General features: G+C 46.2%; 2 protein-coding genes across 2 annotated transcripts; both read left to right on the forward strand.

The window, feature by feature from the left end:
• The first annotated feature begins 19,479 nt into the window (after positions 1-19,479).
• Positions 19,480-73,707, forward strand: LOC141168997 (acyl-coenzyme A amino acid N-acyltransferase 1-like). Its single transcript, XM_073655086.1, has 4 exons — positions 19,480-19,629; positions 37,880-38,363; positions 41,096-41,298; positions 72,382-73,707. The coding sequence occupies exons 2-4, from the start codon at positions 37,904-37,906 to the stop codon at positions 72,976-72,978; spliced, it is 1,260 nt and encodes a 419-aa protein (XP_073511187.1). The 5' UTR covers positions 19,480-19,629; positions 37,880-37,903; the 3' UTR covers positions 72,979-73,707.
• A 39,925-nt stretch (positions 73,708-113,632) lies between these two features.
• LOC141271804 (microtubule-associated serine/threonine-protein kinase 4-like) lies at positions 113,633-122,542 on the forward strand. Its single transcript, XM_073682004.1, has 4 exons — positions 113,633-113,710; positions 120,929-121,030; positions 121,705-121,807; positions 122,394-122,542. Exons 1-4 carry the CDS (start codon positions 113,633-113,635, stop codon positions 122,540-122,542), a joined length of 432 nt encoding a protein of 143 aa, XP_073538105.1.
• Positions 122,543-124,119: the final 1,577 nt, after the last annotated feature.

A 124,119-nucleotide genomic window follows, 5' to 3' on the forward strand; every position in this document is an offset into this window, starting at 1 on the left:
GTATGATGGGAAACTACGCTACGCTACCACTGGATATGCCACTCTTGGGCTGTAAGCCTGTATGGACAATATGTCTTTGCTTGGGCTTTTAACCTACAATGTATGGGCTGGTAGAGCTAGTTAAAACCACCTGTGACTGAATGGGAGGGACACATGGTCAGAAAAAAAGGCTGTCAAACTTCTAATAGTGTGAACACGTACCTGCTGCAATGCTCCAGGAGCGGGATCCCAAAAATGATTAATAGAAAAAAGAGAGGGGTCGCTCACTGGTCTATTCGGGTGCTCTGAAGAAAAGAGTAATCTCAATTGCAAAAAGAACTTCGGCACTCCATACATGAAAATATAAGAAATATTGTATCTAGACTAATGTCACTTTGAAAAATGAAGGTTTTTTGCGCATAATTTGGCCAATTTATGTGTGCCCATCAACCACGACAAGGTCACCTTCGTATGATGGGAAACTACGCTACGCTACCACTGGATATGCCACTCTTGGGCTGTAAGCCTGTATGGACAATATGTCTTTGCTTGGGCTTTTAACCTACAATGTATGGGCTGGTAGAGCTAGTTAAAACCACCTGTGACTGTGACTGAATGGGAGGGACACATGGTCAGAAAAAAAGGCTGTCAAACTTCTAATAGTGTCTAACCTGGAAACAGGCAGAGTAGGGAGAAATGCTGCTGAGTGAGGGGGAGAATTAGCAGTGTAAGGCTGAGTTCACACGATGCGTTTTTCATGCGTTTCCGCGGCGTTTTTGCAGTTGCGGAAACGCCGCGGAAACGCATGAAAAACGCATGGTAGAAGGGCAGCAATGTTCCCCAATGGAAATCCGCATGTGCTGTGCCCATGATGCGGATTTTCTCCGCAGCGTAAACGCTGCGGTCAAAAATCCGCGGCATGTCAATTCATTTTGCGGAAACGCTGCTCTTTTGCCGCCATTGACTTGCATTAGACCGCATGGAATCCGCATCACTGTATATGTTGATGCGCTTTTCATGCGGTCTAAAGTGCGGATGGTACCCGGGTGTGGATGAGAGGACTCTCATCCAGACCCAGGTACCATTAAAAAAAAAAAGAAAAAAAGAAAAAATATATATATTCTCACCTTCTGACGGCCCGCGCTGCGTCCTGCCGGCTTCCCGGGCACTTCGCGGTTGAATGAAGAAGGACCTTCGCTGACGTCAGCGTCATGTGACGGGTCACGTGACGCTGACGTCGGAAGGTCCTAAAGTCTTCACTGCCGGCAGCCGGGACCGATGAAGCAGGACACCGGGGGCCATCAGAGGGTAAAGTATAGATTTATTTTTTATTTTTTGACATTCACACACTATATAAATCCATGCCGGTTGCATGGATTTATATAGTGTGAAGTTGACAAGCACTTTCCAAGTGATGCTAAAATCGCTTGGAAAGCGCTAGTCAACCCGCATGCGGAAATGAAAGTGAAGACCGCTTCATTTCCGCATGTCCCTGGCAGGAAACCGCATGTACAATCCGCATGCGTTTTTTCCTGCCAGAGAGATGCAGAAACGCTCAGGAAAAAATCCTGAGCATTTCTGCATCGTGTGCACATACCCTAATAGTTAGTATAAGTATTCCACAGAATATCTATATATCCATCTGAGCTAACAGTCCTTCTGAGGACTAATCCAGTTGCATATATTAATCCTGATAGCAGGAGTTAGGCAGGCAGGGTTTGTAACAGTTTATACAGCACAATAGGGTCCATTGCACATTCTGACTGCTGCTGCTGCTGTTACAGATATCCATATAGCCCTAAATATCCGGGCTATTTTTTTTTTTGATCTTAGTCCTGATTATTTGTTTAAAAAGCAAGCCAGAGTACACCATGTTACTGCTCCATTTGTTTGTTAGCAGAATACAGCCAGATTTGTTTTATTATATTCGCATTCCTGTATTGTGGAAGCACAGAAACTTTTCCATGATCACACGTGATTCCATATTACTGCGGTAATAATACAGACATTTTGTGGAGCATGCCTAATATTCCACTCCATTTAAAGTCAGCCAGCTGTGTTTTGTTGAACCTATTCACACTTGGTCGCTGACAAATACCATACTATTGGGCGACTGGCTGAAGCTGTGGTCATCAGACGTGATCCCATATTACTGCTGTAATAATACAGACATTTTTGGGAACGTGTCAGATATTACACTCCATTTCTGTGAACAATGTTGTCAGAGTATTATGCCACTTTTACGGACTGACAATAAAACATACAAAAACCAAGCTAGAATTTTTAGACAAATTTTTCTGGAGAAAATGTTAAACCTTCTTTCCAGTGTAATGACTTTTATATAAAGCCAAAGAAATAATTTAAAAAAGTTATGGACTGTGTAAGAGATTTATGCGACCAGAGTGAACACTTATCTCGAGCTGATGATACCATCTAGCAGCACCTGTCCTTATTGTAAATGCATGTAACAGCATTATCGATAGGGAATAGAATAGATTTTTTTCTTTTTTTCAGCAGCATAAGGCAATAATACCTGGCTGGATCGGTGTAATACGCTATCCATACTGCAATACCTCACCCATAAAAGAATTTCGGATAAGACAGGTAATATTCTAGAATATAGCATCTATTTGAATTATCCTTCCCATTATTAAAGAGTGGGTCTACTATACTGTTATTCCGTATATGCAGCAATTTCAAGGGCTGACAAAAATGTTGACGCACTCCAATACACATTTGAAGAGACGTAAAAAAAAAGTAAAATACACTACTAACGCTGACTACAAAGCTATCCATAACCTTTCTTGTCCATACATCTCTGAACTAATCTCTGATATATTCCCTTACGTAATCTCCGTTCCTCCCAAGACCTCCTTCTCTCCTCCACACTTATTCGTTCCTCACCCAATCACCTCCAAGACTTCTTCTGTATATCCCCCATCGTCTGGAATTCCTCAACACGTCCGATTAGCAACCACATTCAGATCCTTCAGACAGAACCTGAAAACCCATTGTAGCATCGGCGTCTCTGCCCCCTGCCAGGCAGAGACGCCGTGCCACTCACCTCCTCGCTCCCCGCTCTGCGTTCTCCAGCGCTCCTCTTCCTGCTGCCGGCGTGCGCAGCTCCCCGGGCACTGTGCTTAGGGTGCGCACGCGCTCCCTCCCTCTTAAAGGAGCTGCGCGCACCGTCCTAAGTAGTCCCCTGCCAATAGCCGAGGGTCCTCCCATATATAAGGCACCTCCTCCAAAATGGAGGTGCCCAAGCAAAAGTTGTTGTACAGTGTTTCTTACCTCGGCTTCAGCCCTCAGGTCCCGCTGCTAGCCTGACTATCAGTCCTGCCCGCCAGCCTGTTACCTGCCTGTTACTTGCCAGTCCACTCACCTGGGAGCACTTGCCTGTTGCCTGCCTGTTTCCTGCCGTGCCTGCCAGCCCGCTCACTTGGGAGCACTTGCCTGCTGCCTGCCCGTTACCTGCCGTGCCTGCCAGCCCGCTCACCAGGGAGCACTCGCCTGTGACCTGCCTGTTACCCGCTTGTTACCTGCCGTGCCTACCTAGAGACTCCTGCCGTCACTTGCCATGACCACCTGCCAGCCCACCTAGAGACTCCTGCCGTCACTTGCCGTGACCACCTGCCAGCCCATCTAGAGACTCCTGCCGTCACTTGCCGTGTCTACCTGATAGCCTATCTGTAGGCTTCTGCCCGCCAGCCTGCCTGCTGTGCCTACCTGCTATTCCGGTCAGTCCCTGCCATCTGTACCGTGGGAGTCACCTGCTCCCTTACAAGGTCATCCCCAGAGTAGCACCTGGTCCCTCTGCTCGGTCCCTCCCTGGTCATGGAGTCATTAGCCGCCGTACGACCAGGGTCGGTCCGAGTTGATACTTAGTTACGCCCTGCTGGGTCCCTCCTTGCACCGTAGCACAGAGGTTCCACCTCCCGGACCCATAACATCCATCTCTTCAACAAAGCCTACAGCCTGCCATTACCTCGCTGCCACCTCAACACCACCATAGCTGTTAGAACTCTCCTGGTAGGTTTTTTCTATTTTGCTGGTCACATGAACTTTTTGCCTATTTAATCCTGCTCAGCCCTTCTGGCCTTGCTGGACTTCATTGTAATTTCTTCTCTTAAGCTAGCCAGGTGCTTTGTTACCTTTCTCAGTCAGTTTAGCTTGGTCTTTTGACCTCTATGTTCTATGTTGTTTGTTTGTCTTTTTACTGCTACAATTTCTGCTAGGAGGTGTCCATCTTTCTCCCAGTCCCTAGTTCTTGTAGGGATCCCTCCCTCACATCTATAGGTCTTCGTTCAGACTAGCTGAGGACTTTAGCGGGTCTGATCGCAGGATCAGGTTCCCCGTTACATCGTAGGGATCTAGCGTAGTTCTGTTGTAGGGACAGATCTCCTGTCTTTCCTTAGTGCTTGTAGCAGATCATAACAGTAAGTCCAGCCCAAAAATATCTCTAAGGAAAGACCTCCAGTTTCCATCATGGTGTCGGTTCAGGATTTGGCTCAACGCCTGCAGGGACTCTCTCTGGAGGTGGCCGAGCTCCAACAACACGTGAGTAGCTGTTCTGGAGCGCATTTTGTGGAGCCAAAGGTACGATTGCCTGATTTATTTTTTGGTGAACAACAAGATTTTTTTTCCTTTAAAAATGCTTGTTTATTGTATTTTCGTTTGAGACCCAGATCCTCTGGTGATGAATCACAGCGCATAGGGTTCATAATGTCACTTTTGCGCAAATTACCTCAGGGATGGGCCTTTTCTCTCCAACCTAGTGATCCGTGCTTTAGATCAGTGGATAGTTTTTTTTGTGCTTTGGGGTTGTTGTATGATGATCCTGATCGTGTCTCATCAGCAGAGACGGAATTGAGACTTTTGAGGCAGGGATCAGGTAATGTGGAAAATTATTGTACTCACTTCCGTCGGTGGTCTGCTCAGGTGGGGTGGAATGATTCAGCTCTGAAAAGTTTGTTTCTTGCTGGGCTAGGTGAAAGGGTTAAGGATCTGCTGATTGCTTATCGTACACCTGGAAACTTGCAGGAGGCAATGCAATTAGCTATACAGGTGGACAGGAGACTGCGTGCAAGGGTTAATGAGAGTAAATCCTTTGCATTGTCAGCTCCGAGTCTTGAGAGGGTCTGTACTGACATTGGAGAGCCGATGGAGATTGGGGCGATGTCACCCCGTTCTCAGGAAAAAGACCGCAGGTTTTCTGAAGGTTTGTGCTTTTATTGCGGAAAATCTGACCATTTCATTAAGAACTGTGTGCTTCGTATGAACAAAGAAAAAAAAAAGGTCAGTTACGCCCGTATAGCCTGTTTAAACACTAAGGGGGTATTTCTTTCTGCTACTACTGCAGCTCAGGAAGAATTAATTGAATTTCGGGTATTTGTGGATTGTGGTTCTACTCTGAATGTGATTGATGGGGGATTCTTGGAAAAACTTAAATTAATACCCAAACCTTTGTCATCCCCTATTGCCGTGGTTTCTGTCGATGGCTCTCCCTTGAAATGTGTTACTCACAAGGTTTATGAATTTCCCCTCACTATTAATGGTATTCACCAAGAAAATTTGGATTTGGTGGTATTAAATAATTTGCCTTCTCCTGTAGTTTTGGGGTTACCCTGGTTAAAATTTCACAATCCTGTACTGGATTGGTCTACTAATGAAATTAAGTCCTGGAGCCCTAAGTGTTATGACAAGTGTTGTAACGGGCGCATTGCTGCTGTGGATAAAGGGGAATTACCTGTACCTATTCAGGATTTTTGGAAAGTTTTTTCTGAGGAGGAGTCGCATATTTTGCCTCACCATAGAGACTATGATTGTACCATTGAATTTGTTCCTGGAGCGACTCTTCCTAAAAGTCGTTTATTTAATCTTACTATTCCTGAGAGAAAGGCTTTGGAGGAATACATACAGACGAGCTTGGCCGCTGGTCATATCAGACCCTCTAAGTCACCTGTGGCTGTTGGATTTTTTTTTGTTAAAAAAAAGGACGGCGGTTTACGTCCTTTTCTGGACTTTTGCGAGATTAATAAAATTACTGTACGCAATCCCTACCCACTGCCGTTGATTCGTGATTTGTTTAACCAGTTAGTGGGGGTCAAGTGGTTCTCCAAAATTGATCTCCGGGGGGCATACAATTTGTTGCGCATGAAGGAGGGTGATGAATGGAAGACTGCTTTTAACACTCCTGTTGGTCATTTTGAGAATCTGGTTATGCCTTTTGGGCTTACCAATGCACCAGCATTTTTTCAGAATCTTATTAATGACATCCTTAGACCTTTGATCGGCAAAAATGTGGTTGTGTATTTGGATGACATTTTGATTTATTCGCCTGATCTGGAGTCTCATTGGCCGAGCGTACGTGAGGTATTACAGTTATTAATTGACAATTCGCTTTTTGCTAAGCTAGAGAAATGTGAGTTCGCTGTACAGAGAATTAGTTTTTTGGGCTACATTATCTCCAGCGAGGGTTTTGAGATGGACCCGGTGAAAGTTCAAGCTGTGCAGGAATGGCCTAGGCCTATTGGTTTGAAATCGATACAGAGGTTTTTGGGTTTCGCCAATTATTACAGAAAATTCATTAAAAAATTTTCTATTATTGTCAAACCGCTGACCGATCTCACCAGTAAAGGTGCTAATACGGTTCAGTGGACTACTGAGTCCATTGAAGCTTTTGTGTTTCTAAAGGATAGGTTCAGCTCTGCCCCCATCCTTATGCAGCCTGATGTGACTAAGCCGTTTTTGGTTGAGGTTGATGCTTCTTCTGTGGGGGTCGGTGCGGTGTTGTCTCAGGAAAACAAGGATGGAGTACATCCCTGTGCCTTTTTTTCAAAAAAATTTTCTGAGACTGAACTTAATTACGATATTGGTAATCGGGAATTGCTGGCTATTAAACTCGCATTTGAACACTGGCGTCATCTCTTGGAAGGTGCTGAATTTCCCATTCAGGTTTTCACTGATCATAAAAATCTGATCTATCTTGATGCTGCCAAGCGCTTGAATGCCCGTCAGGCTAGGTGGGCACTTTTTTTTTCGCGGTTTAATTTTTCCGTTACTTACATCCCGGGTACCAAGAATGTTAAAGCTGATGCTTTGTCTCACAGCTTTTCTCCCATGGTCGGTGCTGAGGAGGAGGCGAGCATTTTACAAGAAGGTGTTGTGATTGCTGCATTGGACTCCGTTTTAGAAGATGAGATTCTTAAAGCACAGGAGAATGCCCCATCTAACACTCCCCATGGGAGGTTGTTTGTGCCTAGGACCTTTAGGAGAGATTTCTTTGTTGAGTGTCATGAGTCTCGGTTGGCAGGTCATCCAGGAATTTCTGAGACCAAGAGACTTGTGGGTCGCAGTTTTTGGTGGCCTGGATGGCAGAAGGAAGTCATTAAGTGGGTGCGTCAATGTACTGTGTGCTAGATCTAAGTCTTCTCATACTCCTGCTGCGGGGTTGCTTTGCCCTCTGGAGGTTCCTAGTGCACCTTGGACACATCTGGCTATGGACTATATTACCGACCTTCCCTCCTCTGAGGGTTTCACGGTCATCTGGGTGGTCATGGACCGTTTTAGCAAGATGTGTCACTTGGTTCCCTTCATCAAACTGCCCTGCGCTAAGACACTCGCTAAGGCCTTTGTTAAGGAAATTGTCAGACTCCATGGTGTTCCTACTGACATTGTTTCTGATAGGGGACCTCAGTTCGTGGCTCGTTTTTGGCGTGCCTTTTGTTACAGGTTGGGAGTTCATTTGTCATTTTCATCTGGATATCATCCTGAGTCTAATGGCCAGACAGAAAGGAAGAATCAGGATGTTGAGCAGTTCTTGCGTTGCTTTGTGGCAGACAATTAAGAGGGGTGGTCTGAGTTTCTGCCGCTTGCTGAATTTGCTCTTAACAACCATACATCCTCTTCTGCTGGGTGTTCGCCTTTTTTTTGTTGTTCTGGGAGACATCCGTCTTTTGGGTCATTCTCCAAATTGGTATCGGCTGTGCCTGAGGAGGAGAGTTTTTCCGGTGATTTGGAGAGAGTTTGGACGGATGTGCGTGGTAATCTTCAGGAGGCTAACAAAAAATCTAAGAGGTACTTTGACAGGAAACGTCAAGAGGTTTTGTTTACGGTTGGTTGTCCTCTAAGAATCTGCGGTTGAGGATTCCTTCTAACAAATTGGGTCCCAAGTTTGTAGGGCCCTTTAAGGTGCTTCAGGTAGTTAACCAATCTGCTGTTAGGTTGGAGGTTCCCACTTTCTGGAAGATTAATCCGGTGTTTCATGTTTCTCTTTTGAAAAAATCTGATGTATCAGATAGAGACGCCGCTGCCACTGTTCCTCCGGTGGTGGAGGACGGGGAATATGAGATTTCCCGCATCCTTAATTCTAGACGGTATAGGGGGAGTTTGCAGTATCTCGTCGCTTGGAATGGTTTTGGTCCCGAGGATAACTCATGGGTGAGGGCGGATGATGTTTCTGCTTCCAGACTTGTCAGAGCATTTCACAAGAGGTTTCCTGATAAGCCTGGGACTAGGGGATCCGGAGGATCCTCATAGAAGAGAGGGGGTACTGTTAGAACTCTCCTGTTAGGTTTTTTCTATTTTGCTGGTCACATGACCTTTTTGCCTATTTAATCCTGCAACGCCCTTCTGGCCTTGCTGGACTTCATTGTAATTTCTTCTCTTAAGCTAGCCAGGTGCTTTGTTACCTTTCTCAGTCAGTTTAGCTTGGTCTTTTGACCTCTATGTTCTATGTTGTTTGTTTGCCATTTTACTGCTACAATTTCTGCTAGGAGGTGTCCATCTTTCTCCCAGTCCCTAGTTCTTGTAGGGATCCCTCCCTCACATCTATAGGTCTTCGTTCAGACTAGCTGAGGACTTTAGCGGGTCTGATCGCAGGATCAGGTTCCCCGTTACATTGTAGGGATCTAGCGTAGTTCTATTGTAGGGACAGATCTCCTGTCTTTCCTTAGTGCTTGTAGCAGATCATAACAATAGCTACTGCAACCCCCCAACCTACTGTCTCCTTCCCCACCATCCTGAAGAATGTAAGCCCACAAAGACAGGGTCTATAAGACTTAAGACAAAGCCCAGTTCTGTTCTCTCTCTGATATGTAACAATAACAAACAGGTCATGATGGAGAAACTTGCACATACTGCCACTCAGTGTGTTCAGCTCCTTTATGAGAAACTAATGTTTGGGCAGCCACTCAGTCTACTAAATAAAATTCCCGAGAAGGAAATTGTGCATGGCTTCGCTTCTGGTACTGGGTGTCAATACCAAACCACTGGAAATATTCCAGGCTGGTTGGAGACAAGCTCATTCCCACAGAAAAGTACCAGCAGCAAGATAAGGAGATGGTGGCTTCTATTATCATGAATAATTTGCTCATTATCTAGGAGACCGACCACTGCTGCTGTCTACCTTGTGAACATTGTGTTGAAGCTTGATTGACTCAAGGCCCGCAATCCTATGCGTCATCCATCCCAAGTCAGGCTGGGTCCCGGCTTCCACAAAATTAGCCCAGTGTGCTGTCAGTGAGATGTACCATTCCTGGTCAAAAGCACTTGTCCATGTGTCTGTGGTTAGGCGATCCTTCCCACCAACTGTGCTGGTGAGGGTACGAGTAATGTTCTGGGACCCGTGCTTGCATAAGGCGGAGATTACACTGGGAGAAATAGTGGCGGCTGGGGAACGAGTACCGAGGGCCAGCTGCCGCCATGAGGTTGCGGAAAGCTTCCGCCTCCACAAGCCTAAAGAGCAAAATTTTTAGTTCAAGCAGTCGAGAAATGTGGCAGTTTAGTATTCTGACCTGTGGGTGGGTGGCTGCGTATTTGTGCGTGCATTCCAAGGGCCGAGGTAGGGACAAATGAACGCTGCACTGGGACAAGGAAGTGGACGCTGATGATGATGGTTGCAAGTGTGCAGGGCAACTTCGCTTGCATCATGGACGGATGCTTGGCATGCACGTACAACAGGGAAAGAAGCAGTGGTGTCAACCACAGACACTGTTTCTGGACCCTGGCGTTTGGCCCATCGACTTCATCATCCATCACCTCATCTTACACTTCTGCACCCTGGCCCTCCTCCTGACTTTCTGTCCATTGTGTCTCATCATCACCCACCTCTTGCGACAGTAATTGCCCTTTCCCACTGTCACCTTCGGATGACCATGACTGCTCAAATATTTGGGCATCACTACATGCGATCTTCTGTTGCCCCACTTGAAGCGGGCTGGGCGAGAGGCCCAAATCTATAATTGGAAAAGTGAACAGCTCTTCGGATTGTCCAAGTGTGGGATGAGTTGTCTCCAGGCACTCGGCAAGGTGGCAGGAAGGAGGATCAGGGCGAGGAATATGCCGACTCCAAGTAAAACAAGTAAAAAAAATCTTCCAGATCCACACATTCCTCAAACAAGAATCTGCAAAAACAATAGTGCATGACATCATCATCTCCCACCTCAATTACTGCAACCTCCTGCTCTGTGGCCTCCCTTCTAACAGTCTCGCACCCCTCCAATCTATCCTAAACTCTGCTGTCCGACTAATCCACCTATCTGCTATCGTGGTGTTCCGCGGCCCCCTAGAAAGTGGCACAGAAAACTATGTCAACATGATGTGGGTGCTTGTTGTGCTCCCTCAGCAGGTACAGTTTCATCTTTCCCACGGCCTCCGCCTCTGCATGCTCCATCACCATTACATCTACTTCCCTGTCCCTTGCTACGTACCTTGCCCATTTTAAATGGAGTTTAATATTTGTCACGTTGCCAAAAATGTCTTTATTATTACCGCAGTAATATAAGATTACGTCTGATGACCACAGTTTTAGTCTGTGACATGGGAGTAAAAGATGCTTCCAGGGGTCTTCCCCATGCTGTTCCCAAGTCTTTTCAGCACTGTATGGATGTGTCTGATCATGTCTCGCATACCACATGACCAAATAAGGTAGTAAAATATTAAAATTACATTTACTGGTGAATGTATTTTTCACCGTTGAAAGCAATGCAAAAGTGCAAAAATGCATCAAAAACACTACGTGTGAACACACTCCATGTAAGGGATATTTATTTTTCCTTACACACAAGTCATTACCATGGAAAGGATGTTCCTTAATGTTTTCCCCAGTAAAATCCATTTTGGTTTCATTTCTGCATGTTTTATTCTGAGTCCCTAAAAGTGGTGTCATACCTCTGACAACATTGTTGACAGCAGTGACCTGTGAGTCAGAAATGCTTTCAGGGGTCTTCCCCATGCTGTTCCCATGCCATTTGAACACTGTTCCCATTGATTAGGGCAATTTTTAGGCCTGCAGACTTCTGGGGGGGCCTCTGGAAAAATCCTCGAGTTTCCCATAGGCTTACATTGGGCTCGTTGCTTGGGTCGAGCACCTGAGCATTCCAATTTGCTCGACCCAAGGAACAAGCACCCGGGCATTGCATCATTAGTAGCCATCATTACTTTGTATAAAAGGGATTTACAGGTAAGGACATTGCTGATTGTAAGATTGCCCTTATATTAATTATTTATCAAATCTTAAAGGACATCGGACATTGAACCTCTTTGCTTGAGTAAGGCTTTAGGGCATCAAAGAAGTCCAGCAAGTCCCAGGACCTGTTGTTAGGATATTAGAAGTGTTAAATGTTTAGTAGCAATCTCTTATTTTTTCAAGAAGTTTACAAAACCTGTTTCTTTAGGTACCTATTCAGATTTAAATGGACTTTGCAGGGCCTATATATTGGAAACTCCCCAAAAGAGATGCCATTTTAAAAATTGCATCCCTCAAATACTTCAAAACTTCTGTCAGGGATTTTTTTAACCCTTCATCTGCCACACAAGAATTAATGCAAAGTGAAATGAAATTTTTTTTTTAATTTTTATTTTAAAATGTTGCTTTACCCCCAATTTTTTCACTTTTACAAGGAATAGCACAAAAATGTACCCCATAATTTGCTACCTAGTTTCTTCTGAGCGCGGTGATATCCCACATGTCGTCAGAAACCTTAGTTTGGACCAGGGGTAGGGAACCTTCTTTCTGCCAAGTGCAAATTGGATATTTATACCAACCTTTCTGGGGTCGCACAAATTGTGTGCTAACTCCGCCCACAAAGTACGTTTTGACGTTGACACTAATGTCAGAATGTAATCTTTCATGGCACGCGCCTCAGCTTTCAGTAGTGAAGACTGCATGCGTGTGCCTCACAGAGCAAGAAAAGATTAAAAGGCTGGAAGTCATCAAGACACAACTGCTGGCCCAAGCGCAGTGGTCCCCAGGAATCTGTCCCCCCGGATTGGACAAATGGCAGGGATCGGAAGGGAATAAGCACAATTTGAATGTTGAATCACAAATTTAGCTGAAATAGATTGAGGGCACCATGTCGCAATTGCACGGCCTCTAAGGTGCCCAGACAGCAGAAAAGATTTCCAGTTGAAAAGCATTAAACTCACTGCTTCAAATCTGCACCAATTATGCATCAAATAAAAGATAAAAGGCATAGAAAAAAAGCAGCAAAAATGCAATAATTAGAGCAGATTGTTATTGCATTGTGTGATAAAAAGCAGCAAAAAAAAATGCAGCATTTACACTATATATATATATATATTTATATATATATATATTTCTAAATATATATATATATTCTAAGGTGGCTAATGGTCACGTAGTCGATGGGAGGTATGTGTCACAGAGATGGCTGGTCTCTGTGATGTAACCTGGAGTGTTTTCTCTAGAGCATGTGACGCGCCCCCTGGGCCGTGTGTGTGTGGGGATACCCGGACCCAGACCTCTTGTGGATTCTGGGGGTTGTAGTCTCCGTGGCGGCTATCCTGTCCGTGCTCAGGGCGGTCAAACCAAATGGCAGTCTATATGCTGAATGTCCGACTACGCCATCCGTGGATAGCAGTCAGAGTGAACCGCCGCTGCAGGGCAGACCGCTGAGGCTGGTGTTGTGGGTGCAGCAGAGGATAGTACAACTCCCCATGGGAGGAGTATAGCCTCAGGGCAGCAAGTGTGGATATTGGGGGTGATGGCGCGCGGGAGCAGCAGTAACGACACAGAGTCCTGTAATGCAGTCCAGGGTGTTTACTCACAGTTCTTTATCCACGTTACTACAGCTGATCATAACGTCCCACGTCGCACTGTGTTCACCAGGTGAGGGGCTCGGAATACTCCCAGATAACTTTGGAGCGTTTCACAGGACCCCCTTTGTGTGTCCTTTCTCTGACCTGTCATACCCCGCCAGTGACCTCGCTTCTGTCTGGCTGCCTCGGGCCTTCTCTGGTAAACCTTGGCGCCGTTTCCCTGACCCTATGTGGTGCCTTCCTAGTGGGTGTAGCGAGGGGCTGCGCCACATAAATGTCACAGTCTCCGGTCTCTAGCTGAGGATAGTTCCCCGCCTCCACTAGCTTCGGGGACCGGTCTCCCCCTTTGGCCTGACCCCCCTACGCAGGTAGATTCGGGCGTGCGGTGGGGACTCGCCGGTCCACACCCCTGGGGTCCCTTCGTTCCTTGTTCCTGGAGCCTCCTCCGCTCCTCTTCCTTTCTTTTCCTTCCTCCAGGCTCCGGCCTCTCCCAGGCCTGCCTGCGGAGCAGAGCTCGGTCTGAGCCCCTGCTCCCTGTCCTCTCCTCTTACTGACTGAACTTCTTCTTCTTCTCTGTCTCTAAGATGGTGCCCACATTTTATACCTCCCTCTAAGTGCACCCAGGAACTGCTCTCTCCCTCCTATGCACTACAGGGTCCCCCCTTCTTCGGTGTTCCCTCCCACCACTCCAGCCAGGGACAGGGACTGTCTTGCTCTACTTGGAGCATATCGGTCGCCCTGCCCCCCGGAAATGTGGTGTAATGCGTCGGGGTCCTGATCCACACTCCATCCTTACCTGGAAGTGAGATATCGCACATCTGGTTGAGATGCAATACCTCTGTAGCGACCGAACCCTCGGGGCGCTACATTCCCCTCTGGTAAATCACAGCACGTCCGCGGGCTGGAACAGAGCAAAATACAGTGCAAATTAGGACATGCAAAGACATTTTTTTTTTTTTTTTTTTTTTTTAAACTGCCAACAGCACACAACTTCCCTTTATGGGAAACATTTTCTCTTTTCACCAATATATAAAACATTCCTTTTAGTAGAAAACATATCAAACATCATCAGCAGCATATCAACGGCGAAGTCTCTTTTCAACAGGTCACAGTTCTTTCTGCGACCAGGTGTCCATTCTTCTTAAGGTGCAAACTTGGCAAAACTTTTGAACATGAGGGACCCGTTCGCAAACCCTCAACGTAGGCCCTGGGCGTGGCTGCAGGGCATAGGTGATCCGGCTGTTGGACCACGTCTTCTGCCACGCCAAACGGGTTTTTGTTCTGAGGTCTGTTGTTGCAATGTTTATAAAACAAATAGAGGGCACTTTAGGAAGTGCAACTATTTACATGGATTGGCTGCTCCCAGTCCTCAGCCAGATATTACTGACCCGTTTCCGGGTAACTTTTATCAAATAAACAGGTAACAGTCCCCAGCCGGGACGAACTTTTAGTAAACTTTGTCTTTGCTTACCATGATGGGTAACTATATACAATCAGGCTGTCGCTCATCAATAGCGATGTCCTCCTTGCGGATGCTCCTCCTCCTCGCCGTACTCTTCAGACCCGTCCGGGTCCTCTGGGTAGTAGGGTTCAGAGTAGTGTTCTTCCTCTACCCGCTGGACATTGAGGGCGTACCACCCCCCGCAGTCCTCGATGTCGGGTGTAGGACACCAAGTCCCCCGGAAGCAGATCCCGTCCCCAGTGACCCTCAGGTAGATGGCTCTCCATGTCCCTCCTATTGACGAAGAGGTCCGTGTCTTTGGTGGGGTCCCGGATGAAACCCCACCCCTTCTCTTGATGGAACTTAACCACGGTCCTGGTAATTTTGGGACCGCGTGCTGCTTGGGGGTTTCGGCGAGTCTGCATTTTCTCCTCCGCGCTCCGGGCCTGCAGCTGCTCCCTCCTCTGGCGCCGGTTCTGCTCCTCCTTCTCCAGCTGCCTTATTTCCCGCTGGCAGAATTCCCGCCTGCGAGCTGCGGCTGCCCGCGTCTCCTGCGAAAACCCCATTAGGTCCTCCCCGGTCTGGTCCCACTCTATCTGGACCTCTTCCTCCGGGAGCTGGGGGATGGTGACTGGCTGTGGAGCGGGCAGGAGCGGAGCAAGCGGGGCCTCGGCCCCTGCGGACAGGTTCCTCCGATGACTAGGGTGAACCCATCCGCGTGGCAGGGGGACCGGCTCTCCATCGGGTCTGGTGAGCTGGCTCTATAAATCGGTCCCTAGGGGTGGCAGTGTTGGGACTGGGGGCGCACGCTGCTGGAAGGCGCCTGGGGAGATCAGGCCTTGCGACCGGGCCTGGAGCGGGCCGCTTCCGACCGCACCCGGGGTCAGGGGGCATGGCCTGGGGCTGGATCCGGCGACTGTGCTTACGGCTTGGGGCCTGTGTGCCGGCGGCGGGAGCGGGGGAGGCGCAGCAACTCCCGAGACGTCTGGCTCTGCGACGGGGTCCAGAGGCAGGTTTGCAGCATCAGGGCTGGTGGCAGGGGTGACCCCCTTACCTGCTTCCAGGACTGCGCTGCTCTCGGCTTCCGGCCTCCGCTCCTCATCCTCAGGGGCTGGCTCGCTGGCCGGTGCTGGCGGCGTCACTCGCTGCTGGGCCGCGACCCACCGGGCCATCTCCTCTCTCCATCCCGCTACGGCCTCCCGCTGCGCCTGGACCATCCTCCGGTCCAGATCCTCCAGCGCAGTCCGAAGGAACTCCAGGTCTTCTCCAGGGAGCTGAGCCATCAGCTCCATGAGGCTGCACGGGACCGCTTCGGCCTGCAGCAGGCCACCCGTCAGGGTGCAGGAGTCAGTGCTGCTCGCCATCTCCGGGTGTGGTCTGCCAAGACTGATCCAAACCACACCCTGCCCCCCAGTTTTCTTCTCCTTCCGCCTCTGTTGGGGGTGGTCCCGGGGCAACCTGCTGACAATCACTCTCAGGGGCAGTTCCCCCACATTGATGGACATCTCGACAGCCGCACTCAAGGCTGTTGGGGGTGGGCTCCTTCTTTGCCGCCATTCTGGGACCTGGCCTACGATGGGAGGTGGCTTCTTATTGTCTTTTGGCACGCACATTATGGCGTCCGTTCTGCTGGGGCGGGCGCCACATTCAATACAGTAAAACAGTCTCTTTTCAGGCACGCAGTACCCGGTAGTAGCGGGCACGAAATCCTGCCGACTACGCCAAAGTTGACGCGCCCCCTGGGCCGTGTGTGTGTGTGGATACCCGGAACCGGACCTCTTGTGGATTCTGGGCGTTGTAGTCTCCGTGGCGGCGATCCGGTCCGTGCCCTGGGCGGTCAAACTAAATGGCAGCCTATATGCTGAATGTCCGACTACGCCACCCGTGGATTGCGGTCAGAGTGAGCCGCCACTGCAGGGCAGACCGCTGAGGCTGGTGTTGTGGGTGCAGGAGAGGATAGTACAACTCCCCATGGGAGGAGTATAGCCTCAGGGCAGCAAGTGTGGATATTGGGGGTGATGGCGCGCGGGAGCAGCAGCAACGACACAGAGTCCTGTAATGCAGTCCAGGGTGTTTACTCACAGTTCTTTATCCACATTACTACAGCTGATCATAACGTCCCACGTCGCACTGTGTTCACCAGGTGAGGGGCTCGGAATACTCCCAGATAACTTTGGAGCGTTTCACAGGACCCCCTTTGTGTGTCCTTTCTCTGGCCTGTCAGTGACCTCGCTTCTGTCCGGCTGCCTCGGGCCTTCTCTGGTAAACCTTGGCGCCATTTCTCTGACCCTATGTGGTGCCTTCCTAGTGGGTGTAGCGAGGGGCTGCGCCACATAAAATGTCACAGCCTCCGGTTTCTAGCTGAGGGTAGTTCCCCGCCTCCACTAGCTTCGGGGACCGGTCTCCCCCTTTGGCCTGACCCCCCTACGCAGGTAGATTCAGGCGTGCGGTGGCGACTCGCCAGTCCACACCCCTGGGGTCCCTTCGTTCCTTGTTCCTGGAGCCTCCTCAGCTCCTCTTCCTTCCTCCAGGCTCCGGCCTCTCCCAGGCCTGCCTGTGGAGCAGAGCTCGGTCTGAGCCTCTGCTCCCTGTCCTCTCTTCTTACTGACTGAACTTCTTCTTCTTCTTCTCTGTCTCTAAGATGGTGCCCACCTTTTATACCTCCCTCTAAGTGCACCCAGGAACTGCTCTCTCCCTCCTATGCACTACAGGGTCCCCCCTTCCTCGGTGTTCCCTCCCCCCACTCCAGCCAGGGACAGGGACTGTCGTGCTCTACTTGGAGCATATCGGTCGCCCTGCCCCCCGGAAATGTGGTGTAATGCATGCAGGTGTCGGGGTCCTGATCCACACTCCATCCTTACCTGGAAGTGAGATATCGCACATCTGGTTGAGATGCAATACCTCTGTAGCGACCGAACCCTCGGGGCGCTACACATGTAAGTACTAAGAGGATCGTTTTTCGCACCTGGGACCGGGTTACGGGTAGCTATGAGAGATTGGCAGTTCTAGCTACTCACATACCTCACCTCTGGGTGTGGTTAACAGCCTATGTAATGGAGGCTGTTGTTTGGCACATGGGCTGTGTGTTTGGAGGGAGAAGGCTTCCTGTGACCATACAGCCTAGAATCTTAATAAGCCAGATGTTTAGATTTGTTAATCCAAGAGAAATACACTATTATCTTTGTGTTGACTTGTAAATATATGTGTCTGTGGACAGACCAGTATTTGTATAACCCTGAATGCTGACTTCTATTCCTTTGATTCCTTTGGAAATAATGATATTTACTATGCTAATGAAATATTGTACTAAAAACCCAGCTAGATGTGTATTTCCAAGAGCCCCCTGTGATAGAAATCATGTAAATTGATTAGCTCAAACAATGAGATTTGTGTGAGCTCTGCACCCTTACCTCTGACTGATAACCTTACACAGATGTAAATATAAACATGTATGTTTGTAGTGCTGAAGCTGAATCAAGGAGCATCAGAAAGACTTTACAAGGAGAATGAGAGACATCCTTCTGGACAATAAATGGATTGCATGGCGGCTCCATCCAAAGAGACACAAATTTGGATTCTACATGAGTCCTGTCTAAGGATATCGGCCCTGACTGGAAAGATTCAGATCTGCTCCATTAACCATCAGAGAGACCATGGATACTTTTAGGGAGACCAGGTTGGGACGATGAAGTCACCTGGCCCCATGAATATGTTGCTTGGGGTTGCCAGGAGGGACCCACCGTTTGCCTGGAATCCATTAAGACATTTGGAGAAGTCAGATTGGGACCCACCAGTCATCTGGCCCCATGGAAATTCTCAGAGAGGCTAGGGTGGAACCCTCGGGTCTCCTGGCCTTGTACCTAGATGGACTACTAGCTTCCTAAGTTTTCCACTACCTTCTCTCTGTGGTTGCCTGCCAGAAGTGGAGGGCCACTGGTTGAGGCTGTTTGCCCTGGTAGTCCAAAAGTCGCAGCTGTTCTATCCCAGGCAGGCGGAGAGGAAGGGTGAGACTGTGTAATATTGTACCATCTTGGCTATTTGCTGGGACTGTTCTATGTGTTTATTGTCCGTTTTGTGGTTCAATAAAGTATTGCCACACTGTTTAACCCTCACCCTGTGTTGTCTGAGTAGCGTTATGCCCACGGAAGACCCCGGGTCTTCCCACCTTCTGTGTATGTTTGTCTCCAGACCGAACCAGGATACTGGATGCTACCCCAGCCTGTGTGCCACACAGGGTTGGCTGAACAGAGACCTGCTAAGGACATTTTAATTTGTTTGCTTGATCTAAAGGCTCTTTACTTTTCTGTTTGGCTTCTGGGTTTATGATGCAATAAACCCACATGAACTTTTAAAGGAACAAGCCTCCTGTTTTCCTCTCGTCGCACGAAAGTGAGTAAAACCCCTGCAATATATATATAGATATACATATATAGATATACTATATATGATGAAGCCTCAGTGTTATATGTTTAAAAAATTTTTGGGTTTAATGAAGAGAAAAATCAATCATGCCATTGTTTACACCTTTTCCCAATCACTGTAAATAATCACTGTCCACTGTATTGTACGGGTTGTTATGATTACAGGGATATGTGTTGATATTGTGATGTTTGTTTTTTTAAAAGAGCATTCAAAATGTAATTCTTGTAATTGTTTTTCATTATTCTTTAGCAATTTTAAAGGAAGAAAAAAATCTTTGACTTTTATTTAACGCCTGCAATATAAGTACTGTACATAGAAATTAATTTGGTATATGGAGATGTATCTCTATGTACCAGTATAATCTGCCTGTAGAAGATGGACCATATACTGCACATTCAAGTGCAGAAAACTCTCCTATACTTGGCATCCCGTGGCTCTTAGCTATTGCTGCTTCCTCCAATTTTACAGGTTGGGTATTTGAATCCAGGATAAAGACCAGACTTCAAGAAAAGAGAATAATGAGTTAACTAAATGAATTTAAGCATGTACAGAGTATGGAGAAGCCGGCTCCTCCCTCGGAGTCTAGGGAGGAGAAACTAGTATTGATCACTAACACGCGCAGGCTTCTCTGTAGAGCAGGTGAGGAGACATCACAAGCTTTGCTGCACGACAGGAGACGGGGATATTGCAGGCTTCACTCCACGGCAGAAGACGACACATCGCACAGAGTGAGTGAAAGTCGTGACACAGCCCTGAGCACCAAAGCAGCTCCCCAAATCGAGACTGTACCACTGGATCTGAGCACACTCCATACAACTTAGTGCCGGCTGTGTTATACAGCTGGCGACTGAGAATAATTGTAGTGATTAGTGTTAGCTCTGGTTGCAACAGTTTAATCTTAGACGCCACTGTGTCATGCCCCAATATTGTTATGTATGTGCCTTTCAAATATAGCAGAGCTGTCCGCTACCTCACTATGTTGCACTATGTTAATGTCTGTCTTTGCAAGTAATGCACATGAGAATGATAGAATATAGAAATGGATCCTATTTGCATACAGTTGTGCTCAAAAGTTTACATACCCCAGCAGAATTCTTCCTTTCTTGGCCTTGTTTCAGAGAATATAAATGATAACAAAAAAACTTTTTCTCCACTCATGGTTATTGGTTGGGTGAAGCCATTTATTGTCAAACTACTGTGTTTTCTCTTTTTAAATCTTAATGACAGCCAAAAACATCCAAATGACCCTGATCAAAAGTTCACATACCCTGGTGATTTTGGCCTGATAACATGCACAGAATTTGACACAAATGGGTTTGAATGGCTACTAATGGTAACATTATCACCTGTGACCTATTTGTTTGTAATCAGTGTGTGTGCATAAAAGCTGAGTGAGTTTCTGGGATCCAGACAGACTTTTGTATATTTCATCCAGCCACTGACATTTCTGGATTGTGAGTCATGAGGAAATCAAAAGAATTGTCAACGGATATTCGGGAAAAGGTAGTTGAACTGTATATTACAGGAAAGGGAAACAAAAAGATATCCAAGAAATTGATAATGCCAGTCAGCAGCATTCATACTGTGATTAACAAATGGAAGAAGAGATGTGTCTGCTGCTAGAACTCTGTGTGGCATTGACCTGGTCTCTAATCTGAGCTGCTGTTAACCTGCGATTTCTGAGGCTGGTGAGTCGGATAAACTTATCCTCAGAAGCAGAGGTGACTCTTGGTCTTCCTTTCCTGGGGCGGTCCTCATGTGAGCCAATTTCTTTGTAGCGCTTGATGGTTTTTGCAACTGCACTTGGGGTCACTTTCAAAGTTTGCCCAATTTTTCGCACTGACTGACCATTTCTTAAAGTAATGATGGCCATTCGTTTTTCTTTACTTAATTGCTTTTTTCTTGCCATAATACAAATTCTAACAGTCTATTCAGTAGGACTATCAGCTGTGTATCCACCTGACTTCTGCACAACACAACTGATGGTCCCAACCCCATTTATAAGGCAAGAAATCCTACTTATTAAACCTGACAGGGCACACCTGTGAAGTGAAAACCATTTCCGGTGACTACCTCTTGAAGCCCATCAAGAGAATGCCAAGATTGTGCAAAGCAGTCATCAAAGCAAAAGGTGGCTACTTTGAAGAACCTAGAATATAAGACATATTTTCAGTTGTTTCACACTTTTTTTTATTAAGTATATAATTCCACATGTGTTAATTCATAGTTTTGATGCCTTCAGTGTGAATGTACAATTGTCAGTCATGAAAATACAGAAAAATGTTTGAATGAGAAGGTGTGTCCAAACTTTTGGTCTGTACTGTATATATATATATATATATTGTAAGGTAGCGCTATTCATCACGCTGGGGGACACTCGCTTCACGGGTTAATTAAAGCACACCAGCCACGTTTTCTGATAACACGACACCCAGCAGTTTATTGCACTTCATAACTGCACAAACATAGTCCATCTCAGTGGCTCACCGGCATGGTTATACACATAACATCCAGGAGACCTTTCCAATGGCAGACATGCCCGCTTGGCTTTAGATACAGACTTCAGCAAGGTACAACATCAATGTCCATGTAAAGAACCATTTTTACCTTTGCTGGGTCTTAGCTGCTTCTCTCAGCTCTGTTCTGCCACAGCTGTGGCTTTAAGGCTTCCCAGCCGTGATCTCCAAGCCACGTGCCTTCCAGGGCTACTGCGTCCCAAACACAGGGATTTAGCCTCTTGCCTCACCAGGCCTCTCCAGGCCTCTCTCTTCCAGCCTCTCTAGGCTAATGGTGTCCCACACACAGGGATCAGGCCTCATGCCTTTCACACCTCTTTCAAAACTACCAGGGTTTATATATCAGTCTGTGCACATAGGACCTGTGATGATGTCACAGTCATGTAATCAGTCACCTGAGGGGAGGTACATGGTCAGCTAGAACACTCCCCCTGGACATTTTAGCAGTGCAGCAAGGTGCTGCATTACATATCCCCCCCTCTGTTCAAACTTGTGGGGTTGAACACATAATATACACAATCACATTATAACCCACGGTTCACACAGAGACCATGTACTTGACAATTGCGCTGCTCAGCCCCTGGAACATTAGTCAACGACATTAGCCCATTCCTTAGGGACCTACCATCTGTCATTGTCACTGACTTCGTCAAGTCACATTTCTGGGTCGTAACCCTGTCAGACCTCCCCCGCTCCCAGCGGTCAGTCGTAATCTTGTCAGACCTCCCCCGCTCCCAGCGGTCAGTAGTCACCTTGTCAGACCTTCCCTGGTCCCAGCGGTCAATATAGCAGTGTGACTCACTTGCCCTTGTATCTAAGGTCCGGTTCGACTCTGTACTGTCCCGTACTCTATTGGGTCGCTTGTATGGGCCTCTCAAACCTGAGTTACTGGAGGTCTCACTACCTCTACACCCACACCCACTACCCTCAGGACATCTTGGAAGGTCTCTACCTTCTACTGTAGCCGTTATATTATTTGAAGGGCCCTTTCTCTGTCTGGTCTCACAATTTCTAGACGGCTGCCATCTTCTGCTGCTCAGGCGATGCTGTCTTTCCACTCGCAGACTGGCGAGATTCAACTGTTCTACTTCTCGCAGGTAGGTCACTCGGTACTCCATCAGCATGCGTATATATGCAAGACTTTCTTCCGTTCCTACAGCGGAGAATAACACCATGGCATCTTCATCTGGTATCCAGTCCTGACAAACACGTGGACTGCTTACTTTCATCACCCCAGACTTCTTTACCATCATTTGCATGGTTCGGCCATTCCTCCCAATGAGCTTTCTTACAAGAACATGAGGCACCCGGATGACCTCTTCACGCAGACTTTGAGCTTTTCTCATAAGCTCCAGTTGTCTAATGGCTTGTTCCGTCTTAAACCGGACAAACCGCTTTGTGCGAATACATCGCCAGTGCATGTCACTTAGGATAGCCACCCTCTTCACTGTGACTTCGGTTGTGGACAGGACCACCAGCCGTTTAGCTTCTGGTGTCGAGTACACCTTACAGGCTCCCACGGCCTTCTTAAACTCTTCATGCACTGTCTCTCTGGTGCACTCTTCTCTCAAATCTTCGGGTACATCTACGAGGCACTTATACCGAGACGTTTCTGTCTCACCAGAGGTTTCCAAGCAGTCATCCGGCTCAGGTTGCAGGGACAACTGACTCTCAGCTTCTTCATCCTGTATGCTTCTCCTGAGCCGACTCACAGCTACGACCTCAAGAATTCTCGTCTTGACCACTTCTATTTCATACTTATCTTCTTTTAACACTTTCTCAGCTCTCCTGAGGTCCACCTTCTCATGGTATAAATGAGTAAGTGCCACTTGTTTGCCCTTTTCCTTCTCCAAGGAGGCCTCGTTCACTGAGTGGTGCTTTGCCAGGCGACCTTTGAGCTTAACAACTTCTTCCTCTAGCTCAGCTACTCGCCTCTCAGCAGCCCAACTCTGAAGCTCTTCCTGCTTCAACTGCTCTTTTAACAGTAGAGTTCTCTCAAACCTCTCTGTCTCCAATGCGCCCACTCGGCTCTCAACAGCCAGTCTCTCAAGCTTCTCTTGCTTCAAATGGGTTTGTAGCGTCTCCTTGAGCTCCTTGATCTCGGTTCTTACATCCACCGAATCATCCGAGCTCGCATTATTCTAGTAGGTATTTGTTTCATACCTCCCATCTCCAGTGGCCAACTCCTGGCCCTGGTCTGTGGCTTCTCCGATAGACTCCTCCATCTTTTTCTACTCAGCTTCCATCTTGCTGATTCTTTCCTTAAGGCACGTCTCTGCCCTCTGGAGATCATCACAGAACGTCTGCAGCTCCTTCACCTGAGCTTCCAGACCTAGGGTCTTTCTGCGGAGATCATCATTTTCATCACGGGCGTCCTGCAGAGTGGTCTCAACCACTTGGCGCATGTGTTCTGCATCCGCCTTATCATCCTCTAGTTTTTCTTTAACCCTGAGGAGATCCTCATAGCCTCTCTTAATATGTTGCAGTTCCCCACTGCGTTCACTACATTCCTTCTTGGATTCACACAGCTCCCGGTTGAACTGTTCATGCAGTCGTTCTAGGTTTTGTTCAAGCCCAGAAACTTCATCCTGCAGCGCCTCCTTCTCAAGTTTCAACTGCAAAACCTCCTCCTTGGTGTTGTGGCGGTCCTTCTTAATTCCCTGGAACATTTCCTTCCATTGGTTAACTTCCCCGTTGCTTTCCTCCAGTTCTTGCTGTAAGTTCCTCACAACCTGGTATATTTTCTGCCATTCAGACTCCAGGTTTTCCCATAGTTGCTGCACGTCACTCTGACACTGCTGCCTGATAGGCTCCAGCTCTTGGTCATGACTGGCCGCCTCCTCTTTCATGGCTGTCAGATCCTGATCCTTCTGTCTCAGTACTGTATCGGAGGTAGCTACTGGCAATGTCACCTCCTCTTCTGCCTCTAAAGGAGGATCCACACTTGAAACAAAGGCACACAGTACTACATTTTCTTTATTTTCACTTGCAGCAAAGACTATAGGAGCAACCTTTTTGTGGCCCTTGCGCTGTTGACGACGAGAGGGGGACTTTCTCTCCTCGTTTAGCTCCTCCTGACTGAACTCTCCTTCTACTTTCAAAGTGTCACCCTCAGCTACGGGGTCTGTGTTACTCCCCATGGTGTCATGGACCAATAAGTCACCTCCCACTTTGACATTAACCCCTTCTACTGGAGCTACCCCATTATCAACGGTCAAATTGTCATTTTTAGGCGGTACCAACCCACAACCAGTAACAAATTTTGGTTTTCTATACTCCACGCTCTTTTGGAAATCCGCCCCCTTTTGGACACCCACACCTTTAGGAGAATTTTTACAAAAAAAATCAGAAATAGACTTAGGACTCAGTTCACAACATCTCTTACCACTTCCCCGGGCACTCTGGGACAATACTGGCACCCCGGAGAGTCCACAGAATGGTCCACTGCCGCCATTCTATACGGTGCCCACAGCTCCTGCGGTTCCTCCACCATGTCCTGTAGACGTTTCTCACATTCCTACTGCGGTTTTAACCGGCACTTTAATCGCTCAAAAGCTTCATTTTCTTTTGCTGCTCCGTTCACAGCCATCGCGGTACACTATTCACACACACCGCTCTCCCCGGAAATTTTTCTTGGCCCCGCCGAGCCACAGCAAACCAGGTTTGAGTGCGATGACAATTTTCGTAACCCCTGCCGAGTTACAGCAAGATGCTTTAATCTTCGTAACCCCTGCCGAGTTACAGCAAGATGCTTTAATCTTCGTGACCCCGCCGAGTCACAGCAAGATGCTTTAATCTTCGTGACCCCGCCGAGTCACAGCAAGATGCTTGTATCCACACTCGTCGTCCTGTGCCGTTGCCCCTAGCAACCGGGCTGCAGCTGCCCCTAGCAACTGGGCTGCAGTTGCCCCTAGCAACCTGGCTGCAGTTGCCCCTAGCAACCGGGCTGCAGTTGCCCGCATTCTCGAACCGCATGTAAGGTAGCGCTATTCATCACGCTGGGGGACACTCGCTTCAAGGGTTAATTAAAGCACACCAGCCACGTTTTCTGATAACACGACATCCAGAAGTTTATTACACTTCATAACTGCACATAACATAGTCCATCTCAGTGGCTCACCGGCATGGTTATACACATAACATCCAGGAGACCTTTCCAATGGCAGACATGCCCGCTTGGCTTTAGACACAGACTTCAGCAAGGTACAACATCAATGTCCATATAAAGAACCATTTTTTACCTTTGCTGGGTCTTAGCTGCTTCTCTCAGCTCTGTTCTGCCACAGCTGTGGCTTTAAGGCTTCCCAGCCGTGGTCTCCAAGCCACATGCCTTCCAGGGCTACTGCGTCCCAAACACAGGGATTTAGCCTCTTGCCTCACCAGGCCTCAACAGGCCTCTCCAGGCCTCTCTCTTCCAGCCTCTCTAGGCTAATGGTGTCCCACACACAGGGATCAGGCCTCATGCCTTTCACACTTGTTTCAAAACTACCAGGGTTTATATATCAGTCTGTGCACATAGGACCTGTGATGATGTCACAGTCATGTGATCAGTCACCTGAGGGGAGGTACATGGTCAGCTAGAACACACCCCCTGGACATTTTAGCAATGCAGCAAAGCGCTGCATTACAATGTATATATATATTCCAATAGATGGTGCTATATAGAGTTCAAGTCCTCTTTTTTCCCTGAAGAGGCAATTTGCATTTTCTATTTGCATAGTGATGTATGCATGTTCTGCATTTAGGTTATAGTTAAGAGTTAAAGGGGTTATCCAGGACTTTTTTTTTTCTATGGGGCTGAGCACTTATCGGTAAGTAGTTGCCAGCTAACTGCCTGTCCTGCTGTGTGAGGATCTCTCCCAGGTCAGGGTTCGTACAAGACAGTTAGGCTGCGTGCACACGATGCGTTTTTCATGTGTTTATGCTGCGGAATTTCCGCAGCGGAAACGCATCAAAAACGCATGGTAATCCGCACCCCATGGTCCCCAATGGCATTCCGCAATGTCAATGCACATGCTGCGGATTTTTCCGCAGCGTTTCTGCAGCGCTCATAAATCCGCAGCATGTTCATTAATTTTGCGGAAGCGCAGCGGAAGCGCTTCCATTGACTTGCATTGAGACGCATAGAATCCGTGTCTGTACATTTGTACAAGCGGATTATATGCATCTCTATGTGCGGATGGTACCCAGTTCTGGAGGAGAGAAGACTCTCATCCAGACCTGGGTACCATTGTACCTGTAAAAAAAGAATAAAATAATGAATAAAGTTTATATTCACCTGTCCGGCGGCCCCTGCAGCGCTTACCTTCCAGGACCTGAGATGACGTCGCGGTCATGTGACCGCAGGCTGTCTCGCGAGATGCCGGCAACCAGGAAGAAGCCAGGACGAGCGCGACAGCACACGCGGCGGGGGATCGGAGGTAAGTATAGCTTTTATTTTTTTATTTTTACAGTCACACTGTATAAATCCATGCTGTTTGCATGGATTAATACAGTGTGACCTAGTTGTCAAGCACTTTCCAAGTGATGCTATCGCCTGGAAAGTGCTCGTCAGTCCGCATGCGGAAACACATGCGTTAACGCATGTGGATACGCATGTGAATCCGCATGTATTCCGCATGTGTTCTGCAGGAAAAACGCATGCACAATCTGCATGCGTTTTTTCTGCCAGGGAGATGCAGAAATGCTGCAGAAATTTTCTGCTTCATTTCTGCATCGTGGGCACATAGCCTTAGTGTCTGGTGCTAAACACCGAACACGGACTTCTCCCAGGAGTCCGATGCAACGTCCAGAATTCCGGGGGAAGTCCATTGCAGAGAGAGAATTTTCCAGCTCAAATGTTCGGGTCCCCATTGTTTTCAATGGAGTTGATTTTCTGGTTCAAGTTCGGGTACTCATACTGAACTTTGGAATAAAGAACCCGAACTTCCACGGGTCCGCTCATCCCTACTCACATCCCTTCTGTCTCATCACATTCCAGTGGACTATGCTGCCCTTATGCTTTTATCTGCAACGAGTGACTGTTGTTTTTGGTGCCACGAGCAGGATGCAAACATTTAAAAGTGCACTGTAAGTCCCAGTCTTTCCTCAGTACGATCATTATGACCTGGAAAATCGGACACCATGATTGCTGCCCCTGCTGGAGTGGGCAGGCTAGAATAGTTGTAAGGAGGTGTCGTAGGCTCTTCTAGGGATGGCTAAAATGCTGCTAGAAATTAGTGGACATGTAGTCAGCGATCACCAGGAACGGTTGCATTGAAAGTGCAACATGGCAGTAAAGGGTCTCCTGACTGGGGATCGGAGAATGGTATATAAAGCGCTCAAAAAGGTGGGGCCGGGGAGCTTTACAGTGACAGAAGTAAGGCATTAGTACATTTATTTTAAAGGGAAAGGTGATAGAAACCCCTTTTAACTTCTAGTCTATGGGCAGCTTTTAGAGCTCAGCTGTTACATTACTGACTGTCTACAGAGTCCAGATAACCCGCAAACAGATATACAGGTGCATCTCACTAAATTAGAATATCATCAAAAAGTTAATTTATTTCAGTTCTTCAATACATAAAGTGAAGCTCATATATTATATAGAGTCATTACAAGCAGAGTGATCTATTTCAAGTGTTTATTTCTGTTAATGTTGATGATTATGGCTTACAGCCAATGAAAACACAAAAGTCATTATCTCAGTAAATTAGAATACTTTATAACAACAGCTTGAAAAATTATTTTAAAATCCAAAATGTTGTCCTACTGAAATGTATGTTCAGTAAATGTCCTCAATACTTGGTCGGGGCTCCTTTTGCATCAATTACTGCATCAATGCGGCGTGGCATGGAGGCGATCAGCCTGTGGCACTGCTGAGGTGTTATGGAAGCCCAGGTTGCTTTGATAGCAGCCTTCAGCTCGTCTGCATTGTTGGGTCTGGGGTCTCTCATCTTCCTCATGACATTACCCCATAGATTCTCTATAATAGATTCTCTATGGGGTTAAGGTCAGGCGAATTTGCTGGCCAATCAAGCACAGTGATACTGTTGTGTGTAAACCAGGTATTGGTACTTTTGGCAGTGTGGACAGGTGCCAAGTCCCGCTGGAGAATGACATTTTCATCTCCAAAAAGCTTGTCGCCAGAGGGAAGCATGAAGTGCTCTAAAATGTCCTGGTAGACGGCTGCGCTGACTTTGGTCTTGATAAAACACAGTGGACTTCCACCAGCAGATGACATGGCTCCCCAAACCATCACTATTTGTGGAAACTTTCACACTGGACCTCCGGCAGCTTGGATTGTGGCCTCTCCACTCTTCCTCCAGACTCGGGGACCTTGTGGAGTGTGTCAATGACTGCCTTCTGGACATTTGTCAAGTCAGCAGTCTTCCCCATGATTGTGGAGCCTAGTGAAACAGACTAAGGGACCTTTTTAAATGCTTAGGAAGCCTTTGGAGGTGTTTTTGGCTAATTATTCTAATTTACTGAGATAATGACTTTTGTGTTTTCATTGGCTGTAAGCCATAATCATCAACATTAACAGAAATAAACACTTGAAATAGATCACTCTGTAATGACTCTATATAATATATGAGTTTCACTTTTTGTATTGAAGAACTGAAATAAATTAACTTTTTGATGATATTCTAATTTAGTGAGATGCACCTGTACAAATTTTTAATGCTCATATATCACACAAGATAAACAGAGGAAAGTTTTTCCTCTCAAAATGATCCCAAGGCTGTTCAGGATCTTCAGCCTCAAGCAGCGACTTAGATCCTATGATTCATCCCATGAAGACGTCTTTGTGTAATTCTCCCATCCCTTCATTAGCATTTTAGCAGGAATTCAATGCATCAATCAAAGTCATCACTTACCTGCCGGCTTACTTCACTAGTCTCCATCTGGCAAGGACACGGCACCATAACTGGACAATATCTTCAGGTTTTTCATTCAAGATGCAAAAACAGTCCTTTCGTAGCTTACAGTAGTATTGCACGTATAACGACCAAGGAATCATGACACATTATGAAAACACAGCTCACGTCTGTGTCAGGGTCTCTATTCAGAGACTTCTTCACAGCTTCACCTTGAGCAGCTAACAAGTGCATTCGGCACTTTTATTTCCTTCAAAACCTTGGCAGATGCCATAGGAATTCTGGAGAAAAGTGTTGAAGGGGATCCAACAACCGCAAAAATTGGGTAAGATAAAACATCCCATTTATTAGAATATTAAAAACAAGAGAATGTTAAAAGCATAATGAATGAGCAAAAAGAGAGACACCGGGCCTACGCGTTTCGAGGGAGGAGGTCTTAGTCCTGACCATGCCATAGGATGCCATAGACCCCAATTAAAAGTCAGTGAGGTTTATTGAGCGATACCAGTATCTTCCGATCTGGCACAGCGTTGTGGCTTTTGTTATGAATTGAAACCGCAACATTAATGCAAATAGAGCCATAGATGTTGTTAACCCGTGTATATTGCAATCTAGCATGATAACAAGGTTAATACTGATATCCATTATCTATGGTGGCCTAGAATGGTATAGCATTCTTTAGTGTACAGTATATTACAGATTGATAGGATATAGTTTAAGGTGGTAAAGGGGTTAGTGGTGTGCTTCTCCTTGCACTGCTTCATTTAAAATTGTCTATCTGCAACCACCACAAGGGGGAGCTATCATAGACAATGTATAGATATTGAAAGGGTCTTGCTAAACTAATGAGCAGCCAGTCAGCCGCTTTCACATATAACACTGGTCACGCGCTGACGCCGAAAGCTTTTTATTGTGCAGGAAGTAGAGCTGCCGGGATACAGGACAGAAGCCTATATCTACAGATCAGAACACCCACATTGGAGGCCAACTCTAATCCAACACCCACTTTTGATTCAGTCATACAACCCCATGAAAAGATGTTCTTTCTGGCTTGTTGCAGAAACACATGGCATCGTTGCCATGTAATGTGTCATGTTGTGTGGTTGATATTAGGGGGTTATGTTGTTAAAGCTCCATCTCATAGTTTCACTGACTGTGGCCTAGGGACAGCTCAGCTGTCCTATGGGATCTGGAGTGTGCTGGGCCATCAGTATTTTGATTGATAGCCCTGCTGCTCAATCTGGCCTGGTGTGCGGGCATTTCTCCAGGTGCCTGCTGTCAACAAGTTATTTACAAGATATTTAGCTGCCTTGCTGTGAGCAGCTGATTGTCAGTTGTAGCTTTGCTTTAGTTAGGTGTGTGTGATTGCTCTGTATCTGACTTCTGATCTTGTTGATGACCTCGGATTTGTTGTGACAATTCGTGTGGATTATCCTTTCTGCTTTTGACGCTCACTGACTTCAGGTTTCTGACCCCGGACTTGGACTCTGACTCTGACTATCAGCTTGTTGTACTCCCTGGTTTTGATGTACCCTCCTCCCATTTGACACCGGACTGTTACCTGACCACGTCTTTGTCATACCTCCCTGTACTACGAGCTCTCCTGGTGTCTGACCTCGGACCTCCTGACTACCCTGTCTCACAGCTTGCCTGACAGTAGTGACTCAGCGTCACACTCCAGTTACAGTGAAAAATTGTTTGCCCCCTTCCTGATTTCTTATTCTTTTGCATGTGTGTCACACTTAAATGTTTCAGATCACAAAACAAATTTAAATATTAGTCAAAGATAATACAAGTAATCACAAAATGCCGTTTTTAAAGAAAGGTCTTTATTATTTGGGAAACAGAGTTAAATTTCCCTAGTCACAAACAGGCCTGATTACTGCCACACCTGTTCTCAATCAAAAAATTACTTAAATAGGACCTGCCTGACAAAGTCAAGTACACCAAAAGTGTTATGATCTGCTACAAGCACTAAGGAAAGACAGGAGATCTGTCCCTACAATAGAACTAAGCTGGATCCCTACGATGTAACGGGGAACCTGATCCTGCGATCAGACCCGCTAAAGTCCTCGGCTAGTCTGAACGAAGACGTATAGATGTGAGGAAGGGATCCCTACAAGAACTAGGGACTGGGAGAAAGATGGACACCTCCTAGCAGAAATTGTAGCAGAAATAAGACAAACAAACAACATAGAACATAGAGGTCCGAAGACCTAGCAAAACTGACTGAGAAAGGTAACAGAGCACCAAGCTAGCTCAAGAGTAGAAATTACAATGAAGTCCAGCAAGGCCAGGAGGGCGGAGCCGGATTAAATAGGCAAAAAATGTCATGTGACCAGCAAACTAGAAAAAACCTAACAGGAGAGTTCTAACAGTACCCCCTCTTCTAAGAGGATCCTCCGGATCCCCTAGGCCCGAGCTTATCAGGAAACCTCCTGTGAAATGCTCTGACAAGTCTGGAAGCAGAAACATCATCCGCCCTCACCCATGAGTTATCCTCGGGTCTGAAACCCTTCCAAGCGACGAGATACTGCAAACTCCCTCTATACCGTCTAGAATTTAGGATGCGGGAAATTTCATATTCCCCGTCCTCCACCACCGGAGGAACAGTGGCAGAGGCGTCACCATCCGACACATCAGCTCTTTTCAACAGAGAAACATGAAACACCGGATTAATCTTCTAGGAGGTAGGAATCTCCAACCTAACAGCAGATTGGTTAACTATCTGAAGCACCTTAAAGGGCCCTACAAACTTGGGACCCAATTTTTTAGAAGGAATCCTCAATCGCAGATTCTTAGAGGACAACCAAACCATGTCACCAATAGCAAACAAAACCTCTTGTCGTTTCCTATCAAAGTACCTCTTAGATTTTTTGTTAGCCCCCTGAAGATTACCACGCACATCCGTCCAAACTCTCTCCAAATCACCGGAAAAACTCTCCTCCTCAGGCACAGCCGATACCAATTTGGAGAATGACCCAAAAGACGGATGTCTCCCAGAACAACAAAAAAAAGGCGAACACCCAGCAGAAGAGGATGTATGGTTGTTAAGAGCAAATTCAGCAAGTGGCAGAAACTCAGACCACCCCTCTTGTCTGCCACAAAACAACGCAAGAACTGCTCAACATCCTGGTTCTTTCTTTCTGTCTGGCCATTAGACTCAGGATGATATCCGGATGAAAACGACAAATTAACTCCCAACCTGTCACAAAAGGCACGCCAAAAACGAGCCACGAACTGAGGTCCCCTATCAGAAACAATGTCAGTAGGAACGCCATGTAGTCTGACAATTTCCTTGACAAAGGCCTTAGCGAGTGTCTTAGCGCAGGGCAGTTTGATGAAGGGAACCAAGTGACACATCTTGCTAAAACGGTCCACGACCACCCAGATGACAGTGAAACCCTCAGAGGGGGGAAGGTCAGTAATAAAGTCCATAGCCAGATGTGTCCAAGGTGCACTAGGAACCTCCAGAGGGCAAAGCAACCCCGCAGCAGGAGCATGCGAAGACTTAGATCTAGCACACACAGTACATTGACGCACCCACTTAATGACTTCCTTCTGCCATCCAGGCCACCAAAAACTGCGACCCACAAGTCTCTTGGTCTCAAAAATTCCTGGATGACCTGCCAACCGAGACTCATGACACTCAACAAAGAAATCTCTCCTAAAGGTCCTAGGCACAAGCAACCTCCCATGGGAAGTGTTAGATGGGGCATTCTCCTGAGCTTTAAGAATCTCATCCTCCAAAACGGAGTCCAAAGCAGCAATCACAACACCTTCTTGTAAAATGCTCTCCTCCTCCTCAGCACCGACCATGGGAGAAAAGCTGCGAGACAAAGCATCAGCTTTAACATTCTTGGTACCCGGGATGTAAGTAACAGAAAAATTAAACCGCGAGAAAAAAAGTGCCCACCTAGCCTGACGGGCATTCAAGCGCTTGGCAGCATCAAGATAGATCAGATTTTTATGATCAGTGAAAACCTGAATGGGATATTCAGCACCTTCCAAGAGATGACGCCAGTGTTCAAATGCGAGTTTAATAGCCAGCAATTCCCTATTACCAATATCGTAATTAAGTTCAGTCTCAGAAAATTTTTTTGAAAAAAAGGCACAGGGATGTACTCCATCCTTGTTTTCCTGAGACAACACCGCACCGACCCCCACAGAAGAAGCATCAACCTCAACCAAAAACGGCTTAGTCACATCAGGCTGCATAAGGATGGGAGCAGAGGTGAACCTCTCCTTTAGAAACACAAAAGCTTCAATGGCCTCAGAAGTCCACTGAACCGCATTAGCACCTTTCCTGGTGAGATCGGTCAGTGGTTTGACAATAATAGAAATTTTTTTTATGAATTTTCTGTAATAATTGGCGAAACCCAAAAACCTCTGTATCTATTTCAAACCAATAGGCCTAGGCCATTCCTGCACAGCTTGAACCTTAACCGGATCCATCTCAAAACCTTCACTGGAGATAATGTAGCCCAAAAAACTAATTCTCTGTACAGCGAACTCACATTTCTCTAGTTTAGCAAAAAGCGAATTGTCAATTAATAACTGTAAAACCTCACGTACGCTCCGCCAATGAGACTCCAGATCCGGCGAATAAATCAAAATGTCATCCAAATACACAACCACATTTTTGCCGATCAAAGGTCTAAGGATGTCATTAATAAGATTCTGAAAAAATGCTGGAGCATTGGTAAGACCAAAAGGCATAACCGGATTCTCAAAATGACCCACAGGAGTGTTAAAAGCAGTCTTCCATTCATCACCCTCCTTCATGCGCAACAAATTGTATGCCCCCCAATTTTAGAGAACCACTTGGCCCCCACTAACTGGTTAAACAAATCAGGAATCAATGGCAGTGGGTAGGGATTGCGTACAGTAATTTTATTAATCTCGCGAAAGTCCAGACAAGGACGTAAACTGCCGTCCTTTTTTTTTAACATAAAAAAAAAAAAAACTGCCGCAGGAGACTTGGAAGGCCTAATGTGACCGGCAGCCAAGCTTGTCTGTATGTATTCCTCCAAAGCCTTTCTCTCAGGAATAGTAAGATTAAATAAACGACTTTTAGGAAGAGTCGCTCCAGGGACAAATTCAATGGTACAATCATAGTCTCTATGGGGAGGCAAAATTTGCGATTCCTTCTCAGAAAAAACTTTCCAAAAATCCTGAATAGGTACAGGTAATTCCCCTTTATCCACAGCAGCAATGCGCCCGTTACAACACTTGTCATAACACTTAGGGCTCCAGGACTTAATTTCATTGGTAGACCAATCCAGTACAGGATTGTGCAATTTCAACCAGGGTAACCCCAACACTACTGGAGAAGGCAAATTATTTAATACTACCAAATCCAAATTCTCTTGGTGAATACCATTAATAGTGAGGGGAAATTCACAGACCTTGTGAGTAACACTCTTTAAGGGAGAGCCATCGACAGAAACCACGGCAATAGGGGATGACAAAGGTTTGGGTTTTAATTTAAGTTTTTCCAGGAATCCCCCATCAATCACATTCAGAGTAGAACCACAATCCACAAATACCCGAAATTCAATTAATTCTTCCTGAGCAGTGGTAGTAGCAGAAAGAAGTACACCCTTAGTATTTAAACAGGCTATACGGGCGTAACTGACCTTTTTTTTTTCTTTGTTCATACAAAGCACACAGTTCTTAATGAAATGGTCAGATTTTCCGCAATAAAAGCACAAACCTTCAGAAAATCTGAGGTCTTTTTCCTGAGAGCGGGGTGACATCGCCCCAATCTCCATTGGCTCTCCAATGTCAGTACAGACCCTCTCAAGACTCGGAGCTGACATGGCAGAGGATTTACTATCATTAACCCTTGCACGCAGTCTCCTGTCCACCGGTATAGCTAATTGCATTGCCTCATGCAAGTTTCCAGGTGAAGGATAAGCAATCAGCAGATCCTTAACCCTTTCACCTAGCCCCGCAAGAAACAAACTTTTCAAAGCTGAATCGTTCCACCTCACCTGAGCAGACCACCGACGGAAGTGAGTACAATAATTTTCCACATTACCTGATCCCTGCCTCAAACGTCTTAATTCAGACTCAGCAGATGAGACACGATCAGGATCATCATACAACAACCCCAAAGCAGAAAAAAAACTATCCACTGATCTAAAGCACAGATCACTAGGTTGGAGAGAAAAGGCCCATCCCTGAGGTTCTTTGCACAAAAGTGACATTATGAACCCTATGCGCTGTGATTCATCACCAGAGGATCCGGGTCTTAAACGAACATACAATAAACAAGCATTTTTAAAGGAAAAAAAATCTTGTTGTTCACCAAAAAATAGATCAAGCAGACGTACCTTTGGCTCTACAAAATGTGCTCCAGAACAGCTATTCACGTGTTGTTGGAGCTTGGCCACCTCCAGAGAGAGTCCCTGCAAGCGTTGAGCCAAATCCTGAACCGAGACCATGATAGAAACTGGAGGTCTTTCCTTAGAGAAATTTTTGGGCTGGACTTACTGTTATGATCTGCTCCAAGCACTAAGGAAAGACAGGAGATCTGTCCCTACAATAGAACTAAGCTGGATCCCTACGATGTAACGGGGAACCTGATCCTGCGATCATACCCGCTAAAGTCCTCGGCTAGTCTGAACGAAGACCTATAGATGTGAGGAAGGGATCCCTACAAGAACTAGGGACTGGGAGAAAGATGGACACGTCCTAGCAGAAATTGTAGCAGAAATAAGACAAACAAACAACATAGAACATAGAAGTCCGAAGACCTAGCAAAACTGACAGAGAAAGGTAACAGAGCACCAAGCTAGCTCAAGAGTAGAAATTGCAATGAAGTCCAGCAAGGCCAGGAGGGCGGAGCCAGATTAAATAGGCAAAAAAGGTCATGTGACCAGCAAACTAGAAAAAACCTAACAGGAGAGTTCTATCAAAAAGATCCTCAAAAGTTAGACATCATCCTGCCATCCAAAGAAATTCAGGAACAAATGAGAAACAAAGTAATTGAGATCAATCAGTTTGGAAAAGGTTATAAGGCCATTTCTAAAGCTTTGGGACTCCAGCGAACCACAGTGAGAGCCATTATCCACAAATGCCAAAAACATGGAACAGTGGTGAACCTTCCCAGGAGCTTCCCAAGAGCTCAGCGACGACTCATCCAAGAGGTCACAAAAGACCCCACAACAACATCCAAAGAACTGCAGGCCTCACTTGCCTCAGTTAAGGTCAGTGTTCATGACTCCACCATAAGAAAGAGACTGGGCAAAAATAGCATGCATGTCAAGAGTTCCAAGACGAAAACCACTGCTGAGCAAAAAGAACATAAAGGCTCGTTTCAGTTTTACCAGAAAAAATCTTGATAATCGCCAAGACTTTTGGGAGAATACTCTGTGTACTGACAACACAAAAGTTTAACTTTTTGGAAAGTGTGTGTCCCATTACATCTGGCGTAGAAGTAACACAGCATTTTAGAAAAGGAACATCATACCAATAGTAAAATTGGTAGTGTGATGGTCTGGGGCTATTTTTCATTCTTCAGGACCTGGAAGACTTGCTGTGGTAAATGTAATCATGAATTCTGTTGTCTGCCAAAAAATCTTGAATGAGAATGTCCGGCCATCTGTTCGTGACCTCAATCTGAAGCGCACTTGGTCTATGCAGCAGGACAATGATCCAAAACACACCAGCAAGTCCACCTCTGAATGGCTTAAGAAAAACAAAATTAAGACTTTAGAGTGGCCTAATCAAAGTCCTGACCTAAATCCGATTGAGATGCTGTGGCATGACATTTAAAAAGGCGGTTCATGCTCGGAAACCCTCCAATGTGGCTGAATTACAACAATTTTGCAAAAATGAGTAGCCAAAATTCCTCCAGAGCGCTATAAAAGCCCCATTGCTAGTTATCGCAAATGTTGGATTGCAGTTGTTGCTGCTATGGGCGGCCCAACCAGTTATTAGGTTTAGGGGGCAATCACTTTTTCACACAGGACCCTGTAGGTTTGGATTTCTTTTTCCCTTAATAATGAAGACATTCATTTAAACACTGCATCTTGTGTTTACTTTTGTTATTTTTGTCTAATATTTAAATTTGTTTTGTGATGTGAAACATTTAAGTGTGACAAACATGCAAAAGAATAAGAAATCAGGAAGGGGGCAAACACTTTTTCTCACCACTGTATGTATTCATAGTTTAATTTGTGCAGTTGCCGGGACATCTAGTGCTGCTGCCACCCCATGGTACAGGTGTAAATTTTAGAGAACTCCTCGGTACATGGAGCAGGCTTTCCATGAAAACTTGATTTATTTTTTCCAAGTCGACAACACTTCTTTAATGTTTTCTCCAAAATTGCGCACAAAGAAACCCTCCCCCTAAGTTTGCTGTTGCTTTAGACACCCTAATAAACATAATACATTGGGTGTCTGTGAAAAGTCTGAATGGCCATCTGTACTCCTTTCAAGGGAGAATGCGACTAATATTTTCTTGCTCTTCATCAGTACAGAGTAGGATTCTGGTTGACTGTATGAAGTGTTGTATCATTGTATGTGGAAACTATGAGAATACATTCTTGTCTTAAAGCCTGTAATTTTAATAGTTTCTTCTTGATCCTTGTCTCCAGTTTAAGACTCCTTGATCTCCAGATATGGTTGGTTTAACAGTCTCTCCAGAGATCTCATTGGTGGATGAACCAGTGAAGATCCAAGCTTGGGGCCTTCCCCCCGACCAGGTAATCACTCTAGGAGCATGGCTGAAGGATGAGAAAGGACATATATTTCACTCCAGGGCTTTCTACAAGACAGACATGGAAGGGAAGGTGGATTTGGAGAAAACTCCAGCCACTGGTGGAGACTTTCAAGGAGTCTGTCCTATGGGCTTATTCTGGGCTCTTAAACCAAAAATCCAATTTAAACAGCTAATAAAACATGATGTAGTGGGAAGTCCTTTCTTGGTTCATCTGGAGCTATATTCTTCATTCGAGTTCAATCCGCGTGAAGATTCACCTGCTGCCACCAAGGTTATTGAAAGATGGTACGCAGCTCCCGGAGTCAAGAGAATATTAATAAGAGAAGGACGGGTACGAGGAGCACTTTTTCTGCCACCAGGTAGGTAACAGTGTGCAAATAACCATACCAGTCATTGCCTAATTATCAGGGCAATTCAGTATTAAAAATTAACATGTTCATGTACTTATATACAGTTGCCCACCCCTCTGCTGATGTCACTGATTAGCCAAGCATATATATGCTTAATGAATATTCACCCCTTTCCCCGCCCATAATCCCACCCACCCCTCTGCTGGTGTCACTGATTAGCCAAGCATATATATGCTTAATAAATATTCCCAACTCTCCTCGTCCAAAATCCCACCCAACCCTCTGCTGATGTCACTGATTAGCCAAGCCTATATATGCTTAATAAATATTCACCCCTTTCCCCACCCACAATCCCACCCACCCCTCTGCACTGGTGTCACTGATTGAGTCAGACTGCCTTATGCCGGAGGATCGTATCGCAATCCTCAGACTGGCTGTCGGACTGGCTGTCTGCTTTCCTGACCTGAGAGTAACAGCAGCATAGAAATACATGATGTCACTCTCAGGTCAGGAGAGCCCCTGGAGAATCCGAGGATTGGGGGCGAGTAACTCAGCAGTCTGACTGAATCAGTAACGCCGTCTGAAAGGGGTGAATATTCATTTGCAATTTACATATGCTTGACAATAAAATTGTCCGGGGCTTACAGTAACACAATGGGACCATGTATAGAAATAAAAAATACATATCCTGAAAAGACTGCCCAAGACCTATTTCAGGATACTGTTAGTATACTACATAAAAATGACCTGACAGATTCCCTTTAAGTGAATACGGCTGGCTCCTGTTGGCCTAAACTGATGGCATAGCCTCTTAATATGCAATTACGGTACTTTAAAAAATGGAAAAAAAAAATTTAAATCAATACCGATGCTGCTGTGATCACAGGAATTTTCAAGATAGGATGTTCCACAGATACCTTTATCAATGATTTAGATGAAGGAATTGAGGGTAAACTGATTAAATTTGCTGATGACACAAAGCTAGGAGGGATAGCTAATACTAGAGAAGAGAGAGAGAGGATTCAAAAAGACCTAAATAAACTGGAGCAGTGGGCAGCAAACAACAGAATGGTTTTTAACAGGGAAAAATGCAAAGTACTACATCTGGGCAATAAAAATGAAAAAAGCATATACAGAATGGGACTAATAGAGCTAAGCAACAGTACATGTGAAAAAGACTTAGGTATACTAATAGATCATAGACTGAACATGAGTCAACAGTGTGATGCAGCAGCAAAAAAGGCAAATACAATTCTGGGATGTATTAACAGAAGCATACAGTCTAGATCACGTGAAGTCATTATCGGTCTTTACTCCTCTTTGGTCAGACCTCATCTGGAATACTGTGTACAGTTTTGGGCACCACATTTTAAAAAAGACATAGACAAACTGGAGCAAGTTCAGAGAAGAGCGACCAGAATGGTGACTGGTCTGCAAACCATGTCCTATGAGGAACGGTTGCAGGATTTGGGAATGTTTAGCTTGCAAAAAAGAAGACTGAGAGGAGACTTAATAGCTGTCTACAAATATGTCAAGGGCTGTCACATTGTAGAAGGATCATCTTTATTCTCATTTGCACAAGGAAAGACTAGAAGCAATGGGATGAAACTAAATGGGAGGAGACACAGATTAGATATTAGAAAAAACTTTTTGACAGTTAGGGTGATTAATGAGTGGAACAGGCTGCCACGAGAGGTGGTGAGTTCCCCTACAATGGACGTCTTCAAACAGAGGCTGGACAGATATCTGTCTGAGATGATCTAGTGAATCCTGCTTTGAGCAGGGGGTTGGACCAGATGACCCAGGAGGTCCCTTCCAACTCTACCATTCTATGATTCTATGATTATATGATTCTACCTGTAGTGCCATCTCCAACGTCTTCACCCCCTGGCTAAATCATCACAAGCTTCTCACATCCTCACCTCTATACATGATCTCCTACTCTGCACAACCTGACCAGACTTTCACAGCCCATATAGGAAAAGTACTGGCCTGCCCAATCTTTTCTCAAGCTTTATCCCGCTCTCCTACCTCTTCTGACATGTTTTCGGTTGAATGAAGGGTCCTAGCAGTGATTATCTCTACGCAGTATGGAAGTAGCAGCATGTCCAACTCCCTTCTCTCACTGTGTAGTAAGTGGGAGTGATCACCTACAAATCCTGCTGATGCACTGAGCACACCATTGCCTGTCACCTTTGTGGACTACAATAAAAGTCAAACTCCAAGCAAAAAATATTGTTCAGGTCATGTGTCTGGGGGTCCCCATCACCTTCACATTACAGACAAGACTGCCACTCTTCAGATAAAGATTTGGAAGGTAATTACCAACTCCAGAGCTGCCTTCTAGATTAAAATTTGGAAGGCGACTACCAACTCCAGAGCTGCCTTCTAGATAAAGATTTGGAAGGCGACTACCAACGCCAGAGCTGCCTTCTAGATAAAGATTTGGAAGGCAACTATGAACGCCAGAGCTGCCCTCTAAACCCCGAGTCTGCTATACGATCTACCAAAACTCCCACTGTCCTATTGTCTTGATATGTCATTCCAAACTTTAAGCTTTACTTTTTCTTTTACCGTCCCAGTATGATATGGAGTCCTTAGAAGTAGATCTAAAACATGCATGGTGGCAAGACCGATTTTCAATACATTTTTAAATAGGTAAAAAAGTGGCTTTCTCTTTTACTGGACTTCATTATGTCAATATGGTAGAATCCATTTTTTCCATTTTGTCTTCTCTTTAGGTGAAGGACCCTTTCCTGGAGTTGTTGACATGTTTGGAGCTGTTGGTGGTCTACTAGAGTATCGCAGTAGCCTCTTGGCCAGCCGTGGTTTCGCTTCTCTTGCTCTGGCTTATTTTGCTTATGATGATTTGCCTATTTTCCTCGGTGAAGTGGATTTAAAATATTTTGAAGAAGCCGCTCAGTTTCTATGTGATCATCCAAAAGTAAGTTAGAATTCTTTATAGAAACATGTCAGAAAGTCTTAAGCTTTATGGAAGAGTTGAATCATTAAAGAATTGTTTCCATAATATCAATTGTAGATCAGTGGCTTACAATCCTGAAATAAATAAAGTTGTCAAATACAATCAATTACTAAAAAATGCTCACTGCTCCAGATATCACCCCTCTGAAAACCTGCATTTCAGAGGCTTTTGAACTCTTGGTTGTCCATGGATACGTCCTTACTTCTTCAATGACAGGTCATTTAACTACATTATAAATACAACTTGGCCATTATCTATAGCAGAGCTGTCAAACTCATTTTAACCGAAGGTCCACATAAGCATTATACTTACCCTTAATAAAACCACTGTAACACTGGTGGGTGTAGACTCAATGCGCTACTAGCTGGACTTACCATGGAGGGGCGTGACTAAGTGTCTACCTGGTCTTCACTAGAGATGAGCGTTGTTCTACTCGAACTGTTCGCCAATCTCAAATTCGAGCTGTTTTGGGCGGTGTTCGAGCCGTTCGGCGAACACGAACAATTTGAGAAAAATTCGGCTGTTCGAGGTTATGTTCGATAACTGTTCGTGCACCAAAATCATAACTGGATTTTTTCTCAGTAATGATGAAAATTAATGTTAATACGCAGTTTGAGTGTACAGCGGGGCGGGGGGAGGGGCAGGGGATGGATCTCTGCAGGAACAATGAAGATCTCCATTTTTTTTTCTCTTTCCCGCATTTGCAGTGGGGAGGTGCAATCTGTCAGCCTATCAGCAGCGCACACACGGAGCGAAGTGCTTTTTTTCACACAAGCAAGGGCATGTGTCATTGGCAGTGTATGTCACATGTCCTTGCCCTATAAGACCAAGCCATTTTCCCCGTCGCCACCATTTTCTCACTGCTGCAGCTGCGTGTTAGACGGCACCGCTGTTGCTGTGTGCGCTATACCTTGTTAATTTCAAGCCAATTTTCGCACAAATCTACAGATAGCTTGGGAGTAGGGAATAGTTGTGATTGCAGTCCTTTTAAGGACTAGGTTACAGCATTTCCTACGGCTTTTATCAGGCAGGTCTGTGCTCTTAAATAGATAGATTGTGGGAGTAAAGACTAATTGTAATTGGAGTCCTTTTCAGGACTAGGTTACATCAGTTCCTATCAGTTTTTGCCAGGCAGGTCTGTGCCAGTGCTGTGCAAGTTTTTTTCACAGCATTTGGCTGAATCTAGCAAAGCTAATCCTTTTTGGCCTATTGCAGAGTGTGTTAGTCAGTGGAGTAGCCTATCTGTGTTGCAAGATATACCACCTGTGTATAGAATACCAATTTTTTTACTGCACCTAGTGAAGTAAAATCTTTTGGGCATAGCATCATTCTATTAGTCCATCTATACTGACCTCCATCAGGTTGCCAATTGAATATAATTTTTTTCTGCATCTAGCTCTGAAAAAATATTGGGCTTCTAGCTGTGTGTGGGACTTGTTGTACTAGTCCATCTATACTGACCTCCATCAGGTTGCAAACTGAATATATTTTTTTCTGCATCTACCTCTGAAAAAATATTTGGCCTTCTAGCTGTGTGTGGGACTTGTTCTATTAGTCCATCTATACTGACCTCCATAAGGTTGCAAACTGAATATAATTTTTTTCTGCATCTACCTCTGAAAAAATATTTGGCCTTCTAGCTGTGTGTGGGACTTGTTCTATTAGTCCATCTATACTGACCTCCATAAGGTTGCAAACTGAATATAATTTTTTTCTGCATCTACCTCTGAAAAAATATTTGGCCTTCTAGCTGTGTGTGGGACTTGTTCTATTAGTCCATCTATACTGACCTCCATAAGGTTGCAAACTGAATATAATTTTTTTCTGCATCTACCTCTGAAAAAATATTTGGCCTTCAAGCTGTGTGTGGGACTTGTTCTATTAGTCCATCTATACTGACCTCCATCAGGTTGCAAATTGAATATAATTTTTTTCTGCATCTAGCTCTGAAAAAATATTGGGCTTCTAGCTGTGTGTGGGACTTGTTGTACTAGTCCATCTATACTGACCTCCATCAGGTTGCAAACTGCATATATTTTTTTCTTCATCTACCTCTGAAAAAATATTGGGCTTCTAGCTGTGTGTGGGACTTGTTCTATTAATCCATCTATACAGACCTCCATCAGGTTGCAAACTGAATATATTTTATTCTGCATCTACCTCTGAAAAAATATTGGGCTTCTAGCTGTGTGTGGGACTTGTTCTATTAATCCATCTATACAGACCTCCATCAGGTTGCAAACTGAATATATTTTTTTCTGCATCTACCTCTGAAAAAATATTGGGCTTCTAGCTGTGTGTGGGACTTGTTGTATTAGTCCATCTATACTGACCTCCATAAGGTTGCAAACTGAATATAATTTTTTTCTGCATCTACCTCTGAAAAAATATTGGGCTTCTAGCTGTGTGGGACTTGTTGTATTAGTCCATCTATACTGACCTCCATAAGGTTGCAAACTGAATATAATTTTTTTCTGCATCTACCTCTGAAAAAATATTGGGCTTCTAGCTGTGTGGGACTTGTTGTATTAGTCCATCTATACTGACCTCCATAAGGTTGCAAACTGAATATAATTTTTTTCTGCATCTACCTCTGACAAAATATTTGGCCTTCTAGCTGTGTGTGGGACTTGTTCTATTAGTCCATCTATACTGACCTCCATAAGGTTGCAAACTGAATATAATTTTTTTCTGCATCTACCTCTGAAAAAATATTTGGCCTTCTAGCTGTGTGTGGGACTTGTTCTATTAGTCCATCTATACAGACCTCCATCAGGTTGCAAATTGAATATAATTTTTTTCTGCATCTAACCCAGCCAATAGTTTTGGCCTAATACCACAGTTTGGCCACTCAGCTCTGCTCGGTTCCCATCCATTGTTTTTTTGTGCAAACAACTCCAGAGTTGTGAATTAGTTAACCACCAAAATGAGTGGAAAAAGGCCTGCTGCTGGTGGAAAGGGGAATAGGCGTGTTGGGAAGGGGAAAAAAGGTTGTGTCCGTGGGGTAGGTGTTAAAGCAACAGTAACATCTGCAGAAGAAAGACCATCTTCCAGCCAAACTAAAATGTCTACTTCTTTTAGCGGACAATGTGATAAGATCCCTTTCTTACGGCCACGCCAATCGCTACAAATTCCAGATGAGCAGACAATGTGAACTGAGGTCTAAGATGGCAGACATACAAGAAACAGAGGCATGTTCACACTAGCAAAAAAGAAGCAAGACAAAAATATATCTCATACCCTACCATAATTATATATAAATGTAAAGCAAAGTTGCATAATAAATATAGGGTACTTAGTGAACTATTTTTGATCAAAAAAAGTATACAAGCCGTCCCACCAGCGGCAAGGTGACCCTAAATTGGGACGGTACCTATACTGCCTATATTAAAAACCTTACTGTATATCAAAGTTGAAATAATGCATATAAAAGGGTAGACAAATAGGACCGGGTCCCAACTCCAGACCACCTAGGCCCGTGGTAAGCTACATATATACCAATCAGCTCAACAAAGGGCATGCCACACCCTTAAATTGCACAGAATGCAAACAAGTCAAAAAACCAGACAATGTGAACTGAGGTCTAAGATGGCAGACATACAAGAAACAGAGGCATGTTCACACTAGCAAAAAAGAAGCAAGACAAAAATATATTTCATACCCTACCATAATTATATATAAATGTAAAGCAAAGTTGCATAATAAATATAGGGTACTTAGTGAACTATTTTTGATCAAAAAAAGTATACAAGCCGTCCCACCAGCGGCAAGGTGACCCTAAATTGGGACGGTACCTATACTGCCTATATTAAAAACCTTACTGTATATCAAAGTTGAAATAATGCATATAAAAGGGTAGACAAATAGGACCGGGTCCCAACTCCAGACCACCTAGGCCCGTGGTAAGCTACATATATACCAATCAGCTCAACAAAGGGCATGCCACACCCTTAAATTGCACAGAATGCAAACAAGTCAAAAAACCAGACAATGTGAACTGAGGTCTAAGATGGCAGACATACAAGAAACAGAGGCATGTTCATGTAGCACCCTGAGGATTCGGCTGCTACAGGGGTATTGCACCTCAACCCAGAGGTGTGATATTCCACTCCCGGGTAAGGATGGAGTGTGAAACTGAGCTCGGTAGGCTGCATGCACTACACACATCCCATTTCCGAGGAGCAGACCGACGGTACTCCCACTTAGAAATGTGCAGGTACGACCGAGTCTGTTCCTGGCTGGAGTGGGAGGGGGGTGGTACATCCCAAGTAGTGTAGGGGCAGATAGGGGGAGCAGCCTGGGTAAAGATAGGAGCTCATTGGGTGCTGGTCACCTGAGCTCACACATAGAGGGTGTATATAAGGTGGGCACCAACTAAGAACAGGGTCAGTTGCAGAGAGGAAGTCAGCGAGCAGAGGAGAAGAAAGACCCAGAGTGAGAGAGGAGAAGAGAAAGAGAGACCCAGAGGGGGAAACAGCAGAAAAGGACTCCAAGAACCCAACTTAAATCCCCGGGTGAAGAGTCGGCATCAGGGTACCGGAACCCAAGCTGGTGGGGGCAAAAACACTCCCCAGCCAGAGACCGGAGACCGTGGGCAGCGTTTGCCACGGTCACCCACCACATCCACCACGAAGGCATACCACGTGGAGGGTCAGGGAACCCGAGGCCAAGGGTCTCCCAACAGAAGGCCCGAGGGAGCTGGACCTGGGTGGATCAATAGTGGGGACGGCCAGAGAAAGGACAGAAGGAGAGCTCAGGGTCACGCTCCGGACTTATTTGGGGGTTGGCTGGATCCAGAACCTGGTGGACGCAGCACGGCTCGGGAGGTCACTCGAAGCTGGAGTGACCAGAACATCAGCAGTGAGTAAACATCCTAAACTGCATAACCCGACTCTGTCTCTAATTGCCGTCTACACTGCATCACCACAACCCCCATCCTCTGCACCTGATCCCCCTGAGGCTATACCCCACCCGTTGGGGGTTATATCATCAAAGCTGCACCTACACCATCAGCCTCAGCGGACCCTGCTGCAGCGGCGGCCACAGTGACCGCAACACAACGGGTGGCGTAGTCGACATTAAGAACTTAGCAACATCTGTAGGACTGCCACATACAACTCAGTTTGACACCCTGGGCACGGACCGGGTCACAGCCACTCGGAAGACTACAACTCCCATCTGATCCGGCTCCGGATATTCCCCCTAAAGAACATGGCCCAGGGGGCGCGTCAACTTTGGCGTAGTCGGCAGGATTACGTGCCCGCAACACCCGGGTACTGCGTGCCTGAAGAAAAGTGCAAGTTTACCTCAAAAAGAAGTCTCCTGCCGGTTCCGGAGGGTCCCCGCCATCGGACCCCATCACCAGTCGATTCCAGCCGGTTGTCCGCCATTAACCGCGTTTTCCCGCCATCTGCAGAGTTTCCCGCCACTGGGAAGCGATTCCCGCCATTTCCAAAGGTTTCCCGCCTTGGAAGAGAGGACGCCATTATGGGCGTGCCAGAGGGTGGCGAGAGGCCACCTCCCATCGTGGGCCAGGACCGAAAATGGCGCCAAAAGTGGAAACCGCCCCCACCAACAGAGACTGTGATGCTAGAGGTGTCTGTCAGCGTGAAAGAACCGCCCCTGGAGCTGACAGTCACCCAGTGGCCCCGGGACCGCCCTCGAAGTGGGAGGAGACGAAAGAAAAGAACGAAGATGGGTGCCGCCTGGAGCAGTCTAGAGCGAGCGCACCCGGAGGCAGGAAGCCTGGAAAGGAGTAGCAGAGAAGCTCACCCGGAGATGGCGAGAGAGCAGAGCAGCACCGGCCCGCTGGCCAGGAGCCTGCTGGAAGAAGAGCAGAGCAGCACCGACCCGTTGGTCAGGAGCCTGCTAGAAACAACGACCCCACTAGGCCTAGTGGAGGTCCTTGCACAGCTCCCCCAAGACCGGGAGTGTGCACAGACTGCCCTGGAGGGCCTCGCACGGAGGATGGCCCGGGTACAGCGAGAGACATTGGCGGAGTGGAGCCGAGAGATGGCCCAGCAAACCAAGACCCGGAGCACGCCAGCCAAGATGAGGAGACAGACCGCCTCTGAGGACGGCGCGGGAGGACCCAAGGCCGGAGACGGCGCCGAGAACGGAGCCGAACGCATGGAGGCAGGTAAAGGGGATGTCTATACCCCAAATCAGGACACCGCTTGCCTGCCCCAGCTCCCCGTCGCAGAGCCCGAAAGTCCCCCTGCTGTGCCCGAAAACGCCATGTCACCGACGCAGACTAGGCCCCAACCGGAAGCCGCCGCCGCGACCCCTGTGACGTCATGCGCACCGACCCCGAGCGTGGCAAAACAGGAAGTAACACCAGCCTGGTCGCAGGGCCTAGAATTCCCGGGCGTCGCAGCACCAACAGCGCCCCCTACCTCCGCGGAGCCTCCGGCCTGGCCGCAAGGCCAGGTAGCCCAGGGCGCCGCCGTCCTAACGGTGCCCTTCACCTTCCAGGTGCCCCAGGCCTGGCCGCAAGGCCTGGGCAACCCGGGCGCCACCACCACCGCGCCCGCACCCGTAAAACCAAGGGTGCCGCATCTGGGAGAGGACTTGTTTGCCCAGCACACGTGGCCGGACGGGCAGCCTTTCATCTGGCCCCAGAGGTATTATGAACTGGAGCACCAGAGGAGAGTTGGGGCCATGTGTGCACCCCTGATTCCGGCTCCGAAGCCGGTGATAAGGATCTCACCCCCGCTTGAAGAGGCCCAATTTGAGTGGGACCCCACCGGAGAAGACCTAATGGGGTTCACTCAGGAAACCAGGGCAGCTGCAGCGGAGCGTGCTGAGTGTTGCCGACAGCAGCTCGAGGAGTTTGCGAGGGAGCGGAGAGAGAGGCGGGTCCGGGAACAACAGGCCCAAATAAGGAGCGCCGAGCAGAAGAGCCGGACCAGGAGGGACCCCCGTGCAGCGCACAGTCCCCGTACCACCGGGACTGTAATAAAGTTTAACCTGCAGCATGGGTGGGGCTTCATCAGAGACAACAACACCCCCGGCGACGTCTTTGTCACGTGCAGAGACGTGGAGTCCCATCTGCCGGAGGGGCACAGAGGTCGTGACCTTTACATCGGGGACGAGGTCACCTTTACCCGGCACAAGTGTGCCAAAGGACCTTACGCCCTCCATGTGCATCGCCTGACAGAGGAGGAGCTGCGATGTGAGGAGGAAGAGCAAGAGGATCCGGACGGGTCTGAAGCTGAGATCCCCAAAGAAGGAGCAGGAGGAAGACGTTGTTGGGTACAGCGGAGCAGGTGCTGTAAATAGTTACCCGATCGGGGTATAAAGAAACTGTTACTGCTAATATAGTCCCCGTTGGGACCAGCTGAGTGAACTGTTCACCCGTTTACCCTTAATCCCACAGGCTGAGGACTGTGAGCAGCCATTCCCTTTCCCTCCTTAACTGGCCGAGGACTGAGAGCGGCCATACCCTGTACATAGTTGCGCTTCCTAAAGCGCCCCCTACCGGTTTTATAGGAAAACCATGTTTTCTAGAAAGACTGTCGCACTTTGCCCGGTCAACAGTTGCACAGTGACCGGAGGAGGAGCCAGAGGCGACGAGAAAGTTTTATATATATAATGTTTTATATATTTTATATGTTTATGAAAAATTTTGTATGTTTTTGGTGTTATGTCTTACAGCCCGAGGACGTGCTGTGATTTACCAGGGGGGAATGTAGCACCCTGAGGATTCGGCTGCTACAGGGGTATTGCACCTCAACCCAGAGGTGTGATATTCCACTCCCGGGTAAGGATGGAGTGTGAAACTGAGCTCGGTAGGCTGCATGCACTACACACATCCCATTTCCGAGGAGCAGACCGACGGTACTCCCACTTAGAAATGTGCAGGTACGACCGAGTCTGTTCCTGGCTGGAGTGGGAGGGGGGTGGTACATCCCAAGTAGTGTAGGGGCAGATAGGGGGAGCAGCCTGGGTAAAGATAGGAGCTCATTGGGTGCTGGTCACCTGAGCTCACACATAGAGGGTGTATATAAGGTGGGCACCAACTAAGAACAGGGTCAGTTGCAGAGAGGAAGTCAGCGAGCAGAGGAGAAGAAAGACCCAGAGTGAGAGAGGAGAAGAGAAAGAGAGACCCAGAGGGGGAAACAGCAGAAAAGGACTCCAAGAACCCAACTTAAATCCCCGGGTGAAGAGTCGGCATCAGGGTACCGGAACCCAAGCTGGTGGGGGCAAAAACACTCCCCAGCCAGAGACCGGAGACCGTGGGCAGCGTTTGCCACGGTCACCCACCACATCCACCACGAAGGCATACCACGTGGAGGGTCAGGGAACCCGAGGCCAAGGGTCTCCCAACAGAAGGCCCGAGGGAGCTGGACCTGGGTGGATCAATAGTGGGGACGGCCAGAGAAAGGACAGAAGGAGAGCTCAGGGTCACGCTCCGGACTTATTTGGGGGTTGGCTGGATCCAGAACCTGGTGGACGCAGCACGGCTCGGGAGGTCACTCGAAGCTGGAGTGACCAGAACATCAGCAGTGAGTAAACATCCTAAACTGCATAACCCGACTCTGTCTCTAATTGCCGTCTACACTGCATCACCACAACCCCCATCCTCTGCACCTGATCCCCCTGAGGCTATACCCCACCCGTTGGGGGTTATATCATCAAAGCTGCACCTACACCATCAGCCTCAGCGGACCCTGCTGCAGCGGCGGCCACAGTGACCGCAACACAACGGGTGGCGTAGTCGACATTAAGAACTTAGCAACATCTGTAGGACTGCCACATACAACTCAGTTTGACACCCTGGGCACGGACCGGGTCACAGCCACTCGGAAGACTACAACTCCCATCTGATCCGGCTCCGGATATTCCCCCTAAAGAATATGGCCCAGGGGGCGCGTCATTCACACTAGCAAAAAAGAAGCAAGACAAAAATATATCTCATACCCTACCATAATTATATATAAATGTAAAGCAAAGTTGCATAATAAATATAGGGTACTTAGTGAACTATTTTTGATCAAAAAAAGTATACAAGCCGTCCCACCAGCGGCAAGGTGACCCTAAATTGGGACGGTACCTATACTGCCTATATTAAAAACCTTACTGTATATCAAAGTTGAAATAATGCATATAAAAGGGTAGACAAATAGGACCGGGTCCCAACTCCAGACCACCTAGGCCCGTGGTAAGCTACATATATACCAATCAGCTCAACAAAGGGCATGCCACACCCTTAAATTGCACAGAATGCAAACAAGTCAAAAAACCAGACAATGTGAACTGAGGTCTAAGATGGCAGACATACAAGAAACAGAGGCATGTTCACACTAGCAAAAAAGAAGCAAGACAAAAATATACCTCATACCCTACCATAATTATATATAAATGTAAAGCAAAGTTGCATAATAAATATAGGGTACTTAGTGAACTATTTTTGATCAAAAAAAGTATACAAGCCGTCCCACCAGCGGCAAGGTGACCCTAAATTGGGACGGTACCTATACTGCCTATATTAAAAACCTTACTGTATATCAAAGTTGAAATAATGCATATAAAAGGGTAGACAAATAGGACCGGGTCCCAACTCCAGACCACCTAGGCCCGTGGTAAGCTACATATATACCAATCAGCTCAACAAAGGGCATGCCACACCCTTAAATTGCACAGAATGCAAACAAGTCAAAAAACCAGACAATGTGAACTGAGGTCTAAGATGGCAGACATACAAGAAACAGAGGCATGTTCACACTAGCAAAAAAGAAGCAAGACAAAAATATATCTCATACCCTACCATAATTATATATAAATGTAAAGCAAAGTTGCATAATAAATATAGGGTACTTAGTGAACTATTTTTGATCAAAAAAAGTATACAAGCCGTCCCACCAGCGGCAAGGTGACCCTAAATTGGGACGGTACCTATACTGCCTATATTAAAAACTTTACTGTATATCAAAGTTGAAATAATGCATATAAAAGGGTAGACAAATAGGACCGGGTCCCAACTCCAGACCACCTAGGCCCGTGGTAAGCTACATATATACCAATCAGCTCAACAAAGGGCATGCCACATCCTTAAATTGCACAGAATGCAAACAAGTCAAAAAACCAGACAATGTGAACTGAGGTCTAAGATGGCAGACATACAAGAAACAGAGGCATGTTCACACTAGCAAAAAAGAAGCAAGACAAAAATATATCTCATACCCTACCATAATTATATATAAATGTAAAGCAAAGTTGCATAATAAATATAGGGTACTTAGTGAACTATTTTTGATCAAAAAAAGTATACAAGCCGTCCCACCAGCGGCAAGGTGACCCTAAATTGGGACGGTACCTATACTGCCTATATTAAAAACCATACTGTATATCAAAGTTGAAATAATGCATATAAAAGGGTAGACAAATAGGACCGGGTCCCAACTCCAGACCACCTAGGCCCGTGGTAAGCTACATATATACCAATCAGCTCAACAAAGGGCATGCCACACCCTTAAATTGCACAGAATGCAAACAAGTCAAAAAACCAGACAATGTGAACTGAGGTCTGAGATGGCAGACATACAAGAAACAGAGGCATGTTCACACTAGCAAAAAAGAAGCAAGACAAAAATATATCTCATACCCTACCATAATTATATATAAATGTAAAGCAAAGTTGCATAATAAATATAGGGTACTTATTGAACTATTTTTGATCAAAAAAAGTATACAAGCCGTCCCACCAGCGGCAAGGTGACCCTAAATTGGGACGGTACCTATACTGCCTATATTAAAAACCTTACTGTATATCAAAGTTGAAATAATGCATATAAAAGGGTAGACAAATAGGACCGGGTCCCAACTCCAGACCACCTAGGCCCGTGGTAAGCTACATATATACCAATCAGCTCAACAAAGGGCATGCCACACCCTTAAATTGCACAGAATGCAAACAAGTCAAAAAACCAGACAATGTGAACTGAGGTCTAAGATGGCAGACATACAAGAAACAGAGGCATGTTCACACTAGCAAAAAAGAAGCAAGACAAAAATATATCTCATACCCTACCATAATTATATATAAATGTAAAGCAAAGTTGCATAATAAATATAGGGTACTTAGTGAACTATTTTTGATCAAAAAAAGTATACAAGCCGTCCCACCAGCGGCAAGGTGACCCTAAATTGGGACGGTACCTATACTGCCTATATTAAAAACCTTACTGTATATCAAAGTTGAAATAATGCATATAAAAGGGTAGACAAATAGGACCGGGTCCCAACTCCAGACCACCTAGGCCCGTGGTAAGCTACATATATACCAATCAGCTCAACAAAGGGCATGCCACACCCTTAAATTGCACAGAATGCAAACAAGTCAAAAAACCAGACAATGTGAACTGAGGTCTAAGATGGCAGACATACAAGAAACAGAGGCATGTTCACACTAGCAAAAAAGAAGCAAGACAAAAATATATCTCATACCCTACCATAATTATATATAAATGTAAAGCAAAGTTGCATAATAAATATAGGGTACTTAGTGAACTATTTTTGATCAAAAAAAGTATACAAGCCGTCCCACCAGCGGCAAGGTGACCCTAAATTGGGACGGTACCTATACTGCCTATATTAAAAACTTTACTGTATATCAAAGTTGAAATAATGCATATAAAAGGGTAGACAAATGGGACCGGGTCCCAACTCCAGACCACCTAGGCCCGTGGTAAGCTACATATATACCAATCAGCTCAACAAAGGGCATGCCACACCCTTAAATTGCACAGAATGCAAACAAGTCAAAAAACCAGACAATGTGAACTGAGGTCTAAGATGGCAGACATACAAGAAACAGAGGCATGTTCACACTAGCAAAAAAGAAGCAAGACAAAAATATATCTCATACCCTACCATAATTATATATAAATGTAAAGCAAAGTTGCATAATAAATATAGGGTACTTAGTGAACTATTTTTGATCAAAAAAAGTATACAAGCCGTCCCACCAGCGGCAAGGTGACCCTAAATTGGGACGGTACCTATACTGCCTATATTAAAAACCTTACTGTATATCAAAGTTGAAATAATGCATATAAAAGGGTAGACAAATAGGACCGGGTCCCAACTCCAGACCACCTAGGCCCGTGGTAAGCTACATATATACCAATCAGCTCAACAAAGGGCATGCCACACCCTTAAATTGCACAGAATGCAAACAAGTCAAAAAACCAGACAATGTGAACTGAGGTCTAAGATGGCAGACATACAAGAAACAGAGGCATGTTCACACTAGCAAAAAAGAAGCAAGACAAAAATATATCTCATACCCTACCATAATTATATATAAATGTAAAGCAAAGTTGCATAATAAATATAGGGTACTTAGTGAACTATTTTTGATCAAAAAAAGTATACAAGCCGTCCCACCAGCGGCAAGGTGACCCTAAATTGGGACGGTACCTATACTGCCTATATTAAAAACTTTACTGTATATCAAAGTTGAAATAATGCATATAAAAGGGTAGACAAATAGGACCGGGTCCCAACTCCAGACCACCTAGGCCCGTGGTAAGCTACATATATACCAATCAGCTCAACAAAGGGCATGCCACATCCTTAAATTGCACAGAATGCAAACAAGTCAAAAAACCAGACAATGTGAACTGAGGTCTAAGATGGCAGACATACAAGAAACAGAGGCATGTTCACACTAGCAAAAAAGAAGCAAGACAAAAATATATCTCATACCCTACCATAATTATATATAAATGTAAAGCAAAGTTGCATAATAAATATAGGGTACTTAGTGAACTATTTTTGATCAAAAAAAGTATACAAGCCGTCCCACCAGCGGCAAGGTGACCCTAAATTGGGACGGTACCTATACTGCCTATATTAAAAACCATACTGTATATCAAAGTTGAAATAATGCATATAAAAGGGTAGACAAATAGGACCGGGTCCCAACTCCAGACCACCTAGGCCCGTGGTAAGCTACATATATACCAATCAGCTCAACAAAGGGCATGCCACACCCTTAAATTGCACAGAATGCAAACAAGTCAAAAAACCAGACAATGTGAACTGAGGTCTGAGATGGCAGACATACAAGAAACAGAGGCATGTTCACACTAGCAAAAAAGAAGCAAGACAAAAATATATCTCATACCCTACCATAATTATATATAAATGTAAAGCAAAGTTGCATAATAAATATAGGGTACTTATTGAACTATTTTTGATCAAAAAAAGTATACAAGCCGTCCCACCAGCGGCAAGGTGACCCTAAATTGGGACGGTACCTATACTGCCTATATTAAAAACCTTACTGTATATCAAAGTTGAAATAATGCATATAAAAGGGTAGACAAATAGGACCGGGTCCCAACTCCAGACCACCTAGGCCCGTGGTAAGCTACATATATACCAATCAGCTCAACAAAGGGCATGCCACACCCTTAAATTGCACAGAATGCAAACAAGTCAAAAAACCAGACAATGTGAACTGAGGTCTAAGATGGCAGACATACAAGAAACAGAGGCATGTTCACACTAGCAAAAAAGAAGCAAGACAAAAATATATCTCATACCCTACCATAATTATATATAAATGTAAAGCAAAGTTGCATAATAAATATAGGGTACTTAGTGAACTATTTTTGATCAAAAAAAGTATACAAGCCGTCCCACCAGCGGCAAGGTGACCCTAAATTGGGACGGTACCTATACTGCCTATATTAAAAACCTTACTGTATATCAAAGTTGAAATAATGCATATAAAAGGGTAGACAAATAGGACCGGGTCCCAACTCCAGACCACCTAGGCCCGTGGTAAGCTACATATATACCAATCAGCTCAACAAAGGGCATGCCACACCCTTAAATTGCACAGAATGCAAACAAGTCAAAAAACCAGACAATGTGAACTGAGGTCTAAGATGGCAGACATACAAGAAACAGAGGCATGTTCACACTAGCAAAAAAGAAGCAAGACAAAAATATATCTCATACCCTACCATAATTATATATAAATGTAAAGCAAAGTTGCATAATAAATATAGGGTACTTAGTGAACTATTTTTGATCAAAAAAAGTATACAAGCCGTCCCACCAGCGGCAAGGTGACCCTAAATTGGGACGGTACCTATACTGCCTATATTAAAAACTTTACTGTATATCAAAGTTGAAATAATGCATATAAAAGGGTAGACAAATGGGACCGGGTCCCAACTCCAGACCACCTAGGCCCGTGGTAAGCTACATATATACCAATCAGCTCAACAAAGGGCATGCCACACCCTTAAATTGCACAGAATGCAAACAAGTCAAAAAACCAGACAATGTGAACTGAGGTCTAAGATGGCAGACATACAAGAAACAGAGGCATGTTCACACTAGCAAAAAAGAAGCAAGACAAAAATATATCTCATACCCTACCATAATTATATATAAATGTAAAGCAAAGTTGCATAATAAATATAGGGTACTTAGTGAACTATTTTTGATCAAAAAAAGTATACAAGCCGTCCCACCAGCGGCAAGGTGACCCTAAATTGGGACGGTACCTATACTGCCTATATTAAAAACCTTACTGTATATCAAAGTTGAAATAATGCATATAAAAGGGTAGACAAATAGGACCGGGTCCCAACTCCAGACCACCTAGGCCCGTGGTAAGCTACATATATACCAATCAGCTCAACAAAGGGCATGCCACACCCTTAAATTGCACAGAATGCAAACAAGTCAAAAAACCAGACAATGTGAACTGAGGTCTAAGATGGCAGACATACAAGAAACAGAGGCATGTTCACACTAGCAAAAAAGAAGCAAGACAAAAATATATCTCATACCCTACCATAATTATATATAAATGTAAAGCAAAGTTGCATAATAAATATAGGGTACTTAGTGAACTATTTTTGATCAAAAAAAGTATACAAGCCGTCCCACCAGCGGCAAGGTGACCCTAAATTGGGACGGTACCTATACTGCCTATATTAAAAACCTTACTGTATATCAAAGTTGAAATAATGCATATAAAAGGGTAGACAAATATGCAACTTTGCTTTACATTTATATATAATTATGGTAGGGTATGAGATATATTTTTGTCTTGCTTCTTTTTTGCTAGTGTGAACATGCCTCTGTTTCTTGTATGTCTGCCATCTTAGACCTCAGTTCACATTGTCTGGTTTTTTGACTTGTTTGCATTCTGTGCAATTTAAGGGTGTGGCATGCCCTTTGTTGAGCTGATTGGTATATATGTAGCTTACCACGGGTCTAGGTGGTCTGGAGTTGGGACCCGGTCCTATTTGTCTACCCTTTTATATGCATTATTTCAACTTTGATATACAGTAAGGTTTTTAATATAGGCAGTATAGGTACCGTCCCAATTTAGGGTCACCTTGCCGCTGGTGGGACGGCTTGTATACTTTTTTTGATCAAAAATAGTTCACTAAGTACCCTATATTTATTATGCAACTTTGCTTTACATTTATATATAATTATGGTAGGGTATGAGATATATTTTTGTCTTGCTTCTTTTTTGCTAGTGTGAACATGCCTCTGTTTCTTGTATGTCTGCCATCTTAGACCTCAGTTCACATTGTCTGGTTTTTTGACTTGTTTGCATTCTGTGCAATTTAAGGGTGTGGCATGCCCTTTGTTGAGCTGATTGGTATATATGTAGCTTACCACGGGCCTAGGTGGTCTGGAGTTGGGACCCGGTCCTATTTGTCTACCCTTTTATATGCATTATTTCAACTTTGATATACAGTAAGGTTTTTAATATAGGCAGTATAGGTACCGTCCCAATTTAGAGTCACCTTGCCGCTGGTGGGACGGCTTGTATACTTTTTTTGATCAAAAATAGTTCACTAAGTACCCTATATTTATTATGCAACTTTGCTTTACATTTATATATAATTATGGTAGGGTATGAGATATATTTTTGTCTTGCTTCTTTTTTGCTAGTGTGAACATGCCTCTGTTTCTTGTATGTCTGCCATCTTAGACCTCAGTTCACATTGTCTGGTTTTTTGACTTGTTTGCATTCTGTGCAATTTAAGGGTGTGGCATGCCCTTTGTTGAGCTGATTGGTATATATGTAGCTTACCACGGGCCTAGGTGGTCTGGAGTTGGGACCCGGTCCTATTTGTCTACCCTTTTATATGCATTATTTCAACTTTGATATACAGTAAGGTTTTTAATATAGGCAGTATAGGTACCGTCCCAATTTAGGGTCACCTTGCCGCTGGTGGGACGGCTTGTATACTTTTTTTGATCAAAAATAGTTCACTAAGTACCCTATATTTATTATGCAACTTTGCTTTACATTTATATATAATTATGGTAGGGTATGAGATATATTTTTGTCTTGCTTCTTTTTTGCTAGTGTGAACATGCCTCTGTTTCTTGTATGTCTGCCATCTTAGACCTCAGTTCACATTGTCTGGTTTTTTGACTTGTTTGCATTCTGTGCAATTTAAGGGTGTGGCATGCCCTTTGTTGAGCTGATTGGTATATATGTAGCTTACCACGGGCCTAGGTGGTCTGGAGTTGGGACCCGGTCCTATTTGTCTACCCTTTTATATGCATTATTTCAACTTTGATATACAGTAAGGTTTTTAATATAGGCAGTATAGGTACCGTCCCAATTTAGGGTCACCTTGCCGCTGGTGGGACGGCTTGTATACTTTTTTTGATCAAAAATAGTTCACTAAGTACCCTATATTTATTATGCAACTTTGCTTTACATTTATATATAATTATGGTAGGGTATGAGATATATTTTTGTCTTGCTTCTTTTTTGCTAGTGTGAACATGCCTCTGTTTCTTGTATGTCTGCCATCTTAGACCTCAGTTCACATTGTCTGGTTTTTTGACTTGTTTGCATTCTGTGCAATTTAAGGGTGTGGCATGCCCTTTGTTGAGCTGATTGGTATATATGTAGCTTACCACGGGCCTAGGTGGTCTGGAGTTGGGACCCGGTCCTATTTGTCTACCCTTTTATATGCATTATTTCAACTTTGATATACAGTAAGGTTTTTAATATAGGCAGTATAGGTACCGTCCCAATTTAGGGTCACCTTGCCGCTGGTGGGACGGCTTGTATACTTTTTTTGATCAAAAATAGTTCACTAAGTACCCTATATTTATTATGCAACTTTGCTTTACATTTATATATAATTATGGTAGGGTATGAGATATATTTTTGTCTTGCTTCTTTTTTGCTAGTGTGAACATGCCTCTGTTTCTTGTATGTCTGCCATCTTAGACCTCAGTTCACATTGTCTGGTTTTTTGACTTGTTTGCATTCTGTGCAATTTAAGGGTGTGGCATGCCCTTTGTTGAGCTGATTGGTATATATGTAGCTTACCACGGGCCTAGGTGGTCTGGAGTTGGGACCCGGTCCTATTTGTCTACCCTTTTATATGCATTATTTCAACTTTGATATACAGTAAGGTTTTTAATATAGGCAGTATAGGTACCGTCCCAATTTAGGGTCACCTTGCCGCTGGTGGGACGGCTTGTATACTTTTTTTGATCAAAAATAGTTCACTAAGTACCCTATATTTATTATGCAACTTTGCTTTACATTTATATATAATTATGGTAGGGTATGAGATATATTTTTGTCTTGCTTCTTTTTTGCTAGTGTGAACATGCCTCTGTTTCTTGTATGTCTGCCATCTTAGACCTCAGTTCACATTGTCTGGTTTTTTGACTTGTTTGCATTCTGTGCAATTTAAGGGTGTGGCATGCCCTTTGTTGAGCTGATTGGTATATATGTAGCTTACCACGGGCCTAGGTGGTCTGGAGTTGGGACCCGGTCCTATTTGTCTACCCTTTTATATGCATTATTTCAACTTTGATATACAGTAAGGTTTTTAATATAGGCAGTATAGGTACCGTCCCAATTTAGGGTCACCTTGCCGCTGGTGGGACGGCTTGTATACTTTTTTTGATCAAAAATAGTTCACTAAGTACCCTATATTTATTATGCAACTTTGCTTTACATTTATATATAATTATGGTAGGGTATGAGATATATTTTTGTCTTGCTTCTTTTTTGCTAGTGTGAACATGCCTCTGTTTCTTGTATGTCTGCCATCTTAGACCTCAGTTCACATTGTCTGGTTTTTTGACTTGTTTGCATTCTGTGCAATTTAAGGGTGTGGCATGCCCTTTGTTGAGCTGATTGGTATATATGTAGCTTACCACGGGCCTAGGTGGTCTGGAGTTGGGACCCGGTCCTATTTGTCTACCCTTTTATATGCATTATTTCAACTTTGATATACAGTAAGGTTTTTAATATAGGCAGTATAGGTACCGTCCCAATTTAGGGTCACCTTGCCGCTGGTGGGACGGCTTGTATACTTTTTTTGATCAAAAATAGTTCACTAAGTACCCTATATTTATTATGCAACTTTGCTTTACATTTATATATAATTATGGTAGGGTATGAGATATATTTTTGTCTTGCTTCTTTTTTGCTAGTGTGAACATGCCTCTGTTTCTTGTATGTCTGCCATCTTAGACCTCAGTTCACATTGTCTGGTTTTTTGACTTGTTTGCATTCTGTGCAATTTAAGGGTGTGGCATGCCCTTTGTTGAGCTGATTGGTATATATGTAGCTTACCACGGGCCTAGGTGGTCTGGAGTTGGGACCCGGTCCTATTTGTCTACCCTTTTATATGCATTATTTCAACTTTGATATACAGTAAGGTTTTTAATATAGGCAGTATAGGTACCGTCCCAATTTAGGGTCACCTTGCCGCTGGTGGGACGGCTTGTATACTTTTTTTGATCAAAAATAGTTCACTAAGTACCCTATATTTATTATGCAACTTTGCTTTACATTTATATATAATTATGGTAGGGTATGAGATATATTTTTGTCTTGCTTCTTTTTTGCTAGTGTGAACATGCCTCTGTTTCTTGTATGTCTGCCATCTTAGACCTCAGTTCACATTGTCTGGTTTTTTGACTTGTTTGCATTCTGTGCAATTTAAGGGTGTGGCATGCCCTTTGTTGAGCTGATTGGTATATATGTAGCTTACCACGGGCCTAGGTGGTCTGGAGTTGGGACCCGGTCCTATTTGTCTACCCTTTTATATACATTATTTCAACTTTGATATACAGTAAGGTTTTTAATATAGGCAGTATAGGTACCGTCCCAATTTAGGGTCACCTTGCCGCTGGTGGGACGGCTTGTATACTTTTTTTGATCAAAAATAGTTCACTAAGTACCCTATATTTATTATGCAACTTTGCTTTACATTTATATATAATTATGGTAGGGTATGAGATATATTTTTGTCTTGCTTCTTTTTTGCTAGTGTGAACATGCCTCTGTTTCTTGTATGTCTGCCATCTTAGACCTCAGTTCACATTGTCTGGTTTTTTGACTTGTTTGCATTCTGTGCAATTTAAGGGTGTGGCATGCCCTTTGTTGAGCTGATTGGTATATATGTAGCTTACCACGGGCCTAGGTGGTCTGGAGTTGGGACCCGGTCCTATTTGTCTACCCTTTTATATGCATTATTTCAACTTTGATATACAGTAAGGTTTTTAATATAGGCAGTATAGGTACCGTCCCAATTTAGGGTCACCTTGCCGCTGGTGGGACGGCTTGTATACTTTTTTTGATCAAAAATAGTTCACTAAGTACCCTATATTTATTATGCAACTTTGCTTTACATTTATATATAATTATGGTAGGGTATGAGATATATTTTTGTCTTGCTTCTTTTTTGCTAGTGTGAACATGCCTCTGTTTCTTGTATGTCTGCCATCTTAGACCTCAGTTCACATTGTCTGGTTTTTTGACTTGTTTGCATTCTGTGCAATTTAAGGGTGTGGCATGCCCTTTGTTGAGCTGATTGGTATATATGTAGCTTACCACGGGCCTAGGTGGTCTGGAGTTGGGACCCGGTCCTATTTGTCTACCCTTTTATATGCATTATTTCAACTTTGATATACAGTAAGGTTTTTAATATAGGCAGTATAGGTACCGTCCCAATTTAGGGTCACCTTGCCGCTGGTGGGACGGCTTGTATACTTTTTTTGATCAAAAATAGTTCACTAAGTACCCTATATTTATTATGCAACTTTGCTTTACATTTATATATAATTATGGTAGGGTATGAGATATATTTTTGTCTTGCTTCTTTTTTGCTAAATTCCAGATGAGGCACAAAAACAGCAGGTGCTTCAACGGATATCAAGTGCTCCTTTAAGTGGGCTCTCCTCCACATCAACTTCAACATCACAAATACTCCAGTCCTCAAAGGTGTCACCCCAATCGCACTTGCTTCCTCACAGCTCCCAAATCTCCAGCTGCCCGTCTGAGTATGAGGTAGAACAGATGGTTGAGTCTGCAGAGCTGTTTACTCATACTATAGCCTGGGAATCAGAGGTCGACTCCAGCGCTTCTGTGAATCCAGACGAGGAAATGATCTGCACTGATGCCCAGAATCTTTATGAGTCGGATCCAGGACCAGACGCAGAATGTAGACCCTCATTCCCAAACTGTAACTCCTGTTGGTGGAGACAATGAGGAAGACGATGATAAGACTCAAATACCTGATTGGAGCGACAACTTTAGTTTTTTGTCAGGGCAGGAACAGGTTGGCTCTGAGGACGACGAGTGTGATAACGCACAGGGTGATGATGATGAGGTTGGAGATCCCACTTACTGTCAACCCACAGTCAGCCAAGAGATGAGGTCAGCAGAGGAGGTGGAGGAAGATGCTAGTGACGACGAGGTCAGGTTGCGCCTTCCTGGACAGAGACGTAGTACTGGAAGCACGTCAACAACTGCATCCTCAAACACAACTCTGCCTCTCACCACAAGTCGTGGTGGCTCTTCAGGTCGCATGGGTGCTAAGCCTTGCATAGCCTGGGCATTTTTTCAGATCGATAAAGATGACCCAACTCGTGTTATCTGTAACATTTGTCAGCAAAAGCTAAGTAGAGGCCAAAAAATACATAGTTTGAGTACTTCATGCATGAACCGGCACATGGACATGAAGCATAAGTTGCAGTGGGAAGCTCAGTGTGCTACAATGCGGCCTAACCGGCCGGGCCAACCACCGTCTGCCATATCTTGTGCATCCTCGGCCTCTTCATCCTCTGTGACTGGGGGGACAGCAGTCACACCTGTTTTGGGGCGCAGACCTGCCACCTCTTTACCCGCAACAGCCAGCGTGATTGGCAGGTCATCATTTTCTTTGGAGGTGGTAACACCAGCTGGTGTTGAGCGCTGTCCGACATCGATAGCACCACCTTTGGATCAAGGCAACCTAACATGTCCGCCTGCATCTTCCTCACAGACCGGCAGTTTGCCGGGGACACCCTTATCAACCCCGTCTAAGCACAATAGCCAGCCCTCGGTCCCTCAGATGTGGACAAGTAAAAGACCATTTCCTCCTAACCATGAGAAAGCTAAGAGGTTGAATTTCACCATCTACAAGCTCTTGGCTACAGAAATGCTGCCTTTCCGCCTGGTGGACACAGAGGATTTTCGAGACCTTATGTCCGTCGCAGTGCCCCAGTACCAGATGCCCAGTCGGCACTACTTCTCAAAGAAAGGTGTGCCTGCGCTCCACCAGCATGTCGCACACAACATCACCGCTTCTTTGAGAAACTCTGTGTGTGACAGGGTGCATTTCACCAAAGACACTTGGACGAGTAGGCATGGACAGGGGCGTTACATGTCGCTGACTGGGCACTGGGTAACTATGGTGACAGCAGGACAAGGGGCTGCTGTCCAAGTCTTGCCGTCCCCACGAGTTGTGCGTCAATCCTCTTTATGTCAAAGTTCCTCCACTGCTTCTGCCTCCTCAACCTCCTCTCGGTCCTCCACCTGCACCCAAAGCCTGTCTGGTCATGCCACAAGCTTTCTAACTGTGCAGAAGGGATCCTGCACACCTCCTTACTATGCTGGCAGTAGGGCTCAACGTCATCAGGCGGTTTTTACATTGAAATGTCTGGGAAATGTGAGTCACACAGCTGAGGAGTTGTGGTCAGCTCTGGAGAACCAGTTTCATGAATGGTTGTCTCCACTGGACCTGAAACCAGGGAAGGCCGTGTGCGACAATGCTGCAAACCTGGGTGCGGCCCTTCGCCGGGGCAATGTCACACACGTGCCTTGTATGGCTCACGTGTTGAACCTGGTTGTCCAGCAATTTTTAGCCCACTATCCCAGACTAGATGGCCTTCTGCAGAGGGCACGGTCGCTGTGTGCTCACTTCCGCCGTTCGCATCCCGCAGCTCAGCGACTTACATCTCTACAGAAGTTGTTGGGCCTGCCACTTCACCGGCTAAAATGCGATGTGCCTACCCGGTGGAATTCAACTCTGCACATGTTGCAGCGACTGTGGCAGCACCGACAAGCCCTGGTGCAATACGTTCTGACGTATAGCCTGGGCCAACGAGATTCAGAGGTGGGGCAAATCACGCTGGAGGAGTGGTCTCAGATCAGGGACCTATGCACCCTTCTGCACAGTTTTGAAATGGCGACGAAGATGTTTAGTGCTGACGATGCCATTATCAGCATGACTATTCCGGTGATTTACATGCTGGAGCACATGTTAAACAGAATTCGGAGTCAGGTGGTGGCACAAGAGGAGGTGGAGGAAGTAGAGGAGGAGGAGTTGTATGCGGAAGGGCTAACATCTGCAAGGTCCAGACGGTCGGCAGCACCAAGGCGGCAGGCATGTGAGGGTGGGGGAGATGGTTTTACCAGGACGCATGGTAGCAGCCAAACTAGTGAGGAAGGTGCAGGAGCCCAGGAAGAAGTGGAGGACGAACTGATGGAAGACTCATCAGATGAGGGAGACCTTGATCACATTTCTGTTGTGCGAGGTTGGGGGGAGAGGACAGAGGAAAGAAGCATGATTGTTACCTCGCCACCAACACAACAGGGACTTGGTGCTCCTGGATGCGCAACACACATGAGTGCCTTCTTGCTGCACTACCTGCAACATGACCCTCGAATTGTGAGAATTAGAAATAATCCTGACTACTGGGTTGCCACACTGTTAGATCCCCGGTACAAAAGTAAATTTGCAGAAATTATTCCTGCCATAGAAAGGGATGCACGCATGCAGGAGTATCAGCAGAGACTGTTGCAGAATCTTACATGTGCTTTTCCACAAAATACCAGTGGTGCACGTAGTGAATCTCACAGTTCCAACTTGCCAACCGTGGGACCGTCAAGTGTTCAGCACTCAAACCGTAACAGAACCACAGTATCTGCTGGTAACATCAATTTTGCGGAATCATTTCACCACTTTTTTAGCCCATCCTTTGCAAGGCCACAGGAGACAAGAAGTCTGACACATAGTCAACGCCTAGAGACGATGGTACAGGAGTATCTCCAAGTAAACATTGAAGCCACGACTGTGTCACTGGACCCTTGCTCTTTTTGGGCTTCCAATCTGGATAAATGGCCGGAGCTAGCCACTTACGCCTTGGAGATCTTGTCATGCCCCGCAGCCAGCGTTCTGTCTGAACGTGTGTTCAGCGCTGCTGGTGGTGTGCTGACAGATAAGCGCACGCGGCTCTCCACTGATAATGTAGACAGACTCACGTTCATAAAGATGAACAAATCATGGATCCGAAACGACTTTTCTACCCCTGTGTCATCCTGGGGAGAGTAAAAGCTTGATGATTGGTTAAAATCACCCTACCAACCGTTTTAAGCTTTCAAATTACTAATCATGTTTATCTGTATCTTGGCTGGAAAATAATTTGGGCTTTGTAGCAGTGTGCAGCACTGATTCTATTAGGCCATCTATAATAAGCTCCACCAGATTTAAAATTACTAATCATGTTTATCTGTATCTTGACTGGAAAATAATTTGGGCTTTGTAGCAGTGTGCAGCACTGATCCTATTAGGCCATCTATACTAAAGCTTCACCAGATTTAAAATTAATAATAATTTTTAGCTGCATCTAGCCCGGAAAATAATTTTGGGGCTCCGAGATGCGCAAGACACATAAGTGCCTTCTTGCTGCACTACCTGCAGCATGACCCTCATATTGTCAGAATTCGAAGTAATCATGACTACTGGGTTGCCGCACTCTTAGATCCCCCAAACTTTTCGATCAACCTTTTCATTTTAATAAAGACCAAAAAAATGGTCATTTTTGAAATTATAAGCATTAGCAGGTTGTTAGAAACTGAAATCAAACAGTTTTCAACTCAAAACTTTATTCTAGGTGATGTTACATTTTCACATAGGACCCCTTGTTCGAAAGGAGCTTCTGAACTCTCTCGTCCATTGAATTTGTCAGGTTTTGGATGGTTTCTGCTTCAATTGTTTTGCATGAGGACAGAATACCCTCCCAGAGCTGTTGCTTAGATGTGAACTGCCTCCCGCCATCATAGACACTCCTTTTAATGATGCTCCAAAGGTTCTGAATGGGGTAGAGGTCAGGGGAGCATGGGGGTCACACCATAAGTTTGTCCCCTTTTATGCCCATATCAGCCAGAGATGCAGATGTTTTATGTGCAGCATGAGATGGTGCATTATCAGAAAAATGATCTTGCTGTGAAATACACGGTTCTTCTTCTTGAACCATGGCAGGAAGTGCTGTTTGAGAAAATCCACATACATTATGGAGTTCATCTTTAGCGCCTTCAGGGATCCTAAAGGGGCCGACAATCTCTCTCCCCATGATTCCAGCCCAAAACATTACTCCACCTCCTCCTTGTTGGCGCTGTAGCCGTGTTTGCGTGGGGTGTCCATCAACCAGCCATCCTCCACTCCATCCATCTGGACCATCGAGCGCTGCACGGCACTCATCCGTGAACAAAACAGTTTTGAAATCAGTCTTCATGTAATGTTTGGCCCACTGGAGCCGTTTCTGCTTGTGTGAAGTGGATAGAGGAGGTCGACAGGATGGCGTATGCACAGCTGCAAACCTCTGAAGGACCCTGCATCTTGTTGTTCGGGGGACGTTGGAGGCACAAGCAGCTTCAAAAACTTGTCTGCTGCTATGACAAGGCTTTTTTGCCGCTGCTCTTTCAACCTGACGTAATTGCCTGTAGGAAAGAGTCCTCAATTTGCCCTTATCAGCACGCACACGTGTGTACTGTGAATCAGCTACATACTTCTTGATTGCCAAGACACTTCATCCTGATCATCGCACAATGTTGATTGTAGTCATGCCTTGACCTAAACACTCCACAATTTGTTGCTTCTCAGCAGCCGACACATCCTTTTTCTTTCCCATTTTGGCAGAAAATGTAGGCTGCTTAATAATGTGAGAGAGCCTTCTTAAGTAGTCTTGCCTTTCATTGGACACACCTGCCAAACTAATTAGCACAGGTGTCTGCAATTGCTTACAGTGATATAAAGAGCCCTGACACACATCACCATCAATGAGTTTAACTGACAAACAAACAAATTCTTCCCTTATCACTCCTAAACACTTTTTGCATAATAATTTGGAACGCAGTGTACATGTGCTTTTCCACAAAACACCAGTGGTTCACGTAGTGAATCTTACAGTTCTAACTTGCCAACCGTGGTCTGTATGGAGTTGTTCAATAAAGGGCCCAAAATTAAGATAACATAGATGGGAGAGGTCTCTATGAATAGGAATTCCTAAGTATTTGATACCCTGTGAGGGCCAGGCAAAGGGAAAGTTGGACTGGATGGAATCCTATATGGATTTGGGGAGGGAGACATCGAGGGCCTCAGACTTCGCTGCATTGATTTTAAAATTTGACCATGTAACAAAGTGATCTATTTCAGCCATAACAGCATGGATGGATATATGTGATTGAGTGATATATACTAGGACATCATCAGCAAATAGAGAGCACTTGTACTCGGTGCCTCCCACCTCAATCCACCTAATATTGGGGTTATGGCGAATTGATGAGAGCAGGTGCTCCGTCACTAGGATGTATAAGAGAGGGGACAGAGGACATCCCTGCCTTGTCCCATTGGTGATTGTGAAAGGTGATGAAAATGTTCTGACTCACCCCCTGGGCCTTGGGACACCCGGAGCCAGATCCTTTTTGGTGGATGCTGGTGGTTGTAGTCTCCGTGGCGGCGACCCGGTTCCGTGGCTCAGGGCGGTCAAACCAGTGGCGGAACTATTTATGTGGTTTTGATGTTTAAATGTCCGACTACGCCACCTGTGGATTGCGGTCAGAGTGAACCGCCGCTACAGGGCAGACCGCTGAGGCTGGTGTTGTGGGTGCAGCAGAGCGTAGCATAACTCCCCATGGGAGGAGTATAGCCTCAGGGCAGTGTATGCGGAGGATGGGGGTGATGGTGCAGGGCAGCAGCAGTAATGACACGGAGTCAGTGATGCAGTTCAGGGCCTTTACTCACAGTTCTTATTATCCAGACCACGTCTGCAGGTAACGGCTGCCCACGTCGTACTGTGCTCACCAGGTGAGGGGCTCAGACAACTCCCAGATAACTTTGGAGCGCTTCACAGGACCCCCTTTGTGTGTCCTTTGTCTGGCCTTTCTTACCAACACTTCTGTCCGGCTGCCTCGGGCCTCCTCTTGGTAAACTTGACGCCAGTTTCCCTGACCCTATGTGGTGCCTTCCTAGCGGGTGTAGCGAGGGGCTGCGCCACATAAAATGTCAGAGCCTCCGGTTTCTAGCTGAGGGTCGTTTCCTGCCTCCACTAGTTCGGGGACCGGTCTCCCCCTTTGGCCTGACCCCTCCACGCAGGTGGATTCGGGCGTGCGGTGGCGACTCGCCCGTCCGCACCCCTGGGATTCCTTCATTCCTTGTTCCTGGAGCCTTCTCCGCTCCTCTTCCTTCCTTCTCCCTCTTGCAGGCCTGGGCCTCTCTTACTAGGCCCGCCTCCGGAGCAGAGCTCATGCAGAGCCCCTGCTCCCTGCCACTTCTGCTCAGACTTCTCTGCACTGAACTAAGATGGTGCCCACCTTTTATACTCCCTTCTCAATGCACCCAGGAACTGCTTCCTCCCTGCTCCTGCACTACAGGGTTCCCCTTCCTCAGTGTTCCCTCCCCCCACTCCAGCCAGGGACAGGGACTGTCGTGCCCATCTCAGGGGCATATTGGTCGCCCTGCCCCACGGCAATGTGGTGTAATGCATGCAGGTGTCGGGTCCTGATCCACACTCCATCCTTACCTGAGAGTGAGATATCACACCTCTGGGTGAGGTGCAATACGTCTGTAGCAACCGAGCCCTCAGGGTGCTACAGTTCCATTTATCTTCAGCCTAGGTGACGTATTGTGATACAGGGCCGTGATTTTGGCTATAAAAGGGTCCCCTAGACCCCTACCCCAAGCTTTTTAAGAGAATCATATATGGCGTGCCAGGAGACTCTATGGAATGCTTTCTCAGCATCCAACGAGAGTATCTACTTACAAATTTTTAACTGCATCTAGCCCAGGAAATACTTTGTGCCTAGTAGCAGTGTCTGCTAGTCAGCAGATTATCCCGGCTGTTAAGCAAGCTACACCACCTGTAGTTTGGACACTTAATTTTTTCAAAGGAAATGCTTCGGGACCACGGGATACTCAGTGAAGAGCATCAGGAGGCACCCCAAGGCATAGGGGCTGGGACTGGCAGTAGGATGCCTTGCGGTGGACAGCCGAGCTCGATCCTTATAAAAGCTTTTTAACTGCAGCAGCTTTAGTGGACGCTACTGGAGCTGGAATTACGCGGCTGCTGGCATGAGACTTGCCCTCCAATAGATCCTTGTAAATGGATTTAAAGTGTATTCATTCAAATTAGAGAGACAATTTAAATTAAAAAACTTAGAGCTGCCTCCACCACAGGGGGGCTCGCTCGACCCACCAGCGGACAGGCACCAGTATTGGGAGAGGGGGGCTGACCGTCAGGGTTCACCGCGGCTCTGGCACAAACCCGGCGACACGGAGGTGGCACGGGCAGGAGCGGACTGAACGTGTCGGCTTCTCACTTTTTGGACTTTAGAAGGGCATGACATGCCTATATCTGTGTCTCCCCCTCCTTTTACTCCTCCACCTCTTTTCTTTTCTCATGACTATATGTACTTGTCACTTTTCCATGTGTTAGTTGTGTCTTCTGAGCAGTTTGTCAGCTTTTGGACACCTTTGAAGGTGTTTTCTATGTGTTTCTATGTGTTTTTGTTTGCCTGCCATTGGTTTTAACGGTGTTCGAAGGTGTTCGACGAACAGTTCGACGAACAGTTCGGCGAACACACGGGTGTTCGACGAACCGAACCGAACTCGAACACTACGGGGGTGGCTCAACACTAGTCTTCACTAGTGCTTCTGGTGGGGAGGATAGGCTGGGCCACTGGTAGACACCAGGCATCACTCCAGGACAGTCCCCGGGACTGCAGTAGCTGACCCACAGGTCAGAGCAGGGATGCGAGGTACAGAGGGGCAAGACAGAAGCGTAGTCAGATGGTTCAGGACACAAAGGTAAGGCCAAGAGCGGAGAGAACAGACAGGATGAGAACACAAGCCGGGTCAGTAACGGGAGGGTTAAACAACAGAACACCTTGACAGGAACTTGATACAAACAGCATATGAGAACCTAAGCTCAGGCCAAGGTGTGGAGGTTGGCGCTGCATGATATAGCACCTGCTGGTTGGTGATTGATTGGGGAATCCAAACCCTGCAGGACATAGCAGTTACCGCCGTGACTGTCACTTGTAATTGTAAGGGCTCATGCAGATGTCCGTGCCACTTGGTACAAGCATGGACTGTAATACATGGACTGGCCAGGGGTTATAACACAGCTGTACCTGTGTAGTAGGGCTAAGAGAGCTGTCCCTGAGTAGCAGAGCTAAGAGTGCTGTCCCTGGGTAGTAGGTCTAAGAGAGCTGTCCATGGGTAGTAGGGCTAAGAGAGCTTCCTGGCTGGAAGGGCTCAGAGAGCTGTCCCTGGGTAGTAGGGCTGATAGAGCAGTCCCCGAAGTAGGGCTAAGAACGCTGTCCCTGGGTAGTACGGCTAAGAGTTCTGTACCTGGTAGGGCTGAGAGAGCTGTCCCTGGGTAGTAGGGCTAAGAGAGATGTCCCAGGGTAGTAGGACTAAGAGAGCTGTCCCTCGGTAGTATGGCTAAGAGAGCTGGGTCTGAGTAGTGGGGCTAAGAGAGTTGTCCCTGGATAGTAGGGCTAAGAGAGCTGGGTCTGAGTAGTAGCGCTAAGAGATTGCTGTCCCTGTGTAGTAGATCTAATAGAGTGCTGTCCCTGGGTAGTAGGACTAAGAGAGCTGAGTCTGGGTAGTAGGGTAGGTAGAGAACTGTGCTAGACCTCAGAGTCCAAGATGGAATCCACCATAAGCTAAGTACTGGCTGCGTCTGCTCTGATTTAATGATGGAACCACACAAAAGTGCTGGCTGACTGCGTTCTTTGTGCAGGCTAACTGCCTTCTCACAGTTCCAAAGATGGCATCCGCTCCTTGTGCTGGCACCGCACCCTTTACTAAGTCCTGGCGGCTTCCACTCAGATTTCACGATAGCACCCACCTCTGTGCTGGCTCCACTCCTTCTGTTAAGAGCTGGCTGTGTTGACATAGGATGCAGGCAATACTTAGTAGAGGGGGTGGCACCAGCACAGGAGGTGGGTGCCTTCTTGGATCTTGAGCTCCGGCTCACACCTCCACACTACTCGGACTGGCTCTCCATCTGAAGAGAGTGGAGATTTGGTCTTTCTGTTTTCTGACCTTGCAGGCCACATAAAATGACGTGGTGGGCCGGATTCGGTCCATGGGCCTTGAGGTTGACACCTTTTGAGCTTTCACTTTTTAAACAGTTTAGGTAAAATGAAAGCTCCGTTAAGAGAGGACACACATGGAGAATAGATCTTAAACACATTTATTGATACTATGTTAGAAACTACGATCAGCACCATGTTTCTTCCTGACAGCTCTGTCCCAGGGGCCATTAGCAGATCACAGAACAGTTGGAGGAGTAGTTAATATTTATTGTCTGTGCATATCGGAAAGTATAGAAACAGGGGGTTGTGGGAAATGTAGTTTACAGTGGTCACGTGGGCAGCAATCATGGACCGCTCACTTCAGACTGAGCAGAAGGACACCATTGTGGAGGCGCTGGAGACAGAAAAAAATCTAAGAAATTAGCCAGAGATTATCTGAAGGCATGACGGCTACTTTAGATGGGTTTTTAGATTGTAGGAAGTTTGAAAGAGAAACAAAATTAAATTCTTGGATAACTCCTTTAAGTAAAATTTTCCCAGAATGGTTCCATTAAAAATACAGCGAAATACAAAGTATTTCCTTCTATGACCTGCAGCTGTGATCTGTGGGGTAAACCTGACAAAGTGTTCAATCTATCTTCAGCGCCACCACAGGAGAAATTATGTATTGGATGACACACATTAATACTAGTGTTGAGCGAGTATGTTCTATTAACCCTTTCGCCGAGTATGCTCGGGCCGAGCTCCGAGTATTTACAGCTGCTCGGTGATATGGTTGAATCGCTCCCATGTGCATGATTTGCAACTGTTTGACAGTTTTATTACATGTGAGGAATGTCTATTTCTTACACATTCCTCACATGTAATAAAGCTGTCAAACAGTTGCAAATCATGCACACGGGAGCGATTCAACCTTATCACCGAGCAGCTGTAAATACTCGGAGCTCGGCCAGAGCATACTCGGATAGAACATACTCGCTCAACCCTAATTAATACCAATAGGACTTCTGTGTGTACTGGAGGATAGGACTGGTCCTCCAGAGAAAGAGAGAAGATGCTCTTTTCTCTATTCAAAATATGAGGATCTTGAACAGAGGACACATCCTTCAAAATTTCATAATAGTGTAAATGAAATGTATTTCCCATATTGAACAATTCCTTTAAATCTTAGTGTTTAAGGAGTTGTCCTGTTGAGATTACTAGGACACATAGACAGACATCATATATGGTGACTTCTGTCTAACATTCGTGGTCATAGACCAAGTTGGCCAACGTATTACCTGGTCGGCTAAACCCCATATAACTGTCATAAAGCATTGGTAGTATCAATGACCAAAAAACTGCTAAAAGATTGAATTTGCTCCATTACCTGTCCACCTATACATTTATGAACCAGTGTCACAATATATTCTTCTTTTTAGGTATCAAGTGATGGAGTTGGAGTGGTCGCTATATGTAAAGGAGCTGAGATAGCTTTGATAATGGCGTCCTACCTTCCTCAAGTCACTGCTACAGTATGCATCAATGGGACCAATGCGGTGAATTGCATGAGTCTAGTTTATGGTGATCTCATTGTGAAAGCCATACCCTACAAAATGGAAAGACTTCTGAGCACAGACTTTTTGTCCTACAGTGCTACCAACTTAATAGACGATCCAAGAAAACCAGAGAACCAGTACTCTATAATTCCCCTGGAGAAAGCCAGAGGCCCCATCCTCTTTTTGGTGGGAAACAAGGACCAGCATTACAATAGTTTGTTCTTTGCTAGAGAAGCAAAATCCCGGGCAGAAAAGTATGGCAAGAAGGATGTGTATGTGCAATGTTATCCAGAAGCGGGACATCTTCTAGAGCCTTCCGGTTCCCCTTTCTGTCCAGTATCAAAGGGTCCGTTCTTTCCGGTTCCTTTGACGTGGGGTGGAGAATTTCTGCCGCATTGTAAAGCGCAAGAAACTTGTTGGAAAGAGCTTCAAGAATTTCTCCGAAGAAACATTAGGTGTGCTCGCCAGAATAAATTATGAACTCTTCTATTCATTGAGGGCTCTATATACCATCCCTCATCCTATGCGTAACATTGAAAATGAGGACTATTGTTGTTTCCATTATCTAGATGGGTTGATCCCACTAAATGTCTATATTTAAAGGCGACCAATCAGCTGATTCATGCTGCATAAACCAAAGGTTGCATTTTTCAGAGAAAAAAAGCACACAGGAAGAAGGGGAAGAAAATTATTCAGCTCACCAAGTACAGATTAGTGTTGAGCCACCCCCGTAGTGTTCGGGTTCGGTTCGGTTAGTCGAACACCGGGATGTTCGAGGAACTGTTCGTCGAACTGTTCGTCGAACACCTTAGAACACCGTCGAACACCGTTAAAACCAATGGCAGGCAAACAAAAACACATAGAAACACATAGAAAACACCTTCAAAGGTGTCCAAAAGCTGACAAACTGCTCAGAAGACGCTTTCTTTAAAAAAGCCGGCCGGCAATTCAGCAGCGGCATACACCGGTACCCGACAATTTAGACAAAAAGGAATAGAGCCTCACACATAGATTAGATAGATAGAAACATGTCAGTCACATATATATTAAGTACAGTGACAGTGTTGCTTACTGTACTTGTCATTTAGTGTAAAGGATTTATTAAAAAATATAATAGTGTTTTCATGCACTGTCTCTTTAAAAAAGCCGGCCGGCAATTCAGCAGCGGTATCCGACAATTTATAACAGACAGAATAGAGCTTCACACATAGATTAGATAGATAGAAACATGTCAGTCACATATATATGAAGTACAGTGACAATGTTGCTTACTGTACTTGTCATTTACTGCAAAGGATTTATTAAAAAAAATAATAGTGTTTTCATGCACCGTCTCTTTAAAAAATCCGGCAGGCAATTCAGCATCTGTACCCGACAATTTATAACAGACAGAATAGAGCTTCACACATAGATTAGATAGATAGAAACATGTCAGTCACATATATATGAAGTACAGTGATAGTGTTGGTTACTGTACTTGTCATTTAGTATTAAAATAAAGGATTTATTATTAAAAAAAAATTGGCGTGGGGTTCCCCTTAATTTTAGTCTCTAGCGGAGGTTAAGCAGACAGCTGGGGCAGATGTTTGTAGCCTGGGAAGGGGGTAATACCCACGGAGCTTCCCAGGCTACTAATATCAGCCACCAGCTGAATACATAGCCTTTACTAGCTATTAAAATGGGGGACCCCCCCCAAAAAAATGACGTGGGGTCCCCCCTAATTTAATAGCTAGCAAAGGCTAGGCAGACAGCTGGGGGCTGATATTAATAGCCCAGGAAGGGTGCCATGAATATTGGCCCCCTCCCAGGCTAGAAACACCAGCCGTCAGCCGCCCCAGAAATGGCGCATTCATAGGATGCGCCAATTCTGGCACTTAGCCTCGCTCTTCCACGCTGCCCTGTAGCGGTGGCAGGGGGTAATAGGGCTGGGGTTGATGTCAGCTTATAATGCCAGCTGACATCAAGCCCAGGTTAGTAATGGAGAGGCGTCTATAAGACACCCCCATTACTAACCCCATAGTCAAAGTTAAAAGAAAACACAAACACCCAGAATAAAGTCCTTTAATTGAAATAAAGACACATTCCTTCATTGTTCTAAATTAAACCATACTTACCATCACGCCCATTCCAGCTGAAGCCAACGATCTCCTGCAATAAAAGAAAAATAATAAACCAACCTCATCCTTACCTTTCCATGGTTCCCACGACAGCTTCAGCTCTGCTACATCGAGATGACAGGCTGGACCGCAGCAGAACGCTGCCATCCAGCCTGTCATGCCGCAGACACTGAGAAGAGCAGGCATGCTTGCGCTCCTCAGTGTCTCGCTGTGACGGCATCCAGATGAGCCGAGTTCATGTCCAATGAACTCAGCTCACCTCATGCACCTCACTGACAGCGTGGGAAAATTCTCCTGCACTCAGCGCTTCAGCGTGAGAATTCTCCCACGCTGTAAGTGACGTGCATGAGGTGAGCCGAGTTCATTGGACATGACCTCGGCTCATCTTTATGCCGTCACAGAGAGACAATGTGGAGCGCAAGCAAGCCTGCTCTTCTCAGTGTCTGCGGGATGACAGGCTGGATGGCAGCGTTCTGCTGCGGTCCAGCCTGTCATCTCGATGTAGCAGAGCTGAAGCTGTCGTGGGAACCATGGAAAGGTAAGGATGAGGTTGCTTTATTATTTTATTTTTTTTACAGGAGATCGTTGGCTTCAGCTGGAATGGGCGTGATGGTAAGTATGGTTTAATTTAGAACAATAAAGAATTGTGTCTTTATTTCAATTAAAGGACTTTATTCTGGGTGTTTGTGTTTTTTTTAACTTTGACTATGGGGTTAGTAATGGGGGTGTCTTATAGACGCCTCTCCATTACTAACCTGGGCTTGATGTCAGCTGGCATTATAAGCTGACATCAACCCCAGCCCTATTACCCCCTGCCACCGCACCAGGGCAGCGTGGAAGAGCGAGGCTAAGTGCCAGAATTGGCGCATCCTATGAATGCGCCATTTCTGGGGCGGCTGACGGCTGGTGTTTCTAGCCTGGGAGGGGGCCAATATTCATGGCTCCCTTCCTGGGCTATTAATATCAGCCCCCAGCTGTCTGCCTAGCCTTTGCTAGCTATTAAATTAGGGGGGACCCCACGTCATTTTTTTGGGGGGGTCCCCCATTTTAATAGCTAGTAAAGGCTATGTATTCAGCTGGGGGCTGATATTAGTAGCCTGGGAAGCTCCGTGGGTATTACCCCCTTCCCAGGCTTCAAACATCTGCCCCAGCTGTCTGCTTAACCTCCGCTAGAGCCTAAAATTAAGGGGAACCCCACGCCAATTTTTTTTATAATAAATCCTTTATTTTAATACTAAATGACAAGTACAGTAACCAACACTATCACTGTACTTCATATATATGTGACTGACATGTTTCTATCTATCTAATCTATGTGTGAAGCTCTATTCTGTCTGTTATAAATTGTCGGGTACCGCTGCTGAATTGCCGGCCGGCTTTCTTAAAGAAACGGTGCATGAAAACACTATTATTTTTTTTAATAAATCCTTTACACTAAATGACAAGTACAGTAAGCAACACTGTCACTGTACTTCATATATATGTGACTGACATGTTTCTATCTATCTAATCTATGTGTGATTCTCTATTCCTTCTATTCTAAATTGTCGGGTACCGCTGCTGAATTGCTGGCCGGCTTTTTTAAAGAGACGGTGCATGAAAACACTATTATTTTTTTTGATAAATCCTTTACGCTAAATGACAAGTACAGTAAGCAGCACTTTCACTGTACTTCGTATATATGTGGCTGACATGTTTATATCTATCTAATCTATGTGTGAAGCTCTATTCTTTCGGTTCTAAATTGTCGGGTACCGGTGTATGCCGCTGCTGAATTGCCGGCTTTTCATGTTTCACTGTTGGCACTGTTCCCATCGATTTGGGCAGTCACTCTAATGCCACAACCACCATGGCTGTGGCATTACAGTGAGTGGCAGACAATCCCTGCATGATTGGTGCTCTAAATAGCACCAGACATGCAGGACACGCTTTTGGTGCACGAACAGTTATCGAACATTACCTCGAACAGCCGAATTTTTTGCAAATCGTTCGGGTTCGTCGAACAACTCGAACACCGCCCAAAACAGCTCGAATTTGAGATTGGCGAACAGTTCTAGTCGAACACCGCTCATCTCTAGTACAGATAAGTTGAAGCCTCCATGGAAAAGTTGCGGAGCACACACTCTAGACTGGTAGCTGGGCAGTAAGCAGAAGAAGAAACGAGGGGGTTCCAGCATCCGCTAATTATTTTGAGTTAAAACATGACTTTTAATGAAAAGTTTTAAAAAAATATCACAAAAATATGTCAATGAAATGGAGAAGGGGGAAGGGGTAACATGGGGGGAGGAAGGTTAAAAGGACACGGGTCTACGCAATTCAAGCTGTAAAGCTCTTACTCAGGACGAAGAGCTTTACAGCTTGAAACGTGTAGACCCGTGTTCTTTTAACCTCCATCCACCCATGTTACCCCTTCCCCCTTCTCCATTTCATTGACATATTTGTGATTATTTTTTTTAAAATTTCATTAAAAGTCATGTTTTAACTCAAAATAATTATCTGATCCTGGAACTCCCTCGCTTTTTCTTCTGCATGTTGCAGAACCTGGCTGAACAAAAGCAGCCAAGTATGCTTTTAGGACGTTTCAGATAAAACATAATTCAAATATCTGTCCAGGGACCACAGAGTGAAATATCACTAGTCCGGTGCTGCCCCTGGCTGGCTTTTTCCTGCACCGCTCTAGGTGATTAACAGGCTGGACATAGGGAGAGATCTGTGAATTAAGTCAAGCGGTTTGAGGAGAAGCTGGCCAGGTTTAGTCTCTGCCTATGGTCCCCAGTTGACTCCTCAAACTATGTTTTCTCTGAAATGCTAAAAACATTCCTGGCTGCAATGCAACCAGGCTCTCGACTGACAGATTCCCTTTAAGATATGAAAATTGTATAATTATTTGGGCATATCGCTATCATAGAGGAAAGGGACCTACACTCAAGACCTTCATGGAAGATGGATATCTGATAACCACAAGCATCAGCTGTCAATCTGGCGGTTTCAGCCATTCTATTATTACATAGCTATTTATCTGAATGGTCACCATGTACTACAGCAGTGGTTGTTTGTTTGCCGGGGGTCTGGGGAGTGTAACCCATGATAATTATCCAATTGCCATGCAAGTTTCCATATTAAAATGATTCTCTGTGATGATACATCTTTAACCTCTGGAGGTTCTGAACCCCAATGCAAACTTTGAAACAAAACTCCCACCTATTGGGGTCTTCTTATGTGGCCTCCTCAGTCCCCCCAAGTCCCAGGTGTGACTTTTCTAAAGTTGTATAAATTGACTGAAACTTTGTAATTTTACTTTAAACAACATAACATTCTATTGTTTTTCTTCTTTAAATTAAATTGCATTGAAAGCTTACATTACATAAACTTTTATTGTCCAGCCACAATTTATTACATTTAGAGGGGTTGTCCACTTCTTATTTGTTCTGTTGGGTGCTATGAAGGTTAAAAAAACCCTATCTGCTCACTTGTATGCCACAACCAAAGCAGAGGCCCTGTTAAAATATTGTCTTTCACTCTCGATGGCTATTCGTGTTGCCCCAATGGGTATCATGTAATGTTTCTATCGACCAGAAAATGTCTTTAGATTTTTGCAAAATGTTTTGCCAGATTAATTATTATTACCTTCATGTGTAAAAATTAGATTGGGATTGTTGTTATTCATATAGAAAAGGGATAACCTTTCATTATACCTTCTCCATAGTATCATATAATCATCTAAAACAATACAAGACTCTCTAGAAATGGGGTTGAAAAAGCATCTTCACTGCACTTGCTATATGTGCTTTTTTACTTAACTTCCTGTGACATTTAGTTTGCAAGGAGTCTCTAATGAGATGTCACAGGAAGCTGGAGCTGCACTCACCTCTCTGCAGCATCTATCACCCCTTCTGACACAGGACATCATCAGGGCATGGCGTTGCGGTCACATACCACAGATTCTGTCTCCTCTGTCCCATGATGACATCCTAGTTTAGTAGAGATGATTGAGAAGTGACCACATCTTCAGTCGCTGTCACAGTCACTGCTTCTAACACTGCAGCCTCTTTCCCTGAAATGAATCGTCATCAGTGGGTGGTGATAGAAGCAATGTGAGTGACAGCAGCACTGCTCCCTGATGACGATTCGTTTAAGGGCAGTGATAGTAACTGTGGGGCGGCACTGCTGTCACTCACCCTAGATAGTTGTCACATGAGCTCTGGGAGATTTAGTGCAGACACTGCTGGAATGGCGCCTGCACTCGAGGTTAGTATAGTGGTTATTATTTTACTGGAGAGAAACAGTGATTGAGTAGGGGTTATCCGAGTAGTTGATAACCTATTTAATTTTAAGGTACTTAAATTCCTTGTCTGACAAAATCCCTTTATTCTTAGCTGCTTTTCATAGGGTTACAAACACATTGTGCAATTTGATGTCAATTTGCGATACGTAACAGTATTACCTAAAAGTCAGTACATTTCTATGTCCAATTAAACTACCCTCCCCCTTATCAGCTGGTTTAACTTTAGCAGTTTTATCAGTACTCAAATCCTTCATAGCGCCTCTTTCTTTACTACAAAAGTTCTGCTTACCTCTTTTAAAATAAGTATCTTGAATGTATTTATACAATCATTTGATTTGAAACTCAGGTGTAAAATCAGACCTCTCTGAGATCTGTATGAGTATAGTTAATAGATATGAGGATAGTAAACGGCAAATGGTTGGAAAAATATTTTCTTAAATTAATACTGATTAATATTGATTAAATCAACTAAAGTTTGAATTTTATTCAATGAGTTAATAGAAGCAAATTTAAACCCTTTATTTAAAACACTAATGTGGTGGTCAGTAAATGGATGGGAACTTAAATAAAAATTATCCTTAAAGTGATGGTTAGGTGTGTATTCTTTTCTCCGATTCAGTTGATTCTGCACTACATTTTCTTGAATTAATAAAAGGTTTATCATCTTCAGATGAAAAATATTCATCTTGCCCATCCACATTCCAAGGAATCCAAATTACATGCAGCTAGCTCTGGCGTGCAACAGGTCCACTTTGACAGTGGAAGACTGATTTTTCATTGCTGTGTTCAGCAGAACATGGTGCATCTTCATCTTAGCCTTTCTTTCTCTTGACCGAAGAACCCCTTTGTCTCTGTCGGTTGTTTTTCACCATTATCAATATCTAAACTTTCATTTTGAGGTTGACTAAACATTTTTCACCACGTGTGCCTCAACCACTTCATCTCCATGCTTTCTTCTCCTATAGACACATTTGGTGGTGGAAGTCTCTTCAATTTCAAATTCCTTTTCAGATACTAATTTCTTTCTTGCCTTTGAATAATTTCCTTACTTATTATTACTATTTTGTCTTTTTTCGCTATTTCTCTTGCCATTTCAGTTTTTCTTTTGCTGGTTTGGACTTTTGTTTGGCTTCACCTTCTCTTGATTTAGCAAATAGGTTCATCATCTTCAGATAAAACGTTTTCCTCTTGGCCATCAGATTCCGGAGAATCCAAATTAGATGTAACTGGTTTTACTAGCACAGTTAATGCCCGATCAATTGTCTACAACATCTTTTCTTGTGCCCTCACACCATGCGTGAAGAACCTTCTACAAAAGTGATCATAGTTTTGCCTACCCTCCCAATTAACAGTTTTAGACTTGACCAAAAATTGCACCTCTTCGCTTTAAGGCCCACTTGTCAACCACGGAGGGATGAGCTTATAGGAATCTAGGAACGCGCTGTCAACACCAGCGGAAGATTAATTTCGAGTAATGTACAGTACAGACCAAAAGTTTGGACACACCTTCTCATTTAAAGATTTTTCTGTATTTTCTTGACTATGAAAATTGTACATTCACACTGAAGGCATCAAAACTATGAATTAACAAATGTGGAATTATATACTTAACAAAAAAGTGTGAAACAACTGAAAATATGTCTTATAGTCTAGGTTCTTCAAAGTAGCCACCTTTTGCTTTGCACACTCTTGGCATTCTCTCGATGAGCTTCAAGAGGTAGTCACCGGAAATGGTCTTCCAACAATCTTGAAGGAGTTCCCAGAGATGCTTAGCACTTGTTTGCCCTTTTGCCTTCACTCTGCAGTCCAGCTCACCCCAAGCCATCTTGATTAGGTTCATGTCTGGTGACTGTGGAGGCCAGGTCATCTGGCGTAGCACCCCATCACTCTCCTTCTTGGTCAAACAGCCCTTACACAGCCTGGAGGTGTGTTTGGGGTCATTGTCGTGTTGAAAAATAAATGATGGTCCAACTAAACGCAAACCGGATGGAATAACATGCCGCTGCAAGATGCTGTAGTAGTCATGCTGGTTCAGTATGCCTTCAATTTTGAAAAAATCCCAACAGTGTCACCAGCAAAGCACCCCCACACCATCACACCTCCTCCTCCATGCTTGACGGTGGGAACCAGGCATGTAGAGTCCATCCGTTCACCTTTTCTGCGTCGCACAAAGACACGGTGGTTGGAACCAAAGATCTCAAATTTGGACTCATCAGACCAAAGCACAGATTTCCACTGGTCTAATGTCCATTCCTTGTGTTCTTTAGCCCAAACAAGTCTCTTCTGCTTGTTGCATGTCCTTAGCAGTAGTTTCCTAGCAGCTATTTTACCATGAAGGCCTGCTGCACAAAGTCTCCTCTTAACAGTTGTTGAAGAGATGTGTCTACTGCTAGAACTCTGTGTGGCATTGACCTGGTCTCTAATCTGAGCTGCTGTTAACCTGCGATTTCTGAGGCTGGTGACTCGGATAAACTTATCCTCAGAAGTAGAGGTGACTCTTGGTCTTCCTTTCCTGGGGCGGTCCTCATGTGAGCCAGTTTCTTTGTAGCGCTTGATGGTTTTTGCAACTGCACTTGGGGACATTTTCAAAGTTTTCCCAATTTTTCGCACTGACTGACCTTCATTTCTTAAAGTAATGATGGCCACTCGTTTTTCTTTACTTAGCTGCTTTTTTCTTGCCATAATACAAATTCTAACAGTCTATTCAGTAGGACTATCAGCTGTGTATGCACCAGACTTCTGCACAACACAACTGATGGTCCCAACCCCATTTATAGAGGAAGAAATCCCACTTATTAAACCTAACAGGGCACACCTGTGAAGTGAAAACCATTTCCGGTGACTACTTCTTGAAGCTCATCAAGAGAATGCCAAGAGTGTACAAAGCAGTCATCAAAGCAAAAGGTGGCTACTTTGAAGAACCTAGAATATAAGACATATTTTCAGTTGTTTCACACTTTTTTGTTAAGTATATAATTCCACATGTGTTAATTCATAATGTTGATGCCTTCAGTGTCAATGTACAATTTTCATAGTCATGAAAATACAGAAAAATCTTTAAATGAGAAGGTGTGTCCAAACTTTTGGTCTGTACTGTATTAGCCACAAAGAACATTTCCTCATCACAGAGACTTTCTTCAGTAGATGTGAATAGTTACCTAGTTTACCAGTTGCCATCGCAAGAAAAGGTTGGAAAACATTCAATTTAGTCAATTGAAAAGGATCAGAACAAACTGTACAAATGTTGAGACCTATAAAGAACAAGCAACGGTTTTGAAAAAAAAAAGATCAAATGAAAAGAATATTCTGAACAACTAGTGTCATAAATACAAGAAAGCCAAAAAAATTAGCCAAGTGGATTGCTTGAAAAGAGGGAGAAAAGGGGTTGGCCACTACTGTTTATTGATGGCCTATCACCATGATAGGACATCAATATCTGATTGGCAGGGGCGCGACAGGCAGCACTGCCGCTAACCACCTGTTACCGGTGCCGACTGGAAGTTTTCGGTTGCTCCGGGAACACAGCTGGTCCATCACTTCTATAGTAGCCATAAAAATGCCACTATAATTTTAACAGTGCTGCTGTGTTCCGGCTGCATCTGAGAACTTCCAGATGCCTACAGTAACAGCTGATCGGTGGGGTTGCCGGGTGTTCCACCACCACTGAATAGATTTTGATAGCCTATTCAAGGATAAGCAATGAATACAAAAAGTAGTGGCCAGCCTCTTTAATCTGATTACAAACTACACTGTGTTCCAAATTATTATGCAAATAATATTTTCTCAGATTTTCCCAAATTACCTATATGAATTGCAGTCATTGTAATTTTCCAGTCAAATAACTATTAGAGTACAATTGAAAGGTTTTTGTACAAACTGCCTATGATAACAATATATTTTTTAAAAAAATAAAAACTCAAACTGCACTCAAAATGCATGTTCCAAATTATTATGCACAGCAGAGTTTTCAACCTTTTCATTTTAATAAAGAACAAAAAAATGGTAATTTTTGAAATTATAAGCATTAGCAGGTTATTACGAACTGAAATCAAACAGTTTTCAACTCAAAACTTTATTCTAGGTGATGTTACATTTGCACATAGGACCCCTTGTTCGAAAGGAGCTTCTGAACTCTCTCATCCATTGAATTTGTCAGGTTTTGGATGGTTTCTGCTTCAATTGTTTTGCATGAGGACAGAATACCCTCCCAGAGCTGTTGCTTAGATGTGAACTGCCTCCCGCCATCATAGACACTCCTTTTGATGATGCTCCAGAGGTTCTCAATGGGGTTGAGGTCAGGGGAGCATGGGTGCCACACCATAAGTTTGTCCCCTTTTATGCCCATAGCAGCCAGAGATGCAGATGTGTTATGTGCAGCCTGAGACGGGGCATTATCATGCATGAAAATGATCTTGCTGCGGAATGCACGGTTCTTCTTCTTGAACCATGGAAGGAAGTGCTGTTTGAGAAACTCAACATACATTATGGAGTTCATCTTTACCCCTTCAGGGATCCTAAAAGGGCCGACAATCTCTCTCCCCATGATTCCAGCCCAAAACATTACTCCACCTCCTACTTGTTAGCGCCGTAGCCGTGTTTGCATGGGGTGTCCATCAACCAGCCATCCTCCACTCCATCCATCTGGACCATCGAGATCATTTCATGCATGATAATGCCCCGTCTCATGCTGCACATAACACATCTGCATCTCTGGCTGCTATGGGCATAAAAGGGGACAAACTTATGGTGTGGCACCCATGCTCCCCTGACCTCAACCCCATTGAGAACCTCTGGAGCATCATCAAAAGGAATGTCTATGATGGCTGGGAGGCAGTTCACATCTAAGCAACAGCTCTGGGAGGGTATTTGACTGGAAAATTACAATGACTGCAATTCATATAGGTAATTTGGGAAAATCTGAGAAAATATTATTTGCATAATAATTTGGAACACAGTGTATAATAATTCACATTCTCAAATTCACAAAATGTTAGAGAAGAACTGGAACATCCTGCTCAAAGATCCTTTTTCAATAGACATAATTCCCAATAAGTCAACTATCCCTTTCCGGTAGGCCCCTACTATTAAAAATATGTAGCAACCAGTAAAATAAAAAAACACTCCAATAAACTCACTAAAAAAAAACAACCTGACAGCTTTCAGTTAAATATCCCACGATGCTTGTGCTGCAAAACCATCCAAAATACTTAATTTTTCACATCACATCATACAGGAAACATGACCCCAACTCAAATCAAATACCACAACACATATATAACAGATTTGAAATACCAAAGAAAAAGTGAAATCTACTCGATGTATAAATTAGGAACAATCTGCCCTTAAGATTGCAACGAGATAACAAACATCCAATTGAACATTGACATCTACTGGACAAAACATATTCCTACAACGAACAAATTAAATTTTTGCAACAGTAAACTAGTGTGTAATTTCTAGTAATGGAACTCTGACCAATCAATGTTATAATGATAAAATGTAAAAAATATACAGTACAGACCAAAAGTTTGGATACACCTTCTCATTTAAAGATTTTTCTGTATTTTCATGACTATGAAAATTGTACATTCACACTGAAGGCATCAAAACTATGAATTAACACATGTGGAATTATATACTTAACAAAAAAGTGTGAAACAACTGAAAATATGTCTTATATTCTAGGTTCTTCAAAGTAGCCACCTTTTGCTTTGATGACTGCTTTGTACACTCTTGGCATTCTCTTGATGAGCTTCAAGAGGTAGTCACCGGAAATGGTTTTCACTTCACAGGTGTGCCCTGTCAGGTTTAAGAAGTGGGATTTCTTGCCTTATAAATGGGGTTGGGACCATCAGTTGTGTTGTGCAGAAGTCAGGTGGATATACAGCTGATAGTCCTACTGAATAGACTGTTAGAATTTGTATTATGGCAAGAAAAAAGCAGCTAAGTGAAGAAAAATGAGTGGCCATTATTACTTTAAGAAATGAAGGTCAGTCAGTGCGAAAAATTGGGCAAACTTTGAAAGTGTCCCCAAGTGCAGCTGCAAAAACCATCAAGTGCTACAAAGAAACTGGCTCACATGAGGACCGCCCCAGGAAAGGAAGACCAAGAGTCACCTCTGCTTCTGAGGATAAGTTTATCCGAGTCACCAGCCTCAGAAATCGCAGGTTAACAGCAGCTCAGATTAGAGACCAGGTCAATGCCACATAGAGTTCTAGCAGCAGACACATCTCTTCAACAACTGTTAAGAGGAGACTTTGTGCAGCAAGCCTTCATGGTAAAATAGCTGCTAGGAAACCACTGCTAAGGACTGGCAACATGCAGAAGAGACTTGTTTGGGCTAAAGAACACAAGGAATGAACATTAGACCAGTGGAAATCTGTGCTTTGGTCTGATGAGTCCAAATCTGAGATCTTTGGTTCCAACCACCGTGTCTTTGTACGACGCAGAAAAGGTGAACGGATGGATTCTACATGCCTGGTTCCCACCGTGAACATTGGAGGAGGAGGTGTGATGGTGTGGGGGTGCTTTGCTGGTGACCCTGTTGGGGATTTATTCAAAATTGAAGGCATACTGAACCAGCATGGCTACCACAGCATCTTGCAGCTGCATGCTATTCCATCCGGTTTGCGTTTAGCTGGACCATCATTTATTTTTCAACAGGACAATGACCCCAAACACATCTCCAGGCTGTGTAAGGGCTATTTGACCAAGAAAGAGAGTGATGGGGTCCTACGCCAGATGACCTGGCCTCCACAGTCACCAGACCTGAACCCAATCGAGATGATTTGGGGTGAGCTGGACTGCAGAGTGAAGGCAAAAGGGCCAACAAGTGCTAAGCATGCTTCAAGATTGTTGGAAGACCATTTCCGGTGACTACCACTTGAAGCTCATCAAGAGAATGCCAAGAGTGTGCAAAGCAGTCATCAATAGTGTTGAGCATTCCGATACTGAAATATCGGGTATCGACCGATATTCGCGGTATCGGAGTTCCGATACTGAGTTCCGATACTTTTAGAATATCGAATACCGGAATCGGAAGTTCCCATAATGCAATGAGCCAGTTTCATTTTATTCAGCCAATGAGGATCCTAAGAAGTGTGGGCACATCCTGTTAGGCATGTTAGGCATGTTAACTAATGGCATGGCTGTGATTGGCTGCTGAAATGATGTCATGATGCACTATAAAAGCCACCGCCGCCATTTTTGGTTCACTCTGCTGTGAATTCAGTTAGGGATAGGACGCTGCTGTTCTGAGGGACAGTTTTAGCTACCGATTTGCTTTATTGTGCTTTACCCAGGCTACTTTATAAAGCTTTCTTTTGCCTTGCAGCGCTAGCGCACAGTTCTCTGTGCTGTTCACGGCTGTCTGCGAGGTCTCTGTGTGTGAGTGCAGCTCATGCTGTAGTGTGTTCTGCAGCCACGTCTGGTTGTAGTCCGCTCAGCGTGCGTCACTGCCTCATACATTGTCCTTTTTTGCATTAGTGCTGCTCATTTTTCCTGATTTCTCCTATTAGTGTGGTTCCATCCGTATCCATCTACATTGCTTCCAAACACACTATATAGGAGTAGATAGAGGAGCCTTTCTGCAGCCTTGTGCCCTGCAGCCCCAGCCAGATTAGTATTAGCCTATTTTTTGTAGCCTCATCTATTGCATTGTAGGTTACCTTTCTGCATTGTAATAGCTCCAAAAAGTTTGTGATACTATCGGTTTTACATCTTTGGGCACATCCAGTGTCTTTTTGTGAAAAAAAAAACGTAAATAAAGTTCACCAAACACTCCACTTTACAGTTGTGTAGGCCACATTAGCTCATATTAAAGTCTAGTCAACACTTTATAAAATTAGTGTTTCTTATACCTGTTAGCAGCTGTTCAGGAATAAGCACACTAAGCCCTTAGTACTTTTCTGCCTATCTTTATCAGTCTACCAAGATGAATAAGGCAGGGAGTAAGGCATGTGGTCGTGGACGTGGGCGTGGGCGTGGAGTTTCTGCAGGGAGAGGACGTGAGGATTCTGTGCCTGCAGGGAGAGGACGTGGGGATTCTGTGCCTGCTGCGGGCACCAGTGACTCAGCATCCCCCAGTTTTACCAGGCAACAGTCCTTTATGCGCAGCTTTGTAGGAGCTAGCCGTACCCCACTGCTGCGGGAGGACCAAATTGAAGCCGTTGTCGGATGGATGGCAGCTAATGCATCGACTTCAATTAGTTCCAGATCCTCTCAGGTCCTGAGCACTGAAGAGCACCCATCTGTCTCTTCACCACCTGCCAAATTGCCCAGGCAGTCAGAGAGCCCTGGACAGGAGCCATCTCTACTTCTGTTCTCTGAATCTCTTGGCTTGGAAAGAGGGGGCCAGCCAAGCAGAATTCTAGAATTAGAAGAAGAGGTAGTATGCAGTGATGCGCAACCGCTTTGTCTCTCTGAATCTGAAGAGGCGGGTGGGCCACTGCCTATGGTCAGCACACCTCAGTACGCTTCTGATGATGAGACTCAGGTGCCACTTTCTGGTGCGTACTGTGCTCTCGAGACTACCCAGGAGAAGCAGTTGTTTGAAGAGGGTAGTGAAGATGATGAGGTCCTTGACCCATCATGGCGTGAGGTACAGGAAGGTGGTGGTAGCAGCTCTGAGGAAGAGATTCCCCGAACGGCCCAAAAAGGAGGGAGAGAGAGGGGGCAGACTTGGTTGCCTGTAGCCTCCACTTCGGCACCCATTAGGAGCATGCATCTTCCAAAACCCAAAACGGGCGCTCCCAAGACTTGCAGTGCCTGGTCCTTTTTTGACACAGATGCAGATGACATTTGCTTTGTCAAATGCAAGCTGTGTAATCAGAAAGTGAAAAGAGGGAAAAGTGTCAGCAACCTCAATACCACAAATATGTTGAAACATGTGCGGACCAAGCACGTGGTGGAGTTACAAAAACACACTGAAGACCTAGGCCAACCTACAGCGCCACCTACCACCTCTTCAGCTCGTGTTGTAGCCTCTTCCTCCAGCTCACACACAGCTGGTTCGGCTCCCTCACAGGATCGCCATGGAAGAACCTCTGGCACTGTTGTACAGAGACACAGTGTCATTCCACCCACAGCACCACGTTCCCTGTCATTCTCACACTCCCAGGCCAGTCTACAGCCATCGTTAGCACAGGCATGGGAGAAAAGGCGCCCATACTCGGCAAACCACCCCCGAGCACAGGCTCTGAATGCTGGCATTGCAAAACTACTGTCCCTTGAAATGCTATCATTCATGCTGGTGGAGACTGACACCTTCCGTAACTTGATGGCATTGGCAGTCCCACAATACAACGTGCCCAGCCGCTTTTATTTCAGCAGGCAAGCCGCCCCTGCCCTGCAACAGCATGTGGAGGTAAAAATTAAACATGTGCTACAAAACACCGTCAGTAGCAAGGTCCACCTGACCACCGATGAATGGACCAGTAAGCATGGACAGGGACGATACCTTTCCCTCACTACCCATTGGGTAAATGTTGTGGAGCCGGGTACAGATCTTGAGAGTGGCGCTGTACGTGTTCTGCCAACTCCAAGGATTGCAGGAATCCAGTCTGTACACATTGACTCCTCCTCATACTCCAGTTCCTCTGAATCAGCGCTGTAGGTCTACCTCCACATCGACCCGTGAACGGTTACCTGTTACGACTGATATGAGCACAGCCGTGGCCAAACGTCAACCGGCCGTATTGAAATTAATTTCTTTGGGGAATCGAAGCCACACAGCGCAGGAGCTCTGGAATGCCATCAAGCAGCAGAGCGATGCGTGCTTTGTGCCAGCGAATTTCCAGCCAGGTATGGTAGTGTGTGACAATGGCAACCTCACTCACATCCCATGTCTGGCACATGTGCTCAACTTGGTCGTGCAGAGTTTTTTGAGGGACTATCCGGATCTTGATGCACTGCTGCACAAGGTCCACATAGAGTGCGCTCACTTGCGGCGTTCCAGCATCGCAGGATCGCGTATTGCAGCTCTGCAGCGCCGATTACGCCTTCCGGAACATCACATCATATGTGACCTACCCACCAGGTGGAATTCAACGTTACATATGTTGGAGAGGTTGTGTGAGCAGCAGGCAGCAGTAATGGAGTACCAGCTGCAACAGGCGCAAACAAGTCGCACTGCGCGCCGTTCACACTTCACCACCACTGAGTGGGCCTCTATGAAGGACATCTGCCACGTTTTGCGCGCCTTTGATTATTCCACGCGGATGGCGAGTGCAGATGATGCACTAGTCAGCATGACTATCCCCCTTATCTGCCTGCTTGAAAAAACACTGCAAGCACTAAGGGAGGAGGTTTTGGAAGAGGTGGAGAATGAGGAGTCACAAATCTAATCTGCTTCTGTACAGTCTGCGCAACGTGGTTCCTCACAAAGGCCTAGGCAGGGGACACTTTGTGAGGAGGATGAGGAGGAGTCAATGGAGGAGGAAGACATCTGTCCAGAGGAGGGAGGTACACAATGCTCTAGTAGTGAGTATCTAGAGCGAGGGTGGGGTGATGCAGAGCAGGCAGAGATCACGCCTCAAGCAGGGGACAGCGTTTCTTGGCCAGTTGGCAGTCTGCAGCACATGGTTGATTTCATGCTGCAGTGCCTGAGAAACGACCGCCGCATCGCCCACATTCTCAACACGGCTGATTATTGGGTGTCCACCCTCCTTGATCCTCGCTACCCGCACAAGCAGAGCCTCAGCACAAGGCAAGACCAGTATGGCCCAAATGTGGAAAAGTTTTGTGTCCCCGCCACAAATGTCTACACCATCACAGACGGCTCCAGTCAGCAGGAGGCAACGTTTCCGTGACAGACTACATGTCTTGCCCTCTCAGTGTACTCCCAGACGGCTCTTCACCCTTCAAGTTTTGGGTACACCATCACAGACGGCTCCAGTCAGCAGGAGGCAACGTTTCCGTGACAGACTACATGTCTTGCCCTCTCAGTGTACTCCCAGACGGCTCTTCACCCTTCAAGTTTTGGGTCTCTAAGCTGGATACATGGCCAGAGTTTAGCCAGTATGCATTGGAGGTGCTGGCTTGCCCTGCTTCTAGTGTATTATCGGAACGCGTCTTTAGTGCCGCAGGTGGTGTACTAACAGACCGTCGCATCTGACTATCCTCCGATAACGTTGACCGGCTTACTTTTCTGAAAATGAACAAGGCCTGGATCTCGCATGACTTTGCCAGTCCTCTTCCAGATTAAATAATTGGTTGTCAACAGTATCCAGGTCTCCTGTTGTGTTCATGTTTCTACCACCTGAACTGTAATTCCTGGTCTCCAACACTGCCAGTTGTTGCTCAGAAGTGCCGTCGGCACAGTCAACACTTGCTCCAGTGTTATTGGGGTTCAGGAACGTCAGCTGTTCCACTGCTGTGTGTCCGGCAATTTCTCCTGCTCTGTCCACATTCACACTACTACTGATTTTAAACTTGCTCCAATTAGGCCTCTGTCTGGCTCCTCTCTGTTTTCAGTATTTACCCTGGGCTCCAACACCGCCAGTTGCTGCTCAGAAGTGCGTCTGCACAGTCAACACTTTCTCCAGTGTTATTGGGGTTCAGTAAAGTCAGCTGTTCCCCTGCTGTGTGTCCGGCAATTTCTCCTGCTCTGTCCACATTGACACTACCACTGATTTTAAACTTGCTCCAATTAGGCCTCTGGCTCCTCTGTTTTCAGTATTTACCCTGGGCTCCAACACTGCCAGTTGCTGCTCAGAAGTGCCGTCTGCACAGTCAACACTTGCTCCAGTGTTATTGGGGTTCAGTAACGTCAGCTGTTCCCCTGCTGTGTGTCCGGCAATTTCTCCTGCTCTGTCCACATTCACACTACTACTGATTTTAAAGTTGCTCCAATTAGGCCTTTGTCTGGCTCCTCTCTGTTTTCAGTATTTACCCTGGGCTCCAACACCGCCAGTTGCTGCTCAGAAGTGCCGTCTGCACTGCCAACACTTGCTCCAGTGTTATTGGGGTTCAGTAACGTCAGCTGTTCCCCTGCTGTGTGTCCGTCAATTTCTCCTGCTCTGTCCACATTGACACTACTACTGAATTTAAACTTGCTCCAATTAGGCCTCTGGCTCCTCTGTTTTCAGTATTTACCCTGGGCTCCAACACCGCCAGTTGATGTTCAGAAGTGCTGTCTGCACAGTCAACACTTGCTCCAGTGTTATTGGGGTTCAGTAACGTCAGCTGTTCCCCTGCTGTGTGTCCGGCAATTTCTCCTGCTCTGTCCACATTCACACTACTACTGATTTTAAACTTGCTCCAATTAGGCCTCTGTCTGGCTCCTCTGGGTTTTCAGTATTTACCCTGGGCTCCAACACCGCCATTTGCTGCTCTGAAGTGCCGTCTACACAGTCAACACTTGCTCCAGTGTTATTGGGGTTCAGTAACGTCAGCTGATCCCCTGCTGTGTGTCCGGCAATTTCTCCTGCTCTGTCCACATTCACACTACTACTGATTTTAAACTTGCTCCAATTAGGCTTCTGGCTCCACTCTGTTTTCAGTATTTACCCTGGGTTCCAGCACCGCCAGCTGTTTCCCAGCAGTGTCTTTGGCACGGGTACTCCCTCCTGCCCAGCCTGGTTCCAGCACGCCAGCTGTTTCCAGGTAGTGTCAACGTCACTTTGCCTCCAATACATTGTCCTGTTGTGTTGCGGTCGGGTTAGCCGACTCTATGGTGCCTGTAGTTTAGGTGACTCCTATGTGGGCTGCGGGATCTGGCAATGAAGGCTGCTTCCATAGTGCCAATAGGACAAGCACCCCCTGTAGGACTGTGGGTTTTGGTAACTCCGGCCGGCTCGCTGCCTTGCACCTTTTTTTTTCATGTGTACCTTCTGCTGCCTATCTGAGTTCCAGTACCATTAGCTGGTTCTTTAGAAGTCAATATTGAATATGTCCCCCTGGGTTCCAGTAACATCAGCTGGTTCCAGGCAGTGCCTTAGGCTTAGGTGCCTCCTTCTTGGTATCCGAGTTCCACCAACATCTGCTGGTCCTTGGTAGTGCTTTCTGGCACAGGTACCTCCTGCTTAGTAACCGGGTTCCAGTACCATCAGCTGGTCCTCAGTAGTTCCATTGGCTCTTGTACCTTCTGCTACCCATCCGGGTTCCAGTACCGTCAGCTGGTCCTCGGTAGTTCCATTTGCTCTTGTACCTTCTGCTACCCATCCGGGTTCCAGTACTGTCAGCTGGTTCTCAGCAGTGCCTTTGGCTTAGGTGCCTCCTTCTCAGTATCCGAGTTCCACCAGCGTCTGCTGGTCCTTGGTAGTGCTTTCTGGCACAGGTACCTCCTGCTTAGTAACCAGGTTCCAGTACCATCAGCTGGTCCTCGGTAGTTCCATTGGCTCTTGTACCTTCTGCTACCCATCCGGGTTCCATTACTGTCAGCTGGTTCTCGGCAGTGCCTTTGGCTTAGGTGCCTCCTTCTCGGTATCCGAGTTCCACCAATGTCTGCTGGTCCTTGGTAGTGCTTTCTGGCACAGGTACCTCCTGCTTAGTAACCGGGTTCCAGTACCATCAGCTGGTCCTCGGTAGTTTCATTGGCTCTTGTACCTTCTGCTACCCATCCGGGTTCCAGTACCATCAGCTGGTTCTCGGCAGTGTCTTTGGCATGGGTACTCCCTCCTGCCCAGCCTGGTTCCTGCACGCCAGCTGTTTCCGGGTAGTGTCAACGTCACTTTGCCTCCAATACGTTGTCCTGTCGTGTTGCGGTCGGGTTAGCCCACTGTATTGTGCCTGCAGTTTAGGTGACTCCTATGTGGGCTGCGGGATCTGGCAATGAAGGCTGGTTCCATAGTGCCAATAGGACAAGCACCCCCTGTAGGACTGTGGGTTTCGGTAACTCCGGATGGCTCATGGCCTTGCACCTTTTTTTTTCATGTGTACCTTCTGCTACCCATCCAGGATCCAGTACCGTTAGCTGGTTCTCGGCAGTGCCTTTGGCTTAGGTGTCTCCTTCTCGGTATCCGAGTTCCACCAACGTCTGCTTGTCCTTGGTAGTGCTTTCTGACACAGTTACCTCCTGTTTAATAACTTGGTTCCAGTACCATCAGCTGGTCCTCGGTAGTTCCATTGGCTCTTGTACTTTCTGCTACCCATCCGGGTTCCAGTACCGTCAGCTGGTTCTCGGCAGTGTCTTTGGCACGGGTACTCCCTCCTGCCCAGCCTGGCTCCTGCATGCCTGCTGTTTCTGGGTAGTGTCAACGTCACTTTGCCTCCAATACGCTGTCCTGTTGTGTTGCGGTCGGGTTAGCCGACTCTATGGTGCCTGCAGTTTAGGTGACTCCTATGTGGGCTGTGGGATCTGGCAATGAAGGCTGGTTCCATAGTGCCAATAGGACAAGCACCCCCTGTAGGACTGTGGGTTTTGGTAACTCCGGACGGCTCACGGCCTTGCACCTTTTTTTTTCATGTGTACCTTCTGCTACTCATCCGGGTTCCTGTACCATTAGCTGGTTCTCGGCAGTGCCTTTGGCTTAGGTGCCTCCTTCTCAGTATCCGAGTTCCACCAACGTCTGCTGGTCCTTGGTAGTGCTTTCTGGCACAGATACCTCCTGCTTAGTAACCAGGTTCCAGTACCATCAGCTGGTCCTCGGTAGTTCCATTGGCTCTTGTACCTTCTGCTACCCATCCGGGTTCCAGTACCATCAGCTGGTCCTCGGTAGTTCCATTTGCTCTAGTACCTTCTGCTACCCATCCGGGTTCCAGTACCATCAGCTGGTTCTCGGCAGTGCCTTTGGCTTAGGTGCCTCCTTCTCGGTATCCGAGTTCCACCAATGTCTGCTGGTCCTTGGTAGTGCTTTCTGGCACAGGTACCTCCTGCTTAATAACCGGGTTCCAGTACCATCAGCTGGTCCTCGGTAGTTCCATTGGCTCTTGTACCTTCTGCTACCCATCCAGGTTCCAGTACCGTCAGCTGGTTCTCGGCAGTTCCTCAGCCTTCTTGTACCTTCTGCTACATTTCCAAGTTCAAGCTTTTTGAAATGGTTTTTGGAAATCACTCTGGATCTCCCTGACGACGACCCTGAAGACGACGACCCTGAAGACCACCCCGAAGAAGACGAGGAGCCTGAAGATGACGACCCTGAAGACCACCCCGAAGACCACCCCGAAGAAGATGACGACCCCGAAGACGAGGACCCTGAAGACGACGACCCTGAAGACCACCCCAAAGAAGACCAAGAAGATTACCCTGAAGAAGATGACCAAGAGGACAAAGAACAAGAAGACAACCACCAAGATACAGAACAATAAGAGACAGAAGACAAAGAAGCAGAAGAACAAGAAGCTGCAGAACAAAAAGCAGAAGAACATTAAGCATAAGACTAAAAATCAGAGCAAAAGATATTATCTAAATTATAAGCAGAAGAAGACTAAGCAGTGTATGGGGGTGAGTCCGTTCCTCCTCGTAGTGCCCCTGGAAAATACTGCTGCAGGCCAAACTGAACGCGGACAAATCCTGTTGTAAATCTTTTGTGACAGGCAGAACGGAAGGTGTAATCTTCAAACTTTTATAGATAACAACTACAGGAATGCCTGTCACAAATAAGAATATGATGAAGAAGAAGAATATGAAGAAGATGAAGAAGTAGAATATGAAGACTAATAATAGTTGAATAAGAAGAATATGAAGAATGTAAAAAAAAAGAATAATAGGAAGAAGGTGAAGAAGAAGAAGATGAATAAGGTGAAGAAGAAGTTGATGAAAAAGATGCTGCTGCTGAGGATGATGAAGGAGAAAGTGTGGGAGAAGTAAAAAAGAAGGTGAAGAGCATGGAATTAGTGAAACATAAATATCTGACCAAATATAAAAAAGCTTAACATAGTCAATATCTTTGTAACTCCAAACGTCTTAACAAAAATATTGATTCCTGCTATTCCATTTGATTGGGCTAAACCTCTATGCCTTTAATGTCTCCTCCACCTCCCCCAATGCCTTCTACATTATTCTTAGTTGTTTTCCTTCATGTAGAATTAACTTACAAGGAAAGAAAGGGTTTATTTTCATTCTGATATTTGTGTCCCATTGACTTGCATTGGTTTCCAGTATCGGAATCGGCAATATCCGATATTTTTTGGGTATCGGTCCGATCCAATCCGATCCGATATTTCCCGATATCGGAAGGTATCGCTCAACACTACTGATGACCCTATAGAAATAGGCTTTGTGACTTTCAGAGTTGCTCCATCATAAATGAAACTGGATGTGTCTGATGATGTGTCACACACCACATGGCCAGATAAGGCTGTAAAATGTTAAAATGACATTTCCCCGTGAATGCATTTGTCTTAAAAAATAACGTAAAAAAAAATGAATGAAAAAAATAAAAACACAGTAGGATATTTGTTTAGTGTGGCACCCCAGGGGTCTGGTTACCACAGTAATAGAAATATTACGTCTGAGAGCAAGTGGGAGGTTTCCTGGTCAGGAGCCCTTAAACATGCAACACCTCCTGGCCCAGACCAGATAGGGGAGGAATCTGCCCTATAAAAACTGGATCTGGGGCGGGGTTAGTTCAGTTAGAGCCTGGAGTGAAGTTCCAGACACAGGGAGAGCAACAGCTAGGAGCTTTGTAGGAGCAGGAGCTGAGTGCCAGGGACTGGAAGCAGATATTGCTCGTCCTGGCTGAAGACACTACGACCGGACACAGGAGTCCGAGGCTGTGAGGACTTATATATCCAGCGGCAGAAACCAGCCGGCAGGGGATTTCAGGTCCTCTGGCCATAGGAAGCCCGGAGGCTCAGTCACACACAAGGGATGGTACCGCCATCAAAGAGCGGTCCAAGTCACCAGCCATACGGGTGAGCACCACACGGTACACTCAGGGACGTGGGCTACTTCCACTCGCTTACAGCAAGGTAGCCAGGAAGAGTGCAGATAGACGGGGAGGCCTACAACTCCACCTGGCCAGGGGAACTCCTGTTTGTTCACAGACTGACCAGGCCCCTTATGCTAGCCAGTACTCCCGGGAGGGTCTGCCTTATCATCATCAGTAAAAACCCTGAACTGCACTGCAAAGACTCTGAGTCGTTCCTGCTTCACCCGTGCACCATCACTCCCATCATCCACACTCACTGCCCTGAGGCTATACTCCTCCCGTGGGGAGTTGTCCCATCCTCTGCTGCGCACACCACACCAGCCTCAGTGGTCTGCCTCGCAGCGGCGGTACACCCTGACCGCAATCCACGGGTGGCGTAGTCGGACATTAAATCATAAAAACCCTATAAAAGACGGCCACTGGTCTGACTACTCTGAGTCACGGACCGGGTCACCGCCACGGAGACTACAACCCCCAGAGACCCGGCTCCGGGTAACCCACACACGGCCCAGGGGGCGCGTCATTTAGTATAACAACCAGACTCGCCAATGTAACCTCAATGTAATCACATTGTTCAGCTCTGGCACCTCCTCCTGCAGTTTGGCCTCCATCTCCGAAATGACCATATCAGTCACAAGCTGGAAGCACTGCGGCACTGCTTTGGCCAAGCGGCAGCAGTCTATGCTGAAGATAACATGCTTAATGCTTAGGTGACAAACCGCCCACCTCTGCAGAGTTGTTGAAAGCTGTAAGACAGCAGCCTCATCTGTGGCTCTCACCGCTGAACATACAGCCAGGCATGGTAGTGTGTGACAATGGGCGGAACCTGGCTACAGAGAAATGACAGCAGGAGTAGATACGGTTTCCCTCTATGCCAGTCCTTTCACCGAGCTAAAGAATATGGCTGTGATGAAATACAACTCCCACTGAGAAGCAGTTTCAAACTGAAAAACATTGGGCCCACCAGAGGATTTGATTCTGAGGGCTCACCTTTCTCCACCGCTCAAGAGCCCCATAGCTGCTGCAAAGTTTGCGCTATCATGAACTCTCCTGATGGAGAAGCCAGGGCCCACCCGAGGATTCTCTGGTGGGACCGTCCAACCCTGTCGAGAAGCAGCCCTGGCTAAGAAAAGAGTGTGGATGTGGGAAGGTTCCCAGACACTCTATGGCTGCTTTTTTTTAATGTGGATTGGACGTGCTTATGCATGTTATTTCTGAAGCTGCATTGCAGATCAAGCCATTGCCCATCTCTGTAGTCATGAAATTAAAGGGCAAAGAAAGATGTTTGTGTGGCGAAGCACCACCAACAAGTGTGAGCTGATGTTGGACGGGCTGCCATTGCTTCTGTAACAAGCTGCATTAGAGGACTTCCTGGGAGAAATGACAGCTGGAGTAGATACGGTTTCCCAAGTCAGTCCTTTCACCAAGCTAAAAAATATGGCTGTGGTGAAATACAACTCTCACCGAGAAGCTGTGGACTAGCTCCGTACCGTCCCTGGCCACATTCACTTGTCCACGTGTTTGTGGTTAAGCGGTCCTTCCCAGTAAGTGTACTGAGGAGGGCAGGGTAATGTTGTGGGACCCCTGCTTGTGGAAGGCGGAGATGACACCGGGAGAAATAGTGGCGGCTGGGGACCGAGTATGAACACCCGTCCGCCGCCATGAGGTTCTGGACAGCTTCCACCTCGACAAGCCTAAAAAGGCCACATTTCAAGTGCAAGCAGCTGTCAAAAATTTGGCAGTATAGTATTGCAGCCTGTGGGTTGGTGGGTGGCTGGCTGCATACTTTCGCCTGCATTCCAAGGAATGGGGTAGGGACATCTGAACACTGCGCTGGGACAAGGACGTGGATGGTGATTGTTGCAAATCTGCAACGACAGAGGCATCTTCACATGTGCTAAGGATCACTTGTGATGGGCACACTTTTAGGCAGTGACCTGGGAGTCAGAGATGCTTCCAGGGGTTTTCCCCTTACTGTTCCTATGTCTTTTCAGCACTGTATGCATGTGTCTAATGATGTGTCACACACCACATGACCAGATAAGATTGTAAAATGTTAAAATGACATTTCCCAGTGAATGCATTTGTCTTGGTTGAAAGCAATGCAAAAGTGCAAAAACGCATCAAAAACACTACGTGTGAACATAGCCCAAGGTGTGGAGGAGCATTTTTGTTTTTGGTTATTTATTTTGACTTATAAACAAGTCATTACCCTGGAAAGGATGTTCCTTAACATTTTTCCCAGGAAAATCCATTTTGGTTTTCTTTTTGCATTTTTTATTGTGAGTCCGTAAAAGTGGCGTAATACCTCTGACAACATTGTTGACAGCAGTGACCTGGGCATCCGAAATGCTTCCAGGGGTCTTCCCCATGCTGATCCCATGTTATTTGAGCACTGTTCCCATTGATTTAGGCAATTTTTAGGCCCTCTGCAGACCACCGGGGGGAGCTGCCGGAAAAATGCTTGAGTTTCCAATAGACTTACATTGGGCATGTTACTCGGTTCGAGCACTCGAGCATTCCAATTTGCTCGACCCGGACGAGTACCCGATCATTTTAGTGCTCTATCATCACTATTGCTCGCCCATCACCTCTTCCTCCTCGTTCCCCTCCATTTGTTACTCGGCTCCTGTACCTTCACTAACAATTTGTCGGGTAACACAAGCCCCCCGCAATCGCTGTAATACACATTGTCCTGCAGACAATGTAGAATTTAGAGACATTGTTATCCCTTCCGCATCCTCCTCTGCTTCCTCCTCTTCCTCTGGGACCACCACCTTCTCCCGCAGACTATTCAAAGTGTGCTTCAGCATGTAGATGACCGGAATAGTGATGCTGATGATGCCATTGTTAGCGCTAATCTTAGTAGCCATTTCAAAACTGTGCAGAAGGGTGCAGAGGCCCTTAAGCTGTGCCCACTCCGCAAACGTGATTTGCACCACGTCCGTACTGTGTTGAACCAGGCTATATGACATAAGATACTATGTCAGGGCTCGACACTGCTGCCACAGTCACTGCAACAAGTGCAGAGTGGAATTCCACCATGTCGGCACATCGCTTATCAACCGGTTAACCAGTAAGGATAAAGACCTCTGTATTGATGCAAGTCGATGACCTGCGGCATGCGAATGGCAGAAGCGAGCACACAGTGGCCGTGCTTTCTGCAGCAGCGCATTCAGGCCGGGATAGTGGCGGACAAATTGTTGTGCCACCAGGTTGAGAACGTGAGCCATGCAAGGCACATGTGTGAGGTTTCCCCGGCGTAGGGCCGCCACCAGGTTCACAACGCTATCGCACACAGCCTTCCATGGCTGCAGGTTCAGTGGAGACAGCCATTGCTCAAACTCAGTCTGGATAGCTGTCCACAACTGTTCACCTGTGTGACTGCGATCTCCAAGACATATTCATTTTAAGATTGCCTGATTGCGTTGAGCCATGGCTATGCAGTACAGGGGTGATGGGGATTCGCTCTGCACTGTTGGAACGCGTGTCTCATTAAGGCAGAGGTTGAGGCTGCAGATAGAGGCCCAAGAGGAGGTGGAGAAGGCGGAAGCAGTAGAGCAAGTGTTAGAAACAGAGTTTTTCTTGCAAGCTTTGGGGATTCCAAGACTTGTGGAGCAGCCCCTTCCCCACCTGCCCCACAGCCAACAGAGTCTCCCAGTGCCCAGTCAGCGAAATGTAACTCCCTTGGCCAAGATTACTTGTCCAGATGTCTGTGGTGAAATGTACCCTGCCATGCATAGATTTAGTCAAAAAACGGGTGATGTTGTCTGCGACCTCCTGGTGTAGTGCAGGCACAGCTTTCTTAGAGAAGTAATGGGGATTAGGCAAGTGGCACTGGAGGACTGCGACGGCCATCAGCTTTCGGAAACCGTCTGTATCCACCAAGCGGAAAGACAGTATTTCCGTGGCCAACAGAATGGAGATGATGGAGATTAACTTCTTAACTTTGGCATGTGTAGCAGGAAACAATCTTTTATGTGACCACAACTGTGGGACCGAAGGGCTGGCTGCTGTGCTGAGAGAAGGTGGAGTAGGTGATCATGACAAACTGCTGAACCATGAGTGATGTGCAGGCAGAGATGTTACGGTGGATTGAGAAAGATGTGTTGTGCTTGGTGATTCAAAAACAGCAGGCATGTCCACTTCCATTATAGCTGACGGGCTCTCACTCAGCCTGACTGGAGCGGGTAAACAAGTGGAGGTTCTGTGGATGGACACCTGTGTGAGAACACTTGTCATGGTGATGGAGGAGGAAGAGGCAGCAGATGTCATTGATGGGGCGGCCGATGGTTAGCGATGCCCGCTGGTCCACATTTTATCTCAGTGAGATTCCCAGACTAACGCATGTAGATCATGCATGTAGTAGTCAAATTATTGCAATTTTCCCCGCTAATTAGCCGTTATTTGCAAAGTTGGCAGATAACATGAGTTGGCTCATCCTTTGCGGTGTCAAAAAAGGCCCAGGCTAGGCAACCCTTGCCACCCCTGCGAGCTGAAGACCTGTAACTGCTGCTGGCCACAGCCACAGTTGTGGCTAAGTATGCAGTGCTTGTCATTGTTACATCACTCCGTGTCTGTGTAGTAGGCCGCAACTTAACTTCCTCATCTTCCTCCTCCTCCACCTCCTCTGCTGAGCTACTTAGCTGCGAGCCTCTGGGTTCAAACCAAGTGGTATCTATAACCTCACCATCATCCTCTCTGTTCTGCCATTCCTAGGCCTGAAAGTCAACCTCCTCCTCTTCCTGTCCTGACAGCACAGTATGGTCTGCGTGAGCCTCAGGTATCTGAGTCTCATCAGGATCAATTTCCCCCCCCGGAGGCTAACATCTGGTGAGGAGGGTCAGAATTCTCCTACTTTGTCCTGCCCTGGATCCAACATAAAAAAATTTGGGCATAGGTGCAGATGCCTTCATCCTCTCCTTGAGTCTGTCAATCTTTGGAACAGACCTCTGATGCCAGTGGCATAGAATGTGTGAACAGCTCTGCAGACTCGCCAATGTAGGGTTCCCTAAAGTCAGTTGGGCGTTTGGAGAGTTGTGATGTGGCGGCCTGCTGTATGTATCATGTTAGTAACAGGAGAAATTAGATTTTTACTATGGATGAGGCCTGAATACAGTAGAATACAGTGGGTACGGAAAGTATTCAGACCCCTTTAAATTTTCACTCTTTGTTTCATTGCAGCCATTTGGTAAATTCTACAAAGTTCATTTTTTTTATCGTTAAAGTACACACTGCACCCCATCTTGACTGAAAGAAAACAAAAATGTAGAAATTTTTGAAAATTTATTAAAAAAGAAAAAATGAAATATCACATGGTAAGTATTCAGACCCTTTGCTCAGACCCTCATATTTAAGTCACATGCAGTCCATTTCCTTGTGATCCTCCTTGAGATGGTTCTACTCCTTCATTGGAGTCCAGCTGTGTTTAATTAAACTGATAGGGCTTTATTTGGAAAGGCACACACCTGTCTATATAAGACCTCACTGCTCACGGTGCATGTCAGACCAAATGAGAATCATGAGCTCAAAGGAACTGCCCAAGGAGCTCAGAGACAGAATTGTGGCAAGGCACAGATATGGCCAAGGTTACAAAAGAATTTCTGCAGTACTCAAGGTTCCTAAGAGCACAGTGGCCTCCATAATCCTTAGATGGAAGAAGTTTGGGACCACCAGAAGTCTTCCTAGACCTGGCCATCCAGCCAAACTGAGCAATCGTGGGAGAAGAGCCTTGGTGAGAGAAGTAAAGAAGAACCCCAAGATCACTGTGGCTGAGCTCCAGAGATGCAGTAGGGAAATGGGAGAAAGTTCCACAAAGTCAACTATCACTGCAGCCCTCCACCAGTCAGGCCTTTATGGCACAGTGCGCGACGGAAGCCTCTCCTCAGTGCAAGACATATGAAAGCCCTCATAGAGTTTGCTCAAAAACACATGAAGGACTCCCATACTATGAGAAATAAGATTCTCTGGTCTGATGAGACAAAAATATAACTTTTTGGTGATAATTCTAAGAGGTATGTGTGGAGAAAAACAGGCACTGCTCATCACCTGCCCAATACAATATCAACAAGTAAAAGATGGTGGTGGTAGCATCATGCTATGGGGGTGTTTTCCGCTGCAGGAACAGGACGACTGGTTGCAATTGAAGGAAACATGAATGCAGCAAAGTACAGAGATATCCTGGATGAAAACCTCTTCCAGAGTGCTCTGGACCTCAGATTTGGCCGAAGGTTCACCTTCCAATAAGACAATGACCCTAAGCACACAGCTAAAATAACAAAGGAGTGGCTTCAGAACAACTCTGTGACCATTCTTGACTGGCCCAGCCAGAGCCCTGACCTAAACCCAAATGAGCATCTCTGGAGAGACCTGAAAATGGCTGTCCACCAACGTTCACCATCCAACCTGACGGAACTGGAGAGGATCTGCAAGGAAGAATAGCAGAGGATCCCCAAATCCAGGTGTGAAAAACTTGTTACATCATTCCCAAGAAGACTCATGGCTGTACTAGCTCAAAAGAGTGCTTCTACTCAATACTGAACAAAGGGTTTGAATACTTATGACCATGTAATATTTCAGTTTTTCTTTTTTAATAAATTAGCAAACATTTCTACATTTCTGTTTTTTTTTCAGTCAAGATGGGGTGCAGAGTGTACATTAATGAGAAAAAAAATTAACTTTTTAGAATTTACCAAATGGCTGCAATGAAACAAAGAGTGAAAAATTTTAAGGGGTCAGAATACTTTCCATACCCACTGTATATGTGCCAAAAAATGACAAGCTGACATGTAGACTGCTGTATGTATCACGTTAGTAATAGAAGAAATTTGATTTTTTTTACTGTGGATGAGGCCTGGATACAGTAGAATATATGCGCCAAAAAGTACAAGCTGAGATGTGGCCTGCTGTATGTATCACATTAGTAACAGAAGAAATTTGATTTTTTTTACTGAGGATGAGGCCTGGATACAGAAGAATCTCAGTGCAAAAGAATCAAAAGCTCAGATGTGGCCTCTTTTATGTAGCACAGTAGGAACAGAAAAAATTTGAGTTTCAAAGGCATACTCCTGCATGGAGCACAATATCAGCAGTGCACAACAGATTTCTATGCTGAAATGTGGCCTGTTGCCTCTGTCTGGATCACACTAATAGCAAAAATGATTGATCTGCTGGAAGGTCGATTTCACAGCCACATAGGATCCTACCTAGCTAAACTATCTGACTTAGAAGCAACCGCCTAGCTAACTATTTCAATATCTCAGTATCCACTAGCAGCGTTACACAAAATGGCACTAAAACAACATGTCCGCTCTTCATATGGAAAGGGACATGTGACTTCAGCAGCCAATGGCACAAGACCTTCAGTATGGACGTTGTGAATGGTTCTTGCACAGTAATTGGCTTACCAGAATCTGCACACATTAAATTAAGAAAGAAAAAATAAGATTAACACTCCTCCTCTACTCTGACCTCTCCCCACCCCCTCCACTAATCCAACACGCCCTCGCCACTCATCATACAGCACCACTATCCTAGCTAAAGTCATGAAAAATACAGTAGTGGAAACACTCTCATTTACCGCTCCGATTTTCAGTAAAAACGCTCTGGTGTCTGATCACGAATCTGAATGTGCAATGCGCGTGCCGAATTTGAAAACAACGAACATTTTCCAAACATGTTCACTCATCTCTAGACCAGAGTAAAATATACAAGATAAAAAATGTTTTGAATTGCAACTCTAATTTTGTCGTTTATGTTATTGAGTGCACTGTCTGCAATTTAAAATATGTGGGATCAACCACAAGAAAAAATCTAGAATTAGGGAGCATCTTTATGATATAACTACTCCCTCAAATCATAACATATCAAATGTGTCTAGACATTTTATTTCATGCCACAACAGATAAACCTCACATTTTTTTGACATAAGCTATCGAATCTGTTCCCAAACATATCAGAGGTGGTAACCGCACACGTACACTTCATAATAGGGAAGCTTTTTATATCTTTTCATTAAATACAAGAGTACCGTATGGTCTGAACTTGAGAAGAGAACTGATGTTATATTATTATTACTGGGTTTGTTTTGTCCAGCTTGTTTATATATGTTTATTTAGTCAATGTCTCATCGTTTTTTATATATTTATTTGCCTGTCAATGTTTTAATATCACTGCTGTCATTATTTGACTAGACATTGTATGTTTCTTTGCTCCAAGTTTCTGCAGGGTGATTTTCCCTGAGGATTCTTCCCTGGGACATCTCACCCATCTGATTCCAGTTCTCTAATTATTCCTTCCTTCCTTAAAGGTTCGTTCTGTCTGTCTCTTAATTCTGATGCCAAAGCCTAAGAACGCTTGGAGTTCGAAATGCGTCTGGTAGCGTAATTTTTTTTTCTGCCTCCGTCCCCCCTCCACCTCTTGCAGAGGTTTCACTGCCTGTTATTGATTTTGTCATATTTCCCCTTAATTTTTAAAATGTTTATAATAAAGGACTTTTGGTTTTAACACATTGTGGAAATATGAACTGGGAGCTGGATCATATCCCTTCTTCCCCTGCATTGACTGACGCCCTACGGTAGCGTGGATCACGAGCTTCCCTGCAAGATCTGCAGCGTTGATCAAGGGTGAGCTGGTATATTTTTTCTTTCTACTTATCCTAAAACATAATAGCGCAGCATCTATAAAGGATAATTTGAATATATGATCATCTCCATATTCAGAATGAGCAAAATACTGCCAGATTTGTAGTGCAAAAAAATGAAATCATGGATCCGGTGAATGAATTAGAAATGAAAAATGAATATAATAAATGAGAAAAAACAAAATAATTATGTGTGGAAGATATGTGCACCTAAAAGCAGGGCCAGGTTTTGGTGGACCCCAGGCGAAAGAGTCTCAGTGGGCCCCTTTAGCACATACTACGATTCATGATGCACAGATGCGGCGGATAAATATAGGTATACAACACAGGGCCCAGCCTGCCACCTCATCCTTCACATATGCAAACATGCACGCACACACACACACAGTACGCAGACACGCACACACAGTACGCAGACACGCACACACACACAGTACGCAGACACGCACGCACACACACAGTACGCAGACACGCACACACACACAGTACGCAGACACGCACACACACAGTACGCAGACACACACACACACAGTACGCAGACACGCACACACACAGTACGCACACACGCACACACACACAGTACGCAGACACGCACACACACACAGTATGCAGACACGCACGCACACACACAGTACGCAGACATGCACACACACACATACAGGAGGGCTCGTATCTCTCTCTGGAGCACCTTCCTCTGCCCTGGTTTGGCGGTGTCAGCAATCTGTTGGAGCAAAAACAACACTTCTCCCAAAGAGTTACCGACAATATTTGTGCCAAGTATCATGTACAAGTCTGTATCACCAGGGTTAGATTCCACTACAATCAGTCCTTGGTCCTTTAGTTCCGCTCTCCCCACCTTCACTGTCACATCCTTAACCCCTACTAGGTTAAGAGGAAGGCCATTAGAGGCATGCACAGAGAGGTTCGGTGCTGGTGGGCGGAGTTCATCTACAGACCAGCACCTTCAGGTATGATGGTTACCTGCAATCCAGTGTCCAGCAGGGCAGGTGTCGCGATGCCATCCAGCACAATGGACAGGAAAGGTCTTCCTTCCACGAACCGATGGTACCAGCTTGATGAGCCTGCTTGATTTACTCCTGGGTGTCGGCCCTCGGCCCCAGGGTTTGCTCGTTTAAAGGACAGTTCCGTGCTATTTGGCCTGCCTTCTGGCAGCGGTAGCATATCAATTCTCCTGGAGGGTGACGTTGGTTGTTGGTCCTCCCACGGGGTGGCGTTGTCCTCCGCCGGGGTGGCGTTGTCCTCCAACGGGGTGGCGTTGTCCTCCTTCTTCTTCTCATCCAGGGGACATCCTCAGGGCTGTCGGTGAGTAGGATCCTTCCTTCCGGCTCGGGCTCCTCCTGTAGCTGCAGGGTGCTCAGGACAGTGGCCAGGGATTTACTTAACTGGCGCACTTAAGAGCGTAGGCTGTCCAGCTCACTAGGAGGCACTGTTTGCATCTTTGTTTCCGCCGTTAATGAAGGAGCAGTGGGTGCTGCGGGCACTGGGGTGTCCCCACCCTGCTAACACTGAATAGCAGTATCTGTTGTTTCCAGGGGCTACAGCCCCTTTATAGCCATGACCTTATGGGTGTCAAAGGTGGCATCTGGATGGTCTAAGGCCCACCACCGTACAGTTCTGCTCTCCTCCTGGGACCTCAACCCCCGGATGAACTGTTCCGTCAGCATTTTATTTTCACTTTGTATGCTGGCTGGACTAACCTGTTTCAGGGCCTGCAGGGCTTCCTGTAAGCGCCAGGCGTAGTCCCGGATACTGTCCTCAGGTTTCTGGACACAATGGTAGAACCTCATCCGGAGATCTATCTCAGTGCGGTTTTCAAACACAGTTTGCAGTCTCTTAAAGATGATGGATACTGATTCCTGGTCTGCAGCTGGCCAGGTTTCAACTTCCCGCTCTGCGGCACCAGTCAATTGTCCCAGCACAACAGCAGCTCTCTGTTTACCAGTCAGAGAATACATGTCTAGCACACCGCATATCTTCCTCTTGAATCCGGATAGGGTGTCTGGTTTGCCATCATACTGGGGAAGCCATTTTGCTCCAGGGATATACCGCAGGGCCATGGGTATCAACGGAGTCATGACCCCTGCTGGTGGAGCGGCCGCCCCGGCCTGTGCAGCGCCAGGCGCAGATTGGGGATCTGGAGCGTTAACCGGTGCTCTGGCGGCTTGCTGGTCGTCGGCCATGGTTACGCCCCCCTAGTGAACCGGAGCCTACCTTCTTCGCTTTCTTATCAGGTAGGCCGCAGCTCCACGGGCGACGGTCTTCTTCCAGGACCTTGCGTCTGACGTCAGAGCGTCCTCTGGGCTCCTTCCAGGATCTGACGCTTCCTGGTTCGACGTCAGGGGCGTGTCCTGGGCTTCGCGCGCTTTTCACAGTCATGCCTCTCGGGTTCCCGCGGTTACGCCCCTCTTCTTCCCGCGCGGCGACTGGAAGATGGCGGACTATGGCGGGAAATCTCGGGAATGGCAGGAAAACTTCACCACAGTGAGTATTACAGTTTCTCTAGGCGCACAGTACCCGGTGGCAACGGGCACGCAATCCTGTTCGTGACGCCAAGGCTGACGCGCCCCCTGGGCCGTGGGGTACTCGGCAGCCGGGCCTCTGGTTGCTGGGGGATTTCACGGTAGCTGGCCCGGTCCGTGACCCAGGGCAGTCAGTAAACGGGGGATAGTTTATAGGGGATTTGGGAAAATGTTCGTGACGCCACCTGTGGATTGCGGCTAGAGGGAGCCACCGCTGCCGAGCAGTACTCTGAAGCTGGTGTCATGGCAGCAGGGATGGTATGGCTCTCCATAGGTAGAGCTAGCTCCAGGGCAGCTTGGGGTGTAATGGATTGTGGTGCAGGGGAGAGACGACAGGATGGTCCCGGAGGAAACACGGACACTCACACGGGGGTAAGCTTCAGTACCTTTACTGGTGATGTTGCAGGCACGGTCCAGGGTACTCCAGGCGAACGGCACACTTTTGGACTCTCCCCAGTGAGCGGGTATAGGGCCGCCTGATCCGTTGCTTTATTCTCTAAGCTTCTGACCTGCCTGGAGCTAGGCCTAGTTTGGTTACTGTCTCTCTTTGCACCTGCTGACCTGGTGGTAGGGCCTTCTCTTTGGAGATCACTCTCCCTGGACGCTGGGACCTCCGTGACTCCTAGCCCTGGTACTGTAGTCAGCGTTTGGTGAACCTGGGACCTGTAGTCCTCCAGGGGTTCCGGTGGGTATGAAGGGTCCCTGTAGACGCGGACCCGGTGTCCGGCATATATCTCGGGGTGAGCCTGGTATGCTCCTCTGCCCCCTCGCTACTTCTTCCTTCTCCTCTCGCCTTCGGCCACACTCGGGGCCCTCACTAGGCTTTCACACGTGCTGTAGGCCTTGACTCGCCTAAGCACAGCAGCCAGCTTGCTGCCTCTTCGCTGCTCTCTGAGCGTCAGCACGCTCTCAGACTCTCTCTGTCTGACTCCTCACAGAACTAACTTCTTACTCCAACTGGACTGCCTGCCTCCACCCTCCCTTTATATATCCCTATCAGGGCTCCCTCTGCTGGTCTGAGGTGGTAGGGTGGAGGTGTGTGAATGTAGTGAGGACCTCTTGTGGAGAAGTCCATCCATGCACCCTTCTGGGTTCTGTGGCACCAATGCGCAGCAGGGCACCATACTTGGATTGGATATGCAGAGTTTATCACAAACTGGGATTGGATATGCAGAGTGTATCACACGCTTGGATTGGATACGCAGAGAGTACCACACGCTTGGATTGGATACGCAGAGTGTACCACACGCTTGGATTGGATACGCAGAGAGTACCACACGCTTGGATTGGATATGCAGAGTGTACCACACGCTTGGATTTGATATGCAGAGTGTACCACACGCTTGGATTGGATATGCAGAGTATACCACACGCTTGGATTGGACACGTGGAGTGTACCACACGCTTGGATGGGATATGCAGAGTGTATCACACGCTTGGATTGGATATGCAAAGTGTATCACACGCTTGGATTGGATATGCAGAGAAACCACACGCTTGAATTGGAAACGCAGAGTGTACCACACGCTTGGATTGAATATGCAGAGTGTACCACACGCTTGGATTGGATATGCAGAGAGTACCACAAGCTTGGATTGGATATGCAGAGTGTATCACACGCTTGGATTGGATACGCAGAGTGTACCACACGCTTGGATTGGATATGCAGAGTGAACCACACGCATGGATTGGATATGCAGAGTGTATCACACGCTTGGATTGGATATGCAGAGTGTATCACACGCTTGGATTGGATACGTAGAGTGTACCACACACTTGGATGGGATATGCAGAGTGTATCACACGCTTGGATTGGATATGCAGAGTGTATCACACACTTGGATTGGATACGCAGAGTGGACCACACGCTTGGATTGGATACGCAGAGTGTATCACACGCTTGGATTGGATACGCAGAGAGTACCACACGCTTGGATTGGATATGCAGAGAGTACCACAAGCTTGGATTGGATATGCAGAGTGTACCACACGCTTGGAATGGATATGCAGAGTGTATCACACGCTTGGATTGGATATGCAGAGAGTACCACAAGCTTGGATTGGATATGCAGAGTGTATCACACGCTTGGATTGGATATGCTGAGTGCATCACACGCTTGGATTGGATACGCAGAGTGTACCACACGCTTGGATTGGATATGCAGAGTGAACCACACGCTTGGATTGGATATGCAGAGTGTATCACACGCTTGGATTGGATATGCAGAGTGTATCAAACGCTTGGATTGGATATGCAGAGTGTATCACACGCTTGGATTGGATACGCAGAGTGTACCACACACTTGGATTGGATACGCAGAGTGTACCACACGCTTGGATTGGATACGCAGAGTGTACCAAGCGCTTGGATTGGATGCGCAGAGTGTATCACACGCTTGGATTGAATATGTATAGTGTACCACATGCTGGGATTGGAAACGCAGAGTGTATCACATGATTGGATTGTATACGCAGAGTGTACCACACACCTGGATTGGATATGCAGAGTGTACCACACGCTTGGATTGGATATGCAGAGTGTATCACACGCTTGGATTGGATATGCAGAGTGTATCACACGCGTGGATTGGATATGCAGAGAGTACCACGCACTTGGATTGGATACGCAGAGTGTACCACACGCTTGGATTGGATACGCAAAGTGTACCACATGCTTGGATTGGATACGCAGAGTGTATAACACGCTTGGATTGGATATGCAGAGTGTACCACATGCTGGGATTGGATATGCAGAGTGTACCACATGCTTGGATTGGATATGCAGAGTGTATCACAAGCTTGGATTGGATATGCAGAGTGTACAACATGCTGGGATTGGATATGCAGAGTGTACCACACGCTTGGATTGGATATGCAGAGTGTACCACACGCTTGGATTGGATATGCAGAGTGTACCACACGCTTGGATTGGATATGCAGAGTGTACCACACGCTTGGATTGGATATGCAGAGTTTATCACACGCTTGGATTGGATATGCAGAGTGTATCACACGCTTGGATTGGATATGCAGAGTGTACCACACGCTTGGATTGGATATGCAGAGTGTATCACACGCTTGGATTGGATATGCAGAGTGTACCACACGCTTGGATTGGATATGCAGAGTTTATCACACGCTTGGATTGGATATGCAGAGTGTATCACACGCTTGGATTGGATATGCAGAGTGTATCACACGCTTGGATTGGATATGCAGAGTGTACCACACGCTTGGATTGGATATGCAGAGTGTACCACATGCTTGGATTGGACATGCAGAGTGTACCACACGCTTGGATTGGATATGCAGAGTGTATCACACGCTTGGATTGGATATGCAGAGTGTATCACACGCTTGGATTGGATACGCAGAGTGTATCACACGCTTGGATTAGATACGCAGAGTGTATCACACGCTTGGATTAGATACGCAGAGTGTATCACACGCTTGGATTGGATACGCAGAGTGTATCACACGCTTGGATTAGATATGCAGAGTGTATCACACGCTTGGATTGGATATGCAGAGTGTATCACACGCTTGGATTGGATATGCAGAGTGTATCACACGCTTGGATTGGATATGCAGAGTGTACCACACGCTTGGATTGGATATGCAGAGTGTACCACATGCTTGGATTGGACATGCAGAGTGTACCACACGCTTGGATTAGATATGCAGAGTGTACCACACGCTTGGATTGTATACGCAGAGTGTATTGACGCGCCCCCTGGGCCGTGGGGTACCCGGTGCCGGGCCGGTTGATGCTGGGGGCTGTAGTCACAGTGGCGGTGACCCAGTCCGTGACCCAGAGCGGTCAATCCAAGGGCAATTTGTATATATGGGTTTTTATAATGTCTGACTACACCACCTGTGGAGTGCGGCTAATAGGGGCCGCCGCTGCGGAACAGTCCTTTGAAGCTGGTGGTATTGCAGCAAGGGTATTATTACTCCCCACAGGAAGAGTGTAGCTTCTGGGCAGTGAGGGTGGATGATGGTGGTTGTAGTGCAGGGAGTCTGTAATGAACACAGAGTCCGTGTAATGCAGTCCCAAGATCTTTACTCACAGTTGTTGCAGTACTTGTTACAGGGACCCATGTTACTGCCCACGTCGTTCTGTGCTCACTCACTGAGGGGTTCAGCCAACCCCAGGTAACTCCGGAGTATTTAGCAGGACCCCCCTTCCGTGTGTCCTTTCTCTGGCCTTCTCCCTGCACCTCACACTCAGTGACACTACTATCCGGCACCCTCGGGCCTTGGCGGGCGACGTGTGTTCCGTCTCCTGGGTCCTATGTGGCTACCTTCTTAGTGAGACTGGTGTGGACTTTTGGCTTACGGTACATAAAGTGTTGCAGCCTCCGGTTTCTAGTTGAGCCTTGCTGTTTCTCCGCTAGTTGAGGGACCGGTTCCCCTTATCTGGCCTGACCCCTCTACCTCCTGGTAGCAGCGGGCGTACGGGTGGCCTTCTGCACAGCCCGTACCCCTAGGGTCCCTTCGGTTCCTGGAGCCTTCCTGCTCCCACTCCTCTCTTCTCTCCTTCAGTCCTGGACCTCACAGGCTAGGCCCGCCTCTGGAGCAGAGCTCATACAGTGCCTCTGCTCCTGTCACTTCTCCTCCTCTGACTGACTGAACTGACTCCTTATCTAAGATGGTGTCTCTATTTTATACTCTCTCTGTCATGTGCTCCCAGGATCTACTTCCTCCACCCCATCCACTACATGGTTCTCCCTCTCTAGGTGGTTCCCCCCACTCCAGCCAGGGACCAGGGACTGTGCTCTCCCGTAGGAGCAATCTCGCCCTGTCCCCTGGAAATGTGGTGTAGTGAATGCAGGTGTTAGGGTCCTGAGCCATACTCCTTCCTTACCTGAGAGTGAGGTACCACATCTCTGGATGAGATGCAATAACTCTGTGGCGACCGAACCCTTAGGGGCGCCACACACCCCCGTGGTAAAACACAGCACGTCCGCAGGCTGGAACAGAGTAAAAGACAAATATATTTCAAAGACATGCAAAATTTTAGAATGCATTCGCATAGAAGATTACAAACACAACACTTCTTCCCTTTATGGGAGGTTCTTTTCTTTAAAGTTACTGGTTACGTTTTCTCTTTCAAAAATATTATAAAACTTTCTTCACATATATAAAACATTATAAAACTCTTTTCACTCTGATAAACACATCTTTTGCATATAAAACGTTTTTCTTGGCCACACATTCTTCATATAACACTTTTGTCAACTGGTCACAGTGCACTTTGCAACCAGGTGTCCATTTTCTTTAAGGTGCAAACTAGCAAACACGAACATGAGGGACCCGTCCAAAACCCTCAACGGAGGCCCTGGGGTGGCTGCAGGGCATAGATGATCCAGGGGTTGGACCACGTCTTCGGCCACCTCCAACAGGTTTTTGTTCTTAGGTCACTTGCTGTAGATTTATAAAACCAATAGGGGGCACTTTATGAAGTGCAACTTTTTACAAAGGAAAGTTTTTCGGGAGATCACCGTCCTCTTCCCTATTGTCTTTATACCCACATGGGTAACTGGCTACACATAACAAAACAAAAACACTTATAACGTTTCCTGCACCCTTACGGGTAACTTATTTACATTTTCTGCAGACTCATATTCAATAGCGGGGTTCCCGCCGGGGGAACTCCTCATTCTTGCCAACTGGCTTGGCCGGGTACTGCGGGGGTAGGTCTTTTGCTTCTCTCGCCACCTTGTGGACATGGAGGGCATACCACCCGCGCTCTCCCTTATGACGGGTGCAGGTGACATAGTCACCGGGATAGAGGTCCCGTCCGGGGTGCCCCTGCTGGAGGTGGGGTTCCACGTTCCGCTGGTTGACGAAGACATCTCTATCGGTCTGTGGCTCCCTGATGAAGCCCCAGCCGGCGTCCAAATCAAATTTGACTATGATCCCCTCCAGACGGGGACTTGGGGTTGTTGGTCTTTCCTGGCGGACCCGAGTCTTGGCCGCCATGTTTCTGGCCTCCATACGCTTCCATCTCACCTGCCGGTCATACCGCTCTTTCTCCATCTGCAGGAGCTCCCTCCTGCAGTACTCTTCCCTCCGGAGGGCCTGGGCCTGCGTCTCCTGCGGGAACCCGATGAGGTCCCCCTCCCGGTTGTCCCACCGGAACTCCTCTCCCTCTGCGCAGGCAATTGGGGGTGCAGGTATGGGAGCCAGGGGGCTCTCTGCTGGCCTTCATTCCTGGCGGACCAGTCGAGGGCAGAGGTCCGGTATTCCCACTCGGATGCGGGGGTAGGCGGTTCCGGTAGTGGGCCCAGGAGCAGGTCGGCTGAGCTGGCGTCCAGATGATGCGGGGAGCCCGCCTGGGGATTGCAGAGCTGGTCGGCGGAGCTGGTCAGGTGGTAGGGGAATTCCGCCTGGGGATTGCGGAGCTGGTCAGCGGAGCTGGTTAGGTGGTAGGAGGTTTCTGCCTGGGGATTGCAGAGCTGGTCGGCGGTGGAGGCGCTCGGTGCCGTGGTGGATTCTGGACCTGGAGGTAAGCTCGGAGCATGCGCGCCCGGGTATGGAGGCGCCAGGAGCAGGTCAGCGCGGTCTGCGCCCGGGACAGGGAAACTCTTCCTACCTGCTCCCACGGCCGCTCCGGGCTGCTCTCTGCCTCCTGGTCCTGGTCTGGCTCCGCCGGGGCTGGGGCGCTGTCGGTGGACTCCGTTGCTGGCTGCCGTCTGGCGCTTATCTTCTCCAGCACTTCCCTCTTCCAGCTGGCGATGGCGGTTCTCTCGGCCTCTCCTACCCGCCGGCTGAGCTCACGCATCTCCGCCTGGAGGAACTCCGCATCCTCCAGGGTTAGTTTGTAGATCACCTCCGTCAGGGTAGGAGGTGTCTCTACTAGCTGCAGGCCGCGGACTGGAGTCTCAGGCTCACTTCCTTCCATCTTGCCTGCCGGGTGTGTTCTCTCTGGTCTGCTGGAGGCCACACCCTGTCTCTCTGTTTTCTTTCCTCCTCTCCCCTTTCTGGGGCGGTCCCATTGCTGTTTGCTGTGGGTCACACCTGGGGGCGTCTCCCCCACCTTGATGGACACATCTATGTGTATGGTCACAGTTGCAGGGGGCTGGTTGCGCTTTTGACGCCATTCTGGGACCCGGCCCACGATGGGAGGTTCTGTAGTGTTGTCTTTGATCACGCACATAATGGCGCCCGTTCTTCTGGGACGGACGCCACATTTAATAGAAAACACAGTCTTTAGGCGCGCGATACCCGGTGATAACGGGTGGGCTCATATCCTGCCGACTACACCAAAGTTGACGCGCCCCCTGGGCCGTGGGGTACCCGGTGCCGGGCCGGTTGATGCTGGGGGTTTTAGTCACAATGGCAGTGACCCGGTCCGTGACCTAGAGCGGTCAATCCAAGGGCAATTTGTATATATGGGTTTTTATAATGTCCGACTACGCCACCTGTGGAGTGCGGCTAATAGGGGCCGCCGCTGCGGAACAGTCCTCTGAAGCTGGTGGTATTGCAGCAAGGGTATTATTACTCCCCACAGGAAGAGTGTAGCTTCAGGGCAGTGTGGGTGGATGATGGTGGTTGTAGTGCTGGGAGTCAGTAATGAACACAGAGTCCGTGTAATGCAGTCCCAAGATCTTTACTCACAGTTGTTGCAGTTCTTGTTACAGGGACCCATGTTACGGCCCACGTCGTTCTGTGCTCACTCAGTGAGGGGTTCAGCCGACCCCCAGGCAACTCCGGAGTATTTAGCAGGACCCCCCTTCCGTGTGTCCTTTCTCTGGCCTTCTCCCTGCACTTCACCCTCAGTGACACTTCTATCCGGTACCCTCGGGCCTTGGCGGGCGACGTGTGTTCCGTCCCCTGGGTCCTATGTGGCTACCTTCTTAGTGAGACTGGTGTGAACTTTTGGCTTACGGTACATAAAGTGCTGCAGCCTCCGGTTTCTAGTTGAGCCTTGCTGTTTCTCCGCTAGTTGAGGGACCGGTTCCCCTTATCTGGCCTGACCCCTCTACCTCCTGGAAGCAGCAGGCGTACGGGTGGCCTTCTGCACGGCCCGTACCCCTAGGGTCCCTTCGGTTCCTGGAGCCTTCCTGCTCCCACTCCTCTCTTCTCTCCTTCAGTCCTGGGCCTCACAGGCTAGGCCCGCCTCCGGAGCAGAGCTCATACAGAGCCTCTGCTCCTGTCACTTCTCCTCCTCTGACTGACTGAACTGACTCCTGATCTAAGATGGTGTCTCTATTTTATACTCTCTCTGTCATGTGCTCCCAGGAGCTACTTCCTCCACCCCATCCACTACATGGTTCTCCCTCTCTAGGTGGTTCCCCCCACTCCAGCCAGGGACCAGCGACTGTGCTCTCCCGTAGGAGCAATCTCGCCCTGTCCCCCGGAAATGTGGTGTAGTGAATGCAGGTGTTAGGGTCCTGAGCTGTACTCCTTCCTTACCTGAGAGTGAGGTACCACATCTCTGGATGAGATGCAATAACTCTGTGGCGACTGAGCCCTCAGGGGCGCCACAGTATCCCACGCTTGGATTGGAAATGCAGAGAGTACCACATGCTTGGATTGGATACGCAGAGTGTATCGCACGGTTGGATTGGATATACAGAGTGTATCACACGCTTGGATTGGATATGCAGAGAGTACCACATGCTTGGATTGGATACGCAGAGTGTATCAAACGCTTGGATTGGATATGCAGAGTGTACCACACGCTTGGATTGGATATGCAGAGTGTATCACACGCTTGGATTGGATACGCAGAGTGTATCACACGCTTGGATTGGATATGCTAAGTGTATCACACGCTTGGATTGGATATGCAGAGTGTAACACACGCTTGGATTGGATATGCAGAGTGTATCACACACTTGGATTGGATATGCAGAGTGTACCACACGCTTGGATTGGATACGCTGAGTGTATCACACGCTTGGATTGGATACGCTGAGTGTATCACACGCTTGGATTGGATATACAGAGTGTATCACACGCTTGAATTGGATATACAGAGTGTATTACACGCTTGGTTTGGATACGCAGAGTGTATCACACGCTTGGATTGGATACGCAGAGTGTGCAGTCATGGCCAAAAGTATTGAGAATGAGACAAAGTAATTTTTCCAAAGTTTACTGCTTCATTTTTTGTAATGACAATTTGCATATACTCCTGAATGTCAAAGAGTGATCAGCTTAACAGCAATTACTGTACTTGCAAAGTCAATATTTGCCCAGAAAATGAACTTTAACCCCCAAAACACATTTCAACATCATTGCAGTCCTGCCTTAAAAGGAGCAGCTAACATCGTTTTAGTGATTGATCCATTAACACAGGTGTGGGTGTTGATGAGGACAGGGCTGGCGATCAATCAGTCATGATTAAGTAAGAATGACTTCACTGGACACTTTAAAAGGAGGCTGGTTCTTGGTATCATTGTTTCTCTTCAGTTAACCATGGTTATCTCTAAAGAAACACGTGCAGCCATCATTGCACTGCACAAAAATGGCCTAACAGAGAAGAGTATCGCAGCTACAAAGATTGCACCTCAGTCAACAATCTATCGCATCATCAAGAACTTCAAGGAGAGAGCTTCCATTGTTGTCAAAAAGGCTCCAGGGCGCCAAAGAAAGACCAGCAAGCGCCAGGACCGTATCTTAAAACTGTTTCAGCTGCGGGATCGGACTACCAGCAGTGCCGAGCTTGCTCAGGAATGGCAGCAGGCTGGTGTGAGTGCTTCTGCATGCACTGTGAGGCGGAGACTCTTTGAGCAAGGGCTGGTTTCAAGGAGGGCAGCAAAGAAGCCACTTCTCTCCAGAAAAAACATCAGGGACCGACTGATATTCTGCAAAAGGTACAGGGAGTGGACTGCTGAGGACTGGGGCAAAGTCATTTTCTCTGATGAATCCCCTTTTCGATTGTTTGGGACATTTGGAAAACAGCTTATTCGAAGAAGAAGAGGTGAGCGCTACCACCAGTCTTGTCTCATGCCAACTGTAAAGCATCCTGAAACCATTCATGTGTGGGGTTGCTTCTCAGCCAAGGGAATCGGCTCACTCACAGTCTTGCCTAAAAACACAGCCATGAATAAAGAATGGTACCAGAATGTCCTCCAAGAGCAACTTCTCCCAACCGTCCAAGAGCAGTTTGGCGCCCAACAATGCCTTTTCCAGCATGATGGAGCACCTTGCCATAAAGCAAAGGTGATAACTAAATGGCTCATGGAACAAAACATAGAGATTGTGGGTCCATGGCCTGGAAACTCCCCAGATCTTAATCCCATTGAGAACTTGTGGTCAATCATCAAGAGACGGGTGGACAAACAAAAATCAACAAATTCTGGCAAAATGCAAGCATTGATTATGCAAGAATGGGCTGCTATCAGTCAGGATTTGGTCCAAAAGTTGATTGAGAGCATGCCAGGGAGAATTACAGAGGTCTTGAAGAAGAAGGGGCAGCAATGCAAATATTGACTTGCTGCATTAACTCATTCTAACTGTCAATATAACCTATTGGTACTCATAATATGATTGCAACTATATTTCTGTATGTGATATAAACATCAGACAAACACTAATAAAAACCAGAGGCCAGCAGATCATGTGAAAATATAATTTTTTGTGTAATTCTCAAAACTTTTGCCCATGACTGTATACTGGTAACAGCCTCCTCCACTCCTTGGGCCTTGTTCAAAGATAGCTTTTTTGCTGTATTTTTCAACTCTCATTGCTTTCAACGGTAAAAAAAAAAAGTTTAAAAAATGTGGAAAGAATGGACCTGCTCTTTCTTTCAAATATGCAGCATTTTTCTATTTCAATAAGGAGAAAAAAGGAATAAGGAATGGTGTGCATGAGATTTCTGAAATGATTTCCCATTTGTAAGGAGTGGGACTCCTACACTGGTGACGCCGATGCACTAAGTGCAAAGCCTATGAATGATTGAAAGGAGGGATTGCAATACACCCTGGAATACACCTAGAGGATGGCCTCACAAATCAATTCCTCCCCATTTGGAAGCAGTGGGACTCCTAGACTGGTAAAGGGTATGCACTATGTGCAAGGGCTTATAAAAATTAGAAGGAGGCACTTCAATACACCCTGGAAGACACGCAGAGTAGGGCCTCAGAAAACATTTACATTTAGAAGGAGTGGGACGTCTGTGGGTAACAACCAGGAGTGACGGATTCGAGGACGCTACTTTTGGGAACAACTGGCACAACAAGGACCTTCAGGCATCCGACTCAGATTTTACTCCAGCTAAGTTGGGTGGCAGTTTCTCATGTGCGGGCTCAGGGCATCAGGCAGCCCCCCAATAAAATACATTGAAGCCGGGGTTTCAAAACATTTTTTTTTATCTCCTTGGAGACATTTGCCAATGAAAATTCAAGAACCATGTGGAGGAAGCGTCTCCAACCCATCCAGTGGAAAGAACACCACCAGTCCTTTGTCCATTTATTCACACAAGAGGTGCCTTTGGTCCTTTCTCCCATTGTATGAATGCATTTTTCATTTTTAATTTACACCTAGTTGAGGTAAATCTGAGGCTCGCAGGACGCAGTTACTGCTCCCTCCCTACTTAAGTTGATTTTGTGGGTTTTTAGTAAAAAAGGTAACCACGATGATTGTTCTCAAAATGAACACAAGACCTGGATTGGTCAAGACTTCTCCACCCCACCACATGACAGCAGTGGAACTGTCGTGGGCTTACTGCATCAGAGAGGAGTCAGAAGACCACGCTGTCTGATTTCTCCTACTCCTGCACTGACTAGAAGCACTTCAGTTTCATAGTAAGCGGTGCAGATTTCTTCTAGAGGTGCAGGGGTTACTCTGCTCAGTTGAGAGCTCGTGGAAACTTACCTGCCTTTGCTCTCAGCTGTTCAGTGTTGGCCACTCCCCGCTCCTATATATACTGCACTCTGGCAAGCAGGCATTACTTGAGTTAGCTTCATTGCTGCATGGTCCAAGAGTGGTGAAGTTCTGTTTCAGAAAGCATATGGTGGATTTATCTAAGACTGTTGCTTGGTGTTAATTGTGTACAAATCCTTTCCATCTCCTACTTTGGCTTTTCCTATCCTTCACTCCCCGGTGTTTCCCTATGTTGTTTGTGTGTGCATATTTGTATGATTGGTATTTTCCTTTATTTCTGTTCGTATTACCTTGTTAGTCTGGTTGGTGTATTGCCATAACTCATACTCCCCTCTTCCCTTGGTGGGTGGAGGGAACAGACTGGGGCGGATTTAGGAACTCAGCAAGGTACGTGGCCCCGGTGTCTTCACCTTCAGAAATAATCTGGGGAACAGGGATATCTAGGGCACGCCTAGCTTTAGGGACAGGGAAGAAGCCACTGGACCTGGGATACCAGACAACAGAGTCATGACAGGAACATAAAGAAGCATATTTTTTTTCTGGTGTGTTTCCAAGCACCCCTTCAATTTTTAGAGGTCCATCAGGCGGCCCTCAATCATGCATGTTGGTGGCCTATAAGTTATAAATGTTGGAGGGACATCAGGTGGCCCACATTCATAAATTTTGAAGGTCCAGCAGGCGGCCCTCATGCTAAATTCATTTTCAGGGCTACATTTTTTTTTTCAAAAATAACATCATACAGTTTGCAGATGGGAGCACAACAAACACTGTCATTCATGACACCTAGCTTCCTGTCCCACTTTGCATAGGGGCGCGGGACACTACTATTGAAGCCAGAACAGTGCACACAGGTAAGCTGTGGGATGGCAGATAACACTTCCAGTCTGTTTCCCAGCACCACCGTGTCTTCACAAAGTCCATTCTCACTAGCCAAGAGTCTGGACCACCTAAATCTCACCCTCATCCTCCTTTCTCCCACCATAGTGAGCCCCAGGAGACAAGTGATTCCACACTCGGACACTCCAAGGAGCTCTTTAGATTTCCATTTATTGATTCTGGCCTCCGCCCTGCACCTGTTGTTGCACATTTGTCAACTTTTTTGGCCTTGTGCAGAGTTCAGCTGTCCCTACCCCAGGCCTTGCAACGCAAAAGAAAATACTCAGATATGTTCACAATCGGAGTGTTTTTTTCAGCCTTTCTATCTTCTTCTCTGGATAAAAACGATGCATTTTAGTGTAGCAGCTTATAGCATGAGATATATAAACTTTCAGTCACACGTTGCATTACTTTTCCTGCGTTTTTTAAATCTTCTGCTTATCAATTCTTTCAGGGGTTTTGCAGCGTTTTTTACCCATTGAAATAAATTAAAGTAAAACTAAACAATTAAAAATACTTTAGCGTTTTTCCTGCTACCAATCTGGTTTTTGAGGTAGAAAAAATGATGACAAAACGCAACGTGTGAACATACCCTTATCCTACTTGTGTTCTAGTTGGACATAAAAAAGAATGGCCATTATAACATGGAGACGTAACTAATTCTATAGTGTTTCCACTTTCAATATTGGTAGGCAGCATCTATTTGTGTAGAGCCGCCCGTTTAAGATTCTATCATTAGATTCTATTAGGACATCACTGGTGATGGTCGGCTATTATGACATCACAGCTCACAGTCACTATTTATACAATGTACACTGGGTCACGGGTGCCTTTCTTGGCTTCATAGTGACTGATAGCTCTTGCAGTTTTTCGCTATGGCTGAATTTCTTCTGTATAATCTTCAGGTAGAAGCACTATTGGGGATTCTTATCAACAATCGCCCTGACACTGCGCTTCTACCACCCGATGGCGTCCTCAGCTTCACTCACCGGCTGGTGATGGAGCTAGTAAACGACTGCCTGACCAAATACTACCAAGGTCATCTAACGTCAGAGTATCTGACGGATTTACCTGAGAACATCAGGACATTACTACAGCAGGTAAATGTTGGACACTCGGCACAAAACCTCTCCATAATAATAGATAATAATAATAGCGGGATAGACGTTTCTTCTTTCCTCCAATATAAAGCATGACGAATCCCCAGATATGGAGCCATTGTATCTGCAGACAGAGGAGCAAACGTCACATACAATGGCCGCCTCCATTGTGCCTTTTCTCATCTCAGGATTTTCTTTTTAATTTCTTTTCTTTTTTTACAGGCTGAAAAAAGATTTCAAAATGGCGATATGACTTTTATTAAAGAACTCGCCCATAAAGTCCTGTCTGTCCTGGAACGTCCGGCCCGCTCATCGGAACGCCTGGTAAGGAGCCGTCATCTTCTCTATCACACGTTGTTCTCTGATCTTCTCCAGATCACCAGTCAGATATCAGATCTGGTGGTAGATGTTACAGGCCTCCTGTCAGCTCCGGGCAGGCACCGCATATGTAAGGCCGCTAGTCTCTGCTGCTCCCTCGCCTGTGAGGACAGTCTGTATTCTGCTGATGTAGTCACAGCTCAGTGGTGGGAAGTCTGTATTTCCATCTCTGTCTATCACTATTATCGGAGTCTTCCTGAATGTAAATTTTGCAGCTGAGATAATAGGCGATATTACAGAAATGTGTGCATACAAGTCTCTTATATAGTATGGTAATCTGGACTTGTGGAGAGGGGCTGCAGTGTAAAGCAATTCCACCCAATACTGTAGGGAATGATGCACAAGATGTAGCCATGATATAATGAACGCAGGTAACACAGCTCTGGGATATCACAGTGCAGAAAAGTCGAAGCTTACACTGAATGTTTGATTTTTCAATCTTAATTTATCTTAATCCCCCTAAATGACTGAACTTTCTGAGAAAAGTTACCAAGATGGCGCATTACTTGTGTAGTTACAATTGCTGCATCTGTAAATGCAGGTTTAGTGCTTTCTGATTTATGTATTTGGTGATTTAGTGAAATCTTCCACATATTAAATATATATATTATATCTATTAGGAAACAGCAGTAGGCGAGACCGAAGATGGGCAAAATCTACACCCGGAAATAATCCCTGACCCTAATATGGGTCAGCGGGAACTGACCAGCGATCTGATCACAGGTAAGCCGATCATCCGCCCTTCTATAAGAAATATCCAGATATTATAGAGAACAGGGATAATGGTAGATTTACTCTCTGCTCTGTGTAAAGGGAACCTGTCAGCACATGTTACATATGACGCAGTGGTGTGACTGTACAGGCCATTTACCTCTAATATAGAGGAGCCCTTTATGGCAGAAATCCAATGTCTCAGTCAGGAGAAATCTCACCTAGAAGCCATATACAAATCTGGATGGAGGTGCACTGGGGGCGTGGAAGAAAGTCTGAGTGCAGTGACACGCCCCCAGTGCACGGCCAGGCTAATTTGCATATGGCTGCTCTGCTTGAGCTCTCTCTTCCCATCACTCACATGTTCAGCGAGGGTGATGAGTTCCTCATTCATGTGATGATTGGTGATTCCTCCATCATTTATATCACATGTATCTGTCTATGGATGCGCCGTACGTTCTCATATTTAGAATCCCCATATAATTAGTAATAATCCCATTTACAGATGTCCAGCCATTTCTCCGCTGTTGTATTATATATTGTAGGATTAATATTGTATAATACATTTTATTTCTTTATCGTTTTATTACTATTTTAGATACATCTGTGCTGGCAGATCCTGACAGTGGAATCTGTGAGATCCCGGAGATCCAAGAACCTGACGCTGTAAGTATCATAGAGGGAGAAGTCTGTATATCACCGGATATTGGGGTGGGAATGACACGTCCAGTATTATCCCCCATATAACCATGGGACATCTCTATTCCATATGTAAATGACACTATTATATTAGATAATAGCATTTATACTAAAGGGAATCTGTCACCAGGTGTTCCTACCTTATCTGAGGGCAGTGTAGCACCCTGAGGATTCGGCTGCTACAGGGGTATTGCACCTCAACCCAGAGGTGTGGTATTCCACTCCCGGGTAAGGATGGAGTGTGGAACTGAGCTCGGTTAGCTGCATGCACTACATACATCCCATTTCCGAGGAGCAGACCGACGGTACTCCCACTTAGAAATGTGCAGGTACGACCGAGTCTGTTCCTGGCTGGAGTGGGAGGGGGGTGGTACATCCCATGTAGTGTAGGGGCAGATAGGGGGAGCAGTCTGGGTAGTGATAGGAGCTCATTGGGTGCTGGTCACCTGAGCTCACACATAGAGGGATATATAAGGAGGGCACCAACTAGAATCAGGGTCAGACGCAGAGAGTCAGATGCAGAGAGGAGCAGCTGCAGAAAACAAGTTAGGAGAGGAGAGAAGAAAGACCAAGACCCAGAGTGAGAGAGGAGAAAAGAGAAAGACCCAGAGCACAGAAGAGAAGGGACCCAAGAACCCAAATTAAAGCACCGGGTGAGGAGTCAGCAAAAGGGTACCGGAACCCAAACTGGTGGGGGTAAAAACAATCCCCAGCCAGAGACCGGAGACCGTGGGCAGTGTCTGTCACGGTCCCCCACCACATTCACCCCGAAGGCACACCACATGAAGGGTCAGGGAACCCAGGGCCAAGGGTGTCCCAACAGAAGGCCCGAGGGAGCTGGACCTAGGTGGATCACTGGTGGGGACGGCTGAAGAAAGGACAGAGGGAGAGCTCAGGGCCACGCTCCGGACTTGTTTGGGGGTTGGCTGGATCCAGGACCTGGTGGACGCAGCACGGCTCGGGTGGTCACTAGCAGCTGGAGTGACCAGTACAACATCTGCAGTAAGTAAAGACCCTTAACTGCACAACCCGACTCTGTTTTCACTGCCGTCTGCACTACACCACCACAACCCCCATCCTCTGCGCCTGTCCCCTCTGAGGCTATACCCCTCCCGTTGGGGGTTATCCCACCAAGCTGCGCACCCACCATCAGCCTCAGCGGACCCTGCTGCAGCGGCGGCCACAGTGACCGCATCACAACGGGTGGCGTAGTCGACACAAAAGAACTTTAATAACATCTGTAGGACTGCCACATAACACTGAGCTTGACGCCCTGGGCATGGGCCGGGTCACAGCCGCTCGGAGACTACAACCCCCCATCTGATCCGGTGCCGGGTATTCCCCTCAAAAAGGAATATGTCCCAGGGGGCGCGTCAGCAGCATGATGTAGGGGCAGGGACCCTGATTCCAGCGATGTCACTTACTTTACTGGATGCAGCAGTTATAAAATCACACTTTTCTCTAGTGCAGATCTAGCAGTGCTCTGAATGCTGAGCCCTGTGTAACCCCGCACACACCCCTGATTGGCTGCTTTCTGTGTACAGTACACTGTGAATAGGCAGAAATCCGCTAATCTGTGGTGGGGGCGGGGTACACAGAGCAATAGGACTACATGGCACCAGACT

This window comes from Phyllobates terribilis, unplaced genomic scaffold (genome assembly GCF_046119375.1).
Source record: "Phyllobates terribilis strain yellow unplaced genomic scaffold, ASM4611937v1 Scaffold_1__5_contigs__length_1240528914, whole genome shotgun sequence".
Classification (NCBI taxonomy): domain Eukaryota; kingdom Metazoa; phylum Chordata; class Amphibia; order Anura; family Dendrobatidae; genus Phyllobates; species Phyllobates terribilis.

Bases quoted from the DNA above. Each gene is read 5' to 3' on its own strand.
- LOC141168997 (XM_073655086.1), top strand. From the start codon at position 37,904: ATGGTTGGTTTAACAGTCTCTCCAGAGATCTCATTGGTGGATGAACCA. The intron at 38,364-41,095 runs GTAGGTAACAGT...TCTTCTCTTTAG, and splicing joins AGCACTTTTTCTGCCACCAG to GTGAAGGACCCTTTCCTGGA. The intron at 41,299-72,381 runs GTAAGTTAGAAT...TCTTCTTTTTAG, and splicing joins TTCTATGTGATCATCCAAAA to GTATCAAGTGATGGAGTTGG.
- LOC141271804 (XM_073682004.1), top strand. From the start codon at position 113,633: ATGGCGGTTCTCTCGGCCTCTCCTACCCGCCGGCTGAGCTCACGCATC. The intron at 113,711-120,928 runs GTTAGTTTGTAG...CTTTTTTTACAG, and splicing joins GGAACTCCGCATCCTCCAGG to GCTGAAAAAAGATTTCAAAA. The intron at 121,808-122,393 runs GTAAGCCGATCA...TTACTATTTTAG, and splicing joins GACCAGCGATCTGATCACAG to ATACATCTGTGCTGGCAGAT.